At 37.6% G+C, this 144179-nt stretch overlaps 4 protein-coding genes across 5 annotated transcripts in view; 3 read left to right on the top strand and 1 right to left on the bottom strand.

The window, feature by feature from the left end:
* LOC575879 overlaps nucleotides 1-1806 on the bottom strand; it is an 8565-nt gene extending 6759 nt beyond the window's left edge. Inside the window, exons 1-2 of the mRNA XM_031000288.1 lie at nucleotides 725-1806; nucleotides 71-193 (exon numbers count right to left, since the gene is read on the bottom strand). Of these exons, the coding sequence (XP_030856148.1) occupies nucleotides 71-193; nucleotides 725-1679 (1078 nt within the window). The 5' untranslated portion in view covers nucleotides 1680-1806. The remainder of the gene's footprint in view (nucleotides 1-70; nucleotides 194-724) is intronic.
* Nucleotides 1807-12895: 11089 nt separating this feature from the next.
* LOC115919370 lies at nucleotides 12896-16857 on the top strand. Its single transcript, XM_030972968.1, has 3 exons — nucleotides 12896-13106; nucleotides 14366-14568; nucleotides 15464-16857. The coding sequence occupies exons 1-3, from the start codon at nucleotides 12935-12937 to the stop codon at nucleotides 16067-16069; spliced, it is 981 nt and encodes a 326-aa protein (XP_030828828.1). The 5' UTR covers nucleotides 12896-12934; the 3' UTR covers nucleotides 16070-16857.
* A 7546-nt stretch (nucleotides 16858-24403) lies between these two features.
* Nucleotides 24404-94383, top strand: LOC575674 (E3 ubiquitin-protein ligase HUWE1). Its single transcript, XM_030972381.1, has 80 exons — nucleotides 24404-24501; nucleotides 27305-27382; nucleotides 27914-28006; nucleotides 31832-32038; nucleotides 32544-32617; nucleotides 32909-33050; nucleotides 33474-33554; nucleotides 34143-34190; nucleotides 34534-34602; nucleotides 35022-35121; nucleotides 35780-35880; nucleotides 36271-36332; nucleotides 36970-37058; nucleotides 37367-37447; nucleotides 37754-37842; nucleotides 38320-38421; nucleotides 38894-39119; nucleotides 40694-40795; nucleotides 41421-41501; nucleotides 41789-41895; nucleotides 42329-42506; nucleotides 42980-43071; nucleotides 43482-43684; nucleotides 44874-44931; nucleotides 45325-45501; nucleotides 47783-48028; nucleotides 48434-49092; nucleotides 49434-49556; nucleotides 49968-50041; nucleotides 50616-50773; nucleotides 51265-51588; nucleotides 52058-52168; nucleotides 52665-52757; nucleotides 53492-53688; nucleotides 54310-54391; nucleotides 54744-54884; nucleotides 55394-55512; nucleotides 55983-56061; nucleotides 56767-56934; nucleotides 57345-57501; nucleotides 57890-57992; nucleotides 58332-58572; nucleotides 59065-59251; nucleotides 60908-61069; nucleotides 61465-61739; nucleotides 62083-62337; nucleotides 63423-63651; nucleotides 64007-64342; nucleotides 65329-65424; nucleotides 67031-67095; nucleotides 67616-67757; nucleotides 68725-68841; nucleotides 69659-69741; nucleotides 70017-70230; nucleotides 71136-71213; nucleotides 71557-71770; nucleotides 72911-73203; nucleotides 74212-74453; nucleotides 74840-74930; nucleotides 75881-76088; nucleotides 77065-77156; nucleotides 77667-77990; nucleotides 78649-78706; nucleotides 79826-79881; nucleotides 80363-80589; nucleotides 81010-81310; nucleotides 81660-82735; nucleotides 83065-83260; nucleotides 83618-83730; nucleotides 84163-84311; nucleotides 84525-84877; nucleotides 85253-85392; nucleotides 85777-86037; nucleotides 86557-86947; nucleotides 87213-87546; nucleotides 87843-88055; nucleotides 88954-89059; nucleotides 89734-90033; nucleotides 90508-90698; nucleotides 91819-94383. The coding sequence occupies exons 2-80, from the start codon at nucleotides 27338-27340 to the stop codon at nucleotides 91919-91921; spliced, it is 13953 nt and encodes a 4650-aa protein (XP_030828241.1). The 5' UTR covers nucleotides 24404-24501; nucleotides 27305-27337; the 3' UTR covers nucleotides 91922-94383.
* A 1553-nt stretch (nucleotides 94384-95936) lies between these two features.
* LOC575613 (serine/threonine-protein kinase A-Raf) lies at nucleotides 95937-142423 on the top strand. 2 transcript variants are annotated; one of them, XM_003725033.3, is made up of 18 exons: nucleotides 95937-96074; nucleotides 114378-114479; nucleotides 117881-118138; nucleotides 123084-123236; nucleotides 124543-124602; nucleotides 125322-125482; nucleotides 126346-126526; nucleotides 127227-127278; nucleotides 131307-131435; nucleotides 133847-134022; nucleotides 134741-134852; nucleotides 135728-135812; nucleotides 136428-136604; nucleotides 137046-137092; nucleotides 137667-137785; nucleotides 138185-138316; nucleotides 139040-139174; nucleotides 140371-142423. In XM_003725033.3, the coding sequence occupies exons 1-18, from the start codon at nucleotides 95949-95951 to the stop codon at nucleotides 140545-140547; spliced, it is 2382 nt and encodes a 793-aa protein (XP_003725081.2). In that variant the 5' UTR covers nucleotides 95937-95948; the 3' UTR covers nucleotides 140548-142423. The 2 variants fall into 2 exon arrangements, with proteins under 2 accessions (XP_003725081.2, XP_781094.4); XM_776001.5 differs by lacking the exon at nucleotides 131307-131435.
* The last annotated feature ends 1756 nt before the right edge of the window (nucleotides 142424-144179 follow it).

The following is a 144179-nucleotide window of genomic DNA, read 5'->3' as shown; positions in this document are numbered from 1 at the left end:
CTGCCTAACAGCATATCTGCCGACACTTTACAAAACACAAAGGTATCTTCAAATACCGGTAAACACTAACCTTCTTCAACATTTTTCTTATGCCTGTTTCCGTCAAGATGTGATTTGACTTGCAAAGGGGAAGTATATACGACATTGCATACCTCACAATTGTCTGTAGTTACGTCAAGAGTTTTCATCAATTCTGAAGAAAGAAAAAAAGGACATAGCAATCCTTCATTGACAAAGCGAATTTCATATAGTGTGACTTTTCATAGTTCAAGATTTTCAAATAAATATTTACAATGAATTTATCTTTAATCTATGATCAAAATAAACATAAATTAATCAAATTCTCTCTTTTTTGCTGAATGTAGCTCCCAAACTTCTCACAAGTAAATTAATTTGATTTTATAGCTTAGAATTTGAAAACAAAGAAATCCTTGGGGTCTCCGTCTCTCCGAGACATCAGAACATAATGTATTTTCTTTATCCCTACCCTTTAAAAGTTGCTGAACAATTAAAAATTGATGCCCAAAGCAAGACAAATTTTTAGTTTGAAACATATTTGCACCTGTATATACATTTGTACATCATGATCACATGTTAATTTTAATTTCAATTTCTTTTTCTTCTTCACTAATTAAATATATTCAATAATGATACAGAAATAAAACAATGTCACAGAAAATATAATGAAAAAGTACAATTTCAATACCTTATGTCAAAAGCCTACCTTCTTTCTGCAGAATACTATTGAGCCTTTTCAGGTGAATTTTGCCAGAATAGTGAGCCTTAGCAGACTTCATAGAGTTGATATGTATATCACAGACCTTGCAGTATTTGAAATCTCCAAGTGTACTAGCAAGTCTTTCGGGTCCAACAGGTTTCCCATCAAAACCATATTCTACAGCGCCGTCATTAACTTCTTGATTTGAACGACCAGGGTTGTTTCTCTGTGGAGGTCCCCCTTGTCGCCCTCTTGAACCTCTTCCACGTACACCTTGGTCCTTGCCTCTTCCCCGGCCCCATATCCTTTCTCGGCCCCATCCTTGCTCTGCACCCCATCTCTGTTCACTACTCCCCGTTTTCCCCTGTTGCTCTTTTTGCCATTTTGGTTTATTGGCTGCAGGTTCATATCCACTACCTCCTTGTAGCATTCCCCTCTTTGCCGACCCTCTTCCACGGGCAATATCACCACCACGTCCACGACCCATTGTTCCTCTTCCTCTTCCTTGTGTACTACTAACTGATCCTTGACCCCCTGTTCCACGACCTCTTCCCCACGAGTTCCCATCGAATCCTCTCCCTCTCGAACCTCGACCTCTTTCCCGCGCACTGTTATCAGAGTCTCTACTTCCACTACCTCCGCCACCCCATCCTTGCTCTGCACCAAATGTCTGTTCATGACTGCCTGTTTCCCCTTGTTGCCATTTTGGTTTCTTGGCTGCAGGTCCATATCCACCACCTCCATGCAACATTCCCCTCTTTGCTGATCCTCTTCCAAGGGCAGCGTCACCACCACGTCCACGACCTCTTCCTCCTCGACCTCTCCCTCCTGTGTTACCATTAGTAGGTTGGCCCATGCTCCCTTGACGCATTCCCCTTACATTGCTATCGTCATAACCCTGACCACTCATCCCACTACCTCTTCCAAGCATGCTATCATCATAATAACGTTGGTCATCCATCTCTCTATCTCTTCCTTGAAAACTGGCTCCATCATAGTACTTCTGACCTGGTGGAGTCCATCCTATTTCATTGCTGCTTTCTTTGTAACCTTGATCCCTATGCTCTCTACCTCTATCCTCAAAGGTGCATTACGAAGATCTGGTTGACTGTACGTCGTATTACCATACATACTACCTCCTGAAGTCTTACTGCCATACATACTGTCTCCTGAAGTCTTACTGCCGTACATACTGTCTGCTGAAGTCCCGGTAGAGCTATATTCATCAAGGTTACTTTTTTCCAGAGATGTCGGTAACTCTTCATGATAGTGCCACTGGGCCATATTTGGCTTCTGATGCAATGTTGGCTCTGTGCTCTGGTCAAACGGTGTATTGCTTCCTTTATGCAAGTCCTTTAATATATCTTTAACGTGCTGCGGCTGACTGTCAAACAAGCTTGACGCAGATGCTGCAAATTTATTATTGTGCTGATAGTCCATTTTAGTTGCACGATCACACTCACAGAACCTTGAGCCTCTAGGAAAGACGTTGCCTGTGTGTAATTGAATGAAATACAAAAAAAAGATAAGGAACTGATGGTATTCTTGCCATGTCTACCCCATGTTGTAATGTTGGTTTGATCAAATCTAATACATCAAAATTTTCTCATTCTATTTCATGAAAATATCAAATGAAACCGTCAATTTAAGGTACCCGACTACCCGTACACAACTGCTCTAGCCAACAGTTTTACCCTACATCCTACCTTTACCGCAAATACGGGAAGAATGTTATAAGACAGCATTTGAGCTTCCAGCATCCAGAGTCTAGGTCTAGATCTAGACTCTATCTTCTTCATTCAATATTCAATGGTCCATCTTGAATCTTCTTCAGTTCTTGCACTCATTCTAATTTAGTTATTTACACGCAACTCATTGTTTGATCTTTCTACACTCAAAAGAAGCTTCATAACATTGCCCTCAGTATGGACCAATTAATTTGTAAAGTGAGTTGACATACAACCACCCCTTTGATCATTCCCCCCCCCCCCCCCCCCCCCCCCCCCGATCTGATGCGGTTGAGTTGGAGTAGATCCTGGTAGTCCCACATGCACCTAACTTTTTATGTTAGAGTCTATAAATAATGTCAAATTATCAACTTGTGTTAAATGGCAATTGGACACCTATTTCGTTTATAACCATATGATCTAATATATCGGTTATATCTAAATCTATTGAATCACAACCTTTTAATTTTCATTTTATGCTAACAAAAGCGAATATTTTTACCTCGGTCACGATCACGTTCGCTCTGCCTGGGGATTCTGGAACCGACGCAAGCCAAGGGTTAAGCTCAGCTCAGTGCACAGGATACAGTGCATGCAGTGCTAGTGCAGTGCAGAGGCACAGTTTTAGCGCGAGCGCTGAGAGAACGCGATGGGCTGCATGGAGTTGGAGTTCACAATGCATGCTAGAATAGACAGATGGTCTTTTCTTCAGTTTTTTCAACACAGATAAAATATGGGTAGCCACTAAATGCAGGTGGCCTTTATACCAGGTGATCACTAACACAGTTTTGATTGTAATTGAAAAAAGGAGGGAGGGGGGTGGGGGTGGGAGGATCAGCGTTTCATCCTTTTTTCAGTCACTCGACAGTGGGCACCCTTTTTGGAAAGGAATTTTAAAATGTTACTGAAAAAACATGATTTTCCCGAGGGGGGGGGGGGGGGGGGGGGGGGGGGGGGGGTCCCACTTTTTTGTAAATCTACGGTTTATGCGTTTGTTGGAAAATGACAAATTCCGAATTATGTATGTATAGTAGGGTAAAAAAACTAAAGTGTCCCCCTTTTACTTCAGGTGAGTGCCCCTTTTTAGAAACAAGAAGCTTACCACAAGTAGGCCTACCCATTTACCTCTTATAATTGCCTCTTTTCAAATCTGAGATATGTCCCTTTTGACAAGTGCCTCAGCTCTTTTATAACTGCCCCCGTGATTTGATCATCTCCGGTGAATGCCCTAAATCGCCCTTAAGTGCCCCTTTTCATCTCTGATAAGTGCCCCTGCTATTAGGACACACGTGCGCCATAATGAATTTTCATCTTTTCTAATAAGTGCCATTTTCCTTCTGATAATTGCTCCTAATTCTCCTTCATGTAATGATCGAGTGCCCCTTTTTCGTTTTCATAAGTGCTCCTTTTCATCTCTGGTGAGTGCCCGGCCTTATCAGGTGCGAGAAGTGCTCCATTTTAACCTTTGATAGTTTCCCTTTTTATTTTGACACGTGCTCCTAATTTTCTTTTCTGATAAGTGTCATTTCCCCTTTGGATATATGTGCCCTTTTTTTCTTTCACCATAAAATATGCTCATAATTTAAATCAATTAACAGCAATTTTCCCATTAATTTCGCCCAAATTTGAAATAAGTGTGTTTCTTTTTTAAATGTGTTTTTACTCTTTCATAATTAGATTAGATTTAATACCCCTTCAGAATTGTTTTTTCTCTCTTTATAAGATGTAGCTTTTCTCACTGCCACCTCAAAAATCTTTTTAAATTTGTTTATCTTGGGCCATGTAAAGCGAGAAACAAACATTGCAATCATCCCTGATAATGTAATTACATGTAGGGGTATATTATACCCAGGCGCGGATCCAGGATTTCTTAGGGGGGGGGGCCCAAATTTGAAATTATGCGAGCCAAATATTGGTACGTAATGGTGACCAACAGTGACGTGATGCGGGGGGGGGGGGTCGGTGCAGGGAGGGGCGAATTTCCCCCTCCCTCCTCCGCGAAACGCGGAAGCTTTGACGTTTCATTTAATTATTAGAAAAAGAAGACGGTTCGTTGTACCGTTCTCGAAAATAAATCTCGTCTGAATTTAGTTTTTGCCCTCTCGCGCGAAGCGCGGAAAATTTTAGGATTAAATTATTAGAGAAAGAGAACCATTCGTTGTAGAGTTCTCAACTCTAAATTCTCGTCTGAATTCATGTTCCCCCCCCCCCCTATCGCGCGAAGCGCGGAAGCTTTTAAGTTTCATTAAATCATTAGAGAAACAAAACGATTCGTTGTACCGTTTTCGAAAATAATCCTCGTCTGAATTTAGATTCTCCCAACCCTCCCGTGCGAAGCGCGGAAGCTTTTAAGTTTCATTAAATCATTAGAGAAACAAAACGATTCGTTGTACAGTTCTCGAAAATAATTCTCGTCTGAATTTAGTTTTTCCCCTCTCGCGCGACGCGCGGAAAATTTTAGGATTTATTAAATTATTAGAGAAAGAAGACGATTCGTTGTAGAGTTCTCGACTCTAAATTCTCGTCTGAATTCAGGTTCCCCCCTTTTAAGTTTCCTTAAATCATTAGAGAAAAAAAACGATTCGTTGTACCGTTTTCGAAAATAATCCTCGTCTGAATTTAGATTCTCCCCCCTCCCGCGCGAAGCGCGGAAGCTTTTAAGTTTCCTTAAATCATTAGAGAAAAAAGACAATTCGTTGTACCGTTTTCGAAAATAATCCTCGTCTGAATTTAGATTCTCCCCCCCCCCTCCCGCGCGAAGCGCGGAAGCTTTTACGATTCATTAAATCATTAGAGAAAGAAGACGATTCGTTGTACCGTTCTCGACTCTTAATCCTTGTCTAGATTCAGTTCCCCCCTCCCTCTCCCCCTCCTGCGCGAAGCGCGGAAGCTTTGACGTTTCATTAAACTATATGAAAGAAGGCAATTCGTTGTACCGTTCTCGAATCTTAATCCTCGTCTGAATTCAGTTCCCTCCCCCCCCCCCCTCCGCGCGAAACGCGGAAGCTTTTACGTTTCATTAAATTATTAGAGAAAGAAGACGATTCGCTGTACAGTTCTCGACTCTTAATCCTCGTCTGAATTCAGGTCCCCCCCCCCCTCTCGCGCGAAGCGCGGAAGCTTTTAAGTTTCATAAGATTATGAGAGAAAGAAGACGATTTGCTGAACAGTTCTCGACTCTTAATCCTCGTCTGAATTTCGATTCTCCCCCCTCCCGCGCGAAGCGCTGAAGCTTTTATGTTTCATTAAATCATTAGAGAAACAAGACGATTCGTTGTACAGTTCTCGACTCTTAATCCTCGTCTGAATTTAGTTTACCCCCTCCCCCTCCTGCGCGATTCGCGGAAGCTTTGACGTTTCATTAAACTATTGAAGAAAGAAGGCGATTCGTTGTACCGTTCTCGACTCTTAATCCTCGTCTGAATTCAGGTCCCCTCCCCTCCCCCTCCCGCGCGAAGCGCTCAAGCTTTAATGTTTCATAAGATTATGAGAGAAAAAAGACGATTTGCTGTTCAGTTCTCGACTCTTAATCCTCGTCTGAATTCAGGTTCCCCCCTCCCGCGCGAAGCGCGGAAGCTTTTAATTTTCATTAAATCATTAGAGAAAGAAGACGATTCGTTGTACCGCTCTCGAAAATAATCCTCGTCGGAATTAAGTTCCCCCCCCCCCTCGATCCCGCGCGAAGCGCGGAAGCTTTTACGTTTTATTAAATCATAAAAGATTGGTATAACCGTTCTCGCCTCTGAATCCTTGTCTGAATTTAGGTTCCCCTCCCGCGCAAAGCGCGGAAGCTTCACTTTTCATAACATTATAAGAGAAAAAAGACGATTCGCTGTACCGTTCTCGATTGTTAATCCTTGTCTGGGGCGGCGGCGAAGCCGGCCCCGGAAGCTCAGAGGTTTTAGGCGTTTAATTAAGGTCATATGAGCATATTTTTTTGTGTATACCTTATTATTTCGTGACACTGGCAGGTAACTATTTGGCGTTGGGTCCAGGGGGCGGAGCCCCCCAAAATCAGGGGCTTTAGGAATTAAATTACCGTCAGATGAGCATCTAAGGGCCCGCCGTAGGGCCCTTGGTGGGATCCAGGGGGCAGAGCCCACGGAAGCTTAGGAGTTTTAGGCATTTAATCACGGTCAGATGAGCATATTTTGATGCCTCATTATTTGTTAACACTGGCAGTTAACTATTCTTTCTTTCTTGCTCTCATTCTATTTTATTTCTCTTTAATATACTTTTTCAAACAAAGTGTGGGGGGGGGGGAGAGCTCGAGGCTCCCGATCCCCACCGTACCTCGGGCCCTGACATGTAGGAATCTCAAGAATCATATTTCTTGCCTGGCTGCAAATTTAGGAATTGGTCATTTTCCAACAAACACATACAAACGTATAATTTACTAAAAAGTGAGGAAAAATCTCGGAAATGATGTAATTTCAGCATTATTTGTAATCCACCGTTGTGGAATTAGAAATAAACCACATTTGAATTTGATTTCCACTACCCCCCCCCCTCCCTATCAGTATGCCAGTATCTCCTCTTTTCCTTTCCCTTTCCTTCCTTCTCTCTTATTTGTTTTATGGGGGGGGGGGGTCAACAGCCTGGGAGGCAAAGCCCTTTCGACCCCCCGATCTCCTTCTTCCCCCTTTTCTTTTCTTCTTCCTCTTCTTTCTTTCCCTTTCTCTCCTCTTTCCCTTTCGCTTCTTTTCCTTTTTTCTCTTTTTCTTTTTTTTTTTTTTTTTTTTGCGGGGGGGGGGCCAAGGCCCGCTCGGCCCCCCCCCTGGATCCGCGCCTGATTATACCAATGTCTAGATATGGCATATTTTCACTTTGAGGTTTCAATTTGAGGTTTTCCTTTGTAGGTGTCTCTTTTTCCAGGAAGTGCCCCTTTTTGTTGGTGCCCCCTCCTCCACTTTGTAAGACGCTCCACCGCCACTGATAATAGGTGGGAAATCATGTTATCATCTCATCGCTCAAAGTGTGTTTGTTATAGTCGGTAGATGCAAATTAGTACTCTAGCCTCAGAATAAACAACATACTCGCCCCAAACTGCAGTATGATCAGGCGCGGATCCAGGGGGGGGGCCGAGCGGGCCTTGGCCCCCCCCCCCCCGCAAAAAAAAAAAAAAAAAAAAGAAAAAGAGAAAAAAGGAAAAGAAGCGAAAGGGAAAGAGGAGAGAAAGGGAAAGAAAGAAGAGGAAGAAGAAAAGAAAAGGGGGAAGAAGGAGATCGGGGGGTCGAAAGGGCTTTGCCTCCCAGGCTGTTGACCCCCCCCCCCCCCATAAAACAAATAAGAGAGAAGGAAGGAAAGGGAAAGGAAAAGAGGAGATACTGGCATACTGATAGGGAGGGGGGGGGGTAGTGGAAATCAAATTCAAATGTGGTTTATTTCTAATTCCACAACGGTGGATTACAAATAATGCTGAAATTACATCATTTCCGAGATTTTTCCTCACTTTTTAGTAAATTATACGTTTGTATGTGTTTGTTGGAAAATGACCAATTCCTAAATTTGCAGCCAGGCAAGAAATATGATTCTTGAGATTCCTACATGTCAGGGCCCGAGGTACGGTGGGGATCGGGAGCCTCGAGCTCTCCCCCCCCCCCCCCCACACTTTGTTTGAAAAAGTATATTAAAGAGAAATAAAATAGAATGAGAGCAAGAAAGAAAGAATAGTTAACTGCCAGTGTTAACAAATAATGAGGCATCAAAATATGCTCATCTGACCGTGATTAAATGCCTAAAACTCCTAAGCTTCCGTGGGCTCTGCCCCCTGGATCCCACCAAGGGCCCTACGGCGGGCCCTTAGATGCTCATCTGACGGTAATTTAATTCCTAAAGCCCCTGATTTTGGGGGGCTCCGCCCCCTGGACCCAACGCCAAATAGTTACCTGCCAGTGTCACGAAATAATAAGGTATACACAAAAAATATGCTCATATGACCTTAATTAAACGCCTAAAACCTCTGAGCTTCCGGGGCCGGCTTCGCCGCCGCCCCAGACAAGGATTAACAATCGAGAACGGTACAGCGAATCGTCTTTTTTCTCTTATAATGTTATGAAAAGTGAAGCTTCCGCGCTTTGCGCGGGAGGGGAACCTAAATTCAGACAAGGATTCAGAGGCGAGAACGGTTATACCAATCTTTTATGATTTAATAAAACGTAAAAGCTTCCGCGCTTCGCGCGGGATCGAGGGGGGGGGGGGGAACTTAATTCCGACGAGGATTATTTTCGAGAGCGGTACAACGAATCGTCTTCTTTCTCTAATGATTTAATGAAAATTAAAAGCTTCCGCGCTTCGCGCGGGAGGGGGGAACCTGAATTCAGACGAGGATTAAGAGTCGAGAACTGAACAGCAAATCGTCTTTTTTCTCTCATAATCTTATGAAACATTAAAGCTTGAGCGCTTCGCGCGGGAGGGGGAGGGGAGGGGACCTGAATTCAGACGAGGATTAAGAGTCGAGAACGGTACAACGAATCGCCTTCTTTCTTCAATAGTTTAATGAAACGTCAAAGCTTCCGCGAATCGCGCAGGAGGGGGAGGGGGTAAACTAAATTCAGACGAGGATTAAGAGTCGAGAACTGTACAACGAATCGTCTTGTTTCTCTAATGATTTAATGAAACATAAAAGCTTCAGCGCTTCGCGCGGGAGGGGGGAGAATCGAAATTCAGACGAGGATTAAGAGTCGAGAACTGTTCAGCAAATCGTCTTCTTTCTCTCATAATCTTATGAAACTTAAAAGCTTCCGCGCTTCGCGCGAGAGGGGGGGGGGGGACCTGAATTCAGACGAGGATTAAGAGTCGAGAACTGTACAGCGAATCGTCTTCTTTCTCTAATAATTTAATGAAACGTAAAAGCTTCCGCGTTTCGCGCGGAGGGGGGGGGGAGGGAACTGAATTCAGACGAGGATTAAGATTCGAGAACGGTACAACGAATTGCCTTCTTTCATATAGTTTAATGAAACGTCAAAGCTTCCGCGCTTCGCGCAGGAGGGGGAGAGGGAGGGGGGAACTGAATCTAGACAAGGATTAAGAGTCGAGAACGGTACAACGAATCGTCTTCTTTCTCTAATGATTTAATGAATCGTAAAAGCTTCCGCGCTTCGCGCGGGAGGGGGGGGGGAGAATCTAAATTCAGACGAGGATTATTTTCGAAAACGGTACAACGAATTGTCTTTTTTCTCTAATGATTTAAGGAAACTTAAAAGCTTCCGCGCTTCGCGCGGGAGGGGGGAGAATCTAAATTCAGACGAGGATTATTTTCGAAAACGGTACAACGAATCGTTTTTTTCTCTAATGATTTAAGGAAACTTAAAAGGGGGGAACCTGAATTCAGACGAGAATTTAGAGTCGAGAACTCTACAACGAATCGTCTTCTTTCTCTAATAATTTAATAAATCCTAAAATTTTCCGCGCGTCGCGCGAGAGGGGAAAAACTAAATTCAGACGAGAATTATTTTCGAGAACTGTACAACGAATCGTTTTGTTTCTCTAATGATTTAATGAAACTTAAAAGCTTCCGCGCTTCGCACGGGAGGGTTGGGAGAATCTAAATTCAGACGAGGATTATTTTCGAAAACGGTACAACGAATCGTTTTGTTTCTCTAATGATTTAATGAAACTTAAAAGCTTCCGCGCTTCGCGCGATAGGGGGGGGGGGAACATGAATTCAGACGAGAATTTAGAGTTGAGAACTCTACAACGAATGGTTCTCTTTCTCTAATAATTTAATCCTAAAATTTTCCGCGCTTCGCGCGAGAGGGCAAAAACTAAATTCAGACGAGATTTATTTTCGAGAACGGTACAACGAACCGTCTTCTTTTTCTAATAATTAAATGAAACGTCAAAGCTTCCGCGTTTCGCGGAGGAGGGAGGGGGAAATTCGCCCCTCCCTGCACCGACCCCCCCCCCCCCGCATCACGTCACTGTTGGTCACCATTACGTACCAATATTTGGCTCGCATAATTTCAAATTTGGGCCCCCCCCCCTAAGAAATCCTGGATCCGCGCCTGAGTATGATGAGGATATTTGGGAATCTCGTTGCCCGGAATGATGTCGTTCTTAATTGTTGTAAGCGAGTGCAGAGAACACGCATGATGAAAATGTAATTTCAATTTTTATAAAATATATTCGGGCACCTATTATATAGCCGTCAAATAAAATGATATTCGGGCACCTCGTTGCTAGAATATGGAGGTATTCAGAAACTGTCTTCACTGCCTGAAATCATTTTGTTTAATGCGAGTTATCGAAGCGAGCGAGGAAGTAATATCGGCCCTTTTTAAAAACTCAAAATGCTATTTCCTCATGAAATTGCATAATTGGCGGCTAATCTAATAAATTTTCTAAATTGTTGATGTAACTAAACTTTCTCTAAATAGCGGCGCCCGCCTTACAAATGTTTTGCGACACCCTGGTTGAAAAACGTTGATATAATGAACAAATTACAATTACTCCTTGATACGGTCTGAATAAACGAGAAGGGAGATGAGAGGCCCCAAGAAAGAGAAAAAATATGTTTAAAAGAGAACACAAATAAAGGTAGAGAGAAATAAAAGACATTTTGACAGAGACGTGCATTACTATAGGCCTACACGTACTCTCAGGCGCGTACGCAGGGGGGGGGGGTGGGTTGGGTTAAACCCCCCCCCCCCTCGAGTTTTTTTATGTGTATGTTTTTTTTTTATGTTGTTTTGGAAAACCCTCCCCTTTTGAATTTTTTTTTATTTTTTATTTTTTTAAATAAATAATAAAAAATAAAAAAATAATAAAAAATTTAAAAAATTGCCAATAGGTGACCTTACCCCCCCCCAAAAAAAAGGTGTCCTCTTACCCCCCCCCCCCCCCCCCCGCTTATTCAGCGGCTGGCTGAATCGTTGCGAAATTTTGGGCCCGATTTGAAAACCCTCCCCTTGAAACTGCGTACGCCACTGCGTACTCTTGAAGAGAGAAGAGAAAAGAGAGGAGCTAGGAATAGCAGAAAAATGTGGGTAAAAACAAGGCTGGGAAGAGTAGAAAATGAAAGCCAATCAGAAAAAAAAATCAGACTGAGTGAAAGAAGCTCAACTTGCAGATCCGTGGCGAGCTAGCCCTAGCACGTGCCCCCCCCCCTCCCCCATGGCGGATTCTCCCCTGGCCCTAAAAAATAGGTTTAAAAACCAAAAAGAAGACGGCCCCTCCCCCTACTGGCAAAAAAGGGGCGGGGTGTTGAGTAAACGAAATAGAGCTCCTTAACCCCCCCCCCCCCCCTCCACTCCCGCTTATTCGGCCGCTCGGCTGGGTCGTGAGTCGCCGCTAAATATTTTCTCACGAACTTAGTTGGGCCCCCTCCCTCGCCGCCCGGCTAGATCCGCCGCTGTCCCCCCCCCCCCCCTCCCTCCCCGGCCACGGCAAAAATTCCTATGGAAATACTATAGAGAGGCCTACTTAATAATCGGCCTACATGAGACCAGTATGTTGTTTTGGGGTGATTTCTTTGTTTTGAAATTTTGATTACTTTGTTTTTGTTTTGTTTTAATGATTTTTTAATGTGATTTATTCTCTTAATGTGGCCCGTTGATTGGTCGAGTATAGTAGCCTATAGCTTATGCCACAAGATTACAAGATCATAATGTTAGGCTTTTTCCTCACCGTGAACCATGCAATTTCAAGCTGATAAATACAGTTCAGTGTGTGACACATAGCTCCCGACCCCCCCCCCCCCCCCCACCCCCACTGGCGCGGCGCGCCCTGCATCCTCTTTGAATAGATTTGCGAGGGGATTTCCCCAAATATTCTGCGAGCGCGCTTTAGAATGGTCAAACGATGATCATGATGATGATTAGTAGATGATCTTCATAGCTAGGCATATATTTTTAGGCCCTTATCAATTTGTCGCGTTTAGGAATTTGGTGCAATTTCGCCAATATGAAATAAAATGAAAGACATTGAAGATCGCTACTCTGAATATTAGCCGATGGACCCTCCCATTTTGCTCACAAGCCGTTCTTTGCTTCTTCTTTTTTTCCTGTTTCAACTTTAGCGCATGATGACATGATGGTGATTCTGATTATGATGATGAGTGACAGCCACTATACTACTACAGTACTATACTAGCTACTACTATTGAATAGTTGTATTGAAATTATTTTCTTCTTTTTTTTTAGTCACTTCAAGGTACATTGATATATTTGACAAATGATTCACACACGAGTGAATAATGCCAAATAATGATAATGATAATGATAATATTTAAATAATAATAAAATACTGATAATAATAATATTAATATTAATCATGATAATAATAATGGTGATGGTGATGATATTGATATTAACAATTATAATAAAACTATGATAATTTTGTAAGTAACTTTTGAGAAATAATTTTCAATCATATGCCTCAAGAGGAATACCGACTCTTTATAGATCCGAAATCATTGAAGGCCGATATTGTGTAGATATTCGATGTGTAGTCTATGCAATATAATGAAAATGTACGAGGATAATTAGAAATGGCTCTCTCTAACAATGCGAGAGTCCTTTGGAGCACAGGAAAAGTTGACGATCTGATTGCTCATTTTAAAGCAAACCCATGTTTGTATGACAGGAAAACTAGAGCCTATAATGATAAGGCTTTACGACTTGAAGCTTTTAGAACGATCGCCGATGAAATGCAAATTTCATGTGAGTATGATACGGTCAGCTTCGAGAAACCAGGGAGAAACGAACTCCTTCATTGCCCGTGCATATCGCATGGGGGATCGAGAACACAATAGTTTGGAGGACATGACTAGCGACTGCTGCACAGCACTGAGCTGAGCTAGCTGAACTGAGCTACTCTGAGCTACTCTATAATCATGATAATGTCTTAATGACTGCTATGTTTTTTTTTTGTTTTTTTTTGTTGTAATGGCAATCAGTCAATTGGGTGCGTGCGTGAAGTTAGCGACTGTAATCTCAGATCCTCATTAAATTCATGCAAATAATTCACATGTCACGTCTCTAGACCCTATGATTAAATTGACGATCATTTATACGGTCGCTTACTTCATGCAGGCTTGCAATTGCGCACGTGCCTGAAACCCACCATCGGTATGCACTTGTATTGTGCAGAGGTTTGCCGTGAAACCTGTGAGAAAATGTATAGATCTACTAATGTATTCTTTTTTAATGATAAATACTCCAAAAAAGACAAGAAAATTGACACGAAACAGATTGATAAGAAAGATAACAATTTTCTGGGTATGTTAGTAAGGTATTTCCATGCCGGTGTCACAGGTCCAAAGTATGGTCACAGTTGCGAACAAGAGCCAAGAAGTCAAGCTGCATGTCATGTGCGCCTTTCATAAAAGATATTCATTTTAAATTGCATTCATGAAAATGTGTTAATGAAATGTATCAATGAAACAGGAAATTTTGTTTGACCTTGATTTGTATTACTACTTGTCTAGAATTGTCACTCATGGACAAAGTCATTCACTTCATAATGCTCATACTTCTACTAGCATCATAGTAAGTCAGACTCATACTCAGTCATAGACAGTCGTAGTCTAGGCTCGAAACATAATCATCCCCAAACTAAGTAGATATTTCAGTATATCTGGATAATCTATTTTTTAAAACTAGTCTACATTTAGTACTCTAAGTGACTAGACTAGATTTTCTTTTCTCTTTCCTCATCTAAGGACTATGAGCATGACTCACCCTTGAATTGTAGTGCTAATCTAATTCTACGCTTCAAGTTCAGTAGACTCGAGAATACCCAGAGGACAAAAATTATAGTTGGTACAAGAACAAGGCTATCATATTCTAAATTTCCTAGTACATACGACTGCCATAATCTAACATTCCACTAAAGAAACTCAATTGTTTCATTTGATATTAAAGTTGATCTCATGTTGAGTGTACTTGTTTTATTTAATTTCAAATATATGTTTTTACAGACGATGATGTATACAGGAAGATTGTCAACCTGCGCTCCCAGTTCAGGCGAGAAAAGCATCGTGAAGTCAAGTTTGCAAGCGAGGGAAATGCACAGGATGCAGCCTCTCAAATCAAATGGATACACTACAAACAACTCAAGTTTCTGGATGATTTTGTGACTCTGAGAAACCCTAGGACTGACTGCGTGCAATACAGCCCAACAGTAATTTAATTTATTTTGTTATGTTTTGTTTTGTTTTATAGTTTTAGAAATTGGAACATTATGTACAAATAAAATGGGAGAAGGAATTAGTAAAGTATTCCCCCATTTATTTGTCTGAAATAAACATAAAAGTTGATGGCATTAGGATTAAATCATTACGTCTGAAAGTTCCCCTGATCCTATCAAGAGTGGTAAATTTTCAAACCAAAATCAGAAAAATTACCATGAAGTGACTACAAAATTCTTTCAAACTGAATCTAAGACACCTGACAGGCAGAAATGTGAAAGAAGTTATTCAAGCCATGTAGTGGAAGAACATCAAGAATTGATTGTGAAGAAAACAAATGTTGAATATAAGAATACTCATTAGTCAATGCCAAAACGAAAACTGTCTGAAGATTTCTCTTGGTCTCTCTCTCTGAAAAAAAGAGAGTTACCCTGTTGAAACCTTAGCATTTTCAATGTTATGATAGTGTACTATTAGTGATGGAAAGTGATCTCATCTCTAAATTCTCTGTATTCTGATTTTGAAGAAAAACTGGCAAATGGCATTATTTTTCTTATATTTAATGTTTTGTATATAGTAATTGGGCAATATCTCTTGCCCCCTGATTTGATGATTGATTTTTATGCACAGTGTATTCAGCTGATGTATGTATTATAAACCGTGGCTCACAGCCATGTAAAAATAGACTTGGGTCTGACTGTGATTTAAACAATGTTATTTTTGGTACATGATGATGGAACGGTACCCACTACCCAATTATAATGCACACTGGTTTAGTGACCAGGAATCATTTGCCTCATAAAATGTACATGCCATTATGAAATGACACTGTGGTAGCATCTATTTTTAATTATAATTTTTTAATCTTTATTCTCCTTTTCTATTTAGAATGGATTCGGTGACTTTGATGAAAGCTTTGAAGACGATGTGGAGTATGATGGCCTTGATGTGGATGAATACAAAGTAGGGCTAGACGACAATACAAACGAAAGAACGATAGATTTAACTGCCGGCGAAAGTCCTCAGCATGAGCTGCATAATGCACATACCAACAACTATGATTTCCATAGACAGTCTCCAATGCAAGAAAGAGGCGCTAAGAGAGTGCGACAAGATTTTAACGCTCCGCATCAGGAATTGTCTGAAAGACGGCAATTTCCAAACTCCACTGCACCTGAGAGACATCAGCATCAAGTACTTGAGAACACACACTCTTCAGGCAGAGAGTGCATCGACCCCTCACAGAGTGCAGTGATGCAGAGAGCCTCATCACATATCCAAAAGGCACTGTCCTGCTTTGAGAAGGCAGGAGGGAACACTAGATACTGCAGAAGGTGTGATGGTGATGACGATGATGACATGATCTTTGCAAAGTATATTGCCACTGAGCTGAGACAACTACCAAGCGGTGATACTAAGAGACTGGTAAAGCATCAAATTCAGAATCTCATATATGGAGCACACTGCAAACCACACACACTACAATCATCATAGGTTACTCAGTCTTACTCTCAAGTGAAATGTTGTCTTTTTATGTAAATGAGTTTTATTCTTGTCCAAATGATGATTTGTAATCCACGATAGTTTTTCACTTTGTAACAAAATTAGGACCATACATGGGTATGTGTCAGTAATCAAATCAGAACACATCTGCAATTCTATGCTTTTGTGCATTGCGCATGCCATTCCACACAGCTTCTACAGTTTATCAATCAAGACTGAATTACAAAAGGTGTTCAGGTATTGCATCAAAGTTCTTTTAGGTAATGTGTTATAATTTGATTATTGATTAACACATATTTAGCTTTGACAATTAAAAATGTTTTAAATTTAGTAGAAATACATGTAAATGTGTATTTATCACCTTCAGGCTTCAGCTTTACAAACTTCAGTTTCATATGAGTTCTTACTTCTGAGTCATTCATTGATGAAGGAGAGTCAAATTTCTTTTTTTACCTAGTGTTTAAAGTGGCAAGGAATATTCTTTCAAATGCATGTATTTCAGAAACTGTTTTATTGGAATAGAGCAACATTTCAGTTAACTGTAATATGTTTGGATTCTTTGGAATGTAATGTACATGTATTATGTATATAAGTACAATCATGTAACATATTATTCATTAGAGAATTGATAGGATGTCACCAAGAGCCCTTCGACAATCCATTAATTTAAAGTCGAAGATACACCATTACTTATTATTGTTGTCCAAAGTTAATGTGGTATGATTTATTTTTATGATAGCACGGTTCTTTGTGCTGTATTTTCTCTGATATATATTAGATACCAAAGAAAAGATAAAGAAAGATTTTGCACTTAAAATGTACATGTTAATCCAATGAATGCTACACCAGCAATGGAAGTTGACCATGACCATAAATAAATATATGCCTTGAACAAATAGTAAAAGAATGTTAAATACATGTAGGCTGAGATTGCATACTTTCATGAACACTGCTAAATAGAAAAAGTAAAAGCAGTAACTGTGCAGAAATTATTTTAAAACCAATGTCCCGTGCTGCTATTTGTTCATGCTGGTCATGAATTCTTTTCAACATATTTCATTGAACATTGTGATTAAAATGATATTAACAAACTAGGCCAGTGAACTACTCAAGTTTTTACATTTTTGTTACATTTTACAGTTTTAAAATCTGTTGTTACTTGTTACCTTTGTATCTATTTGAAAATTGTAGAGAATTTAGATTATATGGGAAGTGAATGAGTAATGTCTTGATGTTCAAAATACATGTAGATATACAAAATAAGTAACGCTGCACCATCGACCTTTGATAGGAAGCCGCCGCCTCCTCTCCTTTTTGTTTTTACTACATGTACATGTAGGCATATTTGTTGCATGTTAGTTGTGTGAAGAGATGGTTTGGGGGTTTTGTTATATATTTTTATAACATTGATGTGTATATTTTGAATTTCTGATACATGTACAGTCAAAAAACAGGAAATTCATGCAATAATTATGTTTATGATTGGTGAGTGATGTCGATGTGATGGTTTTATTTAATTGACTGTAATAATGTAATGTGACAGTAAATAAAGGTAATATATGTACAATCTAAAACCATTATTGTAAAATCTAGCATTCCTTTAGGCATATGTGTTTTAAATTTGTTGAAATTTAACACCACAATCATATATATATATATTACTGGAACCTCCCACTTAATCATTTCCCAAAACCAACAAGACACCACCAAAGGTCCACAAGACCATGGTTTGTGTTAGGTCCATGGCTAGACTGAAGGTCAACTTTGCATTTGGAAGATTCACTTGTCTGACTTATGATTCACAAGAAGGTTTAGTGCAATTTTGCTGTATGGGCCTTCACTTTCTCAGAATTTTTTGTTCGAGGATTAAAAAAACAAAAAACTTTTGACAAATTTCCTTTAAAGTTGTTGTTTCAGTTCATTGAATGTAATGTTTATAAATTGCGAAAAGCAGAAAAATCCGACAATCCAATCAAAACAGGTTTGAGCAAAATCTGATAACTATTAATAAGAAAGTTATGAAATTTTGAAAAAGTATGTAAAACCATGGAACAATAGAAATCACTACACAAGTTGCCAATTTGGTTATCAGTTTGTGACGTCATATCCTCACTATTTATCAATTGCTTTATATATTCTAATCCCATTACTATCCCTTTCTATCCCCCAAAACTTGGATTCCCCATGCCTTTGCCCAGGTTATATGATTTGTATCATATTGCGTACATGACATTTTACAAAATCTTTTATGAACTTTGAAGAATTTATACTATTTTGTGAATATTGTATATTCATAATTATTGATTTTTATATAAATAGTTTATCAAAATACACATTTTTGAAGATTTAACTGAAGAAAAAAATACTCTATATTAGTGCATCCACACAAAAACATATTACTATCAATCTAACTTGGGTGCTGCATGGTGTGAAGAAACAAGATTCTTAGGGGGAAAATAGGGAATTTATATTATCAATATAAAGAAAACAATTAGTGAGGCAATGACGTCACAGACTCATGAGTGAGTTGCCAATTTGTCTTGTGCTTTTGAAAGTTTTTCATGTCATCAAAAATTCATGACTTAAATTCATAACTTTCTTATTAGTTATCAGATTTTGCTCAAACCTTTTTTGATTAGTTCGTCTGATTTTTCTGCTTCTATTGAGAGTAAGTTATTTTTGGAGTGGACTTGTTTTGTGTTCAATCCCACCAGAAAAAAAATAATTCCAAATTGTAGCTATAGGCTGCCAATCATGGAGGGGAGGGCTAAGGTGCTCCCACCCATTATCCCTCTGTTTATTTGCCAAGTGAAGAAATGGGGGCGGGGGGGGGGGGGGGAAGAACGGACCGATTCCCTAAAATGATTGAAAGCAAGATTAGGTAAAGACGACATACATGTATTACATCTTCAGATAAACTGGCATTGATATCTCTTATGTTCCTCCATTATATTTTAGTAAGCCTCTTTATTTCACTTTGCAATGATGTGCCAATCCTTATAACTAAATGGTTGTAGATCCGAAGCGACAGCCTTGAAATGCGACCAATATTAGAAGGTCTTGGGTTGATAAAGCGATTTTCTCCCGATGCGATCTTTTTCCGATGCCGTTTTTTACTTGTTCTTTTCTTTATTGAGTACATCATAACCTTGTCATTTAAACCTGCTCTTTTATGTTATTCATTAATTATCAGTCAGCTTATTTTTCCGCTTTCAACCCGATTGTGAATTGGATTTTTAATCGAGCGCAGGAAGTGCCAAATTTCCTCAATTTTGTTTAATATTCCACAACGACAATATGAGGTTATTTTGTAGTATATTGTAGGAATGTAGGACAACCTTACTATTCATGGCAACCTGTACCCAATACAAATTAATGATTCATGGTCCAAAAATCAAAACAAGACTCGTTAAAATGCGCTAATTTTTTTACTGAGAAAGGGAATCATTTTTCAGAAAAACGCATCTCCGACAACTACACATTTTCCCTACATTTTCAAGGATCCCACCTCGTTTCAATTTAATGGCCATATTGCCAGTGGAGATATTAAGCAGGAATTATAAACATGATAACAAATAGAATGATGATAAGATAGTGTTGTGAGGGATATCCTTAGTTTACAACGCCTGCCCCCTTTTTTTTTATCGGTGTTGCGTTTAAATCGAAAATATTTTTGGTAGGGTTTTGTTGGTGTCAAATTAAAGAATGGACACAACAACAAGGTTGATGGGAGAGGGAATCGAAGGGTACGAGAAGTGTCCTAGAGAGAGAAGAGAAGGAAAAGAAGGGAAAGGGAAAGAGGAGAGAAAGGGGAAAAAAGAAGAGGAAGAAGAAATGAAAAGAAGGAAGTAGGAGATCGGGGGGGGGCAAAAGGCCCTTGCCCCCCCCCCCCCCCGTCCGCGCTAAAAGAAAAAAGAGAGAAGAAAGGAAAAGAGCTAAAGGGGAACAAAAAAGAGGAAGAAGAAAAGAAAAGGGAGATGGGAAGGGGAGATCAGTTGCGGTTAATCCCGCCAACAATGTGTGAAGCGGGGTGGGGTCCAAAATGACCTTGCCCCCCCCCCCCAGCAAACCTAAAAGAGAGAGAAGGAAGGAAAGGGAAAGAGGAGAGAAAGGGGAAGAAAAAAAAAGAATTAAGGGAGGTAAGGGATCAGTTGGGGGGGGGCACTGGCGTACTGATAGGGGAGGGGCGGGGGGGGGGCTTTGGGGAAATAAAATTCAAACGTGGTTTATATCTAATTCCATAACGGTGGTTTACAACTAATGCTGAAATGACATGATTTTCCGAGATTTTTCCTCACTTTTAAGTAAATTATACTTTTTTTTATGCGTTTGTTGGAAAATGACAAATTATTTACAGCCAGGCAAGAAAATGCTTCTTGAGATGCCTTCATGTCAGGGCCCGCGGAACGGCGGGGATCGTGATCCTCGAGCCTCCCCCCCCCCCCCCCACTTTTTTGAAAAAGTATATTAAAGAGAAATAGAAAGAAAGAGAGCAAGAAAGAAAAAAACTGCCAGTGTCACATTATAATGAGGTATCAAAATATGCTCATCTGACCATGATTAAATGCCTAAAACCCTGAGGGCTCTGCCCCCCTGGATTCCACCTATGGCCCTAAGGCGGACCTTTAGCTGCTCATCTGACGGTAATTTAATGCCTAAAACCCCTGATTTCTGGGGGCTCTGCCCCCTGGACTCCACGCCAAATAGTGTCCTGCCAGTGTCACAAAATAATAAGGTATCAAAAAATGCTCATCTGACCATAATTAAACGCCTAAAACCCCTGAGCTTCGGGGCTTTGCCCTATTGAACCCAACCAAGAGCCCTTAGGCGGGCCCCTTGATACTCATCTGACCATAATTGAGTGCCTACAACCCTTGAGCTTCCGGAGGGGGAAAACTAAATTCAGACGAAGAATATTTTCGAGAGCGGTACAACGAATCGTCTTCTTTCTAAAATTAATTTAATAAAACGTCGAAGCTCCCGCGCTTAGCGCGGGAGGGGGGGGGGAGGAAAACTGAATTTATACGAAGATTAAGAGTCGATAACGACACAACGAATCGTCTTCTTTCTTTAATGATTTAATGAAATGTAAAAGCTTCCGCGCTTCGCGCGGGAGGGGGGGGGGGAATATAATTCAGACGAGGATTATTTCTGGGAACGGTACAACGAATCATCTTCTTTCTCTAATAATTTATTGAAATATCAAAGCTATCGCGCTTCGCGGAGGAGGGAGGGGGAAACTCGATCGCCCCCCTGCACCCACCCCCCCCCCCCCAATTACGTCACTGCTGGTCACCATTACGTACCAATATTTGGCTCGCATAATTTCAAATATGGGCCCCCCCCCCCCCTAAGAAATCCTGGATCCGCGCCTGGTGCATGTTGCTCTCTCCTTAAAAGGTAGGGATAATTATTGACTACCAATAGCTTTTCAAACCTCGCTATTTTGTAAGCTCGGAGATCCTCTCTCCCTTGCCAAGTTGATTGAGTATTAACACAGGCGTAGCCAGGATTTTTTAATGGGGGGGGGGGGGCAGACGTGATGGATCGACTATGCAGACAACAAATCTTCTTTGCCAAGGAGGGTGTTTGACCCAGTGGCGGTATATAGTGAGCACATTTCTTTTTCTTTTTGCCCTCGAAATGGTTAAAAATTTGCACTCCCCCCCCCCCCTTGAGCGTCAGGGGGGGGGGGGGGGGCCTATCCCCCCCCAAAAGGTCAAAATCACGTGTTTTTATACGGTTTTTCCCAGGGGGGCCGGGCCCCCGGTCCCCCCCCCCTGGATCCGCCACTGCTTCTCGTACCTGAAAAGAGGCACTATTATAGAGATTAAAAAGGGGATATTTTTGTTGGAAATGGGACCTATGTGTAGGGATTTTTTGTGTGTGAAAAAGAGACCCGGTAGAGCGGCACACCCCGCATGCATATGTGAGTACCCCCCCCCCCCCCCCCCCCCCCCCCGGATGCAGTGAGGAACATCGCTTGGTTGCGTACTAGTCTCCGAATGCCATGTTATGTCCCTCACGTTCATGACATGACATCTCCCCCCCCCCCAGTGGCGTACCTGGGGTACTCCGTCAGGGGGGGGCAAGCGACCGAAAAAAAAAAAAAAGCGATGCTAATTTTCACTTCTGGCGAGCGAGCGAGCGAGCAAAAAAAAATCTTGAAGTAACGTTTGGTATATAAACTGGTATTGTTGCAAGTTGGGGGTGGGAACATTCAGTTGTTAGCGACGTTAATTTCATTTTTTTGCAAACTAGTGTAGCGAGCAAGAAAAAAATCACTTCTTTTTTTAATAATTGCCACTTAAACTTGGTTCAATTGTCCCATGCACGGCGCGGGAACAATATTGTGTTTAGGGTGATTTTATACCCATTTTAGCTAGCGAGCGAAAATACATCTTTCTCTCAATGAATTGCTATATAAAATTTGTTTCATTGTTGCAGGTAGGGGGCGGGCACAATCGTGTTTAAGGCAATGTCAATCCCATTTTGGCGGGCAGGCAACCCCCTACATTTCTCTTTTTAATGATATTGTAGCAGGTTAGTGGTGGGCACATAATTCCACGAGCTAGCGAGCGTATAGCGAGCGAAAAAAAATCACTTTTCTTTTATAGAGAAAATATGGTACATAAAACTTGGGTTCATTGTTCCATGTCAGGGACGTGATTATTAAAAGCGGTGTTAATTCTATTTTGGCGAGCGAGCGTAGCGAGCGAGCAAAAAAAAATCACTTCTTTTTATAGGGAAAATATGGTATATAAACTTGGTTTAATTGTTCCATGTCAGGGACGTGATTATTAAAAGCGGTGTTATTTCTATTTTGGCGAGCGAGCGTAGCGAGCGAGCAAAATTTTTGTAATGATAATTGGTTCATAAATTTCAGATTTTTTTGTTGCAGGGCAGGGCAGGGCTTACACAATCATGTCTAAGGTGATGTTAATTCCGTTTTGGCGAGCACGAGCACACCAAAACTTCTTTGAATAACGTTTCGTACATAATTATTAACTGGTTGTTGCAGGTTGGGGCGGGCACGTTAGCGGTGTCAATTCCATTTTGGCGAGCGAGCATAGCGAGCAAGCAAAAAAAATAAATTCTCTTTTAATAGAAATTAATAAATAAACTTGTTTTTATTGGTGCAGGTCAGGATGGACGCAATCGCGTTTAACGCGATTCAATTCCTTTTTGGCGAGAGGGCGAAAATAACTCTTCCATTTTTAATGATATTGTTGCAGGTCAAGGGTGGGCACAATTATTGTTTCCAAAGCAATGTCTATTCATTTTATTCGCGAGCGAGTGTAGCGAGCGAGAAAAATGAATTAGTCTCTTTTAGTAACATTTGGTACATATATTGTGTGTTATTGTTGCCATGGTTGCAGGTCGGGGCAGGCACAATTGTATTCTAGGCAATACTAATCCTTTTCTTTTTTCAGGGGGACGAGGAAGTGAAAACATTTAATACAAAATAGGCTAGCAAGCAGTTCGCGCCAGCGAAGAGTTTCAAATTAGTTATATCACTTATATTTTCCTATTTTCATTTGTTTTAATTTTTCAGGGCCGTATGCGGAATATTTTTCTGATGGGGGAAGGGAGAAAGATGCGTTAAAAGTTTTTCGAAGAATCTCAAAAGCAAAAGGAGTGAAGGGAGTTCGAGCGACCGAACTGGTTATGAGGGTAATTTTGCATTTTCAAAAGTAGAATTAAAGGATTTGGTATGAGGCCTACACTACATTTTCAGGAAAAAAACTGTACGATTTCAAAATATCTGGGGTCAACTGCCTCCCCCCCCCCCCGGTGCTTACGGCCATGTTCTTTATTTTTTTTCCCCATTTTTATTCCTTTCCTTTTCTTTTCCCTTTTCCTTCCTTTTCTCTTCTTCTTCCTTTTTTCTTTCCTTTTTTTTCCTTTTTTCTCTTTCTTTCCTTTTTTCTTTCCTTTTCCTTTTTTCTTTTTCTTTCCTTTCCCTTTCTTTTCTTTTCTTTCCCCTTTTTCTTTTTTTCCCCTGGAGCCCGTCAGGGGGGGGGCACTCTGCCCCCCTGCCCCCCCCATAGGTACGCCAGTGCCCCCCCCCCCCAGGCCCAGGAGAAAAAAATAATCTCCTACAACTGCATTAGCCACAAAGTGTTATTATTCGATAAATTGTTTTTAATCGGGCATGACATTCGAATTTGCAGCCACTTTTAAAAACACGGGGGCTCGAAACCAAAAACGTTTTCCGTTGTCTCGCTGAAAATAGGGGCAGGGGTTATCCGCATGTCACACACTGGAATCGACTGGGCCAGCGCGAGCTAGCTGGCTGGCCTGGCGCGGCGGCGCGACGCAAAAAACATTGCAGGCTAGCGCAGATCAAACTAGAACATCGCTAGTGAACATCCGGGATATCTGGGATGTAATGTATGAGATCAATATGGCGGCGAGTACATGTGAGTCGTCATTTCTGTTTTTTCTTTATTTTCAGTCTATTAAGAGGTTGTTTGTTATCTTTCATTGTTCGAATAATTAGTTTAGCATTTTATTAATAAGTTAATCGGGTTTAATGTGCCTTTATATGTATCATTTCGCTAGCAATTACCTAGTAGTACGGCGATATCCCGTCGGTTGATGGCTGTGTCTGTGCGAATGTATCTGGGTAGAAACTGCATGCAATTTGAAGTGAATGATATGAGTATGGAGCGTGAGTCGAGTGATGAATGGAAATCGAAATCACCGTGTGGCTGAATGAGAGAAATTGGGTGAAATGTCATATCCCCCCCTGTATGGGTGTATGTCGGGTACTTAATTATGATTAAAATGAATGTACACCAAACTGTAGATATAAGTTAAGCACCACTTGCAGAACAATCCGTTTGAAGAGCCATGCTTTTCATTTCAATTTCAGGGAAGATTTATTTCTGATGTTCTTCCACACCTGCATGATTGTGATAAGACCAAATTTTTCTGTCTCTTTCATTCGTAAGCCTCTGATTTGGGTAGGGTCGGCTCTGTCTTTGAGCTGACCCTATACCCTACCCAAATCAGAGGCTTACGAACGAAAGAGACAGAAAAATTTGGTCTAGATTGTGATAACAATGATAATGCTCATAAATTATTTTTCACCTCTCCTCAGAACTCAACTTTCCCTTTAAACAGGGAGTTATCCTTGTTTTGTAATTGAAAATGTTATATGAAAATATGCCATGTTTATACTTGAGTTTTTTCCTACTTAACTAGGCCTAGGAGTAGGAGGTCTAGATCTAGATCTAGGCTGATTTCAATACTTGTTTATTTCCACATTGTAAAATCCTTGAAAGGATGGCAAACTGCCACGGCAGACAAGCCATAGATCTAGTCTGAATTATTATCAGCCTATTCAGGGCTCATCTAAAACTTAAAAAGTTGGCTGCCCGACTGGCAACTAATGAACCCCCCAGCAATATAAACCTAAACATATTACTTCACAAATGCCAAGGCACATCTATAAAAAAGCTGAAGTTAGAAATGACTCACAGGCGTCAGAGCGTGCTTACAATGATCCTACGCTTGCACGGCCATAGCGGTAGGTGAGCACCCTGTCCTGGCTGGGGCATAGATACCTTGTCATAGATACCTTGTAATATAATACGTACGTAAGCCCTTGCGCGTACATTATCCTTTTGCCAAGTCGAGATCGCTCAGCGCAAAATGACGATACACTGCTCAAAACATTGGACAAAAATTTTATAGCATATTTGTACCAAGAATAATATGAGTAAATTAAGTATTTATTTGTATAAACTTGTATGGCTCTCTTCCATCTACATGTACATGAATGATGGGGTTGAGTGTACGGACTGTTAACGTTTGTTAAGCTTCCGTACACTTTAGCCTTTGGATTATAACGTAATGTATCAAATAGCAATAACTATCAAAGGTCCTTTATGATTAGTGTTTTATGTAAACTTTAAAAGATGTATGAAACATCTATAAATTAATGTTTTGAATCATCTGTCTAGACACATGACATCTGAGTACATATACAATAGTTGTGGGTATACACCACAGGTTGGTTACCCACACAGTTAATTTTATTAAGTAATTTGAAGCTGACATATTCCATTAATGTTTTAAGAATACAGTATGTTGAATAATATTATAAAAGACAAATATCTATGATGATGAGTGCTATACTTTACATGACTGCTGGGATGTTTACAAGTGTTCAGACACACATTTCAGAAACCTGTGTGACCCTGATATATAAATGTAGACTTAAAATTAGTCATTGTATCTACTAGCTAGTATCTTCATGTATGTATAGATCTTGACTGTAATATTAAGTTAATTATCAGCTACTATTTATTGTAAAATTACTATTGATTAAAGGAGATACAATGAACTAAGATGATAAAACCTAATTCTACATTTCTGCCAAAGAATTTTTTAAATGATGTTTTTGAATGATCTTTTTGTATACCTAGACCTAGCACTCTTGTGAAAAAGAAATGTCCGAAAACTATGCAACAATTGTTTTACAAGGTGCTATCAGAGCTTTTATGTTTTTGTCAGTTTTTGAGAAAATTTCTCTTATTGAAGAATCATCTTCATTTATTGATGTGCAATTCCTACTGGGTAATACACCACAATAATGGGCAACAATTTGGAAAAGAAGTGGCTTCTTGCAAAGTGTAGCATAGTCCAATCTTATGAATTCCTTCAATGTGATTTTAGGTATGTACACAATAAAAACAGGGGGACAATGATTTTCATTTGTGAGAGAGTGAGAAAAGACCCTCCTGGGTCATACATTTTTTTAACAATTTGTAATTGTATGCATTTTGTAATTTGAAACAAATGAGAAAGTAGCCGTCACTTCATCACAGAGACATTGCCAATTTGAAGAGCTCATACCTACATTTATAGTGACTACATCTTTTACAAATTCTTAATTTTCTAATTTTTTGCCTGATTTTTTTGAGCAGTTTGCTATCAAGGTTGGATTTACCTAAGCTCTACCTTCGGCTGTATTCAGCAAAGGCAATAACCAACATGTAAATATACAGTACTTGTGAGGACAAATATGACCTCTAGTTATTCTTCAAATAGTTAGAGATCCTCTACAATGTTTCTTAATTCATTCACTTATCAAAGTAATCCAAGAAACCTCCTTAAGATTGCACAAGAGAATATAATATAAATGCTTACTTATCATTTCATGCTCTTGTGTTTCTTACATGTTTATAAATTTGATTTGATTTTCTCTTCCTTTAGTCTCCTGAATGTGTTTGACAAGAAATATTCATCATGAAGATTGACAGGAGTAAATTGAAAAAGAGCACTTCTGAAGTGGTAAGTCATTGTTGAAATGTATGTTGTACAATTTGACCTTACTCTGCCTCCTGTACGTTATTGGTTATATTTAATATTCCTCCAAAATGATGAATTCTCTTCATGCTTTTGACATTTATCAATCAATGTTTAAATGAATTCTGCATGTGATTGAAAATTGAGTTAGAAATTCTTTTAAAAATCAGGAGGGATCATACTGCTTTCAAAGGCTAATGCTTAGGAATTGAATGAGTGCTGCTGTATTGAAATATTTTGAGATTTTACATCTGAATTAATTTATTTGTTTGTATATGAGATGACCATAAATAATTTGTTAAGTACAAATCATGATTATACAGCATACAATGTCTACTAATTCCAAATAGCATAATCACCATTTTGAATCGGGCATTACATGTAGAATGTTATGAATTTATGATGAAACATTTCTTAATTCCTAAATGTTCACCATGCTGAGATTAATCATTTACAATGTCTTTGGAATATGTTAAGAAAAATATAACAATGTACATATCTTTATCATAATTTCAGCCCTTTGACTGTCAGGCTTTGATAGAGAGACTGAAAACCAGCAATGATCTCCTGTCAGAGCTACAAGGAATCAAATCATGGAACTATGGCAAGGTAAGCCAATTTATCTACTACATTGCCTACAGATTAACTAATATATTATCATGCTAAAATAATGGTTGATGAATATTGAATTGATGATGGGCGCGACAAACCCGCTTGCCCGACGTCCCGGGGCAACCAAATTGAGCCGTCGGGCAAGTAAATCAAATTATCACTTGCCCGATTCGGGCAAGTGATACTTTTACAGTAATTTCCTAGTGTCCAAGAACTCTACCATTCACCCGTCAACTTCTTACCCGTCGTCAAAATCCAGAAGCAAAAAAGCGATCGTTCCGATTTCGAAAAAACTTCACAGACAGCTAGCCAGCTCAGCTAGCTCAGCGCGCATGCAACAGTGACACTTCAAGCCATGAATGCCGCTCCGCCTCCACGCACGGCCGGCCGTGAGCTAGCTAGAGACAGCTAGCGCGATCGTACCAGCTGCGAGCTTATTCGCGCTCTCTCTCTCTAGCTCTGCAGGCCGCACCGACAGGCCTTTGCTATTCTCTGATTGCCGATTGGTTGAATCACGCCAAATATGACGTCATTATTCTAGGGAAATGAACACGTGCGAATCGGAATGGAATAAACAACAGGGATTTTCTAGTAAGTACAAAAAGTCAAATGTTTGATATTTATTCATAATGACTGTTAATGATTGTGAACATATTATTTAAAACTCGCTGCTCATATAAATCAGATGAATGTTTTTGTCTCGTTTTCAATTTATTACTGCGGTCTCAAGATCCGACCGAGCGAGTCATTTTGATAATAGTATCGAGACCCCCAGAATATAAGCCGTTGTTGTTTTGTTTTCATGGTTTTAGCGACGTTGTTTAGTCTAGTTTTCGCATACTTATCCGAGATTTATCGTAAAATATCTTCAATATTATTATTTAGTAAGAATTTACAAATTTTGGCATGATATTTATAGCAGTGAATGATGAAATAAAAATGTCCGTACTTTATTTAAAATAGTTGATTACCCATTATTTACATGACGTTTCTTGATGGAAGAGTTGACCCAAATTATTAACAGCTGAAAATTAGCCTACGTTTCCAAATGACAGCGGCTTGCACAGACACACATGTGATGTTGCACCATGGTACATGTGGCTACCATTAATGACATGTTTGTATCATATTTTTTACAACAGGGTCATTATGCTTTTTTACATGACTGAATATTAAAAACTTAAACCTGCTTGAACCATTCTACCTTGCCGAGATTCATGTGAATCTGATTATTTATGGAGAATCAATAAAATGCGTTTTTTAAACCTTCAACCATCCTTTGTTGACCATTTTCTTTGACATATTAGGTTATTATTCAGTACAGTTACACTGTACATGTATGTGCATTAATTTGCTATCTAAAACACTAACTTATCATTACGAGATAATAAATGCTTTAACCTCGAGTCCTTTTTCGCTTTAAAGTTTTGGGCAAGTGGAAATATTGTTTGGGCAAGTAAATTGAAAACCCACTTGCCCGACAGGGCAAGTGGTGAAAAAAATTCTTGTAGCACCCTGATGATGATGATGTGTATTCGGTTGCAAATGATTGAAAATACCTTGAAGCTGTAATATATACAGCCATTCAAGTTCAATACTTTGTATAACCTTAGGGCCTACACTACTGAATATTAACAAATGAAAATACAAAATCGAATTTTCATTAAGAAGTGAATTATACATAAAAACTTTAAAAGTTAGTTTAAGCAGTGTAGTTATTGTGCATCTGGATGTGTTTTTGTTTGTTTTGTTTTTACATGGAAGTGTTACTACAGAAATGCACTAAAATAAAATAAGAAAGTTATGAATTTTTGAAGTTACGATAAATCGGCAACTCTGAGATTTATCTTGCAAGGTCCTATCCGATTTGCTCTGTACAGAAAATTTCATAAACTTTTATTTTTTTTAGTTATGGATGACAAAACAGGGGTTGTAGAAATACCTACAGTATTTGCAATAATTATGTCTAGGGTGAATGTATGATTGATATTATTTTAAAGGGAAAATGTGAATATTTGAAGATTTGTAGTACACGTACAAGGCAAACGGGAGGGAAGCTCGCAAGATACGTCACAGAGTTGCCAATTTTTGTATCATTGATATCACTTTCAAAAATTCATAACTTTCTCATTCAAAATCGGTTTTTGCTAAAACTTTCACTTTTTCTGCTTCTATCACAACCAACTTAATATCAGGATGGACTGCCCCTTTAATTTGATTTATGTATATATTTGAATATTATCATTTTGTTGATATTTGTAACTAAACTTCAATGATTTTATTTTTGTTTAGAAAGAGAAATCCTTAATTTGGTATTTATGGATTATCTAGATGCTTTTACCAACGTCATACTGATTCTTTTTCAATTTTTTTTCTTCTCGGTGCTCCTTTTCTGTATACATTACACATGTACATGTATGTCTATGATCATATAAAACAAACAATGCAATAGGAAGGAATACATTTCATTGTGTTTCCTGCGTATAATTTGGGTTACCTTACTTTATTTGTTATGGGTTTTCAGTAACTCATTTTACATGCTATATTAGTTGTTGTGTTGACTGCTGAGTATTGCACACACTTGCTATGAGTCATCCCATGATGTACTGATCACAGAGATTAACTGTCTATAAATAGACCACTCAAGCAAGGTACCTGTACATGACTCTGTGTGTGTACAAACTGAAGCTGTTACAGACACTTTCCTATATTAGTGTCAGTTCATACATGTATGTTTTTGTTATGATATGATGCAAATACATGTGTATCAGTAGTACATGTCTTCAAATGGAAGAGTATCGGTCGTTTGACATGTCTGAATGTTACATAACTTGAAGCTCATTAAAATTCTTTCATTTATACTTTGAAAAGGTTGAATCACATATCTCCCTACAGACATAATAGATTTCAGGGACTTCACTGGAATATTAAGGCATTAGTGCATAAGCACGATTTTGAGTGGAATCTTTATTCACTTGATGTGCAAATGTACATATCAACATGACATGTATACATGTTGTTAGATTTTTACATTTGAAGTGCTTAGCACTTTTTTCAATTTTATATTATTCTTTTACTGCCTTGCAGGGAAACATCAATACCGATTTTCATAGTGTTTCCTCCACTACCTGATGCAAAAGAAGCGGTTGTCCTAAATAATAATAACTTTGATACTACATCTGCAATGAGTAATATTTAGCGTAACTTATCTGTTGTTTGTCTGATTCTTTGTTATGGCTATTCACTGCATGTTATGGACTGATGATTGGTTTTAAATTTAGTCATTGTCTGCAGGCCAAATGAATGAGACATGCAGTATTCTACAAAAAAGAGGATGTATTATAAAGTTACAGTGGCACATGTACTGTGCTCATACAGTTGGTATACTGTAGTTTCACGAAAATGTCATCTGTACAAGTTGCCATTGTCCTATTCATACAAGTTTCAATGGAATGTCTGCAATTTTGTACAAATGACAGTTTGTGAAACGCTGCCCAGGGCTCTACACTAACTGTTTCTATAAAAGGGAGAACAGATTGAAATCTTTAAGTCTGTAATCTGTATGCATGAGCCTCGTGTAAAAATTCTATGAAAAAATTGGGGGGGGGGGGGCTTGAGTTTGTGGACTTAGATATTCAGCACCCATGTGTCTCAGATGCCTGTTAATGGTGAGCCCTTTTTGTAAAGAAAAAGTTATCTGATTGTGTACATTATTATAAGAATTATATTTTGACTCTATTCCTGTACTAATGCTTTCTTCCTCCTTTCATTCTTCTTATCCTTGCGTCTTTTCTCCTCTCCTTTACCTGTTGTCCTTTGAAGTGTGAGTTGTACCACTGGGTGGATGTCTTGGACAGGTTCGATGGCATCCTGGAAGATGGTTGCTCGGCACCACCTGACCAGCCATGGCGGCTGTCATGTGACCAATCCCAGAATACCCGCCTTCGGGACTCTGTACACAGTGTGCTTACCTTCACAGCTCTGCTCATTGAGCACAGCTTCTCTAGGCATCTCTACAGCTCTGTTGAGGTGAGCAAAGATTCTTGATATTACAGAGTAAATGCGAATGTAAAGTAGCGTTCTAGGATGCTCATGTCTCATGTTATCAAGAATAGATTGATATCTTTTTGTTGTATTTTGTAATTATCTATTTATAGGGAATGAAACTGTATGAATACATCTTTTCTAAAGATGTATGTACAGTGTACTGGTGTAGGATGCTACATATTCAACATGTACCTTATATTTTGGAATGGGTGAGGTATAAACATTTTACCATAAGAATGGATGAGGCCTCAACAGGGGTTGAAAAAGAAATATTATGTAATCAGAAATACAAATAAGGATTATTTGTAATCATTTTCTTATCAACTCATTCACACGTGTATGAAACTTTCATTCAATTAAAAATGTTCAATAAATAGTAACTGCTGATTAATTTCATGTTACATTCACAGATAGAAACGCAAATGCACGAAGCCTTGTTCTCAATGTGTTTCCACACTCTCTTTTATTTCATACACTGTATTTACAGCATCTTACAACTCTTCTAGCTTCCAGTGACATGAACACTGTATTAGCTGTCTTGAACTTGGTGTATGTTTTCAGGTAAGAAAATCCCCTTTTGAACACAATGTTTACTGGTATGCATCTAAAGAAGAACTAGTGTATAGTTAGAGACACTTTATCTGTATTGTAAAACACATCAATATGATTGATTTGGTAATTGGAATATTTATATGATATCATAACATAATTATTATTACTAATGTAGAAGCTGCAGTGCAATAGATCATGGTAGTTTAGACGGCTCAGTTGGAGGTGAATACATTTATAATTACAGAGATTATGCAATTTTTTTGTTCTGTATTTGTGTCCACTAACTCTTGCATTATACAGTAAAAGGTCCAACTTCTTGATCAAGCTGGGTGCGGAGAAAAGGAAGGAGCTCTTCAGCAGGCTGACCTACCTAGCAGAGAGCTGGGGTGGCAAAGAAAATGGCTTCGGCTTGGCAGAGTGCTGCAAGAAGACCTCCAAACAGGTAACAGTTTGAAATTTCTTACCATGTAGCAAGATTACCAAATTAACGAATCATGGCACTACATGACTTCATATTCTTCGAGATAGAAATGATAGTAGTTCAACTTTGTTTCTGAATCTTCAACACACTTTGTTCCTTAGTTTTGTTTCCACGTTTCTGACATTGTCACAGTTTCAGGGCAAATTATTGTTGTAGTGTGTTGAAGGAAAATTAACCTCTTGAGTACATCTTTGATTTATATGTTCAAGCTCTTCTATAGAAACCTTTTCTACTTTATGAACTAGGATTGTGTCACGTGAAGTCTGAGAGTGGTTGCTACTTAAATATCTAAACTGTGAGACAGTCATCTTGTATTGCAATTATGCTAAGGATGTGACATATATATTTTGTGTATTTCAATTTTTGTTTTCCTTCTTTCCGCAGGGAATCCCTCCAAGTGCCACAACTCTCCATTTTGAGTTTTACTCAGAAAATCCAGCAGAAGAAAAGGTTTCATCTAAGAAGGTAAAATATATATGTACACCATTTTTCAGTACAAATGGCTAGATGGTTTGGATATAGAATGGGATACATCATGTACATTTTAAAGTCCTGACATAGATGTCTTTAAGCCCCACTGCACTACTTATAGCTACTTGCGCCCTCTATATAGCGAACAATGCCTAATCGGTGCCTGTTGGTCCCCCATGATCCTCTTTTTCTTATGTTAATTGAGAGCTGATTTAATGAGATAATCACCTGTCAGTGACCTTGCAGGGAAGTCTAATCCCGCCTGGCCAAACTAGCATATTACCCATGAGGTACCAGGAAGAGAGAGGAGACGATGGAGAGCACCGGTGTATGAATTCATGACACCCGTCCCTTGGTCTCGAGGATAGGAGAAGAAAGAACTTGGCAATAAAAGTGATAAATCGAAAACTTTTCATTATTTATGATGATTTGATCAACATTAGAATATTTTGATCTCTCCAATCTTCACTAAGTACTCTTCTTCCTAAAATGAATAGTACATTCTGTTTGGTGTGTATTGGTAAATATAATTTATATGTCTTAATTTCAATTTTATTTTGTAACCTAATCTCCCTTTTGTAGCATTCAGTCCAGGCAGTTACAGTTCTTCACTTGGAACACGTAGACAAAGTAAGTACTGAAGAGTGAACCATAGTGTGTAGATTATGAAATTGGGGGCAAAGGGTTTCCATGGTTTTCAGGCTCTTGCAAGAAGCTGTAAGGTTTGTTAAATTGAAATATATGCATGTAGGGAAATCAGACCCCAGTCCCATAGTTATTTGTAAATTAGTTACATTTTAATGAGCCTTCAGAATTTTGAACAAAGAATTATTCCATAGGTGTCTTATGTTTCATACTAAATGAATGATAATGTGAATACTCTGTCATCTTTTTGTAATATCTCTCTGTTTACAGGATCACTTACACTTTGTTTCAATGAAGTTAATACAATTTTCTTTGCATGTCTTTACAGCTTGCACATGACCCAGTAGACATCATGGAAGATCAGCTGTCACAGCACAATGTTCCCAAAGACAAACTGGTGAGTTAAATATATATACGATTGTTAAAAATATTATAAAATGACAACAAATACATAATCCTTTTAGGCATGTCTATATTGAAAATTCTAGTTGTAAAATATGTTCTATAGACCCAGTTATAATTTACATGAATTGTATATTTAAAATACCTTGCTCTAATACCGGGTGAAATAATCACACAGATCTGTATAAATCTGTACAAAAGTCTTTAAATCCTACTCTGTTTTTGATATGTATGGTAACCCTAAACAGTGAAGTAAGTTGTATAGCAAAACACTCATGGATAAATATTGATCACTTTTGCATCCTGATATGCTTCAATATCTAGCAAACTTGAAGGGAAAGAGAATGATAACGAGAAGGAACGTTCAACCTGTAGTTTGTACTTGAATTTTGTTTTATTTTTGTTTCGGTACAGATGCTTCTATTCACGCACATACGGCTAGCACATTGCTTCTCTAACCATCAAAAGAGATTACAGTGTGTACAAGCTAGGCTACAAGCCCTCTCTGTCCTAGGTAAGTTTAATGACTTTCAAGAAAAATGTGAAACCAGGAGTTTGTTATTTGCTGTTGATGTAATGGAGTACCCACCATTTACTTCATTTCGTGTAGATATAGAATTTATGTTACATGCAAATGCAAGGACTTTTTGTTTGACTTAAAACATTGAAAACTTTGAAAGATGACTTCTTTAAAGCCTGTCAGCATTAGTTTAACCAGGGGGATTAGACCTCCCTGCAAGGTCACTGACAGGTGGTTATCTCATCAAATAAGCTCTCAATTAACATAAGAAAAAGGGGATCATGGGGGACCAACAGGCGCCGATTAGGCATTGTTTGCTATATAGAGGGAACAAGTAGCTATAAGTAGTACAGTGGGGCTTTAAAAGTGAGTTTATCAAGTGCTTTCATTGCTTGGCTCGGAGGAAGATTTCATCACTGAGAAATATTATAAAACAATTTTGTATTGAAAATGTAAATAAAGACATTTTGTTGGATTGATAGTATTTGTTGATTTGCATGCATTGACAATGACTCTTGAACTTGAGCGCTGAATATTTTGATTGCTTCATTCCTGAGAATTTAAAATGATAACGATCATATATCATGGTTTACTCATGAAATATATGTAATATTAAACATTTTGTGCTCTTTTCCATCTGTTTTCATTTCAGTCTATTCAAGTGCAATCCAAGAAATCTCTAGCTCTTTGTTGTATAGTGGCCTCATAGAGGAATTAGTTGATGTTCTCCAGCTTGAAGATGTAAAGCTTGTGGTGAGTAATGGGGACAGTCGTTACTCTTCCAATATAAAAGTCATGTTTAGATTTCATATTTATATTAATCAGTGTTTGCAAATGAATTAATTTGATACACTAGCAAGCCAAGCCTTTGCAGTACATTGATAATGAACTCATTCCTTGTAGATGTCAGAAAACACTTTCAAATAGAGTAAACAGAAAGTAGAAGTCCCAGTTCTTAGTGTACATTGTTTGAACCCTGACTAGATTGTCAAAAGAGCAACCCAATGTTTTGCTCTGGACCATACTAGCTGTTATCATGAAATTTTACAATATTCGAAAAGCCCTTTCTTCCCAAAAATGTTGCTATTTGACACATTGCACAATTACAATTTAATACATTGATTTTCCTTTTTTAATTTACAGGATATAAAATCTGCTTCTCTTAGAACTCTTACTTCAGTCATTCACCTAGATAGAAATCCAGAGTAAGTAAACAAGCAAATACTTCTACTATTGTGGTCAGTTTCCTGAGAACTAAGAGAGCTTTTCTTTATAAAATATAAAATTTATTGAACATACTGATATCTTTTGTACTAGATGGAGATATGAAGTTTCCAACTTGGGAAATATGTTATTACAGATTTTTTTAGGAGAAAATCTACACTGCTTGTTCATTTCCAATATGTGTGTTATGTACAGTGTTTGAAAACATACTTTTACACTTCTATGTGACACATAGACACTGGTTCTACAGGTGTATATTCTATGAATAAGGTGCTCTATAAATATCAATAATAAAATTGATTTATAAGGCATAGCTACTTTGTGAATATACGCTGTTGTGAAGAAAAAATAGGGCTACTTTATGGACACAACACCAAATTTCATTCAAAAGGCTTCTGAGAACAAGTTCGTCTCCAACAAAACTTTTAAATGGCAACAGATGAGGCTTTTCTTATGTTTAATGGTATGTTATCCAATTGTTATATAAATATAATTTTTATGTCATTGCGTTTGTATTTATAAAATGTAACTCACTTACATAGAATTCTCTGAAACTTTATTATTTTATACATATTGCATATTTGATGTTTATACCCAATGAATGCCTTTTCTCAGCAGGCTTATTAGCATAATAGACGCAACTGGTGCTGCCTCTTATCATGGGTTCTTACCTGTTATGGTCCGGCAGTGTATACAAGCCATGATCGGTAAGCCTTTCAGATTTATTATTAACATATAATGGATTTTCTTTCTATGAACCACTCTCATGTTCTTGCATTTCTACTCTAAGAAATATTAGTTGGCAGATTTGACAGTATTGTTATGTTCTAGAAAGAAAAAAATATTATGTTCAATACCATTTTTTTGTCATGCACCATTCTATGCCATTTAATTGGGTTGCTAGTTTGTTGATCATACATGCATTTTGCGTTCATTTGAAATATGAAGGGTTTTTAATTACTTGGTGAATAACTAAATTACTGTGAATTAATTTTGTTGATGTTTTTGTTTTCAGATCCTAACATGGAGTCATTCCCCCACAGCCTTGCCACTTCTCTCTTCTCATTCTTATATCATCTAGCCAGTTATGAAACAGGTAAGAAATTGCACTTTTTCTTCTTCTTCTCCCTCCCCCTTCTTTAAAAAAAAAAAATCAAGGTAATTAGGTGAATATCAACCAATTACACAATTTTAAGCAGTCACTGGAATTAGGGGAGGGGGGGGGGGGATAAAACCCCAAATCTGTATGTAACTTTAATTAGAATCTACTTACAGAGGAATTCTTGCTATTTATAACAGCAGCAATAGTCCTTGCATTTGCATATGTTTGAAGAGACTAATGCCCTTTTTTAAAAGCTGATGTTCTCAACTTGTATTGTCTTATATATTGTATTTTGCACAGGTGGTGAGGCCTTAGTGTCTTGTGGTATGATGGAATCTCTTCTCAAAGTCATCAAATGGCCAGGAGAAGATGAGCAGCTGCATACAACGGTAAGGGTCTGTACCTTATCCAAACAAGAACAATAGAAGGACTTGTAAATGGTTTATTACTGTAGAAAAAATAACCTCCATACACTTACATGTTGCTCTATTATCACTTAGTTAAGAGGGACACCAAGAGCTAAAAATGCTCTCATCATCATCAAATATTTGGTGGAATCTTGATATTCTGGAAATGTTTTCTGTCGAATATTTCACCTCATCAAACTATTGATCATTATCATGATCTACTGACTGATTTCAATTTGTGTTACGACTTTCAAAATCTTTTACATACTCTGCTATAAAATGCTCTGCCAAGCTAAGACTTATGTAAGATTTTTCTGTTGTTGATATGAAGTGATTAAGTTGGTTTCTTGAAACTAGCCTCAAGAGTTGTAGAATGTGGACTTGAGCAATCATATGATGGCTGCTGTATGATTCATCATTCTGTATCTTTTATGTGTGTGTGTGTGTGTTGTACTGCAGTTTGTGACAAGGGCTGTACGTGTAGTTGATCTGATCACCAACCTTGACATGGCAGCCTTCCAGACCCACGGCGGACTCTCCACATTCATCAACAGACTAGAGGTATGTAGCATTTGATTAAATTTGAAGAAAAATCTTCCGTACTGAGTCAAATACTTACAAGCATATGTAAAACAATCCTGTTGTAAGAGACAACTTTCAATTTTTATGTCTTCAATTATTGAGAATACCCTTCTACTCATCACCTTGAAGCCCCACTGTACTACCTGTAGCTACTTGCTCCCTCTATATAGAAAACAATGCCTAAGGGGTGACCATTGGTTCCCCATGATCCTCTTTTTCTTATGTTAATTGAGAGCTGAGTTGATGAGATAGCCACCTACCAGTGACCACGCTACTTGGTCTAATCCCTCCTAGCCAAACTAGTACAGATGGGCTTTAAAGAATCGTGTTGGAAAACAATATGCATGATTGCAAGTAAACAAACAGGGGGAAAAAGGGCATTGTCTGTCTTGTTCGTTTTTGTGAAGTACTTATTTCACATGATTCTATTGCTATGTGCTACCTCTTGCAGCATGAGATTGGCATATGTCGGAGGGATGTACCCTACGTCATCAAACCAACGATTCGGACGTCCCAGGATGCCATCCACTCCGCCCCGCCCTCCCCGTTCTCAGAAGACAGCACCACCATGGAGACAGACAGTCCCTCAGATGGACAGAGGGTCAATGAGGGTGCTTCTACAAGCTCAGGCACGGGCAAGGAAGAGGGCGGCTCAAGGCCAAAGAAGGGTAGATCAGGTCAGTTAGATGTACAGGGTGATTCAATAATCAAACAGAGGTGGGAGGGGGATGTCTTACTCTGATAACCACTAAGCAGAATGTCAAATTCACATAATCCTCTAGCTTGTATTCCAGTTAGCGAAGATTTGAGTAGGGGAATGTTTCTGTTTTATGACCAATCGACAAATCTACAAGCTCAGGCACGTGCAAGGAAGAGGGCGTCTCAAGGCCAAAGAAGGGTAGATCCGGTCAGTTCGCTCTACAGGGTGATGCGATGATCATACAGAAGTGGGAGGGGGATTTTTTCTCTGATATATAGCCCCTGGGCAGAATATCAAATTCACATAATTTTCTAGCTTGTATTCCAGTTAATGAAGATGTGATTTTGGGAATGTTTCTGTTTTATGACCACTTGACAGTAGTCATATTTACAAATCAAGACTGTATTTCAGCTAGTGAAAATGTGTGTCGGGTGTAAGTCTTTTTTATGACTGCTCGTCAGTGGTTATATTTACAAATCTAACTTTATTTCAGTTAGTGCCTACACTTATGCCCTAAGAGTTGAAGTCCATGGCTGAGCCTATTCAGTACCTTGAACAGTTAACATGATATCAACAATTCACACTACTGTGTCATTTTATTTCTTTGATCTAAATATTATCATCTTAACCCTATTTAGCCCGGGGGGGGGGGGGGGGCTTGAGAAGCCCCCCCTCGACATTTTTCGCGATAATTTTTTAACGCAAGAAAATCTTGCACTGAAATTTTGTGACTTTTTTCTTTCGAGTCTTGCGCATCTTTTGAAAGAAATTTTTCGAAAATCGGACCTACCATTACGAAGTCACGTGTCCTTTTGTCTTTGCATGTCAGCCCAAAAATCGCTCATTTTTGTGATTTGTGTACAAAACATATGTAAATCTCATTTTTCAAATAAAGAGATAAAACATTGGTTATTTGGTCTTGTTTATAGTTTAGGTGTTTATTTTTGGGTCAAAATAGTTGAATTATAGTTGGAAATGAAATAAAACAACAAAAACAATAAAATACATAACTTAAAAAAAACAAAGAAATACATAAGAAATTATCAAAACAATAGATAACATAAGGAATAACCCTGGTTTTTCAATTTTTTGTGTTGTATTATTATTCCAAATGGTCTAACAAATATATGTAGTGAGAAAGAATGCTTAAATATGAATAATGTCTGATTTATGGGCAAAAATGTGAATTTTATGACCTTATTTGCATAAATTACCATAAATATGCAAATGAGTGAATTTTTCAAAAAATTGAAATTACCATAGTATTCTATACACTTCACTTGACATGTATGCAAATTTTCGCGGCGATCGGGCGTTTCACGGCCGAGATCATAGGGGGGGGGGGGGGGGCCTGAGAAGCCCCCCCCTGGGCTATGCAGTTTCAAAATAGCCCGGGCTAAATAGGGTTAAATCGATGCCATATTAATTTGGTATTAGTCTTTAAAAAATGAAAAAAAATTGTACAATAAATTGCCAATTGGTATATTATATTAGAATTGCCTTACAAGATGAAAAGGTGTGCTAATGATGCCTCAACATTTGACTTTACAGCAACCCAGTGTTTCCCTCAGAGAGCAGCCCTGCTGAAATCCATGCTCAACTTCCTCAAGAAAGCTATCCAAGATCCTTCTTTCTCTGACAGCATTAGGCATGGTAAGTAGTCTTCTGTGCAACATCCTTTTATAGTGTGCTATTTTGTTCTGTGGACGATGTAAACAAAAATGGCATTTATTCATTCATCTAATCTATTCACTTCCTTGACTTAAAGATAAAGTTGAGTTCTGGTCATGCGATTGCATTGTGAAAGAAACGATGTGGAATCAACCTGAAAAGGTTGATCATCTAGCATATAAGTATTTGTGTGTAGTGCAAGGTTTTGGAATCATCAAAATGATAAGAAATTTGGCCAAGTCTTGGTTAAATTACAAACACTGTACACAGAAAGATGTATACGGGACTACACGAACACGTGGTGTAAAAATCCGTCCCAATTTTTACGATGTTACATGACATATTTAGAATATGAAGGCATTTGAAGAGCCATGCTTTTCAGGGAACATGTTTTATCTGATGTTCTTCCACATTTGCATAATAACAATAACGCTCACAAATTATTTTTCACCTCTTCCCAGAACTCAACCTTCTCTTTAAACCAAACATTTTTATCTGGCTGTATAACAAATATGTGCCATAAACGCATACGTAAAGTGCTATTTAACTTTTTAGGTTTTTTAAACTTGTTGGAATTACCAGGCTACTTCTGTTTCTTTTTCTGCAGTTATGGATGGATCATTACCCAGCTCATTGAAACACATCATTAGCAATGCTGAATACTACAGTGCATCGCTGTTTCTCCTTGGTAAGCATTTTACATTGTAACAAAAAAATAAAATAATGGCAACTACTGAAAATAATGGTGTACTAGAAATTATCAGTAATATCATTTTCATATGTAAGCATAAATATTGTGAAGTGCACATTTGTGACATAATTATAAGGTATACAAGTAATTGATGTGCATGTATTGTCTATAGGATTGAAGATGTGTGGTGATGAAAATGAGAGGGAAACAATGATGGGAGGTAGAATAAGTTCTTCCATGAAGGAAATTCCAACTATTTTTCTTCTTTCTTTTGTTCCCAACAGCTTGCGAGCTAGTTACTGTGTATGTGTTTCAAGAACCATCGCTACTATCATCACTACAAGATACAGGGCTCACTGATGTCATGCTGCATGCCCTTCTTATCAAAGACGTGAGTATTTAAAATCTTTTCAAATATTTGTTTCATCTACACTGCTTTTGTATTCAAATCCATATGGTAAATCTTATATTTACATACTTATTTCACAAATTTGTATGGAAATCGTTGTTGCAATCTTGTTAGGAAAGTCATTTCCTTTTCTTTTTTTTAATGAAATAGTAAAAACATGATTTTTCCATTCCTTTAGTGGGTTGATCATATTTGTTATCTCAATTTGTATCCCCTGTGCTTTCCATATTTCTCCCCCGTCTTTTAATAATAATAAGAGTGGGTTCTTGTTTAGCGCTCATGTCAGTCAGATTTGACCCTCCTGAATCTTACTACATTCTCTGCTTTTCCTTTTTGTATTCTTTCATGAAATGTAAAATGCATGCATGGTTTAATGAATCTGATCATTCAACTCTGATCACCTTTATCTTCACAGGTCCCTGCAACCAAAGAGGTGTTGGGTTCCCTACCTAACATCTTCAGTGCCCTGTGCCTCAACTCCAGGGGTCTGGATGCATTCAATCAGTGCAAGCCATTTGAAAAGCTCTTCAAAGTCCTCCTGTCTCCAGTCTACCTGCCAGCTATGAGAAGAAGAAGAACAAATGATGCATTAGGTAGGACTTTGACCAATATATTCATACCTGAAAAGGTAGAAAAATTCTTGAGAACAGGAATGATTCAGGCATTTATGCATAATTGGAACACATGCTTTACTATTTTGAATGAGTTAACTATGATTTAGGGGACAAAAGGATTACCCAGTGACTAGAATTTCCACTGGAAATGCAGTTATACAGGTTTACCTTTTTGCTAATTTTTTCAGTTTTTGAAGGAATTAACATAAATAAACATTCACTCAGTGTTACAAGTGGTTTACTGGATTTGTGTGTTTCATTTACAATTCTGAAGTAAGTTGCAATACCCAAACCCAAGACTTTGTTTATCATTCTTGTCCCTGTAAAGGGAAATGTTCTTGCTATTATAGTTAATTTCCAATGGAATTTTGCTCTTCAAAACTCTGAAAAGCATTGTAATCAGTGACAATACACCTGTATATTATATACTTGACATCACATTGCATTTGTAGGAGACACTGCATCATCGCTAGGTAGTGCCATGGATGAGTTGATGAGACATCAGCCCTCTCTCAAAGATCATGCAATGATGGCTATCATCAAGGTCAGTTTCTTTTACTATTATTTTTCCTCCTCTTTTGTAAAATATCATACCAGTATTCTAAACTGTTGGCAAAGGCTTAAAACAACAAATTTGGCAAACTTTGTCCAATGTAGATCAATGAATGACATTGTTTATGGAGATAATTGTTTGGATTTACAGTTTTGCCTCAAATTTTGTTTATAAGGAGCATAGCTGGGCAAGGACTTCACAAAAGCTGTGTAGTATCCTTCTATTGCAAACCTAACAGGTTTTGTTAGGTTAAAAATGTACGCCTTGTGGCACAGTTCTTTTTGTAATGCCCTATGAGATGACTTTGACTGCAGACAAAGGACTTGAAATGTGATAATTAGTCCCTGTTATGTCAACATGAAGCAAGAGCTTATATTGGATTATACCACTTTGATTTTCAGCTGATGGAAGATATATGCAGCATGGGGCACAACCCTAACATTGTGTGCAGTCGATCGGCGGTGAAGGCCAAGACACCTGCATCTAACCAGTCTCAAGCAACCAATGGAGATGACACATCGAGTGATGACGAAGACGAAGAAGACGAGGTACCCACATCTGTCAGGGAGCAGGAGTCTAAGATGGTCACACCCGTCCAACCTCAGTAAGTTGAATGAGAGGATGATAATACTTTGTTCTTTTATAGCGCATTTCATGTCTGTTGACATTTCAATGCGCTTTACAATGTACATATACAGACCTGCCAACCAGTACGATTTAGTCGTATTTAGTACGATTTTTAGAAGCAAATACGACAGTACGATTTTCCTTAATAAAATACGATTTTCCAAAAAATAAATAAATAAATAAATAAAACGATTTTTTTTTTTTTTTTTTAATTTTTTTTTTATTTATTTTTTTTTTTTTTAAATTTAATTTTGTGTTTGTGACATTATCAATGGCAAAATTCCCATTATGTTTTGTTAAGTATTCTTCAAGCATCTCACAGCAATTTGGGTATGTTCATTGGTTCATCGAACACACCAGTCATGACAAAATCGTGCATATTCAACCAATGATCCATAACAAAAATTCTTCCTGTAGGTAGGAACTGTAAGAGGCATTGATCCGCGTAACAATCCGTGTTTTTTTTCAAGAATACAACTTTTGTCAGTAAAATACAACTTTTGGGATTAAAGAATACAGTTTTTGAACTCCAGAGGTTGGCAGGTCTGCATATATAAAGTATAACAAGATCATATGAGAGGATGATGGTGATGATGGTGATGATGATGATTATTGCTGCTGCTTGGTAAATGATGCAAAGTTACCTAGCTGTACATTTTCAGATTGATCTGTAAGAAAAGAATTGATAAAAGCCTCACTGATCATTTATTTTTAATAAGTGTAATTTTATTTCCCATGCCTAGTGAAACTTTTGTAGGCCATTCTCCCTGTTAAGATTTGCTTATCCCCCCCCCCTCCCCCATTTTTTGAAAGGAAGGCATGTGTTGCTTTATAATAACAAACTCCTTTTAAAAAAAATATACTTTGAATGCATTGTTTTCCCCTTGCAGTCGCGCTCACAGACTGACGAGATAAAAGCCAATGCAATATTATGAACACAAGACATGTTATGAAGACTGGAGTTCACATCGTAAATTCAAGTCTTTCCTGTCATGTGTGACATTTATGTCTGAGACTCCATTTATCGAATTGATTTTGAATGAAATTGCCCTTAAATGTAGACCTATACATTTGTTATCGATATCGATACCTGTTTATGAACAAATGTGCTGTCTAATCTTGAAGATACATGAAAACAAATATTTGTCATTTATTTTGTCTTTCAGATCCACAGACCCTAATGAAAAGACTCCTGTACCTCTTATGGACTACATTCTCAATGTGGTAAGTTCTTGAATAAGTTTCACATAAATTAATTTTATGATCGGATATGTCAACTGTAGTTATGGAAATAATATCTAAACTCTTGATTGAACGAACCCTTGTTACCAGTGTTCAAGTGCAAGACATGGTTACAATATAAAAAATATTGCCTTTACTTTCATTTAGGCTCCCAACATTTTACATTGTTTTACCTTGCCTGTCATATCCATATATTTTGAAACTTTTTACCTATTTTCCGTACATTATACTTGATTTGAAATCTTTATTTTTGTTTTTGTGTAATCTACGCTTATATGCTTGTATACAAACAAAGAAGAATTTAAATTGTTTTTTGATGTAAATGTGGAATAAATAAACTTCAAACTTCAAACTACTGTTATTTCCTTATTTTAGATGAAGTTTGTTGAAGCCATCCTCTGTAATAATGCAACCGATGATCACTGCTGGGAGTTTGTGAGTCATCGTGGTCTAGAACCCCTGCTCAAATTCCTGCGACTGCCCAACCTACCCATAGACTTTCCCACCAGTAGTGCCTGCCAGTCCGTTGCTAGTGTATGCAAAGCCATTCTGGTAAGTCTCCCTATTTCATTTCCTTGAATTTCTTTTAGAGAATGTTTCTCCACATGCTGTAGTATAGAGTTTCATGTATAATGTTTATGAACAGTTGGCTTGGGATAGAATAAGTGTGGTTTGCATTAATTGCAATTCAAGTCAAATTATATTATTTTGTTGCCTTGAAAGTGCTGCCACTTTAAAGATCTCTTTCTAGTGTGAGGCAAGATATTACTATCTATTCACGATACATCCTGGCAGACATTTTACTGACAATTAACCCTATTTTAACTGGGCTATTTCAGACCAGGTTTTTACTGGGGGGGGGGGGGGTCAATTTGACCCCCCCCCTAAGATCTCGGCCGTTTCACCGCCGATCGCCGCGAAAATTTGCATGCATGTCAAGTGAAGTGTATAGAATACTATGGTAATTTCAAATTTTTGAAAAATTCACTCATTTGCATATTTATGGTAATTTATGCAAATAAGGTCATAAAATTCACATTTCGGCCCATAAATCATAGATTATTCATATTTAAGTATTCTTTTTCACTACATATATTCATTACACCATTTGGAATAATAATACAACACAAAAAATTGGAAGAGCCAGGTTATTCCTTATGATATCTCTTGTTTTTATAATTTCTTATGTATTTCATTGTTTTTTTAACTTATGTATTTTATTGTTTTTGTTGTTTTATTTCATTTATAACTACAATTCAACTATTTTGACCCCAAAACAAACATCTAAACTTTAAACAAGACTGAATAACCAATGTTTTATCTATTTTTAGGAAAAATGACTTTTACATATGTTTTGTACACAAATCACGAAAATGAGCGATTTTCGGGCTGACATGCAAAGACAAAAGGTCACGCGACCTTGTAACCGTAGGTCCAATTTTCAAAAAAATCGTTTTAAAAGATGCGTAAGACTCGAAAGTAAAAAGTCATGAGAGGAAAATTTTATATCTGCCGCGGTTTCGGAGTAGTCGCGAAATTTCTACAGGGGGGGGGTCAAATTGACCCCCCCCCCCCAGTTAACGTAGGGTTAACCCTATTTAGCCCGGGGGGGGGGCTTGAGAAGCCCCCCCCCTCGACATTTTTCGCGATAATTTTTTAACGCAAGAAAATCTTGCACTGAAATTTTGTGACTTTTTTCTTTCGAGTCTTGCGCAACTTTTGAAAGAAATTTTTCGAAAATCGGACCTACCATTACAAAGTCACGTGTCCTTTTGTCTTCGCATGTCAGCCCGAAAATCGCTCATTTTTGTGATTTGTGTACAAAACATATAGAAATCTCATTTTTCAAATAAAGAGGTAAAACATTGGTTATTTGGTCTTGTTTAGATTTTAGGTGTTTATTTTGGGGTCAAAATAGTTGAATTATAGTTGGAAATGAAATAAAACAACAAAAACAATAAAATACATAAGTTAAAAAAACAAAGAAATACATAAGAAATTATCAAAACAATAGATAACATAAGGAATAACCCTGGTTTTTCAAATTTTTGTGATGTATTATTATTCCAAATGGTCTAACAAATATATGTAGTGAGAAAGAATGCTTAAATATGAATAATGTCTGATTTATGGGCAAAAATGTGAATTTAATGACCTTATTTGCATAAATTACCATAAATATGCAAATGAGTGAATTTTTCAAAAAAATTGAAATTACCATAGTATTCTATACACTTCACTTGACATGTATGCAAATTTTCGCGGCGATCGGGCGTTTCACGGCCGAGATCACAGGGGGGGGCCTGAGAAGCCCCCCCCTGGGCTATGCAGTTTCAAAATAGCCCGGGCTAAATAGGGTTAAGCTGCTTTTGGTCTTATTATTACTATTTATTCAGCAAAACACAGTGTATACAAAAGAATTACATCGAAGAGCATATCATACAAAACAAAGGATGAAAATCAATTTAAAAAAATAATATCATGATTCCCATGAACATTTACAAGTAGCCAGGAATGGGGCAGGCAAACTAAATCACTGATACTGTGAAGTTTCCCCATTCCGACTTGCAGTACTCATGGGAGATCACTACATAGATGCAAGGTAACAACTAACAAGAGTTTGGCAATGATAAAAGAACAAATTCAAATAATTAAAATTAATCAATAAAGTACAAATTATTTCCTGTGCTATTTAAAGAAAATTAAAACAAAAAAATCAAATATGTCTTCATATTGGACAATTATAAAGCGGAACATTGTGATAAATTGAAGATATAAATTAATCATGCAAGTCTTCCCCCCCCCCCCCCTCCCACCTCCCACCTTTGTGTAGTCACTTGCAAGAGAGTCTGGTGTGTTGAAGGAAGGCCTTCTAATGCTGAAAGAAGAGCTCACTGCCCTGAAGCCTCTCCAGCTCCCCCTTGAACCCCCGGGTGGATCCATCCTTCTCAGGGAGCTAGTAAACTCGCCAAACTTCACTGGTGCTCCCCTAGGAGCTCCTACCACTCCACTTCTCAGGGCGATGGTCTCCGCTCACTCCTATGTCACCATGCTAGTACATGTTTGCAGAGTCGGACAGGTAAGATTGACTTCATGCTGTGATAAACTAGTAATAGATAGAAACAAGCTTGTGTCTGAGTTGTTAATTACACCACCCCTAAATGAGATGTTTCCGATATCTACTAGCACCAATGACATATTGATTGCAATTAGCCTTATTTATGTTGATTGTGTAAATTGGAAAAATTAAAGGTTACATGTATAACTTTGATCATGACTATGCTACAAGCTCCCTTTGGGAGAAAATGTGAGGGAGCACCTCACAAAGTTGATTATTCAGCAGTGCAAACATAGCCTTCAAATCTCCCATACAAAATGTTATGGCTCAACAAATTTCATGGGATGTAGACTTCTTTTCCCTCTCTTCATGAAGCCAGTGTTCTTGATGTTTGTATTCTTGACATTTTCTTCTTTCTCACCACAGACTGATGTGAGGACTATCTCAGTTAACCAATGGGGTTCAGATCTCGGACAAGAGGTATTACGTCACTTGAGTCATCTGTACATCTCATTGGTTTGGGAGAGCATAGTTCTCCTGGCACTGTTCACCCCAGGCACCCTCCCAGAGGGCTGTGAACTAGGCAAGCTAGAACGGGAGAAACTTCTCCCCAAGGACTTCACCAAGGACTCTTCGGATGCTACCACTTCCGCAGCATCCGCATCAACCAGTAAATCTGATAGCAATGCAAGGACTAGTGAAATAGATCCGGTCATCGAATCAGCAAGCACACTCATGGACGTCAGTGATGCCCTGTCAACCATGGAGGTGGATGATTCTAAAGAAGGGGCCAAGGACCCCAAGGCACGGCCCAAACCCAATGCTCAGATGCTCCAGCTGGTGAAGCAGGCCATGCCAGTGCTCTATGCACCCTCTAGACTTGGGAAAGCACTCTCTGAGTTGTTTGGTTTGCTTGTGAAGCTCTGCGTCGGGTCATCGGTCAGACAGAGAAGCAGGCAACACCTGCATCCCAATCCTAGCCCTCCATCTGAAGCAGCCAGGAATACAGCCAAGGTTCTCATGGAACTGCTACTCAACAGTCTTTCATGGACTCCTCCACCAGCTAGCCCACTGCCAAAATTCAGGTAACATCTTCTATTCATTCCGTCTATTCTATACTCATGCATGTGCCGTCAGCTGATGTCTGCTAAAATTGTTATCCAAGATCAGGAAATAGTTAGTGCATGTCGATGCACATTGAAGATAAGACATGACGAAGCATATGCGCAATGTCTTTATTGTGTCATTTTCATAAATGTGGCATTCCAATAAATGTTGGAAATGTATATATCCTTTCATCATCGTAAGTCCAATTTATTTTTCATTTTTAAACAGTATTTTGCTATGTATTCTGTCTACATTGTTGAAAATCCCTCTCTCTCATCAATGCTTTAAAATGGCTTTCTTTCATTTGTCTTGACCCCAGGGTAACATTCTACATCTGTGCTGTTAGCTTTGCATCTCCTATGCTGTTTGATGAGAAGAAGAATCCTTATCATCTCATGCTACAGAAGTTTGTCAGCACAGGAGCTCATGCAGCTCTCTTTGAGTAAGTCACTTGTATGCAATTGTTAAGTTGGTCGTGATTACAATCTAGAAAAGAAGAAGACATTCACTTTGAACATATTTCTGTTTGGCCTCATTTATGTTTCTTATTTCCTTTGGAAAATATGTTATTTGGCTGTATGGGAGGTATCTGCCTCCCCCTTCTTACTCATACTACAAAACTTGAAACTTCTGATCATGCATCTATATAAAATGAGATTCAAGTATGAAACTTTTTGTAGATAAATGTAATATGAAAATTTACAGATGAGAACCATTGTACATTCTCCAATATCCTATATCAATGGCTGACACTTTATCTCTAGAACTTCAGGACAACTTTACTTTCACAAGTTGATGAATAATCTATGTTAGCTTGTTTATAACACATCCACCATGTTTTGTTTGATGACAGTGCATTCCATTGGGCAGTCACCATGGGTGGTAAGATGAGAGCCTCAGAGTGTATGGAACATCCAGACCTTCCAGGTAAGTATCAACACAATCTCTAGTTATGTTTCATTCTAATCATTTGAAGAGACTTATCTAGATTGGTCATGTTCTTTGATTAAATGTAGTCATTTTTCATTGATTTGTCTTCTATTATTGTTTGCAATATTCATTTTCTGCACCCACTGAATTTTCCAGCTTTGAATGTAATCATCCTTTTATATAAAGGGCATGCTATCATTTATAACGTCCCTATTTTCACGAAGTGACGGTAGTGAGGAAAATCGTAACGCAAAGTGAATGCAATTTTTTTTCACTACCGTCACTTCGTGAAAACAGCGACGATAATATGTTCTGCGCCTAGAAACAAAGTATTAGGTGCATTATAAATGTGAGCTATTATTATTGTTATTATATGGCTAAAAATCTCACTGCTTCATAAGCAGAACAATGTGCATTATACACTTACTCAACATGGTGATGTGTGAGTGTTGCACACGCACTAACCTGGTTACAATATAGATGCCTCCTTTCAAGTTCTAATGAAAACCTGTTGAATAGCCATGTGCATTTCTAGTATCGACTATTCTCTCTCTTTTTCCCTGTTATGCAGAGGGAACAGGAGAGTTCATTGATGCATGGCTGTCTCTCATAGAGAAGCTGGTCAACCCAGAGTCGGTGTTGGACTCTCCGCATGCCATGCCTGCCAAGGGTACAGTTCCTGGCTACACACCCTTCAATCCTGTTCAGTTCCTCATCAATACACACAAGGTAAGAATGACAACAATCATAAAATAGAAAGGAGTGCTCTGCTCCTCATTAGCAAACAAGGAAACTGATTGGTGAACAAGTATATCAGGATGGTTTTAATCATTAGAAATTATTTCTGCGACACATCCTAAAGGTATTTAATGACTATAGATCAGACACCTTCGTCAGATCTGGTAAATACCTTATTGATGTGTGAAAGTACTAATTCCTAAGGAAATTGATAAAATTGCTTCTGGAATCCATACCGCAACTGTGATAATCATGTTCTAGGTATTAAGCTTTTATTTAACAATATAAAATGTATTTTTAGTGACTTTTGTTTTGTCAAGGATAGTCCAATCAAATGGTGCCTCAATTGAGCAATTCTGGTGATTTTAGAGTAATGACTTTGTAGAACATGATTGGGATATGATAAACTGATAAGCCTCATTGCAGTATTTCAAGTTTATAACTGATCATTATGTTCCTTTCCATCCTTTTACCTTTTTTAGTCTGCATTCAATGTGATCATGAACCTGTGGGGTTGCCGATCTCTGAAGTCTCTGGGCAACCATACAGCTGAGAGCCTCCTGGCCATCCTATGCCACATCGTACGCGGTGAATCCGTCATTGCTGAGCGGGTCAAGCAGGCCAAGAGTGAGGAGGCTGGGAGTAGCGCTGCAGAGGGGTCATCAACCGGTGGGCCTAGCACATCATCAGGTTCGGCTGGTTTCAGTAGGGCGACGCGGGGGCTGTTTGAGTCTGGATTCCTGACTGGGTTGAGCAGGACCAGTAGCAGACCACGAGCTGAACCCAATGAGGACCATGTCAGACAGGTAAAGATGTCTTTCATTATTAGAGCTCTAAGATTAGCAAAACATCCTTATATCTGTTTTCATGAACTTCTTATGTTTTGTGGTGGCTAAAGGGATAGGTTTATTATTTGGAGGGGATACTGATGTTTTTTTAAATGAAAGTCTTCTTTGATATGCTGACACTTAAACAAAATTTATGCTTGGTAAGCAGAGTATAGACGGAAGTGAACATCTGGGTTAAGCACTGTCCCATCTAGTTTCTAGTATGATGTTCACATTCCATGGGCAAATATTTCAATTCTTGCAATACTGTGCAGCTTGCTTACTTCAGAAAGTGTCTTTGTCAGAATTAAATTTGTTGCTGATGATGTTTAACCTATATTTTGAATTTTTACAATCTTATGATTTGATTTGACTTGTTTAGTTTGTGATAGCTCACCAGCAGTACCTTGCATTCTTGACTCATTCACTGCATTATTCCTCTTATTAGCTGATGGACATGGGCTTCACAAGGGAGCATACGTTAGAGGCTCTACAGCAGTCTACCACCCTTGAAAGAGCAGCTGAGTGGGCTCTTACACATCCACCAAGACTTCCTCAGGTAAATATACCACTGACATTGTAAACACTTTATCAGGTTATCAAATTATGATGAATAATTATCATTGACCAATACCCATCTTTTAAAGGAGCAAAGTTGGTGTGTATAGTGCTGTTATGCTTTTGTGTTTTTTTTTTCTCCAAGACTACATGTAATGTGCTAAACATGATATAAAATTGAATCATAAAATAATCGTAATTAGGGATACACAATGCCTGTGTGCGCATTGCAGGCATTGACAAGTGGGCATAATCATTCTGAAATATTTTAGAACTTTGTTGGAAAGAAAATTGTGTTTAAATTGTAGACCATCCTTTCTCTGGATGTTACAAAACACAAAGAAAATCAGACTGTACCCTTTACAGCAAGACACAACTTGAATTGTAGTCGTATTTCATAGGATGTTAAAGTTGTCAATAAAATTAATAGAAGAATCGGCTTAACACTGTTCCACTTTCTCCTTGTTTCTGAACTCTTGATCATTTGTTTACATTAGACTTTTGGAACAGGACTGAGTGAAGAGGAAGAAATGATGCAAGCCATAGCTATGTCTCTTGGAGAAGCAATCCAACCATCAGTAGATCAACAGGTAAGAAGATTTTTTGGTAGTAATGGTGATTGGGCCTAATGGTGATGCCTTTGAATATGTTTTAGTTATGAGGCAGGGAGTGTCATGATTATGATGCTGCTAAGTATTGTGCCTATGTAGGTCTTTAGAATGATGAGGAGGAGGGAGAGCTGGATGATAAGTTATATTTACATTTTGATATCAGAAGGTTTATTTTTGTCCCTTCTGGCTGCTGGTGATGATTATCATTGACCAATAAGAAGTTAGTAAAGAAGAAGTAACAATATTGGTTATGTTAATAGTAGTAAACTGTACATATTTACACTTCTTCTTGAGTTGGCTCAGTCGGTAAAGCGTCTGCCTGTCGAACCAAAGATCCTGGTTTCGAATCCCACCCAGGCGGATGACTGAAGCCTGTGTTGTGTGTTAACGTGCCCCTCCCCTTGTTCATAGACGCAGGCTATCTTAAGTGGAAAACACTCCGTCCTTCGGATAGGACGTTAAATGGAGGTCCCGTGTAGAGAAGAGTCACTACCTTTGCATGTTAAGAACCCACTGCACTATTCGTATAAGACTAGGGGGAACCCCGGTGTAGTGGTCAACCTGCACACAACCCAGTATAGTATGATAATACTCTGTAAAGAGGTATGTACTCAAAATGGAAGAAGAAGAAATAACAAAAGAAAATCTGTCATTGTGGATTACCCAATTTAATGTCTTGTATAATTCTTTCCTGTTCTTTTGAATATCTTCAGGAGGAGGAAAAGAAGAAGAAAGAGGAGGAGGAACGTAAGAAGAAAGAAGAGGAAGAAAGGAAGCAGAAGCTGATGGAGGAACAAGACAAGATTCCAGAGGAGGCTCCACTTGATAAGGCTATCCTCAATGAGTTTGTGGATTCTATGCTACCAGGATGTCTCAAGCTGCTGGATGATATTCCAGAAACTGTTTACAGGTCAGTAAAAACACATGTGCTTAATGTGCTTTTCATGATCATCAATGTTTTTATACCAAAATGTAAATACGTTTTTAATCGTTAATTTGGTTATGAAAAGCCTGATAAGTAAATGTAAGAACGTTTTTCTTGTATTTTACTTTGATTGAATTCATTCATATTTTGATTTTATTTCTAACAAAGATAGAGAAGTAAAATCAGGTTGAATCACCAACACATCTAAAAAATTAAGCATTGAATATATGTAGTGATGTAATGAAAAGAATGCCTAAACAAAACATTCTTTGGTGATTACAATAATACTACAACACTTGCATGATAACAGTATAATTTAAAATGTATGTCAAATTATCAATCAATCATTTATTTATTTTTCTTTTACATAAAAATACAAGCAAATAAACATTGATACGACAAAACAATGAAAATACAGAGTAATCAATATCATCGGCAATGTACACAAAAATGATTCACTTTACAATTTATATAAACTGAAAAAGAAGAACTTTAAGAAAGCCTATGATGGCGTTGTGAGACAAAGTTCCCAGTAATATATTTGTTCAAATGTTATGATATATATCAAATGTTTGACATACATCTTCTATTTCTTTGATTTGACAGAGTGTGTGATCTACTAGTGGTGGCCAATAACAGGAATGGCACTGAATGGAGGGACAAGATGCTCGAAATGGTTATCAGTCAGGTAAGCATTCTCATGCTTATCTGCCAAATAAAAAAATTGATTTATTTTTGCTTGGTTATCCATTTTTATCTTTCTATCTTTTCATTTCATTCTTGCTTCATGTTCAGCTTTTTCTTTCCCACTTCCCCACTTCTCTATCCTGCCTTTGTCTTTATAGGTTCTAAGTGTGAAATGCATACTGAATCGGTCATCGCAATGGGTTTTCTTTGTATTTATTTGTATTTGTATCTTATAATCATGTCTGTCAATTTAAAAATGGGAATGCATGTAAAATTTGAATAACAAAGACACAAATTCCAACGAAATTTTAGTGATTATAATCCTTCAAACAATTTTGTTGTTTGTGTTGCAGATATCTGAGAATGCTCGGTTGTTGTGCAATAGCTTTGCCAGTATTTTAGTGGATCCAGCTGGAGTGACGGATCCGAAGGTCATAGAAAACTTATCATCATGTCTGGCCTCTAGAATTCACCTTCTCTGCCTTCTCTTCGAGGTAAGTAATCAATTGTACAACATATGCTCCCCTGACAATCAGCAGTAACATTTCTGATGATACTTGAATAGTTAACCCAACACAAAGCTTCTGTTCAACCTCATACAGAAATGCAATCCAAGACCTAACCCTCAGCGGTATATATTTGACAAAATGTAGCCCTGAGCAAATGCCAGCTCACCTAGTAATCAGAACAACTCTGTCAAACATCTTTTTCATGTATGTTTGTCGGAAAAGTAATTGTCATATTTCTGAAATTAAATTTGTCAGTTATCTATTGACATTGTACGAGATCGGAAGAGTGTAATAGCATGTACACTTTACTCTTGTTTCTTCTAGAATGAGTATGGAGATTGCCTTTTAGAGTTACTATTATCTTGGTAGACAGCTCACATTCATATTACATAAGGTCATTGTGCATGGATAAAAAGGTATCACTCCCCTTACAGGAAGGTTTCAAAGTTTATCTGAACTAATCCTATCCCTAACCTTGTTTGTACCATTTGCAGGAGATTCGGATGGCTTGTGCTCAGAGAGTGGAGGCCTCAAACATCCTTGATACACTCATTACACTGCTCTACACTGCACAAAAATGGATGGCTCAGATGAAGCTCACCAAAACACCGAAGTATGAACCATTCTTACCTAAATTAGTGTTCTTTGTACTTTTATGTAAATGTTTTATTATATCAAGTATTGCTTGTAAGTGTATGCACCCTATCATGCTTGGTTGTAATTTTTCTTGTCAAGTCCAGAATTATTCCAAGTCCTGTGATATGAGGGTAGATATTAGAAGGGAAACAAAATTAGATATTGCCTTTGTTTATTAGGTTTGTACTCAATATTTGCTTGATTTGTCAAAGATTCAGATTTGTCATCATTCAAGTACTTGTATATATTGTTGTATAACTCCATACTTTGATATCCATGCCAGCATTATGAGTATGATATAAAAAAAAAAGAACTACCAGACATTACTTCAAGGATTCTCTCCAAGATAATGGATATTAAGCAAGCGAAGTAATAAAATGTCTAGCATAAATATATATCGGCACCAGATTGATGTTAATTGTGAATGTTTGGTCTTGTTTACCTTAGGTGGATGGGTCCAGCAATGCTTCTTATTGATCTCTATGAGAAAACTGTCCTCACATGCAAGAGGAAGGTGGCACAACAGGTAAACATAATGTTGTTTGTATTTGGTTGTTGGTTCTTGATACATTAAGAATGAACAACCTGACTGCTAAGAAAGCATATGTGCTTGTAAGCAACCAGACGGCCGACGGCTTTACGTCCTCTCCGAGGGACCTGGTAATGAGCTTTTCAGTGGACCTCTCCATTTCCTCAAAATATAAATGCAGTTAAATTTTAAAATTCATTTTTTGTCTTCCTAAAATGTATAAATTATTATTAAGATTTGTTTATTACAAACGTTACTATGTTTTGTATACATTTTACATTATATTCGTTATTATGTATTGTATTTTGTTGGAAATGAAAAAATAAAAATGAAATGAAAAATGAAATGAGGATTAATGCCTTACCAAAAAGCTCTATCCCATCGACTTGGTTTCGAACCCGGGTCACCGAATTACGAGACCACTGCTCTACCAACTAAGCTATCGCACCTCCTCCTATGCACTTAACAACTCCCAGGAAACTCCATGTCTCATTCAGCTGTCATCTTGTGTTCACAATTTGATATCCATTAAAAGATTACCGTTTCATATGGCCTTACCCAGGACTTATCTAAAGACTTGTGTGTATATCAATAAAATCAAAATGATACAGAAGTACGATGTTCATTGAAAATTTCCTTTTGGCAGTGCATATTAAAACGTAGTAGTTCTCATACTAATGTGCTTTTCTTATGCTATTCAAGGGTGCCTCCCATACCTGGAAGTGGTTCGATGACTCCACCGGCCGCTGGTGTACCTACAGCCGTAGTAACAACAAGACCATAGACGATGCTTACTGGGCAGGCAAACCTAGTGTGAAGTTCACTGCTGCCAGGAGAAGATATGTTGTACACTTCAACACCATGATACAGGTGAATAGCAACAAAACTGCAAGGAATGGATGACAGTATGTCTACAACACCGTGTATACCCTTAGGTTATATTGATTATTCATTGGGAAGAATACTCTTTCATTTCTAACAAAAATTACTTGCAAACTTCTCAATTCTTTTCGATTGAAGAAATGCCTTTATCCTTTGCATGAATGTGAAGAACCTATTCTCTCCGTTCCCCTTCAGTATATTTTCGACTGTGCCTGGCTTTTTCGAAATATACGTCTTGTGTATTTTCCAATAATACACAATTTCTATTGCTTTCTCTCTGCATTTTTGGTAAATGACTCTTCCTCCCTTTAAAAAAGAAGAATTTTCATGCCAAATGTGATATACTTTCTTCGCCTTCTTTCCTCATACTGTATATGTCTGTATCTTTTTTGTCATAGGTGAATGAAGAGACGATGAACAAGAGGCCCATCATGCAGGCCTTGCCCGCCCCAAAGACTGAGGAAGACAAAGGTGATAAGAAGGAGGACGATGGAGAGAGAGAAGCCAAGAAACTCAAGACCAGTGAGAGTCTGGAATCTGCTGCAAAAGCAGAAGGTAAGAAATGAATTAGATTTGATGAGGTAAATCTTTACAAAGATACAACAAATTATTAGGTATATATGATGATACAAACTATAGAAATCAATAATGTATCTGGTAAATACTGATTGGTTTGTGTATATGAATGGTGCAAACTGTTACATTTTGTGTTAATTTAAAATGTTTACCACTTGCTATATCCTGCTTTTGAAAGCAAAGTGAAATGATTAAAAGCAGTGTTCTTTGGATGTTAAATGCAGATGGTTAAACAAATAATTTGCATGAAGAATTGAACTATTCCAGTTGTTATGATAAATATGTCATTTTGGAGGAATAAGATTGCACAACTATAATACTATTTTTATTGTGAGAATTTTGTTTTCTTCCCCATTTTCTCTTTTAGTTGCAGGAACAAGCCAAGAGAGTAAGGATGAAACCATTGCCAAAGAACCTGAAATCGTTGAGATTCAAGGACTAGGAGACAAAGAAATTCCAACTCTGATCAGGTATACCACATTTGCCTTATCGAAACTTTATGAAACTTTATGTAATTTTATATAAATTTAAATAATAATATTTCCTCAGTTTAATTTTACAAATCATGACCATTGCAGTCTTTTATGGGATAAGATGTCTATCGCTTAAAATATTCATCGTCAGGACATAATAATGGGTTTGCATACATGGTTGGATTTTGTATGACATTTGACTTTGTGCTTATCATTCTCTACTTTAATGGAGGACAAAAAAGTTTCATGAATCAATACAGTTACTAATCAGGAGAAGACATACAATTTTCTGTATGTCCTTAATATACTAAAAACTCTATTTGTTGTCTTTCTCAGGGCATGCGTTGGTCTGATCGGCGTGCCAGTGGATCCAGACACCATGCATGCCGTCCTGAGGATATGCCTACGCTTCACCCGGGATCATACCAGCGCCCTCCTGTTTGCAGAGCTCGGTGGACCACGTCTCTTGCTCTCTCTCACCCAAGCATCCTCCTTCAATAGCTTCCCAATCCTAGCCAACCTACTTCTCAGACATGTCTTTGAAGAGAGGATGGTGCTTCAGAATACAATGGACAAGGTAATGCTCCAGATTATAAACAACATAAAATTTTGTTCATTTTTCATAATTTGAGTAAGAGACTTGCATGTGGGAAGTAGAAAACTTCTGTTCAATAGGGAATTGATTTTGTCACAATTTTGTCATGTGCACTAGATGAATTAAGATAGGATAGGACTACTAAAATACATTAAGATTTCAAATATACATAGCATAGTATATGTACACATAGAGAACAACAACATGTAACTATTTCTGACATGTATTTAAATTGTAGATAGTTTAAAGAAATGTTGTGTATGTGTATGGTCTTGTCTGTTTGTTATGGTTTTGGTTTAATTTTCGGTCAGCTGTAACTTTGAATCAGTGATGGAAGAAAATGTTTCAGGAAGAAAAATGATACACAGACACCTAGTCTATACTGTCATTTGAAGGTATTATTGTAGCCTTGTTTAATCAAATGTTTCAGCTCACTCATACCTTCTTCAAACAATCTTGTCTTGTTGAATACAGTTAATCTATGCAGTAGCCAACAAGGGAGTTGGATGCAACACATGCAATGTTGCACTGGGCAGTGTGGGATGCAGAGAAATGAACTTTGTTCTCAGGAAGCTTGGACCTTTAGCGTGTCGGGACCAGGAACTGTTCATGAACTCGGCTAGAGGTAGCCTCAAGATCGCTCTTCCTCCTGCAAAGAGGGGTAAATATGACAAAAATGACAAAAATGACAAACGATCTATTTCAAGCATGCTGTAGGGCAATATAGAGACTTTACCGACGGTTGTGAAATGACTGTTAGCTTTGATGTTGAGAACCATGAAGTTTGTCTCAGGCTATACTCTCTACTGTCTCCTCATTAAAGATGGATTCATCGCTTAATATAAGAAGACAACTTTCTTTAAATTCCTTGTGGTTTAGATAGCCCAATATATAACTTAGTACAGACTACAGAGTATCAAATGTTAATTATGTTAATCATGTTAAGCATTGAGAAATATCACATGTTATATTTTTAGGAAATGTTCATGAAAGTAATGATGGCTTCTTTTCCCATTTATGAAGATTTCAATTTCAATTAACTTGCATTTCCATAGATTTCATCCCAAGTTATCTTAGGCTCAGTATTCAATGGCTAAAGTCTACATGAACTAGTTGCTTGGACAAACTAGATGTCTTCTTTAGTGTTAGATGCTGCTTATAAGTATCGGCTTGCATGGTGATGTAGATGTACAGTAGACTCCCCAATCCTCCCTCTCTCATGGTGCAACCGCAAGCCTTCTGTATATTTCTAGTGTTGTGTAGAAATCTTAATCAAGCAGTTTGAACTATTTTTATGCCTCCGCTACAAAGTAGCCGGAGGCATTATGTTTTCTGGTTGTCCGTCCGTCCGTACGTCCGTACGTCCGTACGTCCGTCTGTCCGTACGTCCCGTTCTCGTGATCGCGTTATCTCAAGAACCAATTGATGGATTCTCTCTAAACTTGGATCATATATGTATCTTGCAGAGCCAATGAACTGATTAGATTTTGGGGTCACGAGGTCGAAGGTCAAATGTCACAGGGCTCATTATGTATTCAAAAATAGCTTGTGATCGCAATATCTCAAGAACCGATCAATGGATTCCTGCCAAACTTGGGTCATATATGTATCTAACAGAGCCAATGAACTGATTAGATTTTGGGGTCACGAGGTCGGAGGTCAAAGGTCACAGGGCTCATTATGTATACAAAAATAGCTTGTGATCGCGTTATCTCAAGAACCGATCGATGGATTCGTGCCAAACTTGGGTCATGTATGTATCTAACAGAGCCAATGGACTGATTAGATTTTGGGGTCACGAGGTCGAAGGTCACAGGGCTCATTATGTCTACAAAAATAGCTCGTGATCGAGTTATCTCAAGAACCGGTCAATGGATTCCTGCCAAACTTGGGTCATGTATGTATCTAACAGAGCCAATGAACTGATTATATTTTGAGGTCACGAGGTCAAAGGTCACAGGGCTCATTATGTATGCACAAATAGCTTGTGATCGCATTATAATGAGAACCAATAGACAGATTACTATCAAACTCAAGACATGTATATATGTATCTTGCAGAGCCAATTAACTGATTAGATTTTAGGGTCATCAGGTCAAAGGTCATGGGGCTCATTATGTATGACTATAAATAGCTTGTGAATGCATTATTATTAAAACCGACAGATGGATTACAATCAAACTTGAATTTTAAAAATTGCTTCCGTTTTGGTTTGTAAAGTTGCTCTATGGCGGAGGCATCATTTTTGACTGCGCGCAGTCAAAATTCCATCTAGTTTTAACCATCTTTATACAATTTATGTTGCATCCATCATCAGGAGAAGAGGATGAATCTCGCTACACAGGACCCAATGCTCTACAGCTCTTGAAGGCCTTGGCCCCTAAGACCTTCACACCACCTACTCTGAATGGACCTATGCTGCAGGTTCTCTGCGATCTCCTGGATGCCTTGATTGTACCTGTCCTACCTTCACAACAAGGTGAGAATCAGTACATGGTATATATCGCATCGTAGCTGAAGTATTGAGGACCCAAATATATATATATATTGAATAATGACTAATGGGACATGTTTGGTACTCTGAGTTTCACGCCTTGCAAGCAATCATCAGGCAACTGCTAACATTCTTAAAAGTACATGATTACTCTACAACCTTGGTACAAATACGCTCAAAATAAGACTTAACTAATACAATACATTACAATAAGAATTACTAATGGGTGAAGGGGCTATTGTTAATGCTCAGGTGCTGCGTTGGATATATATAGACATTAAGACACAATTAAGACATTATTGAATTTGTCATGTGCTTGATTTAATGGTTTATGTGATTTATTAGAGATACAATCTAAGACACATTCTCCTATCTCACAGAAGACAAGGAAGCAAAGTCTAAACAACCACAACCAACAGCCACAGCCTCGGCCAGTGCTCCTGCAGCCACTGGAGTGGCTAGTGCCGAAGGGGCAGTTGCAGCTGCTGCTGCGGCTGCCGCTGCTGCAGTCTCTGACATCCAAACATCAGAAGACATAGGAATGGGACTAAGGGAAATTGGAGACAGACTGCTTGGGATCTACAGCGGAAGGAGAGGTCCTCCAAGAACAGCAGAGAGGCTCAACAGTGTCCCTGATGGTGCTGTACAAGAAGAGGTACCCAGATTAGACATTTTTCCTCTAGAGATGATGTTCTTATCCCTTTTTTTCTTTACTAGCTTCTCTCCCAAACTTCTTGTGTGTCACTTTCCATTTATATTTATATTGTGATTAGTTTCACCCCTTCTTGTATTTCCTATATGCCCTTAAATATGTTTGATGTTCCAAAGCTTCTTATTCATTCTCTCAAACACTTAATACCTGATTTCATGAATATCTATGTATATAGAAATACAAGAATATACAAGAAATGCTTGAGATAAGATATAAAAAGTAAACCCTTTTTTTTCTATCAATGTTTCCATGGAGTAAATTAAAACTTGTGTATCATTCTACACAGCCTCATGATGCTTCAACATCCGGTGCTGAGGCAGGGAGCCCCCCTGTAACCACGGACTCCAAGAAGACTCCTGCCTCATCAGCAGGAACAACTGGACAGACCCCCTCTAAAGATGAAACATCCAAGAGCAAACTCCTGATCCCCAAGTCGGCCATCTTACGTCTGCTGGCCGAGCTGGTCATGTCGTATGCAGGCATTGCGCAGGCCGTGGCCCAGTACCAGTACATGGTTGGTCAGGCAAAGCATGTTAAAGAGGTATGTGGAAATGTATCAGGAGTATAGTCCGATTACTTTAGTGTTAAATGCATGCCTGCATGAAAATGTTGTCTAAATGTTTTGCTATACGTCCCGCTTTAGTATGTTTTAAATCTGTATTTTCATTGATAATTGGCCAGGCATTGAAATTATGCTTGATTTTCTATTAAGGCAAAGATAAACAAATTCTTTTGTGTGTGTGTGAAATCGAAATTTCGATCATATTTCATTTCACGACATTGTTAAAATGGAAAGAAGGTAAATTTAGTGACAAGCTTTTTATACTATTTTATATTTTGCACAAGAAAGTGCCCTTGTTTCTTGATCCAGTAGAAACCAGGTCTCATACTTTTGCTACATTAATAGCCATTGATCAATGTTTTGCATTTCTAATTTGTTAATAGCTTTGCATGATTGCTCATTGTCAGACAATTCCTTTTCTTCTTTTATGCTATTGTTACTTCTGCATTATGCTTTCTGTATTACCTTCTAGCTTGTAATTTATAATAACAGGGATTTAAGGTAGCAAGTTATCCAAAGGATGCCAACAAACATTTTATTTTGAAGAATTGCATTTGCTAATTTTTAAATTGGTGTAAGAGAATCCATTAGCAACCCCCCCCCTTCATTTATCATTAATCTTAAACTCTTCAAATCTTCAAATTACTTGTGAGCAATATTTGCACTGATTGCTACAAGTTAGGTTTAAACTAATTATTGCGGACACTTTTCATTGCTATTAGATTGATCACATTTACTGTTAGCAGTAATGTACAACATTGACTGAATAGTGCTAAATATAAGATCCTTGGTATCCTATGTTTGCTATACGCCCTTTCTCAGTAGTATCTCTTTTGTATAAAGTAGTTATAAAACATGCAAGTGATGCCTAGGTGTTGTGGCGTGCCCCTGTAATCTAGCTAACAATGGAAGTTACAAACTAATTCAGCCGAGGACGCAGGTTTGAAACTGAATCGCGTCTTTCAGATGGTGACGTAAAAGGTCGGTCCTCAGATGTAAATAATCATATCTGATTGATCAATGTCTGTAAAAATTCAATCACACACTCTATGTTATTCTTTCAGGATGGAGCTGCACTGGCATACATCTTGGACCATCTACTACCACAGTGCCAGAAGGCAGGGGACAAGGACTGTCCTGGCCTGGCTCAGGTTCTGCTTGCCAGTATAGCTGCCAGTAACCATAGTCCAGATGCTCAGATGCTCCTTGTCACAGAGATCAAGGGGGCCCTTGGGAGAGCCTTGGCTATGCCAGAAAGCAGTGAGAAACATTCTCGCATTCAAGCACTTACAAGTAAGTCATCTCTTCTAAAAACAAAAAAATCAATGTGTTGTTATTTTTATTTCCATTTTCTTGGATATGAAGTCATTTCATCACACAATTTAATGGTATTTTATATCTTGTAAACATTATGTAACAGTTGAAGAATGTTATAAGATGTATTTGAGAACCTTTTCATGTGAAAGATGAATGTATATTTGATACATCACAAAATTTAAAGGAAATTTTCAAATGAAGTTGTTATAGGTATTGTACTAAACTGGAATATGAAATATATGAAGTCCATACATAGTCTATAAGCCTTTTTAAAGGATTTGAAAATGATGACTTTTTTCATATTCTTCTCTTCCTTCAATTCTCTATCCAGTGTTGATCAGTGTGATGATCGAGGCATGTCCATCCTCCAGCTCCGCCCATCAGACAACGATCGGAACCACATCTTACAAGAACCAGCTCGGTGGTATGAACATCATCACCAGGCTTCTACTTCGCAAGGGACTCGTCACAGACCTAGCCCGGGTCCCTCACTCCCTGGACCTATCCAGCCCAAACATGGCCTCCACAATCAACTCAGCCCTCAAACCTCTGGAGACGCTGTCAAGGATTGTCAACCATCCACCGGTCGGACTGCGAGGGATCGGTAGGATCAAGAATGGTGCACACATCATCGATCCAAGGTCTGCCTCTACTGCTGATGCTACTGGTAAGTTCTAAAGTTCTCTTTGTGTTGTCCTTGTGTTGTCGAACCTATTAATACTTCTAAACTGCAGTCTCCTAGTTTGGATCTCGTAACCCCCGCAGTCAACTCCTTCAGTCAACTCCTTCAGCCAGTCTTGTTTCAAATTGTTTAAACTAGATTGCCCTAAATGAACTCTTGCTAATAGCTTTGATATCTTGCATTGCACAGCTCTCCCTTTGATTTGATGTGTTAACCAAGACAAAATCCCTATATTTGAATTCCTTATCTTTTTTAACATTCCAGATTTAGACAGACTTATTATACAAATTCTCTATGTGAATATATATCTTTGGAGCATTACCATTTGAACTCATATGTCACTGATAAGTGATGAAATGTATTCTGATGAGTAGAAAAGATTGTTCTGTCTTATGAATGAGATAAAAAGGATACATTGCAACCAACGGAGGCCTCTATACTGAAACCCCCGATCATGACATTTGTATTGCCTTTAATTTGCCACTTATGCTCATTCCTTTGTATGTTTGTTTCAACTTGCTTTCTACATGGAGTGACAATTTTCATAGCATTCACATATTCCGTCCTTAAAGAGTCTATCTGTAACAACCATTACATGACAATAGCCAAAACATTGTTTTAAATTTCATCCCTAAAACTAAATTTTGCTTAGTTTAAAAAAAAAACTCATGTGCCACCTTAAGAATAAGTATGATGGTGTCTTGCAAATCTTATTCTACTGTATTGCAGAGTATGGATGTGTACTGAGTACAACTTACAGTGAATGAAAAATTATGAAAGTCTGATGTTTTTAGTTTACCAGTTAATATGAAGAAGAATCTTTAGAAGGTGTGATGGGGTGCTTAAGCTAGAAATATATATTTCTTTCCCTTTAATTACTTCATTCTTTAACTTAAGCATCATAAAAAAATTGATGATAGGTGTGAAAATAGAACCTAAAAGTTTGTCCTGTCAACTTCTCTGTTGTTCAGGAGGTACAGGGCTGCGTTGTAGCATGGATGCAGCCATCCAGCGCTCAGCACAGGCTGGTGGTGGTGGTGGTGTCGGTGGCCGTCGTGCCCATACAGGTCAGATTTGCCTCTGATCGGAATATACATGGCATATGCATCCATTATTATATTATTTTGTTTACTCTCTAGTTCAATATTCATTTAGCCTTTCCACAAACCCCAAGATGTGCATAATGCATTGTAGATCACCTGCCCTGGTACAACGTATGCATGGCATTGTGCTCGGAGGAATATACCCTCATGCTTTCAGTTTCTAGCAAGAGAGCTTTTGTATCATGTCATGATGTATATCTAATGTGTTTGTTGTCTTGTATATATTTATTTACACTGATAATATTAGATATTAGATGGAGTAATCTTCTTTTATCCATACTAAACCAATGTACTGTTGAAAGAGGTCAACATATCTTTTTAGAACCCTGGAAGATTATTTCAGTTCTTTTATATACCTCTTATTTTTGCTCATTGTTACTAATCCATCATTCGGTTAAAGCCCCACTGCAGCTACTAGCTACTTGCGCCCTCTATGTAGCAAACAATACCTAATCGGTGACCGTTGGTCCCCATGGTCCCCTTTTTCTTATGTTAATTGAGAGTTGATTTGATGAGAACCACCTGTGAGTGACCATGCAGGGAGGTTTAAACTACTCCTGGCCAAACTAATGCAGATAGGCTTTTAAATCTTAGATTCTCACCCTATCCCATTAGTTATAGATAAAGGGAGTACACATTCCCATCCTGCACTATGTTGATGTGCACCTGTTCTGTCAAAAGATGGCATACTGTATATTTTATGTTCAACTAGCATAAAGTTGTCAGCTTGTTACAAATCCTTATTTCAATGTTTATTTCATTCATCCTTTCTCCCATCCCCCTTCCCTCTGTCTATGAATCAAATTTCTTTTGAAATAATTAGCTGTTTGTATTACGTATACCCATGCTTATTTTGTCTGTATTACCTCTGTGTTGTAAGTCTAGATCAAATATCTGTGGAGTTATGAGAGCATGGCTCGGGCTGTAATCTGTTAGTCATGAAAGCTCAGAGCAAAAAACATATTCAAAGAAATTAACAAAAGCAAAGTGCAATTTGTAAAGCCTTATAAGGGTGAGTCTTGTTTTTATAGACTCCCTCCAACCCTGTAATCTGAGGACTGATTTTACTCCAGATAAAATTGTGCGAGTTGTCTTGTGGCCTTTTTTTGGTACGCACAAAGGACTTTCAATTACCTGTACCATCATTTAGATTGTATACAGTAGAATTAATGTATTATAAATGATACAAGCTAATAAAGGAGAAACTAGAAAGCAAGAGAAAATTAGTATGCAGAAGTATTTTGAATGTCAAACAAATATTTTTACCCCCAATTCACAGGTGATGTCCATGAACATACACATATATTCATCAATCTCTATTCATCAATCTCTATTCATCACTGGCCTTTTAATTTTTTCTCCCTTCTGTTGGCATGTGTATTATCCATGTAATGCATGGCAACAGTGGTAGATCATGGAGCTTGAATGATATGTCATGTCTAATAGAATAAACATGCTTGATGTATATTGAATGTTATCTAATTTTTAAAAAAGTAGAGTAGTTTTGCTCTTGACTTGATGTCCTGTGGAATTGAATTACTATAAGATATGCAATTGTTTGTTTCTTCAGATCGGGAGTCTGTTGCTAATGTGTTGGGAGTACAGGATGACACCCAAGATTCTACAGACTTAGATGTAAGTTTTATGAATTAAATTTTCCTTTAGGTTTTAAGTGTTTAACAATATTTTGTTCATAACTCATAGCAAGATTTTAAGAAGTCCAGAGAAAAAATTAATTAAAATACAGCTGGTGGCATTTATTTGCAATTTGCATATAAATTCAAACCAAGTAGTTTAAGCCTTTCAGAACTGGAATGACAAGTTTCATATTGTCTTTAATTGTTCATCATTATACTTATCTTCAGCTGACAGCATAGTGCAGCATACTATAAAACAATTTTACCAAGGAACATGTAATACCTTTTTTTTATATAGGTATAGGGGTTAATTTTATTCCATTCTTCATAAAAAAAATATATATACAATAGATACAGAGTATAAAAATATGTGTATATATAATGCCTTTGCCTTTACATGACAAGACTTTTCTTCTAACAACTAACTCTAGAACATGCTTTGCAAGAACCCTGTATTATCATATTTTATTTCTATCGTTATTTATTTACTTTTTTATTTTGATGTTTTTGTCTTGTAGGATCAGGCAGATCTTGAGTGCATTGTTGATGAGCTGCTTGAAGGGACTGGTGGAAGCAGGGCTGAGGTTTTAGGAGAAACCCTCATCGCCACAGGACCTGAGAGACTGGGATCCCTCAGATCAGCCTTTGTGGATCAAGCAGGTATGTCAAAATCTGTATTACTTTGATGTAATCTGCTTAGAATCAGAAGGACAATAATCCTTCATTGATGCAATGCTGAATGAAGTGCTTCTGGTTGTTGTAAGATGTTATCTTTTAAAAGAGATTATAACCTGTTCTATGCCATTACATTTATGAACCTTTCTTAGAATTTAATTTTGAGTTTCAAATATTAAATTTGATGATTAATTTCTATGTCGATTTAGGCACCAAAAAACCACCATATGCTCAGAATCATATGACTTTAGTAGCTTACACAGAGATGCCAACTGTTTCGTTTTTGGCGTATTTGTTCCGTTTTTTCGCTATGAATACTGCAGTACGTTTTTTGTATGTTTTGTTATGTTTTTTAAATTTTTTAATTTTTTTTTTTTTTTTTTTTTTTTTTTTTTTTTTTTTTTTTTTAGTGATGTTTTTCTTAATTTCTGATCATGGGCTTTGTAAGAGTATTATGCACCTACATATTAAAACAATGCACGCAGGATGGTGATACGGGCCCCAAACTGCGCACATTGCGAACAACCCACGTGTAATGTATGCACGTCGCGCTCTGATCCGGGTATGTATACGTGGTACTGCCTGGTTTTTTAAGCTGCTCGATTGGGCGATATTTTAAGTTGAGAGATTTTTTCAAAAATACTGTTTTTTGCTCTTAAGAATACTTTTTTTTGTTGAAGAAGGTTGGCATCTCTGCTTACAATGTCTGTTTTTCTTTTAAGAGGACAGAAACCAATAACTATTTGTTCACACATTTGTTGCAACAAAAATAGTCATGGAATGTAAATGCATCAGGTTTTCAAGGTGAATTTTTCTGTTTGAATATGTACTTTGCTGGAGTATTAAATATTAATTAAAACCATAATAGATTTGACAAACTAAGTGGGTGGTTTTACTTTTGTTTGTGTCTTCAGTCGTAAAGGATCATACAACATGAATCTTTTGTTTGTAGGTGAAGCATCCCAAGATGAGATGGTAATCACCATGACGGATGATGGAGAGGAGATGGACCAATCTCTAGGTGATGCAGAGATGAGAAGTCAGCATAGTCACGAAGGAGTCAGAACAGGTTAGTCAATAGTTCTGGTCATAGTAGGGTAGGGTTAGGATGAGATATTGATCATCATGACTGGTGATGGTGAGAAGATGGGTCAATGCTAAGTAGGGAAGTCAGCAAAGTCATAAAGTCCATAAGAGAGCTAATGGTAGAGTTAGGGTAGGGTTAGGGTAAGTTAGTCAGACAGTGAAGAGATGAATCGATCTCCAGGTGATGCAGAGATGAGAAGTCAGCATAGTCATGAAGGAGTCAGAACAGGTTAGTCGATATTGATGGTCATAGTAGGGGTAGGGTTAGGATGAGATGGTGATCATCGTGACTGGCGATGGTGAGGAGATGGTTCGATGCTAAGTAGGGAAGTCAGCAAAGTCATGAAGGAGTCAGAACATGCAAGTCCATAAGAGAGGTTAGGGTAAGTTAGTCATTGGAAGTGGTTATGGTAGGGTTAGGGTAAGTAAGTCAATAGTAACTAGTGGTTAGGGTAAGTTAGTCATTAGTGATGGTTAGGGTTAGGATAAGATTTTCATCACCATGACGAATGACAGAGAAGAGATGAATCGATCTCTAGGTGATGCTGAGATGAAAAGTCAGCATAGTCTTCATGAAGGAGTCAGAAAAGGTTAGTCAGTAATTCTGGTCATAGTAGGGTTAGGATGAGAGAGTGATGACAGAATATCCCCATTTGTCATGTTGAATGATCATCATTTAGCTTAATAATTCTTATCTATGGAAAAGAAGATTTTGTATTAGAGTGCAGGCCAATTACATGTATTATTTTAACTGAAAGAGAAAAGAAGTTAAATTACAGATGTTTGTATTTTTTCTGCAGACATCGATGCTGATGATGACAGTGTTCAGGATGAAGATTCTGCGGCTGAAAGTGATTCTGATGAAGGCAATGAAGATAGACAGGTAAGAAGAAGCAATTTGCTTTCCTTAGATTCCTTTGCCATTTCCAGTTCTTTAACCATGGTAATGCAATGTCTCACTTTCATTGATATGTTTTCTGCATGAATCTAAAACTATTAAAGTAGTTATCATGATTTGTAATTCAGAATCCTAAGTTTTGTTTGTTAAGATTACATGTAATATTTCATTGAATAGAAATTTGCTTTTGTCGTCCGTGATGTTCTAATGTGGAAGTGATGAAGCATATGTTTTCCTCCCTGTCACCATTAAACCTTTAGGATGAAGGTGAAGAAGACGAGGAGGATGAAGAGGACGACGAGGAGGAAGAAGAGGAAGATGAAGAGGATCACGATGACGGCTCGGAGATGGATGCAGAAGACTATGACATCACTGAAGATCTGGACTACTTCAGGGTCGGTGATCGGGATGAGGATATGTGGGTTGGAGACCCAGATGAGGACATGCTGATTCAATTGGATCCTGTATTCTCAGGTAAGTCACGGAGCCAAATATGTGTAGGACATCAAATATGTTGTACTTTTGAGTCCAAGTGATTTGCACGCCAACTTTCCCATCCTACCAAAACCGCTCTTTTCAGAGCCACCACATACCCAAGAAAGTACCCATACATTGATCTACATTTAGAATTTTAGTTCTCAATCTGTTTCCTTGATGAGCACCATTGAAAAACCTTGTATTTAGTCTGATTAACCAATGGCTTCTTGGTGGTGCAATACAAAATACACAACTAAAGCAACTCCTAAATACTTGAAAAGTAAACGACTGTCAGTTACTCAAGAACGCAGTTGGGAAATAATCTTAATATCATTTCAAGTTTGAATTATAAATCCAAGTATAATGACGAGTGCAGTAAAGATAACATTATGCACCATTGAAAAACCTTTTATTTGTTTTGCAAGATTCAAGGCTTCTTAGTGGTGCCATATCAAAATCTCAATCAAAACAAAGCATCAGTCTGTTTACCTTTCTTTACATGTGGTCTACAGAAGCTAAGTTTTGGACATAGATATTTTATTTCTTTTTCCTTTTGTGGCTGAAATCCATTTCTCTTCATTATTCTATTCTTCATATATTTTTTGTGAGGTATGATGTATTTCCATGTCTCCTGTGATGTTTTATTTATGATAATAGCTGTACAGTTTAAATCCCATTGTCATCCACCTAGGTATGGGATTTCATGAGTTATCAAGACAAACATGTGTGTATATCTTATTGAGACACATGATGGAGTTCATTAGATTCAGTTCACATTGATAATCACCTGTTGAGGAATTTAGCAATATTTTGATATGAGATGTCATCATCATGTATTAAAGACATTGCGATTTGTCCATCTTATGTGAATTTCACCAGTTGATCAATTTTTCTTGTATTAGGTGTTCCTGCATCAATAAGAACGTACCAACTTCCTGTGGCTATCCATGAAGATACCAGGAATGCAAATGATGTCTCAGGTAGGTTCAATTCATTCAAATCCATCCTTATCATCCCATCCTTTTGTGAATTATTCTTTCTTCCAGAACAATGATTTCCCTTTGCCATCTATAATTTTGAAATACTAATACATCATTGAATAGGCAAAAAGTTGATAGATAACTGTAGAATGTTAAACAGTGTAAGACTGTAAAGATGTTGTATGAGTAAATACATTGTTGAGAATCCTTGTAGAACTCATCATATTGGGCTTGTGCTAGCTGTACTTCAACCAAGAAATCTCTGACTTGAATCTCAAATCATGGATAGTCCTCAGAACATGAAAGCTCTAAATCGCAACTACTTTCATTCCTACCTATGCAGCTCCTAACATCCCGGTCCCTCCAAGCGTAATCTCAGCCAGCCACCCCCTCCTGGTCAGACACAGTGACCACACGAACCTGACCCACGGTGTGAGCCAGACCAATCGTAATCAGAGGGTCGCTAGACAGAGGGTCAATCGTCATGGTACAACACAGACTGTTCACATCTACCACTCTGGAGCAACAAGGCCACCCAATGTCCAGAATGTCCTGAGGTAACTATTGAATTTCGCTGGATTGTGTTTCTTTGGTTGTATGTGGAGGTACAGTTCATCTAAACAATTAAAATTAGAAGAAATAGATGTTGCCGGTTTTCTTAAACTTAATATTGTTAGGGTAGCATGTGTGACCCATTGACTTTTGTTTTCGTTTAATCTGGTAGATTTCGATACAGTAGCCAACTGGTTTTGTAAGCAATGGACAAAGTAAATTATAATATAATGGTTTCATTTATTGAACACATATTAATTGCAATTAGTGATTGTCCATCTAGTATTTTGGAAATGGCTGCAGGTTTTTTTTACCAACAATTATATATGAATGTTCTAGTTACCACACATTGATCTACATTAAGAATTTTAGTTCTCAATCTGTTTCCTTGATTAGCACCATTGAAAAACCTTGTGTTTAGTCTGATTAACCCATGGCTTCTTGGTGAGTGCAATATTATACAACTAAAGCAAAGCATCAGTCTGTTTACCTTTCTATAAATGTGGTCTACAGAAGCTAAGTTTTGAACAGTGATATTTTCTTCCTTTTTCCTTTTTTTGGCTGAAATCCATTTGCCTTTATCACCCTATTCTTAGTTTTATGGGTGAAGTATGACTTATTCCTGTAAGTCTCCTGTGAAGTTTTATAACAATGTTTTGGGGAGAAATAATTGATTTTCAAGAACACGAGCATGTATTTATGTGAAAATGTGAGAAGTATTTGACAAGCCGAAGCCATAGGCAAGGTTCATCTAATGAGGCCTAAAAAAAAAAGATGTTGTATTACCCTTTAGGTGCCAGAATCTGGGTCGGTCGATCAGATTTTTTTGTTCCCCCTATCATAACAGCAACCGTTGCCCGAAAAACTCACAACCGGGAACGTTGCCCAAATCTCGCTGTTTTCTAGCCGGTGCAGTGCATACTACGCTAGCAGGATTTCAAAACTAGGGCAGAAGTCGAGCGAGAATTTTGGAATAATTTGATGATTTTATGCATTTATATCCCATTTAAACAAACAAAATATATATTTTGTTATTCATTGAAAAAAAATTCTTCTTTTTTTTTAAATATTAAGGAGCCGACCGTAGATTTTAAGATTTTTGGGTCGGTCGCAATACAACATCTTTTTTGTTTACGCCTGATCAGCAGGCATTACAATTCCTCCCTACCCAGGCTGCTGGGCCTGTCATCGTCGACTGACATCGTCCAGCTGACCACCACAAGCACGGGTCAGGGAAACCAGACCAGGGTGTACGTTGCCAACTCTGGAGAGGACATCAACCAGAACCGAGAGGAGGTGTCCGATATCTTTGAGGAGGGGTACAACATGGGGTATTTCAGCGGTTCCAACTTCCTATCTGTGGTGCCTCCTGTGTACAGACGATGGGACGAAGAGAGCAAGGTGCTAGATGGAAGAAGTGTTCATGATTGTGTGCAGGGTAAGTCATAATCTAAAGACCCTATCAGATGAAAATACAGTTTTATGTAAATGGAAAGCAGAATGAATGTAGAATACAAATGTTAAAGAATAAAAGATGTTTTTAAACTTTATTTTCCACACCCCTCCAAATTAAACGGTCAAATTTTGTCAAAGTTACAGTGACGCCATAACATGTGGACCCATTTGGCTTGCCTATATAGCCGAGGCTATGAGCCGTGCTTATTGAATGCAAAATTATTGTGAATATTTGAATTCCACATAAGATGATGTCATCAGGTCAATAGCTAGTTTTTAGGTTGACAAAGCTTTAGATTTCAAATTTTTAGAGAGCTGTTACTCCTCTGACAGACACTAAAATAGCATATGTAATCAATCTATTTAGTTTTACATTTCTGACAGGGTCTTTACTACAACATTGACGATTGTGATTGTTTCATGCAATTTAGAAGTAAAACCAGTAGAGGTACAGTTGAATTTAGTGGGATTGATGTGATTTATTCCTGGTATAACGGAGGAATATCCTCCCTCCTTTTTCAAAATGTTTCTTTTCACTTGTCAAAACACCAAAATGCTTGGAGTATCAATGCCTATATACTAGAAAAGTAAACGACTGTCATTTACAGCAAGAATGCAGTTGGGAAATAAGTTTTAATTATAAATCCAAGTATAAAGATGAGTTCAGTAAAGATATCATTATGCACCATTGAAAAACCTTTTATTTGTTTTCCAAGATTCAAGGCTTCTTAGTGGTGCCATATCAAAATCTCAACCAAAACAAAGCAACAGTCTGTTTACCTTTCTTTACGTGTGGTCTACAGAAGCTTTGAACAAAAAATATCACCACAACCCGACATGAGAATTGATTTTGAAAATATTTACAAGCATTCTTGTTCAGAACAATTCTTTATGTTACAGTTGAAGGTCTTTCCTTTCTATCATGAACTATTGGGGATTGTATCGTATAGATTGAGTGAATTTATGAGAATTGTCTTTTTTGGCCATTCAGCCCTCAAACCTGAAATCATTAGTGTTCTGGAGAAGCATCGTGACGAAGAGCTGACAGAACGAAAAGAAAAGAGAAAGAAACAGGCAGAGGAAGACGCCAAGAAGAAGGTAGAGGATGAGGCCAAGAAGAAAGCTGAAGAAGAATTGAAGAAGGCTGCAGAGGAAGCTAGGAAAGCAACAGAAGCAAAGGCTGGGGTTGCAAAGTCAGAGGAGGAAAGCAAAGAGAAGGAAGAAAATATGGAGGTATGTCTGCAAAATTGTAAATTATGACATTCCTGCTGATAAGTAAATTGGCAATTTTGTTTCAACTTCATCTTAAGTTTCTAACTTATTCAATATTTGATATTGAAGCTACCATGAAACTTTTAACCTTATTGATATGCTGGATGCTTTGTTATCATAATTAATCTCCAAAAAGAGCAGATTGCTGTTTTTTATGTTTTTGAGAGATGGACGAAAGGTCTCCTTGAGTTTGCATATTTTGAAAAATGTTGTTTCTGAAATAGTATTAAAGATTGTTGTTTTCTTTTAGTAATATGAAAAAATGAATTGAAATTGAACTGTTTGTTACTATTTGCTTGAAACACTAAATGAAGAAATCATAAATAAATTAATCATGTTTTTTGTAGGTTGGTGAAAGCAGTGATCAGCCCAAGGAAGCAGAAACGGCTACAAATCTATCAACAACAGCTCCTTCACAGCCACCCAGATCAGGGATAGGTAAGATAGTCTTCATACACAATAAGATTTTCTTTCACTTTGTGATCCATTTAAAACATGTTGTTTGTACTGTGGAAGTGCATTCTGTAACTTATTGTCAGGTCCCTTTTTATTTTAAAGCTCAAACTGTGTTTTTTTTTTATATATTATATATATATTTGTATATGTTAACTAAGGATTATCCCTCCCTCCTTTTCAAAGTGCTTGGAAGTACAACGCCTTAATACTAGGAAACCAAACAAGTGTCAGTTACGGCAAGAACGCAATTGGGAAACAAATCAATATCATTTCAACTTTAAATTATAAATCCAAGTATAATGATGAGTACAGTAAAGATATCACTGTGCACCATTGAAAAACCTTTTATTTGTTTTCCAAGATTCAAGGCTTCTTAGTGGTGCCATATCAAAATCTCAACCAAAACAAAGCAACAGTCTGTTTACCTTTCTTTACGTGTGGTCTACAGAAGCTAAGTTTTGAACAAATAATATCACCACAACTCGACAAAAGAATGTTTACAAGCATTCTTGTTTAGAACGATTCTTTATGTCACAGTTGAAGGTCTTTCACTTTGTTATCCATTTGAGACATGTTGTTTGTATTGTGAATGTGCATTCTGTAACTCATTGTGAGGCCCCCATTTATTCCGAAGCTCAAATTGACATTTTTCTAATTTAGTAGTCATTTGGAAGAAATCTGGTGTAACTCTGCAACTTTCAATTTGCATTTTTCTGCTGCATCTAGCTCCTGCTTTCTTACCTACAGTGTATTTCCAATGCAATATATGTTTTAATATTTTTTAGGGTGTTGCAATAAACAGAGAATTCCAGTGAACCCCTCTCTCTTTTCTTCCTTCGTCCTCTCTGGCCTCTTCTTCTTCCACTTAAACACATCCCTTTTTAGTTTGAATATATGTAATAAACTGAAAATCATAATTGCATTTGCCACAGATATGGGTCAACTTGTCGCAAGTGTTGCCGAGTCCGCCCTTGGCAGTGCCATCTCTTCTGCCCTATCGGCAGCAGCTCTAACCAACACCATTACAACATCCACTACAACTGCTGTCACCACTACCGCTGCTTCAGACATGGCTGCCACTCCAACTGACACTGCCCTGTCAGTGGCCGCATCCTCTCTTTTAAGTAGCATGGAATCAAGGTATTACAGAGGTTTTATTGCTATTCATTCCCTCTCCAGAGATGGTAGAGACAGCATTTTGCTGCATTGGTACTCCCATTTTATGTTATAAAGCCCCACTGTCCTACTTGTAGCTACTTGCTCCCTCTATATAGAAAACCTCCCCAATTGGTGCCTGTTGGTCCCCCATGATCATCTTTTTCTTATGTTATGCTACGGTCACAAAGGTTCGTACAAACGATAATTTGGTACGAATCTCCCTGTTTTTCCATTGTCTAAAAATCGTTCGTACGGCGTTCGTAGCAGTTCGTAATGGCATTTGTGACCAAGGCTTTAGTTGAGAGCTGAGTTAATGAGATAGCCACCTGTCAGTGACCTTGCTGTGTGGTCTAATCCCTTCTGGCCCAGTAGCATTGATGGTCTTTAAAAAAAAATTAAAACAGTTCAATTTATATGACAATGTGTTATGCAAGGACAATTGAAAATGGAGTGCTGTTGGTATCACAAGTTTCCATTAGGGAACTCTGCTAGGAATATCAAAGTGCAATCATCATCATGTCATATTCAGCTTGAAGGACATCACTATGCACCATTGAAAAACCTTCTGTCTGTTTTGCAAGATTCAAGGCTTCTTAGTGGTGCCATATCAAATCTCAACCAAAACAAAGCAACAGTCTGTTTACCATTCTTTACGTGTGGTCTACAGAAGCTAAGTTTTGGATATATATGTATATATATATCTTTTGTTTAAGGCCAGAAGGGCATTAACTCTTTGCAAAATGAAATGCCCCTCTTGCTCCAAGCAGACGATATATTTACAATTTATTGAGTAATTTATGTAGAATAGGACTCGTAGTAATTATGAAACCCAGGTTTAGAATCACATTAGGTTGTATTGGATCTGTTCATTGTGTTACTGGTCTGCATATGTAGAAGTGCATTTTACTTAATAGCTCCGTTTCTTCATTTTGTTTTTTCTTCTTATTTGATCATATAGATCTTCAGCACCACTTCAACCTGGACTGACACGTGTGCCACAGCTCGTAACAGTGACGGCAAACTCACCAACCCCAACTTCAACGGTATCAGGTACGATTGTCATGCCTGTGTATACATGTGCTCTAATTCTTTATGTGCTTGCATAACCATAGCAGATGTATGTATGTCCATCATTTATCATACTGCTTGGCTTGACATGTTAACTAATATAGGTTTCCCGATAGAACATCAAGATCATTCAGTCAAGTACCAGATTTTGAGAAGGAGGTTCAGAGCCGTTAGCAGAGCTTAATACATGATATTAACCTAAAATAACTTTACTCATGAGTTTACTAGTATATACCCTTCATTTGAGTTTTTCAGGAAATAATTCTGCAGATCAATAAATTCAGTATACATAATTCTTTGCAAACTGTTAAATTATAAATGCTGTCATCTGTATGCCCCTATTGAAAAGGGGAAAGCATATCATGATGTAAGTCTGTGACACATTATTTGTAACAACTTATTGCAAGATTGAATTGATGAAATAATGATAAATGCTCTGAAGGAGCAAACTATAATCTGTCATATCATGTGCACTCTTCACTCACATCCTAGCCTCCCAGCCATGGGGTCTATTCCCCCAATTAATACCGGCAACTCATCCATCATCAGGTGATGCCACTCAATCCAATGCAACCACTACTACCACTATCACCACCACTTCCACCAACATCACCGCTGCTGCCACAGCCACACTAACCACCATGTCCACCATCGCTGCAACCCCTACCATGGCTTCAGCATTGTCAGCCATTGCATCATCATCATCATCCTCATCCCTTTTATCATCAGCCCAAGCCCCTCCTTGGCAGACCTCCAGGCCAACCACCTCCATCTTTGCTTCACTCATCGAATCAGACATGATGGAAGTACCCTTACGTAAGACATTTCTCTCCTTCATGCCATTTGAATGATTAACCCATTAGCAACTAGGGATTTTGTAAAAATGGCCTATTACTCACTGGAAGATGTTGTAATATTGCTCTCACTTTGACATCGTTCTGAACAATATGAAACATGCGCCATTTTTCTATGCAGAATCTTATTGTAGACGTAGTAAGGATTGCGCACGGATAACACATTCATGGTAGACCCCATAGAGGGATACAACAGCGCGTTGAAAACGGATGGGCGGTTCAGTGTGTAAAAGGAGGGTCTTTTTCGGGCGGTTTAGTTGCTAAAGGGTTCACCCCTTCTGTGGTCACATTTTTATGATCAGTTATTAACAATGATTTCACTATTCGAATCTTTGTTATTTAATTTGACAAAAAATAAGATGAAGGTACATGTATCTATTTCAAGGAGAAAAAATTACTAGCCAAACTTGATAAAATTCACATTATGGCAGGAGAAATCCATAGCATAGAAATCAAATGTTAAATGTATAATTACATTGTGTGATACTACTTAACCGAACATGAATGATTGTAATTTCATAATTTTTGTGTTCTGATGCTAGCTAGAAGTAAAAGGGTTCAGTTGTTAATTGTTATGTTCTTCTGGCTAAATGAAAATCACAATTTTCTCTCCCTTTCAGCATCTGTGCCAAATCCACAAGGTTCATCAAGTCCAATTGTTAGCAGTAGCATCACAATGTAAGTCGCATTTATTCCCCAACTATTCTTATTTCCCATGGCACTGTTTGAGCAGACCCACTACCTGATTGACACCATAGGTAGGGGGCTTGTATGATGTGCTAGAGTAAATGGTATGTTTCATTACGCTCAAACCTCACACTGCCCTCTGTGGTGGAGTGGTGGCTACGAGACGTGCCCACATTTCAAGTATATCCCAAATCAAATTACTTCAAATTGAAGAAAAGAAATCTATTTTCATTTCCTGGGGGGTGTTTCACAAAGATTACAAGTCAAACTTAGCTCTAAGTTGGACTTAAATATTATGGAGAGCCATCTGTAGCCTTATAATGAAATATATTCAAAAGCAAAAATCAAGTATCTTAGTAAATTCCTCATCAAGAACATGAAATCTTCCATGATAATAGAAAATATGAATAATTTGAATCAACATTTTATGCCTTTTAACATAACTTTTACATAAGATTTTCATAGATGACAATGGCTTTCCATAATTGTTAAATCCAACTTAGAGATAAGTTCAACTTAGGATCTTTGTGAAACACTCCCCTGGTTGTTTGTTCAAATAAGTACCCTGTGCTCATTGATACATCATGTATGTCATGTGATGAAGTGGTCCATTCACTTTCAATCAAGAGGTTTAGGCTTCATATCTCAGCCCAGCACATATGTACTTTGGCAAGACATAAATCTAAATTTGTCACTCTTTACTGAGGTGGAAATGGGTACCTGATATGCCAGAACACTTCATATTGGTCTGTGCAGCTACTGCAGTGGCTATGGTATTGGAGCACCAGGAGCATGACAGCAATATTGACATGAGTGATATACAACATGCCACTTGGATTGCGCATTATTGTGCAGAAACCATGTCAATAATAATCCTTGTAGTTCTCCGTGTCCAGCTTTTTGCGAGTAGGCTAGAAAAGAAACCTCATGCAAGCTACAGCTCATAAACATGTATATTTGATATCAGACCTTTGTAAGAAAACATGCCCATATGTAATTTTAATTTTATAGGTTTTTCTCATTGCAAATCATTTCATACAGCATATATTTTAATACATACAAGACATACATACATTCTTAAATCATCAATTTTTAAAAATCTTTTCTCAGGTCTGCTACATCAGCTAACAGACCCGATCACACAGAGACACCTGGGAACATATCTGGTAAGAATATATTTTTCATTTTGTTATGTAACACTTTCCTGATGAAAACCATCAATCACTGTATTGTGCTGAGTTCCAGTCATTTGAGAATTTGTAATTTTGTGCATACTTTTAAATTTCCACAGCCTATGGCAGATAAATCAATTTATTAGATATTCAAATTTTATCTGTTTTGATAGTTTTCTCCAAACAGTTACCCTCCCCCCAAGATAAACAGAGAAATGTGCATGATCCATCGAATGTGAGAAAAATATATTTTATTTTGTAACAGATTAATGTTACTGATTGCTTTCAACAATTATGAAAACATGATTGGAAATCATTTTAACGCTTTCTATGGTGGACATGTACCAAATAATCTTAAATTATTTTTGGTTTGTGTCCCACTGGTGAGAAAATTAAGCAAACAAATTTGTTTATGTTTACAGTTTGCCCAATCTTTATCATTTGAGTCCATATTTTACCTCTTCATCAATTCCAGGGGTCAGTGGTCTACCAGAGGGTGTAGATCCATCGTTCCTTGCTGCTCTACCAGAGAACATCAGGCAAGAAGTCCTCCAGGAACACCTGGGTATACGCAATGCCCCTCATCAGGCTGCCACACAAGCAGCATCTACCCCTCCATCAGCTCCAGGCGAACCTGCAATTTCACTTAGTCAGGTGAACCCCGAGTTCTTAGCTGCTCTGCCACCACATATACAAGAAGAGGTAAGACTTATCTTTAATTTTTTTGTTTCTGATGAGGTTCTTTTCACCGTTGCCCTTTATTACATTTGTTGACAATAGATATCATACATAGAGAATAATAATTGTGATTGTGGTATTGACAATATATTAATGTCAATGATGATGGTGCTTGAAGTAGTTGACATAGTTTAAGTGAAGCAGATGTTATAGAGCGTGAATAACTTCAAGAGAAATTTCCTTTTGAAGCAGTTGTTAGTATAAACAAAGTACAGAGACAGAGACAATCAAATGATTGTATAAAGTGGAGAGGAAGGGCCACTTTTTCTATTACATTTGTTCAGTAATTACATGCGTTGAACTATGTGAAGTTAGCATTGCAAAACATTCAACCACATCACTTTCAAGTGGAAATATAACTGAACTGTTAACTTTTCTTGATAGGTACTTGCACAAGAACGAGCTGAACAGCAACGTCACACCCTGGCTGCCCAGAGTAGCACATCCGCTCCTGTTGTACCCGCTGAACCAGTGGACCCTGCAGCCTTCATCCAGAACCTGCCCCCTGGACTCCGTCAGACAGTCCTTGCCGACATGGACGATAGTGTGCTTGCAGTTCTTCCTGCTGACATCGCTGCTGAAGCCCAGGCTCTCCGACTGGACCGCGTCCTGAGACATCGTCAGCTCATGCAGGATCGACTGCTGAGGGAGACTGGTATGCTGAGTGCTATCCTCCGCTATTCAGGTGCTTTACAGGGTAGCGGACTAGTAGGTTGTCCCATCAAGCTACCATGGTGGGACACAAGTCCATCCTGATATTACATTCCCAACCGACACCAACCTAAAAACTGCATGAGACCAGTCATTAGGGGTCATGATTGAGGGAATTGATATCCAGGGTTGCCTGATGAAGCAGCACCAAATACGCATTCATTTGAGGAATATTTGCATTCGTTATCTTTTGATTTATGATTTTATTTGAACTAAATATAACAATTGCTTTAGAAATACATGTGCGATTTAAAAAATTGACTGTTGGAGTTATATGTAAACTATAGTATCTTATAAAGTGAATTTTCTTCTTCTTGACACAGGTTTGCAAGGTCGATTGGGGCATGGAATGAACTACTATCGTTTGTCTGTACCCCGTCAAACAGGCCAGTCATGGGGTTGGGGAGGTAGTGGTTCCAATCGAGGCGGCAGTCACTCCAGACAGCAAGGAGTGTTTAGTTCAATCACTCAGAACCAGGGCAGACAGCTGGTGGACCTTGAGGCTCTGACCTGCCTTCTGGTACTCCTATTTGTCAATGAACCCAAGCTTAATCTGGTACGTCTGCTACGAGTGCTTCGTAACCTGAGCTTCCATCAGCCTACAAGGCAGTGGATCCTTCAGGCTTTACTCAGCATCATGGAGCGCACCAAGGCCTGTAAGACACAAGGTGATGGCAAGGTAGCAAGTGCCGAAGCAGATATGATGCCCCTGCAGAAGATGGACTCTGGTTCAGGAAAGGCTTATCAGCAGCCTTCCTGGCTCTCAATCAGCATGGACGCTGCCTTAGGATGCCGTGCTAGTGTCTTCAAGGTGCAAAGGTCCAGCAAAAAGAGCTCTGACAAGCAAGGTTCTCTAGTTTGCATACACCCGCAAGTAGCACCAATGGTGTGCAGACATGTCATGGACGCTCTCCTTGCTCTAGCCAAGGAGTTTCCATACCAATTTATTCCCATAGCGAGCAAGAAAGACTCTCTCAAAGACTTCTCAGGGATTCCTGGTTTATCAAATATGAGTAGTAGTGCCTCTAGCAACAATGAACGTAAGTCAACGCTCACTTCCAGTCAAGAAATGGGTGAGGAAGCAAAGACAAGTGCAAGTCAGGGTGATTCCAAAGCTAGTAACAAAATAGAATTGGACTTCTGGGACCTTCTGGTACGACTGGACAACACCAGTCAGGGCAGGAAAGGCAAAGTGACATCCCGGCCTTCAACGGTTCCTGCAGCAAAGGAAGGCCAGGACCCAGATACTAGTAATTCAGCTCTTTCCAAACTGATGGCTATGCTGTCGCACCCTGTGGTGAAGCGTAGTACAGCTCTCACTGACAAGCTCCTACATCTGCTGTCCATGGTAACCAGCTCCTTACCAGATGGAGACAAGGATAAGATCAGCAGTCTGCAGGTGAGTTACAGTTCATCTAATACACTTTCAGTTCAGGAAAACGTGGTGGACGTAATACCCTATCTTGTTTTATATAGAAAACCTGATACAGTTAAAGTTACATATTGTATTTTTGTAGTACATCATTACAATGCTTGTTAATGCCGTATTCTTGCCCACATCTTAAGCAGATTTCGTGAATTATAGGAGAAATGCTTTCTTTGTACCCACCGACAGCGACAGTAAAGTAGAGTCTCTTGTAGAATCAAATAGTGCAATTATTTTTTGGGACATACAATGAAACTTCTGTTTTTCTTTGATTAACATCCAATATTTCTCTTCTTTTGCAGTCTGGTGTCATACGGAGACCAAACTCATACCTGTCAGATGCGGTCAGAAGCTCATCAAATCGATCCTCGTCTATCTTGGCTGTAGCAGCGCCCTCTTGTGGTGACCAGTCAAGCAGAGGACAAGCCGCCAGTGAGGACACCAGTAGTTCAGCCATCACTCCTCCTGTAGGTAGTCCCATGGATACTGCCTCACAAGGTAGGTTTACCTCGCTACAAGTTGTAAGATTTACAGGTTCAAAAATGTCCGACCCATTGTATGAAAGGCACATTTTTGTTGTTTTCTTCGATAAATAACTCCATAGCATTCAAAAATCTTTAACCTGTCAGTATATAAGTCAATGAGTAATTATTTGACTACTCGTATCAAATATCTTTGAAAGATGATGACAGCAGGAGCTGAAATGTCTGATTTAGTGTTAAAATGTTTTGAGAGGTAGCTAAATGCTTAATTCTTACAAGACTAGATGCAGAATAGTATTTCTTTTTGGGAGCACAACTGACAGAGAAATGAAGCTGCAATGATATACCTTTTATGATGTTCTTAAATTTACAGAGCTTCCAAGTACACAGAGTGTCAATGAGGAAGAGTCATCAAGCAGTAAGACAGAACCTCCGGTCCCTGAGAAGACATTGGTAGATGAAAACCTCCTCCAGTTAGCTGTTGAGGTATGTTTCTTTCCGCTCTATACTCGCAGTCAATACTACAGTCTTTCTAAAATACCCTTGTGCTTATGCCAAACATGGGGGGTTTCAGAAAACGATGCCAAGGATAAATTTTCTCTGAAAGCACTTCAATTTCCAAATCTGCTTTATCCCCCCCCCCCCCCCCCCCTCCCCCGTGAAATCATGCACCTTGGATGCTGCAAGACACTTACTTTGGACCAAGTGTAACCATTTCCTATCAAACGTCTTGGTTTTTCTGATGTATCCGGGATGTGACTTGTATTCATCCAAACCAAAAATATGTTATCCATATAATCAAGTTTAGAGAAACAATATTAGTACAATCTTTATTAGTTTGGAAGCAAGTTTTGTTCACCAAAAAAATTTCAAAATGATGTGAACATCCCTCACTTGTTTTTATCACCTGTTACTTAGGTGTTGACAGCACATACCTGTTCAGAAGATGGTCTTGAGGATGCTACCACAATGTTGATGCAGTTATCTAGGGGTCACTCTACCACTAGGGAAGCTGTCCTGAGACTCTTACTCCGAGGAGCACAAGAACTTGGCCAGACGCTCTGCAGGTAAGAAAGATCTTTAGTAATGCGGTTATCATGACTTTTGTTGTTGGTTTCATTTTTGCTGATGTGCATCGGAAGTTAAACAACATAACAACGTTAGTTATTTGAACCCCATTTAGGCCATTGCTAAAAATCTATATGTTACATGGTGATCATATTTTCTACTTGGTGTTAAATAGGACTAATTGATATCATCATTGTTCTTACAAACCACAGAGATATTTTGAAGCTCCATCGTGAGGTCCAGGATTACCGAGCAAGACAGCTCCAGACAGACACATCCCCCGAAGATCCAGACGATAGCAATACCAACTCGGCCTCTGGTACCTCCTCGACTGTCTCAGCCCTTCAGGGCTACATCACAGATCGCTACAGCCCCAGCACAAGTATTGTTATCAATGCCCCTACCACAGGCGCCAAGAGAACCGGCTTTGAGCTTCGGTTGCAATCCATGGGACTCTTTACGGGCAAGACTTCAAACCAGAACTTCCTGCTGAGGATGCTCAAGGTCATCATCCAGCTGCGAGAGGTCGCCAAGAAGGCTAAGCGGGTTGCTGATATTCAGAGATGTAAGTAGCGATAGCGTAGGCAAGCCATGTGTTCTCAATAGATACCTATCCTGAATTATTATTGAACCATCAACTTTTAAAGACTATTGCGAGACATTTTTATGGTTATTACCCCTTACATGGTCAACTAAACTAATGTTTATGTTATCCCATTGAAATGTTAATCTTGATACATGGGGTTCAAAGAAATGTTGGCAAACCTGCACAGGACGGCTTTGTAAAAATGATACCGTGATTTCTGTCCTGTCTGACTTCTTATTGCTGTATTTAGGGGGGAGGTATAACAAATGACAGGGCATATAGCAATTATAAGACAATTTTACTTGATTTCTAGAGTACTTGCTTCACTAGAATGAATTTGTACTTTTCTAACAGTGGGTGGTCCTAACATTGCTGCTGCTGTAGCTGCCCTGGAAACCAATGCTACAGAGCTGATGCAGATGATGAGTAGACGCAGCACAGTCCCAGCGAGTAGCAGACAGACTGACAGACAGAACAGCCAGACATCACAAGGGGTGAGTTCATCTCATCTCTTCTCTTCTCTCCTCTTCTCTCTCTCTCTCTCTCTCTCTCTCTCTCTCTCTCTCTCTCTTTCTCTCATTCTCGTACTTGGCCTGAGGAAGAGTTGGTCCTTGTCATGGAATTTTGCAGTATTAGATGTAAACAGCAATTTTTTTTAAAATCCTGTAATGAAGAATAATAGTCTTTGATATCTCAAACATTTTATTTATAAAGATGAAATGTGTTTGTGAGGAAAAAGTGTCAACTATGTTATTTATAATGTTAAATAGATGAAATGATTAGCGCCAGTAATTGGAGTGAAGAATAAATACAAATGCCATTTTTCCATTTTAATGACATAACTTATTCCATTCGGATTAATCTATCTGGCACAATAGGCATCTGGTGCAGAGACAAGCTCAGCTGCTAGCACGCCATCAGGCACAGCCAACACCACACCAGTCACGGAACAGCCACCACCTGTCGCCTCATCCACAGTCACTGACACTGGAGAGGTGGTGAATCCTGGACGCACTCCCTCTGCACCTGCAGAAACACCCATGGAGGTAGACTCTGTTGTTCAACTGCCAGAAGGGGTGGGAGCACGACAACTGGAGCGACAAGCATCAACCAGCACCACGTCCAGTCAGAAACATGAGGTAAGATGTTTTTCTGTAAAATAATTGTGAACTTACTTATTCTCATGATTGAACAGGTCCAATAAAGGATGTTTGATGTAGAGGTGTTGTGGTCCAGTAGATAAGTCACAGGACAGTGGATCACATGGTTCACAGTTGGAGTCCCGCCATGCCACTAATGTCCTTGGGTAAGACATTAGTCTACATTTGCCACTCTCCACACAGGTGTTAAACTGGTAACCGATAGGATGCAAACATTAATGTGGTTGGATAGGCATGTGTGAATTTGTAACTACATTCCTTTCTTAGGGTCAATCCAAAACGTGGATATGTTATACAGATACAGACAATCCATTTGTTCTGTCATTAAAGTAAATCATTATACTGTAAATCTTTGCTGAAGATTTCCATCTACCTTTCAAACTGTAAAATTTCCCTTCTTTATTCCTTTATAGATGACAGTTGTGGTAACTTTTGTGTTGTGTTGTGTTGTGTTACATTAAACATGTTCATTCTTAACACCAAATTCATTTTCTACAGGATGATGACGATGGTCCTCAGCTGAGTGACCTCCTAGGCCTGGAGGAGCTGTGGGACACCCTTAGCACATGTCTTACAGAGCTCTCCCTCACACCAGACACCCATGCAGTGCTTGTCCTACAACCTGCTGTAGAGGCCTTTTTCCTCGTCCATGCCTCTGACAAGGATGCCGGCAAGGCATCCGCCGCCGCTGCACCCGAATCCTCTCAACCCTCTGCCTCCTCATCCTCACAGGCCCTTCATAGAGAAGGGCTCACCAGTAGTGCCTCCGACATGGGTCCCATCTCACCCATGCCAAATACTGCAGGATTCTTTGCCAGGGAGAGCTCAGTCACGTCCATCGTTACTCCTAACATGCCGTGTGATATACAGAAGTTCTTAACATTTGCAGGTGAGATATTCATCACATTGACATTATCTTTCTGTGCAAAGCACACAAATTTTTGGAAATACACTGTTTCCCCCCAAAAAAGTTATGAAAACAAAATGCTGAAGTGCTCTGAACAGTTATTATAAGCAATATTGTCTGGCAGAAAAATGGGGATATGTAAAAAAAATATATATACTGTTTAAAATATGTTTAATGCTACTTCAACGGGACTTGTGTGTACCTTTGTGTATTTTAATAGCAATTTATACCATTTCATATTTTGTAGAGAAACATCGCAACGTGCTGAACCAGATCCTTCGCCAATCTACCATCCATCTCTCCGAGGGGCCTTTCTCCGTGCTCGTCAACCACGTACGCATCCTCGACTTCGACGTCAAGAGACGTTACTTCCGTCAGGAGATGGAGCGAGGTGACGAAGGAATGCGGCGAGAAGACATGGCTATCCATGTGAGAAGGGAGCATGTGTTTGAGGACTCGTATCGTGAGTTGCACCGTCGTACCCCGGAGCAGTGGAAGAACCGCTTCTATGTGGTCTTTGAGGGAGAAGAAGGCCAGGATGCTGGAGGACTGCTCAGGGAGTGGTATCTCATTATCTCAAAGTGAGTCCTTTTGTTCATTTTGTTTTGTTATCAATGGGGGGGGGGGGGTGCTCGTTTGAGGCAATGGCCAGAGTTCAAACCCTTAATCCTTCCCATTTTAATTTCTTAGGCTTCATGCTGCACATGCACAGCACGTATGTAGTTTTTTTCAAGTTCGTTTCAACACTGTTTTAATCAATCACATGAGACAATGTCATGTATGGAAACAAGAAGAAATAGTTATTAATGATTCTCATTATCCAAATCATTTATTTGAATCAAAGATTTGCAATACTATTTGATTCTCTTCTTTACAGGGAGATCTTCAACCAGATGTATGCCCTCTTCCGTACCTCACCCGGAGACAGAGTAACCTACATCCCCAACCCATCGTCCCACTGCAACTCCAACCATCTCAGCTACTTCAAGTTTGTGGGCCGCATCATGGCTAAAGCCATCTATGACAACAAGCTTCTGGAGTGCTACTTCTCTCGCTCCTTCTACAAGCATATCCTTGGGAAGCCAGTCAAGTAAGATTCCATTCCTTGCTCTACTTATCTTCCTCTCTAGGAACATTCATGTTGAGATCTATCAGGTTTTTTCTACCTGTTAATTTGTATGCCTCCGCTACAAAGTAGCAGGAGGCATTATGTTTTCAGGTTGTCCTTCCGTACATCACGTTCTGTTGATCGCGTTATCTCAAGAACCAATTGGTGGATTCCCGCCAAACTAGGGTCATGTATGTATCTTGCACAGCAAATGAACTGATCATTTTTTGGAGTCAAAAGCACAAAGGTCATAGGGCTCATTATGTATGCAAAAATAGCTTGTGATCACGTTATTTCAAGAACCAAGCGGTTATGTATGAACTTTCTAGTTACCATACATGGATATACATTTAGAATTTTAGTTCTCAATCTGTTTCCTTGATTAGCACCATTGAAAAACCTTGTGTTCATTCTGATTAACCCATGGCTTCTTGGTGAGTGCAATATAAAATACACAACTAAAGCAAAGCATCAGTCTGTTTACCTTTCTATACGTGTGGTCTACAGAAGCTAAGTTTTGGACATTGGTATTTTCTTCCTAGTTTAACTACGCCACACTGACTCAAAGAACCACATTATGTGGAATTCTTTTTATTTATGTTCTTCTGTTAAAATGGAAAAGGATCAAAATGTTATTTTTGTCCACGCTAAACAACGTGATGGATCGAAAGAAGTGATAGTAGTCAATATCACTCAATTTCATGAAATACAGTACAGGATTTTGATTTGTCTCTTTTAAGTAATGTGATCAGTCATATTAATATGCTGTTAACCTATCAAAATAGACAGGTTGTTAACCCTTTTGATATAAATAACAAAGTGGTGATCAACATTTCTAAATATCTAATCTCATTGTAATCCAATTTATTTCCTCCCCCAGATACACTGACATGGAGAGTGAAGACTATGCTTTCTACCAAGGACTTGTATTCCTGTTGGAGCATGATGTCTCTGAACTTGGTTATGATCTGACCTTCAGTACTGAGGTATGTGTCTGTTTTCTCCTCTAGTCTTATGGTTGCACTCGGGTTGGGTTAGTTTGAGAGTTTGGGTTCGGGTTAGGTGTAATGTATTTTCCAGGGTTGAAATTCCAGGACCCTGTTTCATAAAACTTGATATCAGTAACAAGTTACAAGCTACTGAAATTATGGCATCTGATTGGCTGAGAGCAAATTTGTCATAGAAATTTGTTTTAGATACAAAGTTTTATGAAACGGGCCCCAGGGCAGGCAATCAATTAATGTTGGAAATTGACTCCAAAGCAAATTTTGCGAGAGCATGAGTCACAGAACTGTCTTCATACAACAAACAGAGAAAGTTCATATTTATGTATTATTCCACTGACAGTAGATGGATTTCACAGGGAAGAAATATGGAAAATGGGATTGTGGAGTGATTTACCTCTGGTAAACTAAATGTACATTTAAAAAGAGCTGTGGTGCAAAAACAATAAAATGATACTACATAATAGAACTTATACTAACGATAAAATATAAACTTTCCAGCTTACATAACTCAAGACATTGCTACTGAAGCTTTAGGATTTTGAAATTATGTCATGAATTAATGTTGGATTTAATTATTTGTTATCCTCTTAACAATTATTTTGTGCATGATCAATACAACATTTTGATGTTGACTTTGAATATACTCCTTACAGATTGAAGAGTTTGGAGTGACAGAAGCGAGAGACCTGAAGCCCAACGGCAGCAATCTGATTGTGACCGAGGACAACAAACAGGAGTACGTACACCTTGTATGTCAGATGAAGATGACGTCAGCCATCCGCAAGCAGATCGATAGCTTCCTAGAAGGCTTCTATGACATTATCCCTAAGAAGCTGATTGGTATCTTCAATGAGCAGGAGCTTGAGCTGCTGATTGCTGGGCTGCCTACCATTGATGTGGATGATCTCAAAGCCAACACAGAGTACCACAAGTATCAGAGCAACTCTCTGCAGGTAACTTTGGAATCTTTGTTTTTGTTGGGCTTCTTATCATATTTTCACAGTCTGTGTGGAAACTTCTACCTCTAGGATATTTTATAATTTCCTTTACGATATGAATAAGAGGAAAACAATCTTTAAAAGTGGAATGATAGTAAACATAATACGTTTCTTGGAAGTAATTTTGTTGTTATCATATTGTAAAGCACATTGTTATTTTCTCCAAAGATGAAATGCACTATAGAAGCCAAGGTTATTATTATTATTATTATTAAATGATACATGCTTCCTCCCAACAACTGTGAGGTATGATACTAGGTCACTTATACATTGTGAATAAGAACAAAGATATGTTCTATCAGCTTTACTTCCATCTCATTTATGAAAACTTGGAAACCTAGAAAGCAAGATAGCTCATGTAAAATAGTAAAGACAAAATACATATTACACACAAATTAAATATAAACGATTACTCCCTTCCAACTTCAGATCCAGTGGTTCTGGAGAGCGCTACGCTCCTTTGATCAAGCCACAAGGGCCAAGTTTGTCCAGTTTGTGACTGGAACATCCAAGGTGCCCCTCCAAGGGTTTGCATCACTGGAAGGCATGAACGGACCTCAGAAATTCCAGATCCATCGCGATGACAGGTCTACAGATAGACTGCCAACTGCTCATACATGGTAAGCACTCGGAAGGTTGTATTGTGATGACTATAAAGGTTCGTTCAGATAAGGCACGGTAAACCGCCGCTAAAAAACGCCGCCACAGTTTGTAAAAAAATGTAAATGAATGGCAACTGCATGCAACAAAGGACTTGGGAATATTCACCGAGCTCTGTGTTATAAGATACAGAAATGTGAAGCATACTACATTGCACGCAGACCTGCCAACCAGTACGATTTAGTCGTATTTAGTACCATTTTTAGAAGCAAATACGACAGTACGATTTTCCTCAATAAAATATGATTTTTGTGTGTGTGTGTGCCATTTTCAATGGCAAAATGCCCATTCTGTCCTATAAAGTATCCTACAAGCATCTCACATCGGCAATTTGGGGATGTTCATTGGTTAATCGAACGCACCAATCGTGACAAAATCATGCATATTCAACCAACGATCCTTTAAGAAATTTCTTCCTGTATGTAGGAACTGTAAGAGGCATTGATCCGCGTAACAGTCCGTGTTCATTTTTAAGAATACAACTTTTGTCAGTAAAATACAACTTTTGGGATTAAAGAATACAGTTTTTGAACTCCAGAGGTTGGCAGGTCTGTTTACGCCATCATAACAAATTAAAAAATGCTATGGTTTTGCTGCGTCATGTCTGAGCGAGCCTTACTTGTGAAGATGTAGTTATGACATGTGTCAAAGATATCTGTTTATAAATCAGATGTTCTTTTTATTACGAAGTGTAAAACTTGCTATCAACATCGACAATATCTATTCATGCTTTTAGAAATACGATACCAGCTCAAAATTAACACTGTAACTACTTAAGAAAGATCATTTTACAAAATTAACAATAATAACCAGGGTATTGCTTTATGATGGCCAGGATCCCTTTATATTATTGTTTCCTCATTCACTTTAGCAATGTGAAGAAAATGAGTAGAACTGTATTTCTTTAAGGATCTTGCGATTATTTGTCTTTATACCACAGAATTTTAGCCCAGCAGACAGATACCTTACCAGTATTCAAACATGACATATTCTTATTTCAACCAGAAATACCAATTTAAACTGATTTGTGATATTGCCTTTCAATGTTCTTGATGATGTGACTCTCCTTTTCTTGTACAGCTTCAACCAGTTAGACTTGCCAGCCTATGAGACGTATGACAAGCTTCGTCGAATGCTCCTCTTGGCTATTGAAGAGTGCACTGAAGGATTTGGGCTTGCCTAGAATCCACAGAGATGTTGGATGCTGGAAGACATTTATCTATGACTTTTTTTTCTGATGAAATTATATATATGTAAACATTTTTTTTTCCCAGTGTAAGGAGGAAGAGTTTATGCCAGAGATTACTGTGTTATTAACATTGAATATATATTTGAAGGAAGATTTAAATAAAGTTTTTGGGATTTTTTTTGTTTTTGATAGGGATATTATAAGAGCCACTAGTATGTCCATATATATCTTTCTTAACTTTGAATTTTATACCTTATATACAACATACCATTATATAGGCCGAGGTGGCCATATAGTTCGGTGTATTACAAATGGAAGAATTAATATCATCAATATACTTGCTGTTTAATAGTGGCAGCATCATTTGTACTTAATCTGCATCATAACATGTTGTCCTTGACTGAATTATTGCAAGAGAGCTCTGATACAACTTGACAGTGATGAAAATATTGCATTTTTTTTAGTTAGAAACCCGTTTCATGGTTAAAGTTTGGTGTGTTTGATATGCTATTAACCGAGGCTTTCCACTTGCATATCCATTACAGCCTCTTGTGTTCCATTTTGTTTTTCAAATGTAAGTTTGATAGCTTGTATTACGGTAAAACAGAAATACGAGGAAAGATCCATAACGTGTTGTAGAGGATACCTGTTCATTTATCAATCGTGAGGTATTAACATTCAAATAGTTTACATGTGTTGCTGATTGGTAGTGAGTCAGTGTTGAGAGCTAGCTAGCATCAAGCAGGGTCTAGAGTCTAGGTATCCTTAAAGGTGCTTCCGTTCATCTCATTAAACTTGTTTCATGTGAGATGATGATTAATGCAAGGTATCGACTATGCATTTAAAGTTACAAAAACTTGTTTAAAATATGGACTGGACTGGAAATTAAGAGCTCTCATTTCACTTGGCCAGTTATGTAGGTAATGTATGCGGAAATGAATCTTACCTGTTAGCTGCTGTTTTTTTTCCTAGTATGACAGGTTGTCAAGCTCAATTTTAGTTTACTAAGTCTTAAAAAATCCATGACTTTGACCTGAAATTTCTGAAAACTATAAAATGGGACATGATTACTTTAGAATTTCTTGAGCAGATCTGTTTTAACGAGGTTTTTTAGAGGATGTTAAAAGGCTCATTTTTCAGAAAGAATCAAAATCAAAACCAAAACCAAAACTTGTCTTTATACACTTGCAAAAATCACTAATTAAAAAAAAAACTATTTGCAAGTCTGCATACACTATAAGGATTCCCACTTCAGCTCAAGGCAGCAAAATCAAAAACTGGGGGATTCCATCATCAAAATTACTATTCAACATGTACATACATGTTAACATACATACCAGTCACGTAGACATGTGCGTGACACAGTCCTGATAGATTATGATTGTTATCACCATGAAGGCCAATTAATTTTGTCGGAGGAATTTTATGCTCAAGTAAACAATAAAAGATAAAAGGTGACGTGTACATGTAATTTATTTTTTTCTATCTGAGAAATTATAATGAGATGTTGTCATGACGAAGTAAGAGTATTAAACAAGACATGTTTTAGGCCAGTATAACTGTGTGGTCTTTTTAAAGCACTTCTGTTCAAATAAAGTTGCAAGCTGAGCTCTTGAAATTGCCAGTAATGTGGTTTGATTACTTATATTGCATGTTTTATTTCTCTTTACGACTTTCTTTGACTATGCCATGTTATAAGCAGCATCTAATATCAAGAATTATCTATGACCTGACAGGAAATATATGTAGTTTATGAAATGATAGGTTTTGACAAAGTTGAGGAGGTTTTTTTTCCTATGATGTTCATATTATAAGTTCTGTATACCAGTATTTCTCCATGGGTGTAGTGTTTATCAGTCATACTTATTGTTGAGAACAATTTAGATATGTCTTTGTATAATAGATAATTTGTCAACTATGAATTGTACATTTCTACGAGGAATAGACAAGATAGTGGGTTATTCTGAGATGACTTGAAATACTTGTATTGTTCTTGATATCATATGATTAATGTTTTTGACGGTATAAAAGCTGTGAAGGGCTTGATTTCTTTTTGTTATGTATACAAAAAAGTTTAAATTCTTGCTATAAAATGAGATTAAAAACAATATAGTATTTGATTAACGAACTTAAACTAAGGAATGATATATGCATTTGAAGCAATAACTTTATTGCATCATATCATTATGTTCTCAACATATTTCCTGATGCGATTGTATTATGTGGGGGAACGGTTCAATGTGTTGAATGGATTTATTGTTCTTTGTTCAGGAATTGTGGAAAATATGAGTGTGTGTAAAAAGACAAGGATTGTTTTCACAGACTTGTATTCAAGGGAAACTTGAAAGTAATTGATGAAGATTGTTGGAAGATGTTTTGGGGCCTCTAGCCATCTGTGCAAAAGAAGTTGATGGTCATTGCCAATTAAAAAGATGAATTATTGAGAGAAAAATTAATCTTTGAGTTCAGTGTCTTTCTTTATAATGGTTTGTTTACAAATGTACTGCTGTACCAGAGCTATGTGTTTGTCCGTCTGCTTGTGTTCATAGGATCATATTCATAGAGTCACGCCTGGCTTAACTTTCCCGTTAATTCATTGATTTATGGAGTGCCACTTGTCAAGCAAGCTCTCTCTTTTGGTCTTTAAAACAAAAAGCGTAATTCTGTGACAAGATAAGCAAGATAAATCAAGTCATAAATAACTTATGTAGCAGCAAATAAAGATGACAATGAGAAAATAATGAAATTCTGATAACTTGATGTAATGAGAAGTTGACACCTGGCGCTCCATAAACGGGAGGAATAAAGTAGTCCGCTTTTATGAATACCAACTGCGGGATTTCCTTGGATTATCATCTTCATACCTGTTACGATGTCGAGGCTTGTATTGACCTTCATTTGGAGCCATTGACACACTTTCATTGCAGCAGACCAAGTTAGACTAGTTATCTTGTAATCTGTCGGTACACTGTATCATTATGATGATGGTTCTAGATGTATATAGTGTAATAATCAACAACAAAAACATTTGTATATTAACTGATACAGATTTAAAGCGCAAAGTTGAAGAATAGAGTCATTTCTTGTTTCCAACCATGTAGACGAAAGCTTATCGGTGATGTTATGTTGAAAGATTGTTTGAATGAATGAAATTTTTTGAGTGGCCTCAAAGAAAGTAGATAATGAACCTTCAGATTTGCATACATGATGTTTATGTTTATGTTGGTGTGTTTCTTGAATGAGAGGGTGTATATTATAAACATGTTGATATAAATCACCATAGGTGTCTGAGAGTCGGGGATTCTCTGAAGAGTGCTTTATTTTGTAGGAAGTAGACTACTTAGTAGCATGTTTTACGAGGACACACTCTCTCTCTCTCTCTCTCTCTCTCTCTCTCTCTCTCTCTCTCTCTCGCTCTCTCTCTCTCTCTCTCTCTCTCTCTCTCTCTCTCTCTCTCTCTCTCTTCTATTTATCTGTCACTCTCTCTCTCTCATCTCTCTCCCTCTCTCTAGCCCTCCCCTTCTCTCTTTCCCCCTCTCTCTCTCTCTCTCTCTCTCTCTCTCTTTATGTCTCTCCCTCTCCCTCTCTATTTCTCTCTTAGGTTAAAAATGTGGCACTGCAGCTTTTTAGTGACTGCATATTCTTAAACTTGAGGAGTTAAGAGTAAAAAATCAAGGGGAGATTGAGAAATTAAAGACATAAAACCAGGCATGTGAAACTGGGATGACATATTTTTTTTATCTCACATTAGTACATGTAATATACTTTGAATTTGAGTTTTAAATCACTTTTCATTAAGTATTCACCTAACAAAATCTACTCTAAACACTTTAAAATACCGCTGGCATCCCCCTACATACAAGTACAAGTAAATTTATGGAGCTATATGGCTTCTGAGCTGTGCCTGGTAAATGTAGCCGATTCAACACGTACAGCTACAGCTAGCTAGCTATAGCTAGATACAGATCATTTGACGAACTCTGCGACTACTTGTCACGTGACCAAGTAACCCTTCAGAAAGATGGCGACCAGCAGCAGTGAATTCCCTGCTTCTTATTCGGCTGGGCAATTTGCGAGTGAAAGTCCCAGCTGTGACAATGGCCACTCGGATTATTTCAACATGGGGGACAGAACGAAAACAGAGCAGGTAAGCCTCTCACTTTCTTTTCGTTTCACTTGTTTTTATGTCTTGTTTAGTAGTTGTTGAAGCAGGTGTCGGTTCCGTTTTTCATTCCATTCTGTGTAGCTGTGAGTGACCCGAGTGACTGTGAGTGTGATGTGAGTGACTGAGCTGTGCGATCATCATCATCACGATCCCGGGCCCTCACGGCCACGGCCCGGCTCGGTATTGAAGCCCTTTCCGGACCGGGTGAGCCGATGCCAGCTGACTTAATTATGCTGGCGTTTGTCCCGGAATGGATGTTTTTTTTGTTGAGTCAGACTAGTTTTATGGGCAGTGTTATTGTCTAGAGACTAGATTTGAAATCTTGTCTTGGAACCGTCCCGTTAAATTTTAACTTTTCATATTTTAATTGAAACGGGATCCCGAATCGTCGATGCTCACCCGTGCCCGAAACTCGAAAGAGCATTAGAGCACTGGCTTGGCGCCGTGAGTAAAAGTGTCAGCGCTAGTTTAGAATCATATCCAGACTTTGACCCGTGACCGATCTGGCATGGAGATACCCTACTAAAACATACCAATTATTATTATCAAGTAAATATTCATCAAATGTCCAAATAATGGTCATGATTTAAAAGTTGTTAAATTATGTTTCTTACCTGTTTTGTTTCAATTTTCTTTAGGTGTCATGGCAAACCGCTGCACAATACAAGTGCATACCGGTGATGGGTTGCGGGCGGGCGCGCGCCTGTGTGAAGCTATCTACCGTAATGGGGATCTGAGACCAAAGATAAACTTCACACAGGCGTGCGCCCGCCCGCAACCCACCACCATCGGTATGCACTTGTATTGTTCAGCGATTTGCAGTGAAATCTGTTAAAAAGTGTATACTAATATCAATGTTTTTTCTGAAAAATTCTCCCCCAAAAAGAAGAAAATTGACACAAAACAGGTAAGAAACATTTAACAACAAGTCAACATTAAATCATTACCATTATTTGCACATTTGATGAATATTTACTTGATATTTGGTATGTTTAAGTAGGGTATCTCTACGCCAGAGTTACAGGTCAAAGTCTGGATATGATTCTGAACTAGTGCCAAAGTGTCTTCTAGCTCAATCATACACAGGGTGTCGACTCACTCACCACTCTGAAACTAGAACCAAACTAGCTGCCAATGTCAGGGTTTCTGTCTGTCATCCTTAATTGTAAAAACAACCATTATTTGTGACAAGTTCACATGCACAAATCGGCGCCTTCAACTGCACCTCGCAGCAAAATAAAGGTCCTTCCCCGCCTGGGCTGGACAATTTCAAAGAAATAAAAATATGTAAAATCATTTTGTATTTTTCTTTTGACTAAAACCAAACCAATCTTTGTTAATTTAATTTTTAAACGCCTTAAAATAAACTTGCATTGCTAGATTTATCGACTAGCTTTCTGCCTCGTTTTCGCTCGACTGAGCCACAGAACAGTAAAAGACGCTATAGACAGGTTTAACTGTACTTGTAACAGGTGAATGAAATCATTTATAACAAGGCACTTAAAGATTTTTGCATTCAATTTGAATTACATTACGAAAATGACCAATTAACAGGCAAGTGACCAGAAGTTAACATACCAGTAGTGAGTGTGTCACTGATCATTTACACAATTAAAAATTGCATGTCTGAAAAACTTGATACATTCATGTACACAGAAAAATTCTTTGAACATGATCACATCAGATGAACACAGCATGACCATGATGCCATTTCCTGAGTTTTAAAAAAATATTTATAATGAATTACCAAAAGGCAGTGGGACGAGGTTCCCAGTACTTGTGATGGGTATTTCATTTATCGATTCATGTAAATTATCATTAGCTTGAATGGGGCCCAGTGACACCATATACATGTATACATGTAGTGAAAGGTTCTCTTGCAGTGACTTGTAGGTCATTTACTAATTGTGCAAAATAAAAAGGGCCATCACAAGAAACATAAAATAGGAAACTCAAGACCTAACTTATTGTTTTAATCCACCTGTACAAGCCTTGAAATAAGCCGGCCCAGGGCGCAAATTTGCACTCAAAAAGTCACCAATTGCGCCCGTAATTCATCTAAAACTAGACGGCAAGGCGCAATTGTATGACGTCAAAATGCAACACTAGATGGCGCTTCTGCACATATACAGAAATCTAATTGCCCTTTTCGCCCACAAGTGCTCCCGATTCATTTGCATTGACTCTTGATTAGCCAAATGGCTTGAAGGATTTTAAAAATAAATAAATAAATACCATATATGAGGGAGATACTCTTTTCACCTTCCTTCCTTCCTTTCTCCATTGAGGGGGGGGGGGGGGGGGGGATGGGGGCACAGTGAAAGACTGACAGAAGCGAAGCATCAGGCTTGCGCAGACAATATGCATTGTCAAATGGAAAAATAAACTGGCATTTGTATAGTCATTACAGATCTATCGAGGTTTGTTTGTTGGTCTAATTTATCATATCATCTCAAATAGACTCTCAATAACCTACGATGTTCTTGATCGTTCATGCTTTCATTTTGCTAGCAGCCGATCTAACGTTGTTTTGTCAAAAATCTAGCCGGCGAGCTTCCCACCGCGAACCTTTCGAGTCCCGGTAATTTTGCGTGCAGCAGATCTAGTAGCAGTAATCTCACTGGCAAACTGCCAGCCCATTAGCTTCCCACCATAGACCGTTTGTGTTTGCTGAGAGTGTGGCGGAAGGTTTGTGAACATTGATCATATTCGCATTATGAAATTAACATTGTTTTTTTAAACTTACCGTAAATAACTTGTGTAATTAGTTGTCATTATCTGTTTTTGGAAAATTGCCCCTGGTTCTTCAGAAATTGCCCCTTGTTCTGGTTAAATCCCCATACATGTAGGCAAGGGGCAGCTTTTAAAAATAAATTGACCCTTGGTCCTATTCATTTACAGATTTTCAAAAATGTCCAAAATCATATTCCTAGGAAATCAATATGCATGCAAATGACTCGGTACACCCTGGAAGTGGAAAACTCCCCATCTATAAGTAGTAACTTCAGGCACATAGATGACCTTTAGGGTTGCAGCCGTACCTATCATAACATTAGACAAATGACACTGCCCCCTACCCTTTTGTTGTTCTACAAATTGAACCCCCCCCCCCCACCCACTTCCCCTCATATAATGGACCCAGTCAAATCCGATAGGATCCACATAGCATCAAGATTTACAGTTCCAGGCTACAACAGGAATTCAGGCATCATGAAGTCCTTGAGGAAAAGCTCTTGGTTCCTGTTCCTTGATGACAAGGAAGATGTCTAGTGTCTTGATATGGCTGTACAGGTCAATGTGGGACTTGCAGAGCTTTACCCCACTTTCAGATCCAATCATCACTGTCAGTTGATCACTGGTCAGTGCGGTCAACTGACTTCAAGTGAAAAGCTCTTGGTTCCTGTTCCTTCATGATAAGGATTAGTGCTGTAGTCAAACGTTTAACCGTCCGGTATCCGACCGGTATCCGACCGTCCATGGCACTATCTGTTTTCAATTGGACGGTTTCGTTTTCCTGTGTTTTTTAATTAAAAAATAAAAATTTAAAAAATAATAATGTACATAATTAGAAACAAAATCACTGAACAAAAACAAGTTTGGGCGACATTTTAGTCATCATAAGTCAGCCCTGACTGTTGAATTGCAGAGCAACAATCTACACAATAACAATCAATTGCAAGATTGTAGATTGAGAAGTTGACTCGTAAAACTAGTTCCCAGGCCAGCCTTGAAATACATACACAATACTTCACTGGTGCCATTTAAATCCCAAATCCTGACCTCTGCAATATCACGATCGTGAGCTATATACATGAATACACGTGCGTACTAGATTCATTAGCTTCATAAACAAAGTGAACCCAGTCATTGTTCCAAAGCATGCCCAACAGTAAAGTCTCCGCTTTTGTTCAATGATTTTGTTTCTAATTATTTATTTTTTTTTTCAATTTCAAAGACTTTATTTTCTGCAATCAAACAAATCAGTTATACAACAAATATGGATAATTATATAAAACATAAGGTATGCAAACAATATACAAAATATAGAAACAAATATATAATACATGAGTAAGAGTAAATCTATACGTTGGGCCATTGCGTGTATAAAGAAAGACAGCAGAAGGTCGCCGTTATAAGCAAAAGCTTGAGCAGACGGTCAACCGAGCTAAGATAATATACATTATTTGTTAATAATGTGATTTCTTTTGATTTTCCAATTAATAACACAAATTATAAAAAAAATTAGATTTTTTTTTTTTTTTAAACGTTTAACCGAAAACCGTCTGGTTTTGACTGGCGGTTAAACGGAATTTGAGATATCCGTGATGTTACAACACTAATAGGTATGATGTCTAGTGTCTTGATATGGCTGTACAGGTCAATGTGGGACTTGCAAAGCTTTTCCACACTTTCTGATCTAAGCATGATGGTCAGTGCGTTCAACTGCATTCACAGTCTTTCTTGCAATAACTTTTTTGCAATAACTACATGTATATAGACAAGTGTCTATGTCTCTTAGAAGATGCACCTCTCTTTATTTTGTCCTTTTGTCTGTGTAGCATGTTTTGGGTATATCGATCTCATAATGGTTGTCAAAATATACCTCATAGGATTACTGGTAGTACTGTACATGTACATATAAGTTGACTTAGAACCGACTATTCTTTGAAGTTTACCAATGTTAGAATTGGAATCAAGGTATGATTTTGTTGACCAGTATACTGTACATGGACATGTTGATCAGGAGAAGCAGAGATACCTGGGGTAATAGTATTGAGAAACAAAAAATACATAATACCTTTATGCAAATAATATTTCTACAAATATTCCTAAAAGAGGCTTTGGTGAAGAAGAAGGAAAAGTTAGCCAGCAAATACAAGAAAGCATGTGAATGTATGACTAATATTTTGTGCATATTATTGTGGTCCATACAAAATTCCATTGTACATGTACAGTGTATGCAACAGTAATTTTTTTTTTTTTTTTTTTTTTTTTTTTTGGGGGGGGGGTATTACTTTGATTACGAGCTTGATTGGCTAATATCACTGCGTAAAATTAGGAAGGTATTCAACTTGTGTGCTTTTACAGAGAGTTATCATTTAAGTTGAATTTCTCAACAGGAAAATATACAGTTTTAATTGACATACACTCCATTTTACTTTAAAAAAATAAGAATACCAATATTTGAATTTTGATGTACAGTGTAGTATGATTATTTTGAGTACAATAGACTTTCGTTTTCATTGGATACAGATGTCTACACACGTGCACAAATACAGACACACACACACTAGTAGATTTTTAAGTCTTCTCATTCTTTAAAGCCATTTTTGGCTTGAGCGGTCAACTTCTACTTTCATTTTCTCCCCTTTGTCTCCCAAAAGTGCTCTCTGGTTAGTCATGGCAAATGAAAAAACTTTGTCTGAAAATGGCGGCAGATCAGATCTTGTAGCAGCAGCTGGAATGTGGTTTAGACATTCTTTTCTTTCACATTGCCCGGTATTTCTTTTTGTGTGTCTGTAATGGAGAGGCGTTGTTTACTGGCCAAACACTTCATCATTGACCAAGATAATAAATGTAATAAGATAAATGCAGGATACAGAAAACTTGGATAAAGAAATTCCATTTTAGGAAATAGCACAATCATTGCCATTGTAGAGTAGTGTGAATAATTGTTCGAATGAAGTTTCTTTGTGTGCTATTGAAGGATAATTAAATTATTTTTTTTAGCTCATACTACAAAGATTTAAAGTGATTTCTGTCAAAAGCACTTGTACATGACTACATGTACATGTATACCTACATGTACATGTACATGAGCATTTTTGCTGTTTGTGTAAAGGCAAAATGGACATGTGCCCACTTTTTGTAGCCCATTTTGATTGGTCATCAATTTTGTTGTTTGGAGTTTGTGATTTATTAATTACCTTATTGGACAAGAAGAGTTCATGCTTTGTATCCATCTACAAATGTATTTGTAAAATTGTATCCTAAAGATTGTATTTTTAACTTAGCAGTTTTACATGCAGTATCTATATTTGGGAATTATGATTGAATTTTTGTCATTATTTATAGATTGCAAATGTCATAAATTATAGCCGTGTTCTTTGTTGTTTATGTTGATCTTGTTATTTCTTAATTTTGCAAACAGTTTGTTTATGTGTTTTCTGTAATTGTTGTTAATACAAGTATGTAATTTTATGAGAATTAAAGTTTCAAAATTTAATTTTGCAATTGAAACTTCTAATATATTTTACATTACGTACATTATAGGATACAATTTAGGATACAATTATTTCATAGACTTCGCTTGTTTCATGTTAGATATTTTAAGGTTGAGTCATATATTGTTGCCATACCCTACACTGTACAGAGCTTCCATGTAAATGTACATTACATGTGTATTTATATACTGCAACACCTGTGATGTGCCTTTGTTTTATTTGCACTAAAGATAATGATTTTTGTATAAAGGGAAGTGGGTGGAAATCCACATGATACTAATACATGGTCCACCCAGACATTCCTAATGATTGTCTCTATGCGACTATCAGCGATGGTGGGTCGCACTGACACTGCTGGCTCAACATAAGCTGCGTTTACACTGCAAGCAAGGAACATTGATCTTTCTCACATTCCGGAGTTATGTCGGAAGTTGCCTCCCATAAACACAACAAAAAACCCAAATTAAAAAAAGAAAACACATCTTGAATTTGTATTTCTTAAAACGCCGGCCGAAACTCCACCGTTTTGAGTGTAAATGCTCACGTTCAAAACACAGGTGAAATATTTTAATTTTTTTTGTCATGTGACTCTTCTTGCTACCATGCTAACACATGCAGAGCAGCGACAAGTGGCAAAGTCACACAAGTCACGCAAGTCACGAATAACACAGAATGAGCAAAGACAGACAATTTTTATGGTATATCCACACAAAAAAAAGTTTTCTCATATTGATTTTTCTGCAACGTAAAATGCCCTAGGGATTATATTTTATAAAAGCGAGAATTATATTTTTAGGTCTGAACAGAACACTTAGGCCAGCACATTCGTTGTCGAGTAAATGTACTTTTTAGTGATATTTCATCTACATGTATTTGCCTTTAAAGGCTTACATGTATAATCCAAACAAAATGTGAAATTGGGTACGTCTTTTAAACTTTTCTTGTGCAGCCTTGGTAGCATGACAAATCAACAATGCATTCATACATGTACAGTACATGTGTACACCTAAAAAGTCCAAAAAGTAGGTATTACATGTAAGTACATTAGTACTAATGTACACAAAGGCCTACCCACCATAATTTCAGTTTTTGAATTATGTACATTTCTTTTTGCTTAAAGGCAATGTAAAAAAGACGTATAAATTTAGTAGCAATGGGTGTGGTTTAGAGACGAGACTTGTTAATGCGACTTTAAATCCAGAAGGCCCTCATTACATACGTGTACACTGTACATGTATGCCTGCTGACATGCGATGTGTATCACTGTATGACTTGCATTAAGTAACTGGATGAAGAGTTCAAATAGCAATGAAAAAAACTCTGGAGTCGCTTACAGTTAGTTCTCCCCCCTTCCAAGATCCTGTGTGCTCTCATTAAGACAGATCATCCCTGATCAGCCAGTGACCCCCTTTTAACACCCCTAGTAGGAGCAGGCTGGCGACATGTTAAGCCAGCAGCAAATCTCTCTTAGTCTGTCAGGGTCCACTTGCCCCCTTCCCAGCTGTAGGCACAGACATATAACCGTCTGCTCGTCAGATGTTCATCGTGTTTACACACTGTATGCCAAACGATTTCTACATGTATAATGAAGAAACAATATTTGAAGTTTTATGGCTTAGTCCAAGCTTATTCACTTCAGGATATGCCATTGAATACTTTCTACTAAGTTATTGAATAGTGAGCATAATTGTTACGTGTACCATTTATATTTTGTAGGCTTACAGTAAATACATGTACCGGTAGGCATACCTGACCTGTCTGATAGAAACCTGGATATCCATGCTGTAGGATTTATTGCAGTGTTTTAAGGAGGGAGAATTAATCAAGTTCTCCAGATGAATGCACCGTTCATCATATTTGAGTACATGTACAATACATGTGTGTACACACCAATGCAATCATCAGTCCAATTCAAACATATTATGCCTAACTTTATGACCTCATTTTGCCTAACTGCTAAACATGGAAAAGGCCTACTTCAGTACTTTTTTTATCTGACTAGGGAAGTGTCAATGACCAGGGACCAGTTCAGGTCAAATGAAGTTCAAGATTTCCATGTAAAGTGATATGCTAACATAAACACTTTCTCAAATTACGTGGGTTTCTATTGATTTTCTACTTCTTTGTGCCAGCTACATGTACAGGCTGAAATGTAGGCTAACATGAGCATAAACATGGTAGTCTGTAGACAACCATTATAATTCATTATCTTTTTAACTTATAATTTACTCTGGCTTTGCAATTGACTTTTCTTTAATGAGTATATTTACAAATGTTTTCTTGTTATTTGTTCCTGCATGTCCAGTTAAATTTAAATTTAAATTATTCGTACCAAGTTTTTTTAATTTATGAAAAATTGGTTTATCCTGATTTATGTTTTTTGAGCATGTTACATATACTTACAACTACAATTATTAAACAAAGGCTGTACGTGTGTTTCTACAATTAGGACTATATGTAAATATTAAAGCTGTGCACAACAGTGTAATGAGGTACCAGAGTACACTCCCAGGCTTACAAGCGAATACTCGAATAATCGGACGCCATGTTTTTTTTGAATTTTTTTGATTTTTTTTTTTGCCACCACCATACCACTGAAGCAGTATCTCAGTTCTGTCGCGGAAAACGCATGCAATTTTACTTCGAGTTGCAGGTGAAGGCGCCGATTTAATAATAATAATAACAGTAAACAATGCTGTTTTAAAAATCAAAGATAGCAGAATAATCCATTTTCCTCCAAGTCCAAACAGAAATCCAGACATTTGGTCCCAATTTCTGAGTGCTGAGTTGACAGTGCTTGAGTTTGGAAACATTTTTACCGACGGCACCATGCCAGCGGCCGCCGCTCACCCAGGCACGGGTAAGCGTCGGCCTGGACAGAGTTTTTTTTTTTTTTTTTTTTTTTTTTTTTTTCCGGCCGAATATTCGGGTACGATTTTTCGTACCCGAGTAGTTGTCACCCGTGCGGGTACTCGAGCATTCGACTACACGTCACAGCCCTAGTACATGTTCATCTGTACATGTACTCTTCACGATCCATCTTTCATTTCATTTTCATATTTGAAATGTAAAAAATCACAAATCACAAATACTTTAAAAAGTATTACTGAAATGCTGTAACTTTAAGAGTTCTTGAATACTTGTGAAACTGAATTTACATGACTGTACTACAATGGATATGTATTTGTATGATCTACAATATGATGTACATGTACACACAATATAAATCCAGTGCCTTGTTACAGTATACCTTGTGTAGCTGCTGATGCATACCGCACATTCTTTGGGACCGTTATGTGTAACACCCTATTTTTTGTGTGTCACCTCTGCATACTCCAGATTAGCACCTTTACCCCATTTTTTAAGGTCAATGCAACACGCCCCTGGGGAACAATGTCCAGGAGGGTTTTATGAGATCTTTCAAGCTGAAATACCAAGCCCTTTCAGAGTACAATGCATGTGTGCAAGTGTCCTTTCATGACCTTTTACGTGTGCACATGTACAGTGTACAGGTATGCCTACATCAAGTACATTAGGCCTACACATGTCCATCTTAATGTATTTCATCATCGTGTTGAATCTCTTGTGTCTTTCTTCTTGTTTTCAATTTGTAATTTTAGATGGCTCATATTACATTTAGTATACCTGGTACTAGTGGTAGTCCTTTGTTTTGTAGTATGAACTGAAGGTGCACTAAATGCGTATCTATGTATGGACTATGGGGGTTACCTCTTTCTTTTTGTGTGAAAATTTTTATTTTCGTTAAAACAATTATAGTACATTTTCCATAGCAGAGGAAAACAGCTAATTTATTCTTTAAAGTTCTTAATGCCGTACCAAAAACACCAAAGATTTCTATTTACTTAATAGAGCATGACCTGCCGAAATGTCATACTACCATTGACCCATGTACAGTGTAGGCATACCTGTACACTGTACATGTGCACACGTAAAAGGTCATGACCTGCCGAAATGTCATACTGTTAAATCTCTTGGAGAGAATATTGTGGTCTGTAATCTCATCAAGTAGTGCAGATATGCCAGATTGTATTTGTTTAATTACAGAAAATTAAGCCAACCATAATAATAATAATAAAGATAAAAACTGTGCTTATGAAGCGCTTTCCTCCAAAGACGCTAAAGCGCTATAAATTGGAACCGTCTTGAATTGGGTTTGAGAAGTTGAACTTAGTGCACAGCGAAGTGGTACTATTACGTGAACATACTAGCTTTTATATCTGGACTGAAAGTCTGAAACAGAACGCATTCTTTTTTAGCATATACCGGTAGTAGAAGTTTTGCTTAAATGCTCATTTTGTGAAGTGATAATTTGTCTAAAAATCTGAGTTAAATGAAAATAATTAAAATTGTCAAGCAAGACTATATCGATATATGTAGATGACGTAGAGGGGTCATAGTAGTTGATGGCATACCACACATACCACATTTGTGTTGGTAAGCTACATGACATGGTAGTGGGGCTCAAAAGGCTTTCCTTTGAGGCTTGACCTTCACCTCAAGCAGGGTTAATGTTTCCATCCTACTGACCTGGATGAACTCACGAGGTCATCCGCTTGTAGAGGTGCTGGAGATAATAGATGGTTGGATCCACTTCAAGAACCCCCCCCCCCCCCCCCCTTGTTTTTAAAATAAATGAATATTTTAATCTCATCATTTATTTTCAAAGATTCAAATTAAAGAATTGTATGAATTTTGACACATATTGCAGATCCTTACAATTAAAAAAAAAATTAAAAAAACTTTTAAAAATCTTTCAATTGGCAGAACTTACCAGTAGTCCAAATACAGATGATTCATGCAGTCAGATACAATAAAATTTGTTGTGAGAATATGGTGGAAATACTGGGCAAGGGGATTATTGAAGAAAAAAAGCAGTACAAATATAATAGCATGCATGTTGTACAATGCAGAAACCTTGTTGAATATTGAGAAGCAGTATGTATAAAGATTCCTGTAGAGACTGTGCATAACCTTCTCTTTCTAGGTTGACCTTGTGTTTTAAGACTCCAAGCTTCATAGCTGCACTAATGCAGTGACCTGAAAAAAATTGCAGATGTACTATTTATAGTGCCGAGACAGTCCCAAAATTGCCAGCCTCTGATATCCAATTTAGCAAGCTACCCCAGACTGTCATTGCTCTATGACGAGCAGTTACTAACTCCCCCAAATCACACTTGTTTTCCTGTTTGTGATATACTGTGTGTCCATGTACATGTATACTCCATAGTGTGCAGCCTTGCCTTCAAGTCTAAGAACATCATGATGTTTGTGATATTGTGATAGGCACTAGACATGTATTCTGGTTTGTACAGTAGCTGCATGTACATTAATGTGGAACTTAACAAATCTACACACCACTGCACAAATAATCTTCCTGTATTGTCAGATTTATAAAACATTGCAGTCAAGATTACAACGATTACAGCCACAGATTTATACAACATTGCAGCCCTTTGCATTAACAGACTTTATGACTGTTATTAATTGGAGACCTAAATGTTAAAAATGGATGATAACTATTGTATGTACACTGTTGGCCCTGTGTTTTTTCCCCTTTGTATATACAGTTAAAAGTAATTTATTCATAATATAAACAAAATTCTGCTTGAAAAATAATAGAAAGGGTTGGCTTAAAAGATCGATGATACCTTCACAAATAAGGTCATTGTTTTCTGAGTTGGTTAATTAGAAGCACCTCAAGGAAAAATTGAAGATCATACACAAAGATTGTTTCATTATTTTTTAAGTTAAGGAATATATCACAAGAAGTTTTTTTGTTGGTTAATTTGATGTGCTGTATCCCAAACACTTTCAAGGGATATTTCGTCATAGCCCAACAAAAGTTAAGTAGCACCTTTAATTATAGGCCGACACACTCGTAATTAAAGTCATTGTTATACTAGGCCTACATGTATGATTGTACATTATACAGATGTACAGATATGTTTCACCTTGAAGCAAAGTTATAGATGATCGGTGCATAGTTGCATACCGATTCTGCTCTTGAATAATGTACATATAAACTCAGATTGGAGCGTTCAGGTATATATGGCCATGAACTTGGCACTTTGATTTGGGTCATAGATACTCCACCATACTACCCTGGTGTGCATCCCCAATGGGGCTATGATAAGATGGAATTCCAGCCTTTGCAGGTAACTCCCAATCCATGACCAATTAGCAGAGCCGTTATGTATCCACACATGTAGACGAACAAAAACACAGGCACCATAGAACAGTCTAACTTGTTTTTCCATGATTGCTTGATTTTTTTTCTTCTTTTCTTTGTTGTTGACAATATTAACTGAATAACTGATGTGCTTGTGAGGCACTGACGTCATTGCTTGAGCTGTTTTTAGTCTGCCTTTGTCCAGGGTCCATCAAGCCTCTGTCTGTACGAAATTGTCTTACAATAAACACAAGTTCGATGAATGTGTGATGTAGGCTAAATAGTTGACTTCACAGCTGCTTTTCAGGTTTTGTGCTCTCATTTGGGGCAAAACAAGAGGCCCACTGTGTAGCACAATTACAAAATACACGAGTTACATGTTTGTTTATAATATATTGATCATATGAACATCCTGCCCCGTTATTTTTGATAGACAAAATACATTTTGATTTTGAGATTTTTGTTCTTCTTCAAATTCACAATCAATTACAGCATACACGTACATGAACTTGTTTAATATCGTTAAGTGAGCTTCCAAGTTCCACAGTCACAAGCGATAGGCCAATTTTGGTAGTACTTAGGAGAAGGTGCACAAGGTTAACTTTAAAATGATATGAAGCATACACAGAATGTACACACATTGACAATTAGAAATTTGTATACAAAGGATTTTATTCTGAATTATCTTGTATTTGCAGTTCATGCTTGATTACATTCGATGGTACAGTACATCTGTAGCAACAAACATGATATCTCGTCACACAAAGAATCTCTTTACTCTAGACATAATTAGTTGACATGTGCAGGGTGTCATTACGTGTGATATTTGGGTGTTTAGGTGATTCAGGAAAATGTATGTGATGAAAAGTGTGGAATGTAATAGAGGATTCCTGTGTGTACTTCTACAAGTACCTGTAGATAGTGTACGTCTGAGACTTCTGCTGTAGATATACTGGTGGAAATGTAGAAGTGCGAGAATATTACCAAATGTGTTACATGTTACCGACGAAGTTGCAGTTTCAGGTTATCAGTATAAATGGTGTTGGTGTACATTGTAGCCTCTTCTTTCAAAACCTTCCACATGTATGTAAACAATACATGGAGTACCTATAAGTCTACAACATGTAAACATTCCACCAAAAAATTGAATCAAGTCTGAAGACGCGAGACTATAAGGTAGCCTAGTTTCTTGTATTTGCATCCAGGGGAGCCATGAATCTACATGTACATATTGCCATGGCACCTAGCTAGCTAGCTACCCTGGGTATTTAAACTTATGCTTGCCTTTATTCCTAATCAGAATATTAGATAGCGCAAAATCAGACATCACAACTCCCCAACACTTTTGAAACTAAGATAGAGTGACGATACTCCGGTCTAGATTTATGGGCCTGATCAAGGATTGTCACTTGATGTGGGACTGAATAATATTTTATTAATTTATTGGGCCTATTGTTGTCTAGTAGATTTTAGAAGAATGTTTGAAAGCATTTCTGTTTCCTTTTGCTTTCTGCATCCCCAAATATCTAAGTTATTAAAAATACCTTTGATGTTGAATGTGCATCTAGCAGTGTGGTCTAAGATGTATTATTTAATAAATCTCAATAATCTTCTTTTTCACATACTTAAGAAATATTATTCAAAAAAGCAGTATTGTATAGTTTTTATCTATATTTTTGAAAAGATCATCCTTTTTATGTTGATAAATTGGTAATGGTAGCTTTTCTTGAGACAAAAAACAGAGCGCAACGTTTGGAGAATAACAACAATTTAAAACTCATGGGTAGTGATAAAAATATACTGGGCTTAAGCTAACTACTAAAGAATCAACTTTTAATGAGAAGGATGGGTATCTGGAGATAAGTCCCATGGTGTGAAGATTTATTTTGTATGTTTGCAGATGATCTGGAGCTTGCTTTGTTCAAGATATTATTGTTTAATTTGCTCAACTAATGATTTGCCCAGGATTAAAAATTCTTACAAATATAGAGTGTAGCCTTGTAAAAACTGAAAGATGTCATACAACTGTACATCCATGGCAACCGTGCGTCCAGGCATTCTGACGATTTTCTGTGCAATGTCTTAGTACACAGAGACTAGAAATTAGAGGTGGGAAGAGAGAGCTCATAAGAAAGGTGGGTATGAATGTCTACCGGTAGTTAGGGGATACAATTTAATTTTATTCCATTAACCTTTTACTACAGCAAGTCTTTTATTGATACATATCAACACAGTCATAGATGCGCTAACTCAAGGAATCATTCATCCCATAATGTATGTGTGTGCAGAGTGCTGACTACCTGTATGTGATCTACAGGAAGTAAAAGTCATCATTAAATTTGTATCTATAGAGAAACAACTCTGATATTTGAAAAGATAATGCATACAGTTTTATAGCTACTTTTTCAGAATACGGTAGATATCTCCCAGCATGATCTTTTCACAATACGAAATTTGACTACCGTGGCACAATAGAAGTTTTGATTGACATGTGAATCCCCAGAATAAAAAGGTCATGATAGCTAAGCCCCGCCCTTTCAAAACATTGTGCAGCTTGACTAGCTCAGACATAAAAGTCATTTTGTATTCAGTATTATGACTCCAATGACTCACTCATTGTATTATGTGCCCTTCAAATGTTGAATGGTGAATTGAATGTCCTAGGATTCTTGAAGAAACAGAATAGTTTGATTTGATAAGGTCCCCCCCCCCCCCAACAACAACAAAAAAAGAGAAGGAAAAAAAAAGGTGATATTGGTAGTTAAAATTTACAGATTGAAAATGTATAATGGAAGAGGTACTGTATGATTAAGAACAATTCAGCAATAATTGATTAATAGATTTAAGCACTACTCCCAAAATTTGAAGGAGAAAAAAATTGCATATAGTTGATAGACCAAAAATTCAGAGAATATATATTGTTGCTTTGCTCTGTCATTTACGAGATATATTATAGACAATCTATGGATGAAGTGCATTAAGTTCACCTACAGAGAATAGCATTGCTTTGGTCTATATCATAAACATTTTATTGCATTTCCAAAATCATGTGGCATGGAACATTTAGTTTTTATGAAAAATGGGTTCTAGAATGCAAGGAGTCTATTTGGTCAAATGACCATACGTGACCATGCATCATTCTTTTTTACCATGCCTTCCATGCTAAAACTTTCCCAAATGCCTTCATGTATGCAAAATTATGATGCTATGAAATACACGGAAACAGCAAAACTGTAGACACATATAGGTGGCCTTTCTAGACAGGTCCTACAACACACATTTCTTCCTAGAGGGAACAATATATACATGTAACTGGCCACTGTAGAGAGGTGGCAACTAAGGCAGGTTTGATTAAAGTTTCAAATGTCATTGAATAAGGCAAATAGCTGCCTCCGTGACTGTGCTACACTAGGCGTTTGTTGCCTATTTCTCAACTTTATGTCGTACTTCCTGTTTTATAAAACAAATGATCCATGTTTAAAAGCATGTGCATTAGTGATATGCACTCAGTAAAGTCACAATGAGCCAGATAATGAACTTGACCTGACCGGTCTTGTTCATTATCCAGGGACTGACACCTAAAATACGCCCAGGACACATTTATTCCTAAAATTGTAAAATTCAAACATGTGGCCCATAAATTCCGCCTCTAAAAGGTTCTATACAGAACATCTTCCAAAAAACTTAGTGTGGAGCCATGCATATCCGACTGTGACTTAATTTGCATGCAGTGCATATTCAATAATGCACTCACAAACATGAATTATTTGTTTACAGACACGGAAGTGTTGCAGTTGTTTGCAAGTTATTTTTGCAAACAAAAATTAATGGCCAGTTTCCCCTACAGAGGGCGACCGGTTGTCTGACCGATTAACAAGCATTACTATTGCATAACTGGAACGGAGCGGGAGAGGTCGTATGTTTTGGCGACGACGGTGACTTCGCTGAAGCCATCGTGCCATGCCAAACGTTTGTATCCACGTTTGCAGAGTTGGAGCGATGCCAAATGGTAGTGAGCATAAAGCTATGTAGAGGAATGCAAAGGGGGCATGTGAGGTAGGGGCAGGCAGGCAGGCATGAGAGACTGAAGAAAGGAAATTCAGAGAGAGAGAGAGAGAGAGAGAGAGAGAGAGAGAGAGGAAGAGACGAGTAGATCGGAGACAAAGTAAAGAGAAGAGTTGATAGACAAAGAGGAAGGAATGATATAGGCCAAATACTACAGGCCTGAATTATTTGAATGAAGAGAGAAAAGAGGGGCAATCTTAATAAGGGGCTAATGCGAGAGAGGGTGCAGGTGATTGATGACGAGAGACAGAGAGAGAGAGAGAAAGAGGGTGTGGGAGAGAGAAGTGAGAGATAGAGAAAGAAAGGGAGAGAGAACTGCATGAACCCGAGTAAGGGTAGAATGAGTTGTGAAACATTATACCTTGATATGTGCGCTATTAATGGATACCATCAGTAACTAGTATGAGAGCATAACACAAATCAGGATCATTAGCTCACTGGTCATGTATACATACGCAATCATTCTCAGAGACCAGATGTACCTTTGACTTAATTCTATCGCAGCAAGCAAGCAAGCAAGCAAGCGTACGATATATCGCCAGGTCTGCCTCAAAGTTCCACGACCTCAATCTCTGATTCTCTTTCGCCCTTGAACCTGGAGTGGGATAGCACCAAGTTAGATATTTTGTGTGGATTTAGCCTCGTGCTGGAGGGTTTAAAAGGACGCTTATCTGGGATTTCATGGTATTTATTTGAGGGGTCATAACCCATGTTGTACAACCAGGAAGAGATGTCACTTCCTTGCAATAAGAGATCCAAGCCGAAACAATGCTGTGAGCAGGATAGCCGTACCCTGGTAAGACGGCAAAGTGCATGAGTGGTACTACCAGGATGCTCCCAACAGGCACACATGACACCATATATTATCAAACATCTTTATTTTTGTTTAGCTTACAGGGAAAAGTTCCATTTCCTCCATTTGTTAACATTTTCAGAATTGTTACTCATAAGTGATCGATATATCACCTTCTACATCAAAGTGCCTCCCCCCCCCCCCCTCATTATTAACCCTATCGCTTCTACAGTATAAAGATCACTCACGCTGAAGCCATCTACATGTATTCTGTGAAGAGAAATGTAATTTGCATACTAATGTGCATGGTTTCAGATCAATGTGAATAATTTTACCTGTCGATAATTGTCAGTAATGTTAAAGAGAAGAATAAAATGGTAAATACCGTGGTCTGTTTTATGTCTCATAATGTGTTGGAACACTGTCATTATTTGAGTGTGAAAAATAACTTGTTGCTTAAACTGTTGAAATGATTTGCAAAATTAATAATACATCTAGAACACTAATCTCAGAATCCTGCAGCTCAGTCTCTGCAATCCTGTGAAATATTTATCATAAACATGTACTATCGTGAATTATACAAATTGATCAACATTGATATTGCCTTCTTGCTACTTCTTGTATTTCTTTATTTTTGCAGCAATATTATGTTTCTAATTCCTTTTCCTGTCTCCATATATATTTCATTTGTGTTGATCATTAATTTTCATATCTGAATTGTTCTTTGATTTACATTCTATACTATAAAAAGTTAATACCAATAACTGATTCTCTAGCTTTAGACAGACAAATTTATGATTCACCAAAAATTCAGAATTGATCAAACAAAATTAAAAGATATATGCAATCAACTATATTTATGTTTGTGATAGTAGGTGTATTCTGAACTGATATTCATGTTAATTCTTTCTTATTTTGTTTTTCTACATTTTACTATCTCCTTCTGCCCTCTTACTTCTCCATCATATTCTTCTTCCCTTTTCTTTTACTCTTTTTTCACATTCTTATCACAGTTAAATGTCATCCATATGCATATGGAGTTGAAAAAGAAGAATATTGAGGAATTGATGGAAAGATTTGGAACCGAGCAGCCACCACCTCCAATATTTCTTGAGGTAAGACTTTTATTTTTCTACAAAAATAATTTTTTTATTTTTATAATTGAATGATCAATCTTGTACTGGTCACTTGTTTCAGCTTTGTGTGGGAGTTATGGAATTGAGATATTAAATATGCATAGCTTCATTTTGGTTAGTAAACAGATTAAAGTATGGACAAATCTTCAGACATTTAGTGTATTCATTCTATTGAAAGTCACCCATTTTAGTACATGATACTAATGTATACAAAACCAGAGAGTAAATTATGACTTATTTAACGCTAATGACACATATTAATGAATTTGGCTAGGGCTAGGAAAAGTCTATTCAGTCATGCTTTGAAGTAAGTAAACATTATTCTCAATTCACAATTTAATGATGCCACAGAAGTTATAAAGAAGGTCTACATGTAGATGTAAGTGATATTTTTCCTTCAGAATACTGGAAAGTATTGCAGCCTTTGCTGATATTCTTAATATTGAAATGAGGAATGAGTGGTATGTGATGGGTATAGAAAGATAAGTCTTAAAATAAACTGAATTTGACTTTTCATAATATATCTACTTTCCAATAAGGACTTTTAAATAAGGCATATGCTTTTTTAATTACAGTATGATCGCGTCATCAGATATATTATTGGCCCCTCTGCCTCCTTGAAAACTGCACTCCAAATTTGTGTCGCAAATTCAGTGTGTACTTCCAGAGGGCTAAAACATGCACAAAGGCCTATAGATTGGTTGTGATTGCATCTAGAAATGTTTCTTATTAAATCATTTGACAATAGCCTCAGACTGGGTCAGTCCATCTAACGAATCTAAACTAGCAATATTTAATAGGGTACTAAGAAATGTTTAACTCAGGTATGTTAGATTGCGTTGCACAACGGAGTAAGTTCTGGTATGCTAACAATGCCAGGGGTTCATTTTGAGAGTCAAATTTAGACCAGTTCATGCCAGAGAGGGAGAGATGCTTTTGAGTTTGTGGTCTGTAGCACTGACGTAACAATTTTATGTGAAAGAAAGACACATTTTTTTCTCTGAAACAAAGTGTTAACAGGGATGCAATAATATATTGGTGTATTCCATATTTTCATTTGTAGAGAAAGAACATTGGTGTTTATTTATAGAGGTTTGAAATAAGTTTTGAAAATATACATGTTCATTGATGGTAAACTGGTCTTGGATGGCTTTAGACTAGTTTCCAAATGTTTTCAAATTGTACATAAAACAAATCTTTCCCAAAGTATGTATCCACTCCATTGACCCGATACCAGTTATTGTACTTCAGTAGTCTTGGGTGCAGGTACCGTTACATTAGATTTTGCTTTATGTACATGTAGGCCGACATGTTCACTCCAGTCCAAACATCACGATGCAATGATTGGATTGCTTTGAAAGAAAGCCTTCTCATTCAGCAAGTCTTTGGCAAGCTTTTACGCCATTTCAGGCAATAGAGAAAGTGAATCTGTGAACTGTATTCTGGAGGTAATAAAGGCCAAGTATCTCAAAAGAATAATCTTTCATTGGACACAATTAAATACAAATACAGACAAGCAAAGGATGAAGATATTTCAGTCATTTCTGAAAACTTTTGCAGGGACTTTATATCACCTGATCATACAGTCTTGTTTGTGTATTGCTTTCGAAAGCTGTCTGGACTGCATTACAAATAAGTTTGTATGGTTTCTAACCATAAAGGTGTATTGTTGAGTAAGAAGTTATGACCTAGATAAGAACCACTTCAGCTTCGGTTTATAATCATCTTCTCCTCATCTGATTCTCTTCATGTCAGCAAACTTTTGTCTGCAAGTTTGCTATAATCCAACCTCTAAAAGTCAATGGCCAGAAGAACTGGAAAAGAGTCTGATGCCAACCTGGAAATATCTGATACAATAATTTTGACCATTGAACATTTATGAATATAGTTCTACTACATTGGGTGAACTTTCCAAGTGTTCTTTGATTAAACCAGGTCACCAAGGGGTAGGGGAGGGGGGGGGTTCTGATGGGAAGCTGGCAATATTGTCAGTGACTTCTGTTCATATTATTTGTTTATAATCCAAAACACTCTTCTGAGGTGAATATATCAGATGATGTAGTACTGACCCTTTTCTTACAAGTTGCATGTACTCTTGTTCAATACATTAGCCTTTACGTGCATGAATATAATGCCTATCATGGCGCTGGATTTCAGAGAAATAAAGCTGGTGAAACTGAACCTTTACAGAGAAAGAGTCCAGCGTAAAGATTTATGAGCAGTCTTTCCTGGGGCTCAATTTACCGTAATTGCCAGCGGTATCAGCAATTCTCTGAAATGACTTGCTTCGTTCCAAGCCTCAAATTATTATTTTCTCAGCATTCTGCTGGAGGCATTATTGAATAATAAATAAATTAGGTAAACATAAGTTTTATTGACAGAAATACATGCCCCCATGGGGGGGGGGGGGGGGTGTTTGAGAAACAAAACAAACCTTTCAAACAATGATAACTTTTCAAGTTCATGAAATACAGTGTATTTTGCTGGTAATGATAGAAATGAATGTATGATGCTATAAAAGAAAATACAAAGAGAAATTGATATTATACCTGCTCATGTGTATAAATTTAGCTGCATGTTTATACAAATATAGATTAATAATTCTATTACTCGACATTTTTCAGAAAAGGGCACTGGCGCTGTCTGAGCCATCCCATGAGAAAAAGGAGTCTAAAATGGATATGTGCACCCACGATATCCTATATGTGGTAGCGTACATTATTAAGTCATGTGGTGTCCCTGGCGCTTGTCTGGCATGCCAGGCAGTGTCACGAGGGCAAGGGGGCTGATCCCATTGCGTCATGGGCAGCATCCGATGACGCAGTAAGGGAAGAGAAGGAGGGACCGACCGACAGATATCTTCTAGCAACTCCGTGTCCACTTTGTAGTGATGTATTGGATTAAATGTACTGGTCAGCCTGGTGTAAAAATCAATTACACTTTAACAATTCAAAGGTTTATTGTACGTGATTTATGTAATTGTTACCTCCTAGATTGATAAAGAAATTATCAAAATTCTGTCAAAAGCAATCTTGGTTATAATTTAGGTCACTGATATGTTTGTCTTTTCAAAGCAGAGTTGGATTTGTTTGTTAATACATTAGCTGTATTCAAGACAAATTATACTGTCTTGGAGTTTGACGCTTTTTTACTTGCGAAAAACACTCCCATACGAAGTTAATTTATGCACAAGAGATACACATGTATATGTAGAATTTTGTAAATATCAGACGAGTGTAACTTTGTCAGATATGTGGTTACAGTTTTACCACTATGCTTGAAGAACATGAATTTGAATTGGCTTGATTTTTGGTATATGTTTTGTGATGAGATTATTAGAAAAACAATGGTTGTTTTCTCTTTATTATTCCTAATCCTAGGAATACCAAGACCTGACGGATCAACTGAGTGAGTTACAGGTTGAAGAACAGAGGATTAACAATGAGATGAGTAATGGGCACACCTCACCGAACCTTCAGACCACACCCCCTCCAGAACCAGCAGATCTCCACGTACCCTACCATAACAAACAGAGCCTAGCTCCACCCCACAAGAGGGAATTCACAAATCAGCAACATCCAAAGTCACCGCTTAGCCAGTCAGTTAGGGCTTTCTTGCCAAATCAGCAGAGAACATCGGTAAGTTCCCAGACAGAAACCTTGGGTGGGGAAGGAGTAGGGGAGGGGGAGGGGTCAGCATTGGAAAAGTAATCATAGTTCAGTTCACCTGTTTATTCTGTCATTGAGGAGGATAGATCTAAGGCTAGCTTTCGGAAATGTTCAAGTACATCGTCTGCGAAATAATGTAAAACAGGAAAGCTTCAAGTGCACAAAACTTTTGTGAGTGGTCGACATTCACTAGTCTTTCATGCCACAAAACATTAGAATTACATTGAATCACAACATGAGGTATTTGTAAGTCACAAACATTTACTGCTGCCAAAACAACTGTCTATGTCCTTAAAATTCTCTGGTTTTACATTTTATACAAAAATTCAACATTTCTGATTTTGTAATCTCTCAGAGTAAAGAGCTCTCTACGCCCCTGCATCTACCAACCCTGGATGTCTTCATTTACAAAGTGCAGTACGATATTAGAGATTTAGAAAAAACCAGGGATAACTATATTGAAACGACACCTCTATCAGAAAACTTGTCACGCTTCTCAAACTCCTTATGTTGTGCTAATGTGCTGGCTGAGATGAGATGGCAATGGTTCAATCTTTGGTGATTGTCTCTTCTCTCTCTCTCTCTCTCTCTCTCTCTCTCTCTCTCTCTCTCTCTCTCTCTCTCTCTCTCTCTCTCTCTCTCTCTCTTTTTTATTTTCCCTTGTTACCAGGTCTGTCCCTATCCCAGTCCCAGGCATGTCTGAGATTTGATTATTCCTTTGTGTATCGCTGAAGCAATTTGTTAAGTTGTCATAATATAGGACTGCGGGAGAGAGGGGGTGAGAGTGCATGTGACGGAGCACCAGACCTTCCCACTCCCTCCGTCTCCGTAGGGTTAGTCAAACATCGCCTGTGGTGCACAACTTATTAGATAGCTGTTGGCAGTCACAACCCGCTACTAAATTGCTCAAATTGCACTCGAAATAAAGACACCATGCACACATGGCAATCCCGGTCCTGTGCCGATGGAAACGTGCTAGGTATTTGCGGCTATGGTAACCGCCGTACTGCTGAGAAAGATAAATTAGGCAATATCTAACTAGACATTAGCGAATGGTTGATTCTTTTACTAGGTATCACACTATTTCAGTCTCCATAGCACTAGCTTTGTCATTGTTTTATCATGACGGCTCATCATATTCAGGTCATGCTAAATAATCATCATAAGCCTTATCATAGGCATAACAACTAGCTCACACAAAAAGAGGATTATGTATGATTACGGTTTGGTTTCTGTATATCAGATCTCTTCCAATGGTTGTGGAGTGTATCCAACATCACTGCTATTCTCTTTTCTATCTTTGTTCCTTCTTCTTTTGTGCTAGTTGCCACCATATACCTCTTTTGATGAAGGTAGTGTTGGGTGCATAAGGTAGTGCCGGATGCATGATTACTTTTCTATTTTCAGTCATGATTTCTAGTATTATATCTAAATGATTATTAATTAATTAAATTGAATTAATCATAAAAATGGTGAGCGTGATGAAAAGACTTTCAGGCTACCATGTGATTGGAATATTTGATGAAGAAAACAAAATGACATACTCGTAAAAAGACCTAGACTCCAGAAAGTGATGTGAATCGAAATGGTCAATTATCATGCTGAAATCATTATTAGTATCATATTAATAACTGTCCTACCTCTTTAAGTCTAACATTTGTTTAAATTCGCTTAAATGTATCATGTAAACTTCCCTTTGGCATTAAATGTACCTACCCATGGTTAAACATGGAAACCCAACCAACCACATACTGAAATGTGCTGAGTCACATAGTAATGAGTAGAATGTGTCTCGGTAACCAGACTACCCTTTCATTTGATGTCCCAGGGTAGTGCGTGAGGATTGTATTCCAGTCATCCAGGGTTGCCTGCCTCCTCTTATGAATTATTCATGAAGTATGTTAACCCACTGCAGCTTCTCACTCACTCTCACAGTTGCTGGATTCAAGCCTTCTTGAGACTATTTTTTTTAATCGTAATTTCAAGAGTGGAACCATATTCCTACATTTGCATTAATTTAAAGTATACCAATCACCAAAGAGTTCCATGTTGCTATCCTGTATTCACAATGTGAGATTCATAAGAGTTATTGTTATACTTTAGAGGAAATGACAAAAATAATGTAGAACCAAATACACCAGTGTCTCATGCATAAAGAAAGATAATATAGATGATATAGCAAATATTTTAAAGTTTTCTGTTGGGTAGAAGGAAGATATAATATTCACAATATTTCGAGGGCCGTTGAAATTTGCTTATTTCTGTTCATAACATATGTACAGAAGACATTTTCTTTTGTTTACTGTGAAGCTTTTATGAATAATGTACCTCCCCTCAAGTTCAGCATTGAGACATAAATATTGCATCTCTCTACATGTATGCTGATATATTGCATAGCACTTTATCAATACATTGTGTTATGGCATTGCCCTGGGATTACCAGATACTCGCATCAAAGTCTGGTTGTGGCTGGTGGTGTAATAAAGAGTTGAAATTCAAGGAACGTGCATCTACAGTACATGAGTATTGGGTTTTGTTTGATTTCATTTTGATGAGTTCAGATTAGAAAATATATTGGGTTGCTCAACACTTCAATGTTCCTTCAAGGTGTAATTTAGAAACGTCTAAACCTAGAGTGGACAATTTCTATGTCATTTAGAATAGTGGATTTGGAAACAAAATTAAAAATTAGTACTGTGCTTTTTGTTGGTAAGGCATTTGCCTTCAATTAGTTGGTCTCTCAGATAGGATGTATGGTTTTAGGTCCCTTGAAAATTACATAGAAGTTTGTACTTTCTTTCTCGCATTTAGGTCAAAAGGTTGACTGCATGGCATGCAAGTCTCTTTTTTAGAATATGTGTTCACACTTTTCAAGCAAACTTTTAATTTTCAAATATGAGTAGCTTTCCGTGCAATGTACTTCTCTTTAAAAAAAAAAAAATATTAGTGAAGTGTGGTTTGTCCAAAATGTAGGATATAATGGATAATGGTGACCAGCATCTAATCGTTACAGATATTGTGTATAAAGCCATTGCATTCTGGCAGAACAGTAGCCCCAAACTGAACACATTTTTACTAGGGAATCAACCCATCTTTCACCTCTCTTAAATCTGTACTTGAATCTGAAACCGAAACACCATGGAAGATAAGCAAATTGATCCTCAATACGCCAGACTTGATACCCCTGGATAGTAACCCGATACCTCATGTAATGCCCCGTCTGTAATTTATCACCCGAGATGTGACTCTATTGGTGTTAGTTGTGAAGATCAAATTGTGTTCATCATCTTGTGATTATTTAGGTTGAGTTTCTTGATGACGGGCTTCCTAGAAAGTCCTGGTAGTCTAGCGAACTAGATTCTTGGGTTATTAAAAGCTCAGGATTATTTATGTGCCTCCTTTCCTGTCAAATTTCTCTACATTGCACTACATATAAAGCTACTCAGTCTGTGCTAGCTGTAAGGTAGCTTCATGTCACCAAGTATAAGATTTTTGTTAAAGAGGAAAATATAAATTAGCAGTCAACAAACATGTAGGCTTGCATTTTCATTGGAAGTACCAGTATTCTTTGCTTCTTACTGTCTACCAGATCCAAAACACGTGCATAGGAATATAGTTCATATATTTGGGTTTAGAAAATATAGCATCTACAGTGTACTCTTTGTCATACAGTTTAAATATTTTACATTCTCATCTTCACATGTAAAGAATGTGTTGTTTTATTATTGTATATCATTTAGCAAAGTAATCCAAAATTTGGAAATCTTATACATTATTTGATATTGGTACAATTGAAGACTGATATACGACTGAACTCTCTGATAGTAATCTGTGTGACCTACATTTCTCTGACATCTTTTTCAGTTCAAACCAGTAATGCTGTGCATAGAGCTGCCCCATCTGCGCACTTTGCGTGCCAGAGCCTGAGAGGTCATTTCACATTAAAAAGAAACAATTCCTAGATGGTTTTAAGAATAGATTTGGCATGTGAACTGGGCCAGTGTGTGTGACCTATAGTTGTGAGATCTCTCTCAGTAGTGCTGTGCAGCTGTGCACAGGGCTGCCCCAGTTGTGCACTTTGCATGCCAGAGGTCATTTCACATTAAAAAAATAATGTCCCAGATGGTTTTGAGAATAGATTTGGCTTGTGATTAGGCCAGTGTGTGTGACCTATAGTTGTGAGATCTCACTCAGGGAGCCATCAAGCTAACACCAAGTGACATTCAAATCTAGGGCTCATTTTCAGCTGTGATGTCAATTCATGATAATCAGTCTGTCACACAAATCTTAGATACATGTATGTAGCGAGTAAGTGCTTAAGGACTTCAGCACCCTACATCATCTATGCATCCATATACTGCATGAATTATGATTGTCATATGTTTTTGTTTTTTAATGCAATAGAGAAAACTCATTGTGTGCATATAATTATGTATGATTAGAGAATACATTAGTTATGGAACTGTGTTTATAAACTTATGAGGAGATTAATTTTCTCGCTTCCATTCATCCACTGTACATTGCTATTTGTTGTTGATATTTGGATTAGGAAGAAAACAAAATAATCTGAATATGAAAGATCCCGCACTACAACATGCATCAAGGATCAGCATAGAAAATGTAGTGTACACTATTAATGACATAGTTTTTAATAAAATTTAGCCATTTACTTGCATGGTTGTAAGGTTGCAATATACATAGACGAAACCTTGTTTTCTGGAATCAGTATACCTTATTTCTTTAGTCTCTCATTTGTCCTTTAAATATTATTTTCTTTTCTTTTCATTTCGATTATTTATTTTGTCCTCTACTTTCCCCGTCTCCTTCTGCTGCTTTTTCTGCAACCCAATAATTCAGTCAGTCAAAAAAATTGAACAATCATGCTACTTTGCTAACATTTTCTTTCCTGATGCAGGTACTAGCCAAGTCTGGAACCACCCTCAAATATTGTCTCTCGAAAGCCATGAAGATGAGGGAGTTAACACCAGAGATGTGCATAGTGTATCGAGTCAACCCCAGGATGGCTCTGAGCTGGGATACGGATATGATGTACCTGGCAGGAGAAGAAGTGAGTAGTTCTTTCAGATTCATATAAACTAAAGCCAATGAATGAAACATATGGTAATGGTGGTTGAGGATATATTGTAGTGGTGTCAGGGATGGCGATGGTTTTGGCAGCAGTGGTGGCTGCAGCATTGATGGTGGTGGTGGTAGTGGTTGAGGTGGTATTGGTTAAGGCTGTGCATAACCGTGTAATGAGGTACTGGAGTACACTCCCAGGCTTACACGCAAATACTCTAATACGCGGACGCCATGTTTTTTTTGTTTTTTTGTTGCCACCACCATACAACTGCAGCAGTATCCCAGGTCCGTCCTCAAAAAATTACACAACTTTACTTCGATTTGCAGTTGAAGGCGCCAATTAAATAATATTAATAATAGTAAACAATGCTGTTTTAAAAAACAAAGATGACAAACTAATCCATTTTCCTCCGAGTCCAAACAGAAATCCAGACATTTAGTCCCATTTTCTGAGTGGTGAGTTGACAGTGATTGAGCTGGGAAACATTTTTACCCACGGTACCATACCGGCGCTCTCCCGGCCGCTGGGCACGGGTAAGCGTCGGCCTGGACAGTGCCAGGTGTACGGGGGGGAAAAAAAGAAAAAAATGGCGGCCAAGTAGTTGTCAACAATGCAAATACTCGAGTTTTCGACTACTTGTCGCAGCCTTAGTATTGGTAATGGAAAACAATGCTGATGGGATAGTCAAGATGGAAGTAGTAATACCGGATATCGGATAAGACATTAAATGGAGCCCCGTGTAGAGGAGAGTCACCACCTATGCACCTTAAGAACCCACTGCACTATTCTTATAAGAGTTGGGGGAAACCCCGGTGTAGTGGTCCACCTGCACACCCCCAATCAGTTATTCCGGGAGGAGAGACCCGAGGGTTACAGTGATTCAGTTCGCTTTTCGCCTCCCAGGCACAAGTGACGCCAAATACTTAATAATAATATATGTTCATCCAGCTTTACAGAATATATGATATAAGTCTGCTGGTGAAAGCAGATATAAGGAAATAAATGAAAGTGATATAAGGAATGGTAATCATATCGTTTAGGTTTGGAAGCGAAATACCATTCATGACAGAATTATAACCTGTAGCATCTCAGACTCTTAACCCTCGTCTCTAAATTGCTGCTATGCTGAATAAAAAATGAATGCATGGATGTTTTTGTAAAACTTTCTTGTATACGTACAATTCAGTTTTTGAGAGGTTTCCGCCATGATGTAAATACTGGCAAGATAGATATGTAATGTAATATATATTTGAAATCTAATTAAATTTTTAGTTTTGCTCTTTCTTCACAGATATCTGTAGAACTGAAAGCCCAAAATTTCCCAGCACCAAGTAGCATATCACATAATTTTGTAAGTATCATTAAATTATATGAAATTCAAGTTTTCTGTTTTGTTTATATATGTTTTATTCTTTGTAATTATTTAAAGTACATTTCAGAGATTTTGGGGGTTAGCATTCATGATTTGAATGAAGAAGCTTGACTTGCATAATGTGAGGTCAAGAGCTGCTTTTATCTTTGTAGAAAGAAAAATGGGAATATCACGATATACTTTTCTCTTTGTAGTTTTGTAAATTTATAGGGCTTTGACAGAAATCTTTTTTTGTCTGAGGTAGAATTCTAAAAAGCAGAGTATTTTCTCAGTATTATTGGGTGTATGCTCCATCGGTGATGAAAAGAGAAATGATAGATAGTGAAACGGTAACATTGCCGGAAGGTAAAATCTGCCTCACAGCAGTGATACAACGTGTAATTCCAGAAAACAATTTAGTTGACTTATAAATGATAAGATACATCAGATAGCAAGAACAATACAGTAACTTCCTTTTTATTATCATGCCCAGTGTTCTTTTAACCCTTTGCTTACGGGAACCTGGTGGTCCCTGTGTTAAGCCTATGGGACCTATACAATTCAGTAGTCAACTGGTTAAGCAGAAATTTCATGAAGCTCTAGTTAAACAGATCAGAATTAAGTCCGTCTGTTCCAGCTGGTCTGTTGTGATGGTTTCATCCAGAGTGCCTTCAGAATACCTATTAAATGTAGTTGTGATTTTTGTTTTTGTCTTGCAGGTCAGAAAAACCTTCTTCGCAATAGCCTTTTGTGACAGCTGTCAGAAGCTGCTATTCCACGGCTTCCGATGTCAAACATGCAGCTACAAATTCCATCAGCGATGTGCTAACAAAGTGCCCACGATATGCATATCCACAACAGGAGATAATCTTTACAAGCTGTAAGTTTGCTTGTGACATCCTGGTATCTATCAGTGCTCCAGCAAATGCTCCGGCGACAGTCGCTCATTGATCTATTTTGTCAAAGATGTAGGGTTAAAGTTAGGGTTAGGATTGAGTTTAGTGTTAGGGTTAGGGTTAAGGTATAATATTGGTACAGGGTCAAAGTTGAAAACTGGTGGCTGTAGAATATTGACTGCGTTGTCGTTGATATGTGTGTATGCAACCGGTCAGATTATCCTTGGAGATAATCTCTCCTTGCTTGAGAGAACAGGTAAGCCATCAGGATTTTTTTTTTTTTTTTTTTTTTGGGGGGGGGGGGAGGAATTACATCAAGCCAAAAACTGCATTGCTCTAATTTTTAGATATTTTATTATCTGTAAGATCAGTACCCTATACCTCTAAATTGCATACCAGGTGATCAGTATTCAAAATGCCTAACTCTTTGGAAGTGAGGAATTTGTTGGTGAATACCAAAGTGCCTAACTCTTGATAAAACTTGTTCTCCTTGAGATGACAGTGTAAGCCTTGGTTGTTATCATACATGTTTGTGTATATATTGAGCAGAGCTGTTTTAAACTAGTGTACTTCAAGTAATGAACGAGATTGCAAGAAGGTGTATGAAATACAGAACAACTTTGCACAATGTTTGAATTTTGCACAATGTTTGAATTTTGCACATGATATGTCATCACTGTTATGTCAATTTATATGTAATTTTGATATTGTTATCCATTATGAAATTACATATTTTATCTTTGTATATATTGCCATGATAATGGATATAAATGTAAATTCAATTCAATATATTACTGACAGAAAATTAGATATGATTGTACTTGTTATTATTATCATCATTATTTAGATTATTGGCATTGCGGAAAGAAGATGACTACAATGATTATCCCGATACCTTCCCCGATGAGCCTGAATCGCCATCATCGGACGACCAAGATTTCCCAAGGAATACGTTACCACGGGAACGCTCGACATCCGCACCGAACATCTGTCAAAATGCAGTTAACGTACCTGGTCAACAGTTTGATGTAAGCGTACTTGCAAAGAGAGAAGATTCTCTGTAGAGCCAGATTACTCCAAAGAGTAAAACAGTGTTAAGATCCCAGTTATGCGTTCTGCATTTCCTAGTTTTTCCATTAAGAAATGGAAACATAATAGGATGAAGGAAGGGGTTTAGGGACCCATTTCACAAAGCCTTTTTTCAATGACAATGACAAAAATCAGTGACAAATCTGCAGATAACCAATCAGAAGCAAGGATTTCAGTAGCTTATAACAAGAACTGTCATTTGTCACTGAGGACAACTTCTGAGAAACGCCCCCCCTGGACTCAAGACGAAGTAGAAATGTATCCACAATATTTTAAAATACTGGTAGATATGGGTAAATTAACATGGGTTTATATGACAGAATAAGAATAAGAAAACCATAAACCAGGGAAAGATTGATAGACATTACAATTCAAAATAAACCTACCACATTGGAAAGGTTAAATATTGTGCCACATCATTATATTTTCCATAATATCTGTGTAGGTTTACACTATTGCATTCAATGTCACTACTTGGAGGCTTTGTATATTAGACAAATTATCGATATAAACCTTGAAATGTCTCTTTCTTTCTTTCTCTCTCTTTCTCTTCCTCTCTCCTTGTCACTCTCATACTGTATATCTAATTTACTTTTACACATTTCTTTTTGTTTTGCCACTTTTTCTTTTTTTCAACAGAGTGAAGCTTTTTCAAGATTTGCTTTTCCAGTGAAAAGCTCTCTAAATCCAAGTGAGTTATTGTATTCAGTTGCCTATAGCATTCCTATGTATTTGATAGCGGTGAATTTAGTAGTGATAATTTCTTAGTATTGATAATTAAAGCAAAGGATTTTTTCATGTACTAAAACCATTGTGTTGAAAGTAAAAGATTGGTTATAGAACCCTATAACCTAGCCATCAAACCAAATATTCTTCAGATGGTTGACCATTGTTAGAATATAAATATTATTGAATCAGTGTAATCGTAATTATTACCTATCTGATGTCATTGAAAATAATAATTATTGACCTTTTATTTGTGATAAGATTGCATGTTGGATACATGCATGCCTTTAGAATCTGCATGGATCTTGTTTTCTTTCTTTCTCTCTTGGTTCGAATCATGACAATGTTGTCTTTCTTGGCTTGAATCATTGTCTTTGTTGATTCAAATCTTGACAATATTTTCTTTCTTGGTTTGTATCAAGATAATGGTATCGTTCTATGTTCGATTGTCATTCTTGGTTCGAATCATGACGATGGTATCATTCTTTGTTCGATTGTCATTCTTGGTTCGAATCATGACAATGTTGTCTTTCTTCGATCAAATCTTGACAATAGTGTCTTTCTTGGCTTGAAACGTGACAATGTTGTCTTTTTTTGTTCGAATCGCAACAATTGTGCCATTCTTGGTTCGAATCATGACAATGTTGTCTTTTTTGGTTCAAATCGCAACAATTGTGACATTCTTGGTTCGAATCATGACAATGTTGTCTTTTTTGGTTCAAATCGCAACAATTGTGACATTCTTGGTTCGAATCATGACAATGTTGTCTTGGTTCGAATCATGACAATGTTGTCTTGGTTCGAATCATGACAATGTTGTCTTGGTTCGAATCATGACAATGTTGTCTTTCTTGGTTCAATCAGGATAATGTTGTGCATGTTAAGAAAAGTCTTTGCTCATGATTGCATGTTGTTGCATGTTATTGTCATGTGGGAAAAAGCCTTGTCCACACACAACATGGTCAATAAGCTAAGAGAAAACGCTGATGAAAAAACGTATCTTATAACACAGAGATGATTTAGTACATCTAGCTGAGGAAAAAATACACTGGGGCTTGGGCGAATTTGCCCTTCGAAATGCCAAAAAAAGCCCGCGAACTTTATAAAAAAAGCCCTTGAAAATTTGCATAGAGTTCAATGCAAAACAAATTAAATAGTGTTATTTTCATGCAAGTAAGCTTTAAAAGTAGCCCCCGAAATTGTTTAAATATTTTTTTCCCTGACATCTAGGCACCTCTGGGGCATGTACATTGTAGCTTCTTTTTACCCCACTTTCCATTTGTTTATTGTTTCATTTTGCCATGTTGGATTACTATCCCAGGCTGAACAAGGCTTTAGTATTGTAAATTTTATGTATCTTGAAGATTTTTATGCCTCCGTAACGAAGTAGCCGGAGGCATTATGTTTTCGGGTTGTCCGTCCGTCCGTACGTCCGTACGTCCGTACGTACGTACGTACGTACGTACGTCTGTACGTACGTACGTCCCGTTCTCGTGATCACGTTATCTGAAGAACTGGTTGATGGATTCCTGCCAAACTTTGGTCATGTATGTATCTTGTAGAGCCGATGAACTGATTAGATTTTGGGGTTACGAGGTCAAAGGTCAAAGGTCACAGGGCTCATTATGTATGCAAAACGAGCTCGTGATCGCGTTATCTGAAGAACTGGTTGATGGATTCCTGCCAAACTTTGGTCATGTATGTATCTTGTAAAGCCGATGAACTGATTAGATTTTGGGGTCACGAGGTCAAAGGTCAAAGGTCACAGGGCTCATTATGTATGCAAAACGAGCTCGTGATCGCATTATCTGAAGAACCGATTGATGGATTGCTGCCAAACTTAGGTCATGTATGTTACTTGCAAAGCCAAAAAACTGATTAGATTTTGAGGTCACGAGGTCAAAGGTCAAAGGTCACAGGGCTCATTATGTATGCAAAACGAGCTTGTGATCGCGTTATCTGAAGAACCGATTGATGGATTGCTGCCAAACTTAGGTCATGTATGTTACTTGCAGAGCCGATGAACTGATTAGATGTAGGGGTCACAAGGTCAAAGTTCAAAGATCACAGGGCACATTATGTATGCAAAAACAGCTCGTGATCGCGTTATCTCAAGAACCGATTGATGGATTCCTGCCAAATTAGGTCATGTATGTTTCTTGCAGAGCCAATGAACTGAGTAGATTCTTGGTTCATAAGGTCAAAGGTCATGGGCTCATTATGTATGCAAAAATAGCTTGTAATCACAATATTCTGAAAACCTGTTAATGGATTACAATTGAACTTGAATTTGAAAAATTTCTTCTGTTTTGGTTTGTAAAATTGCTCTATGACGGAGGCATCATTTTCGACTGCGCGCAGTCGAAGTTCCATCTAGTTGTTAATTGTTTGTGTTAGCATCACTTGACATAACTGGACACAAGAAGAATATTTAATATTGTTACAAAAATGGCAAACATATGGGGTCGTTTGTACGGGATTACATGTCACTGTCATTTTAGCATGTATTATTTTATCAAGATAAGTCTTCTGAATATTTAGTTGTTATCCTTGCTAGACTTTCTACACACACACATATCATCCTACATCATTTACATTTTGTGATAGTTCATTGTTGAAGAAAAAAAAGTTACTTACATTATAAACTTTATAGTTTTATTTAAGACTTGTACTTATACTACCGCAATTGATTGATGCCCTTAAAAAGTCTTGAACCAGATGTAAAATTAGAGGAAAAAACCCTAGAAATTATGATCTTTAGATCATATTTTTCCCTTTAATAATGAAGTATCAAAATTGTTTAATTCTGTTGATTTGTGACCACGATTTGTACGTCTTTTGAGAGACCAATATTTCCCATAGTTCAAGTCCAACTTAAGTCGATCTTAGTCTTGGTGAAACACTCCCCAGGCTTTTCTAGTAGTTGAGGAACATCCATTACGAGGGAATCAACATTACTTTCTTTCGTTCAAATCCTTTAAGAAAGGGATCGGAATTGTCTTGCTACTGTGAGTGATGATGTTGGTACATGTAAAAGCAGGATAACAATTTCTTGGAATCGCTGGGTGATCACTTTCATATTCATACATATGCAAACCTAACATATATCACTTAAACACATATATTTCTAACTAATTTCTTTCATTTTTCATGCTGTAAATAAAACTTATGTGGTATTGTTTTTATTTTTCATCTTTTTTTAAATTCTTAGTTTCTGTTCTTTTCTTTCCATGATTAATCCAGGTCTTTATAATTGAATATTCATAAATCTAGCTTTTCTGCTAACTTTTTTTCCGTCTCTCTTCTTTTCTTTATTTTTTTTTGTTATCCACCAATATCTTCCCATCATGTGCATACCCATCTTCCTTTTAATATCTTCTTTGATAAATGCTGTCTCATATTATACCTGCCTCTAACACAATTTTGTTCATTCAACCATCTTTCTCCTAACCTCATATGTTATTATATTGATGTCGCACTTTGCTCTTTTCTGAATATTCATCTATGCAACAAATAATAAATAATATGTTGAGAAATGTACTTTATTCTTTGCGCTTTTTTGCTGGTCTTCTATATCACAATCCACATTCCTTAACCTGTTTTGATTATACATTTTTTTTTACTTTTCTTTTATTACTTACTTCATCATATGCTTTCTATGTATTCCATCTCCATCCTTTAACTTTCTAATTATCTCATAAATTGATTAACAATTCTCTCTCTCTCTCTCTCTCTCTCTCTTCCTATCCCTCTCCCTCTTTTTCTCACTCCCTTTTTCTCTCTTCTGCCTTACCCCCCTCCATCTCTCCCTCATTTCCTCTCCTCGCTCTTTGCAACCACCATCTAATTCACCTGCCCATGTCCACCTTTTATCTTCATCCCCATCCTCATCTTCTAACTCCGCCTCTCCATTTACTCCATCCCCCTCCCTCCTCGCATTCCCATCTGCCATGCTGTCTGTCTGTCTGTCCGTCTGTCTGTCTGTGTGCTCAGATGGACACACTGCTAGCGCCGCTGTTAACATCCATGGGGCTCACGGCGGTGGACATGGCAAAGTGCTAACCCCGAACAGTGCCGTTCAGGATGGCGTCTTTGACTATGACCCCACTAACATCGCCAATGGTGAGTTGCCTTGGTAACACTAACACTTTCACTCTCATTCATTCTATCTTACTAACGCAGCTTATCAAAACTCATAACATTGGTAGCAGGGTCATCTCTGGTGACACGACACATGCTCTGGGGGGTGTTTCACAAAGATCCTAAGTAGCGCTTAACTCTAAGTTGGACGTGTAGCCTTAAAATGAAATATATTCAAAAGTAGAAATTCAATTATTCAAGACTTTTCTTAAATTCTACATCAAGAACATGAAATCTCCTTGATAATAGAAAATATGAATGATTTTAATGAACATTTTATGCCTTTTAAAACAACTTAGAGATAAGTTCAACTTAGGATCTTTGTGAAACACCCCCCTGGTCACCCTTGCTCCAGGATTCATTCCGTCTCTAATATAGGGTTAGGGTTAGGATGAAGAAGATGGTGTAAGGACCAGGGTTGAAGTTCGAAATTCAGTTTATGCTAGAAATTGACTGCAGAAAAATTGTTGCCCCAAGTATGTGTCATGGAACTATATTCTGGGGCATCCCCTTTCTCCCTTTGTGTGGTATTGCCAAAATTTGGTCTGTGACTTCATGATGAATGAATAACGGATTGGTATGCAAAAAAGATGGGAGGTCTTTCACGGAATCCTCGTCAAGTGAAGCTGTTTTCAGGTCTTGATGTCATGGCTGAGTTAGCGAAATGGGCAGTTGTCTCATAAACAACAAAACACAGGTTCAACACTAAGATGGTGTGCTGATACTCTGAGCTGAGATATTTATCCTCAATTACCTAGTCCATCTAATGGATGTAGTTACACATCCCTTAGAGTTGAATCACATGTTTATTTTTGCTCTCGCGTTTGAGGGTTATTATCTGTGCTTTATTTTGTATTATATCAGCCTTCATTCTGTGCCATGTTGCATACAAAATGAAATTGAGAGATCTCTGCATTAGCCAATCCTAATGTAAGTTGTGGGAGTTGCATTTTGAAAAAATTAAAAATCTTGATTATGCCCACCATCAATGATAACCAACATACAGACGCAAGTTATATGAATCGCATCCAAATCCTGCTTTATTCTTTAATAAATCATTGCCAATAGCCAGCTAATCATTGGCTTGGTCGTTTTAACATAACATATCAACTATCCTATTTATTCTTTGCTCATCAACATTAACGTAACATCACCCAGTGGCTGCATTTGATTCTTTAAAAATTGTTAATCAATATGAGCGTTTCCACTTCCACCAGAGAGCATTTTTCCAGTTTATCTGCTAGTTAGTTACAGTGTTCTGAGGTGTATATTAAGAGGTTAACCTTGAAACCTCTCTGATGTGTTCATGTCTAGATGGATACATGAAATGGGGAATATATAAAAATGAGCATATATCTTAAACAGCAACATGATACGCAAGATACACATCAGCTGTGGAAAGACCAGTACATAGCCTAGTGACTGATGAAAGATAGTGGTTGACAAATCATACGAATCAACTTTCAAAACATTTTTGTCACATCATTATTTACCATACAAATTATTACACCAATACCCTGATGATGACTTGGACTATGCCATAATGTATGGAATTTACAATGACACTGTATACACAAATGTGTAAGGTGACCTCTTGGCTGTCCAATTTAGCCAGGGCATTTTCTGTTACGAAAATGATACAGAGCAGAGTTCCAGTACATAATACACACACAAAAGTTGTGTTGAATGTGCTATCCTGGACTTTGGGTATGTTAGAGTATAGAATATATGCGATGCCTGGGTAAGAAGCAGTTTGCTGTCAGCACATTCAGATCCAGTTTGCAATTGAATGGTGTAGTGCCTTGGTGCATGCCATTCAGTTTAAATGCTCTTTCATTGAGAAGAAGAAAAAAAGAGAATTATATGGAGCTGAGGTGCCCCTGAAGCATTGGAATGGTATGGCATGGTATATAGAAAAACGTATAAATCTATAGCAAAACAGCATGACTGTATTGGGTGATGAATTAGTTCAATTTGTTTGCATCCTAGAAGTAAGGGATAGAGCAACGTCGATCTGGCGCTGCTCAGTGGCTGCCGGGCTCACGATCAATTGGGCTAAAAGAATTTCCATTTCTGTGTAATAAAATTTGGAGTGGACTATTAGGCTATTATTATTATTATTGATTATTATTATAACAGAACTTCACAGTGTTCTACCATGTTCAACAAGTAAACCTGAATGAGTTGATGCCGAACATAGACATCACTTTGATGCAAACAAGTTTTCATGGACATTGATTTCATGATTGGTTAAGAGCTCTTGTATTATTGACTGGTTGCCACTTGAAGATCCAAGATCTAATCTCTATATACCTCTTCCTTTCCACCCTTAACTCTTTATTCTTGTCAATTTTCTTCTTGTATTAAAATTCCTCTTTTCATGCTTCCCACAGGCTTAGCGTCTAGTTTACCGAACACTAGGAACTTGATACACAGTCCAAAAAGAGAGTCTGGATCGCACAGTTCCCAACCCTCCCCCACCCATCAGCCTAGGTGGAAGGACGTCCTTCCTGGCTCTGACTCTAAGGATAACAAGATCAAACCTCCCACCACATTGCTAGGTCATAGGGTAAGTACAGACAGTAGATATTTCTTGAGAACTTGTAGATGATAGTACCTAGTCAGAACAGAGAATGTTGGTCCTGTAGTTGACACCCCCTCCGTCAGCCTAGGTGGATGAATACCCCATCTGGCTCACATGCACAGGATAGTAAGATCAAACCTGCCGTGTTGCCCAGTTAGAAGGTAAGTAGAGATGATAGTTCTTTGATTGGACCTTCTAGATGATAGTATATACTCTGAACTATTGGGCTGGGTCTCACAATTCTTATCCTTCCCCCACCAGTCAGACTTTGAAGACCACTCTGCCTCAGACACTGAGGATAGTAAGTTCAAATCTATCACATTGCTGGTTCATAAAGTAAGTGTAGACAATACATACATGATGAGAAGTACCTGACAATAGTTCATGTTCTGAACAGAGAGTAAATAGGTTCCATAATTTGCAGCCGTCCTCCACCCATCAGCCTAGCTGGAAGAAAGCCCTGTCCGATTCAGCCACTAAAGACAGCAAGATCAAATATTGTGAGTGGAAAGAAGATGTATTCTGATGCGAAAATGCTTGATGATAGGACATAGTCCTTACATAGTGTTTTGGTGTCACAATGCCAAACTGCCCCTACTAATAATGCCCTATGTACATTATCATATTGTCATCAGACTGCTCTTTTAGAACGATTTGTGCTCATGACATTTAATTATCCTAGACTCAACCTTTGTCGTTTCAGAGGACAAGAAGAGATTCCAATGACGACTGGGAGATACCAACTGAAGAGATTAGGTTAGGATCAAGGATAGGAGCAGGATCTTTTGGAACTGTGTTCAGTGGACAATGGCATGGTAAGTTACTTTATGTTGTTTATATCAGAATGTGGAGTTTTCCAGGGTTCTAGAAGTATAAGAAAATCTTAATTGAATTGTTTAGTCACTAAAAATAACTGACCTCAAAACCACCGTAAAGATACCAGTTAGGATTTTTTAATGTAAGTCCGATTGTGAACAAGGAATTTCTCAGCTTAAAAATGACTAAACTCTTCACAATTTAATTTTCCTGACTCATTGAAGAAAAGAAAACAAAGTGAAGAATGTTTAGTCATCAAGAATGTTCCTTTACAGGTATTTAAAGTCCCTAGTCTACTTAAGCACTCTGACTCCCAAATAATTGTGCAGAGTGATTAAAGGAGGATTAGAACTCCATGTTAATTTCTGTGAAAGGATTATCAGATTGTCCTAGAACTTGGCACACTAAGTAATCTTTTTTGTTTTGGTCCAGGTATCAATGCAAGAGTTTACTCTATGTGAAAAATATAAGAGATCAAAGTAAGACCAGGAGCCAGGGGTGTATAGAAATTAAGATACCTACAACATATTTGTGGCTTACAAATTCAAGATCACGCAAACATAGGTCGACAAAACACTACAAAAATACCACTTTAAGATTTTGTTGGTGCATCCACGTTATGAAAGTACATAGATGTACTGTTGCCTGTGATACAGTCTTCACTAAATAATACTTTAATGGGAAACATAAATCATAGTCTTCATAGAATGACTGATCTTTATTTACTGGTGGATGCTACAGAACTGTTACTGTAATTATGTGGATGATATGTGATTAGAAAGGTGTATGTTGAGGTTGTTTTTTTCTGGGTGAAACTCAAAACTCATAATAAAATTATAAACATTGAGTTTTGTATTTGTTTTTTGTGTAACAGGTTCTGTAGCAGTGAAGAGGTTGAATGTTAAGGATCCAACTCCATCACAACTACAAGCATTCAAGAATGAGGTCGCTGTACTTAGGTAAGTTCTTTCAATGCATGTTCTCGTCAAAACAAGTCATGCTTTGTGGAACACGGTTTTCGTATACTTGATGAATAACTTCAGGTTTTCATGCCAAATAGGTTTGGTCATAAAAATGTCTCAGATATTGATTGTAAGATGACAGGGATTAAAAAGTTTCCAATGCTGTTGCTTTCAATTTAGTAATAAAACACAAGAAGATTTGTCTGATGTACTTTGTTTACCTGAAGGAATATTTGTACTGTAAATATGAAGTATATAGACAATTAATTTATGTACTGTTGATATTTATGTCCAGTGGCTATATTTATTTAATTATTTCGGTTTTTCAGAATGATTTGTGTAATAACCCTTTCACATTCTTTATTCCTTTCGGTTATTAGTGAAGTCATTTTCCCAATTATAATTACAAACTTACAAAACCTCTGCTATTTAGGGTTATGTGTTTTTGTGGTTCTGTCATTGTTGGTCTCCGTTTGTCTGGTCTATGAGACAGGGGATGTATTAGTTTGTCTCTTTTGCTGTATGGATTTCCTTTCTAGAAATGGATTCAAGATCCCACTATTTAATGTTTCTCTCAAAAACCTGAAATTTTCAAAAACTTAAATTTTACAGGAAAACGAGGCACGCCAACATCCTGCTTTTCATGGGGTGCACCTCCAAGCCCCAGCTAGCAATCGTGACACAGTGGTGTGAAGGCTCGTCACTCTATAAACATCTCCATGTTCTAGATACTAAATTAGTCATGCATCAACTTATTGACATATCAAGACAGACGGCACAGGGTATGGAGTAAGTATCACCCAACACACCACCTCTTTCATGATTTATTTAGTTCACATTGTGTACTTTTAGAAGCAATTTGATCTTAGAGCATACAACATCCTTGATACTGCTGCTTCAAGATTCGACTCTACTATCAAGTTAGAGCCAAGTGCTACTGTAATTACTGTTTACACTTAATATAGGTACATGTAGTTTGATACATATTTGTCTCTTTAAAATTCTATGAGTAAAACATATTTAGTTAGTCCTGATTCAAACATGTGTGATAAGAACTGTGGGTAGTGGCATAGTTATTATCTATCGTGTCTACTTTGTAGTTTGTTTTTCTTAGCATTTACCTCACATTTGTAGCTTGTCACACTTATTATCTTATCAACCTTCTTTGTGAAAATATTGTTTTATTTTTTTGTGAATTAACAATTCTTGTTTGTGTTTGTGTCTTTACAGCTACCTCCATGCAAAGAACATCATCCATCGAGACCTGAAATCAAACAGTATCCTTTTATCACAGTCTTTAGGAAAAAAGGCTTTTAAAAGATCAGGCTGTCTTGTCATTAGCTTTACCTTTACAGGGAGTGTAAACTGACAAGACTATGTGTCTTTCCCGTGGCCTGACTCGGGGGCCAATCAAGTATAATACGACTACGAACGACGTGACCGCAGCAATCACGTGTGTGTAACATATACAAAACCGAAGCGTAAGGAGAACCTTTGGTCTGTTTCGCGAACGCTGACCATGTAGAGATTAAGTCGTCGCTGACTACCGTTAATCAAGTCCATTCGTTTACGTGCAGTTGTCAAAAAGAAGACGTAGATGGTGTTAACCAGTATTTGCCAAGCTACACGGCCTTTAAGATCCCCTTGGTAAATTCAATTTATTTTAAAAGTATGCATTATACACAGCAAATTACTAGTACATACTTTTCTACGTGTGAAATTCTGATACATTGCTTGCATCTTATTCAACAAGAACTATTGCTGTAGATGTATTGGTTACGTAGAAGATCTTTGGTTTCTGATGGTTCTCTTGCCATATATTCCTTAACCGATGCTCTCCCTCCCACTAAGATATCTTCCTGCACGATGACCTCACAGTGAAGATAGGAGACTTTGGGCTAGCTACGGTCAAATCAAGGTGGAGTGGTTCACAGCAGTTTGAGCAGCCTTCAGGTTCAATACTCTGGATGGTAAGTGATTACTTTGGCCCCCTCAACTGCAGAATAATCCACTGTACTTTGAAAGACCCTATTCGATGAAAATACAACTTTGTATTAATGAAAAGATGAATGAACGTCAAATACAAATATAAAGGAATACAAAATAATTCCGTTTCAGTATTGCACAAAACCTTATTTTTTGCACCTCTCCAAATTACAGGTCAACAGCGGTCAAATTTGCTGCAGTTCCAGTGATGACATAATATGTGCACCCGATCGGCTCGCCTATATAGCTGAGGCGCTGCCATGCTTAATTAATGCTAAGTCATTGTGAATATGCGTACTCCACATGACCTGTACCCTCCAGAAAAAAGACTTGTTTTAATTGATGCTTAATGGTGATGTTGATTGATTGTCTTGTCCTTGTAGGCGCCTGAAGTGATTAGGATGAGGGATACTAACCCATACTCATTCCAGTCTGATGTCTATGCATTTGGAGTGGTTCTCTTTGAGTTGGTCACGCAATCTTTGCCATATCAGAACATCAAACACAAAGATCAGGTAACGGTCAAATCTTAATATTGATTTTTTTAAGAATTTGATTTGATTGTGTGCTTCTTTTCATTTTTATGCCTCTGCCAGATGCATTATGTTATCTGGTTGTCCATCCGTCCGTACGTCCCGTTCTCGTGATCCCATTATCTCAAGAACTGATTGACAAATTACCATCAAACTCAAGACATGGTGCACCCGCAAGTCTACTGTATAACTCAAGACATGTCTTGCAGAGCCAATGAATTGATCAGATGTTTGGGTCTTGAGGTCAAAGATCAAAGAGTCATACCTGTATATGAATTTTATATTTTGATGTATAGATTATTTTTACATACAATATTGGACCAACTTAAAAAGTCAATGTTATTACAATAAAGTATTCTCGATACCTTTCAAAGTAAATGATTTTTTTTTTCTTCATACTTGTACAAAGAATCCAAGCAAGTCAAGGCCATAGTTTGGAGTCATCAAAATATAACATTCATTGTAAGATTCTTAACAATATGATCCATGAGGAAAATATATACCATAATCCAAGAAAAACTTAGTACTCATGCACAGATTTTGAATAAGATTTAAAGAAAGCCGTAGCTTCAGATATAGATTTATTTTTTAAAACCAAAGAAAGCTAACATTAGTCTTGGACACATCTTCACCATGCACTATTCTAGGACTTATTCTCCGTTCTCTAACCTTTCTAACCTCTGACCTTTCTAACCTTCCGCGCAGATCATCTGGATGGTTGGGCGTGGTTACTTACAGCCGGACCTGAGCAAGGTTCGGAACGACACGCCCAAGGCACTCAAGAGACTTATCACAGACTGCTATGCGCTCAATAGAGATGAGAGACCCTTGTTCCCTGTGGTAAGCAATGCATTCATTCATACAAGGCATACCGTGATAACCTGCTCCCCGTTTCATAAAACTTTTTATCGATAACAAGTTGCAATAACTGTTATAAGCTACTCAAATTGCTGCATTTGATTGGCTGAGAGCAAATTTGTTAGAGAGTTATGAAACTTGTTATTGACTACAAGTTCTATGAAACGGGGCCCAGAAGCTTATGTGACCCAAAACTTTAACATTTTCAATGATGGCCATCTTTGCGGAGAGATTTTTCTTTCTTTTTTTGTGGAAAAAAAATGTTACGTTGTGTCAGTTGTTATTCTGTTATTTGTTATCGCATGAAACTTTCTATAATCTAAACCATTCTTGAAATTTGGCAAATATTTCATGCACAGTAAAGTTTTTCTGCATTGATGTTTTGTAAACCAGCATTTTGCTAGAATTTTTAAAAAGTGCATCACAGATTTCAGTGAAACAAAGTAAGTAAAGGGAAGGAACGGAATAGATTTTAAGTTTTCCAAATGTTTTATCTACCGTAAATCTCTGTGTATAAGACGCACCTGTCTATAAGGCGCACCCCTATTTTGTTGCCGAAAACCCATGCGGGGAAGGACCTTCATTTAACATCGAGGTGCAGTTAAAGGCGCTGATTGTGCTTGTAAACTTGTCACAAATGATAGTAACAATGTCGTTTTTAGAAGAATGTGTAAGATCATTAATGTAAATTAAAAACAATAGAGTACCTAGGTCCTAGGATAGAACCTTGTGGTACACCATTTGTTATATAAAAAAAATTGAGGAATTATTATTAGAAAGATTACTTTCAAACCAAGATGACAGACAAATTTTAGTGTTGTTGTAGTTTCCGAGTGGTTAGTCAACACTGATTACTGAGCTGGGAGACATTGCCAGGCATAGCGCCATAAACCGAAACTAAAAAAAAAATATCAAACAAAATAAAAAATGAAAAATTTCTGTACCTGGCACCCCGACTTTCAATTTTTTTTTTGGCGCCAAAAAAGTGCGCCTTATACACGGAGATTTACGGTACCCTTCATTTGTATATGAGCACAACATATGTAAACCATTTAGATCATAAACTATGTTTAAGGAATAACCCTTGACTACCTGTTGAATAGATACAGTTAATAGTGCATATTGCTCCTTTTGAGATGACTGAAGATCATTCCTCGTTCATTTATGTCCCTGTGCAGGTTTTGGCAGCGTTGGAGAGCTTGGCCAGGCAGCTACCGAAGATCCACCGCAGTGCATCGGAACCTTCGTCGCTAAATCGGGCAAGGTTACATTCAGACGATTTCATGTACTGCCCTTCCCCCAAGACCCCCATTCAAAGCCAATTTGCTGTCTTCCCATTTGACATGCGTGGATGATGACAGTTTATGCTGTGAACAAACAAAGCGAAGCGACTTGGCTTCTCACTTTTCAATTAAATGGACAATCGACTATCTATACCCCAAACTGTGGAAATGGGTATAATGTGATGAATTGTATGACATTTGAACATGAAGACGGAACATATCTTGAAATCTAGTGTCAGATAGTGGTAGAAATAAAAGCCTGGAAAGGATGATGAATCAGCATTCTTCAGGAGCTAATGTCAACTACCACAGAAATCTACCTAACAGAGGAACTTAGCTATCATGATGGAGAATATGAAATGAAATCTGTGGAATATTGAAAGAACTCTGCTTCATCATGCAACATAATTATATGAAATTTGACAAATCAAGTTAAGATGATGCACATCATAGATGAAACACTATGCGAGTCATCTTCTGGAAGACATTGTGTAAGAGATTTAAGAGATTTTTTTGAAATAATGGTGCATGGATCCTAAAGTGAAAATGGAATTTGAAGACTACAGCAAATGCCTTATGACCGACACAATAGGCAATCTGCAACCCGGCAAGATGAAGAGAAGGAGACAGATCTGTTTCTGTATGACGGAACACTGCAATCATCCAACCTGAGAGGACGCAAGTGTTAGGATATGCTGTGACAGGAAAGAAATCATCGAAATGCGGCACATCTGTAGATTTTTATCATGAAATTATCAATACTCAAGTCTTAGAGAAAAATACACACACACACCCTACGCATTTTATTGAATCCAAACGTTTCATGTAGATCATATATACAAAATACTGAACATGTATGTATGTATGTATGTAGATTAGTAAGGTCAAGGCTCACTAATACAGAAGATGCTAAGTTTTGAGGTTTATTGTATATTGTTGAATTCAAAAGTTAAACTTTAAAAAATAGTGAATGCAGGGGAAAGTGGATTGTTATAGTTTATGAATTGTAAAAACCTTCAAGTTGTATTGAACAGGCACCCATGACTCATTGCTTCATACGTGATTGCACATTAAATATACATCTGTCAATTCTTAGGTGTTAAGGGACATCCATTTCTTTCATGATTTGTTTGAAAGTCTACTCTCCTTTGGCACATGTTTTTATATATCTCATCAGGAAAGAGAGGAATTATGTGTCCTCTTAGCAATGCAAAATTCATATTCAGTCACTGTGTGAGATGGTCCACAAATATGTAAGCATTTGAAAATTAATTATGAGCCCATGATCATGATTAGATCACTGTCATTGCTGAACTTTTCTTTTATATACCCACCACCCTACATGTGCTTGCTTATGCATACAACTGACATTTATCAAACACAGATTTTACATCTGTCTATATATGATGATGATGAATCTAATAAACACATCTCTTTGCCTGATCTGAACACACTGCTTTTTAGAAGCAACCTATCTGCAGTATACTGCACCAAATCTGAACTCACAAAGAGACAAAACTATATTTTCTGTATTGGATTTATGTATTCTTCAACATAATTAATGATTATAAATCCTTGGACACTGTTTTTCATTCTGAATTAAATTGACATCTAGAATAGAGTTAGGGTTATCATTTTTTAAATTTTATTTCGAAGTCCATTTTTTAGACTCCGTTGATAGCTGATGCGCCCATATACCATATTACAGCATGAGTCAGACTTTGACCTTTTTACACTACTACGATCTCTTTGTCATCGCAAGTTGCACTTTATTTTTGTATTATTAACTCCAACATCATTTATACATTCATACTTCTGCATACTACTTAGTGAGTCTGAGTGTTATATTTAATTTGGTTTTATCTGCTTCTGATTCAATTTGAAAGTTGTGCTAACCTGACATTTTCATCAACATGGCTCAAAGTCAATCCCACAATATTAGCTCCAACATCATTTATACATTCATACTTCTGCATACTACTTAGTGAGTCTGAGTGTTATATTTAATTTGGTTTTATCTGCTTCTGATTCAATTTGAAAGTTGTGCTAACCTGACATTTTCATCAACATGGCTCAAAGTCAATCCCACAATATTAGCTCCAACATCATTTATACATTCATACTTCTGCATACTACTTAGTGAGTCTGAGTGTTATATTTAATTTGGTTTTATCTGCTTCTGATTCAATTTGAAAGTTGTGCTAACCTGACATTTTCATCAACATGGCTCAAAGTCAATCCCACAATGTTAGCACCAGAAGAAGAAAAAAAGAAAAAAAGTAATCTACAAAATAATGAAAACACACTTTTTAAATGATAACAGCACAATTTACAATGTGTTTTCTAGAAGGACTTCTTAAAATATTTTTAATAAGAGAGAGGACACAATTGTAAGACTGAATTTTTATTAATTGCCTTGAAAACACATAAACAATATTTTCCCTCTACATTTTATAATGTACATATGATCGTGCATAATTTATCCACAGATGGTGTTCCTAATTCCAAATACAATATTTATATCTCAATTCTTAGAGAAATTTTCTTACAAAATAATGAGGCATTCAGACTTGCTTGCTCGTGTAGAAGCATGACTGCGAATAGACTTTCTAATCTTGTGTGTAATGTATTTTACATGTATTGTATGTAGATCAGACTTGTGTGTACATTTACTGAAGTAGCATTCTGGAATGAATATTAGTTTGTCTTTAATCTGATATCTTATAGATTTGGGCTGGTCCCAATATTGCGTGGATTTTGAAAATATTTGACAGTAGAGAGAGCGAGAGAGGGGGGAAGAAAGAGAGAGAGAGAGAGAGAGAAAGCATCTATTTTTATTCTGTGTTGTGATCCATCTACCCACTGCATGAAATGTATCTGACTTCTGTCTGTTCTATATTTATCTCTTTTTATACATCATTAGCCCATTACATCTCACTTAGGAATAGGTTTTAATTATGGGAAGTGTCACATATTGCTTCCCATCTAGAGATATATTGGTCCAATTCAAATCGTTTATATTTATTCAAAACTTACTCCCCATAACTTATCGAAGACCAACAGCAGAAATTATAAAAGCATCACATTTTCTTGTATTTAAAGAGAGGCATAATAAATTCTACATTGTAAAAGTACATTTGATAAAAAAAATTGCATATTGTAATTGGAATACCTATAATTGAAAAGCAGATTAGGTAGTGTTATCTTTTTATGTATATTTCAATAATTTTCTCTTTAGCCATGCTAAGGCACAACCCATTATGGTCTTGATGTATTTTGGTATTTATCATTTTATTTATTCCATATTTATTGCAAGAAATGTTTTATTTTATTCAATTGAATGGTGCAGATCACTAGACAGAGTGGATTCACTGTTCTCACACCAGCAATTTTCATAAGGAATGTTTGTGATAGGGTCTGTGAAAAATAAATCAATGAAATTTGAATTCAGAAGAAGAAAAACATGCCTTATTTGTAGATGAACAAGGGTTCTGATATTTCTCACCGTCAAATCTTGAGAAACTCACTAAATTATGGTGAATTTTAAGTTATTATCTTGACTAATTTGGTAAATTATGGGTTGAATCAATTATTTTACCCTAAGTTGCTTTTTGTTAACAATGGGAAGCTGTGTTGGCATGACTCAAATTATTTATATCTGTGTATAGACTAAAAATATACTTTTATCAATGATGGCACTTGTA

This window comes from Strongylocentrotus purpuratus, unplaced genomic scaffold (genome assembly GCF_000002235.5).
Source record: "Strongylocentrotus purpuratus isolate Spur 01 unplaced genomic scaffold, Spur_5.0 spur5_scaffold_6, whole genome shotgun sequence".
NCBI lineage: Eukaryota > Metazoa > Echinodermata > Echinoidea > Camarodonta > Strongylocentrotidae > Strongylocentrotus > Strongylocentrotus purpuratus.
The sequence above is the reverse complement of the archived record's forward strand: the minus strand, read 5'-3'. Positions and strand labels throughout refer to the sequence as shown.

Excerpts from the sequence above, each read along its gene's own strand:
- LOC575613 (XM_003725033.3), top strand. The coding sequence starts at position 95,949 with ATGGCGACCAGCAGCAGTGAATTCCCTGCTTCTTATTCGGCTGGGCAA. Across the intron at positions 126,527-127,226 it reads TACCTGGTCAACAGTTTGAT|AGTGAAGCTTTTTCAAGATT; the intron begins GTAAGCGTACTT and ends TTTTTTCAACAG. Across the intron at positions 135,813-136,427 it reads AATGAGGTCGCTGTACTTAG|GAAAACGAGGCACGCCAACA; the intron begins GTAAGTTCTTTC and ends TAAATTTTACAG.
- LOC115919370 (XM_030972968.1), top strand. The coding sequence starts at position 12,935 with ATGGCTCTCTCTAACAATGCGAGAGTCCTTTGGAGCACAGGAAAAGTT. Across the intron at positions 13,107-14,365 it reads CGATGAAATGCAAATTTCAT|ACGATGATGTATACAGGAAG; the intron begins GTGAGTATGATA and ends ATGTTTTTACAG. Across the intron at positions 14,569-15,463 it reads GCGTGCAATACAGCCCAACA|AATGGATTCGGTGACTTTGA; the intron begins GTAATTTAATTT and ends TTTTCTATTTAG.
- LOC575674 (XM_030972381.1), top strand. The coding sequence starts at position 27,338 with ATGAAGATTGACAGGAGTAAATTGAAAAAGAGCACTTCTGAAGTG. Across the intron at positions 37,059-37,366 it reads GTGTATACAAGCCATGATCG|ATCCTAACATGGAGTCATTC; the intron begins GTAAGCCTTTCA and ends TTTTGTTTTCAG. Across the intron at positions 64,343-65,328 it reads CTCTACTGCTGATGCTACTG|GAGGTACAGGGCTGCGTTGT; the intron begins GTAAGTTCTAAA and ends TCTGTTGTTCAG.